This window comes from Macaca mulatta, chromosome 7 (genome assembly GCF_049350105.2).
Source record: "Macaca mulatta isolate MMU2019108-1 chromosome 7, T2T-MMU8v2.0, whole genome shotgun sequence".
Taxonomy (NCBI): Eukaryota; Metazoa; Chordata; class Mammalia; order Primates; family Cercopithecidae; genus Macaca; species Macaca mulatta.
The window spans coordinates 128,244,682-128,358,495 of NC_133412.1; the positions used below are offsets into that span (position 1 = coordinate 128,244,682).

The window sequence follows — 113,814 nt, forward strand, 5'->3', positions numbered from 1 at the left end:
ATTACAGGCATGAGCCACTGTGCCCAGTCCAATTTCGATTTCTTTATTTGTAAAGTTGTAATAATGACAGGACCAGCTCTTCGCCAGAAGCAGTGGCTCTTGCCTGTAATCCCAGCACTTTGGGAGGTTGAGGTAGATGGATCACTTGAGGCCAAGAGTTTGAGATCAGCCTCAGCAACATGGCGAGACCCCCTTTCTCTACAAAAAATATAAAAAATTATCCAGGTGTGGTGGCACACACCTGTGGTCCTAGCTACTTAGGAGGCTGATATGGGAAGATCGCCTGAGCCCAGGAATTCAAGGCTGCAGTGAGCTATGATCACGCCACTGCACTCCAGCCTGGGTGAAAGAGCAAAAAAAAAAAAAAAAGATAGGACCAACTATATGGTAGACACATGGGAGACACGCCTGACAGCAATAACCTAACCATTCCCTGAGAGTCAGCCTGTATGGCAGATGCACCTGAATGTGTGTTTTCAGTGCCAAACACGCCAACTCAGAGATTCATTCCTTATCTATAAGGAACATCTGAACTCTTGTCCTGCCCACGGAAGGCTGTAGAGGGAATCAAGGCCCTTTGTGTTGGTTTAAGTGAAGGTTGCCAGGTGGTGGTTGTTAGGGGGAGGGTGTTAAGTGAAAATGCTATAAACTGCATGCATTTTTACAAGCAGTGGCAATTCTCCTGTCCAGTTCACCTCCATCAGACCACTCTGTATGTAAGCGCAATAAACTTGTGCAGTGGCTCCTGCTTATAATCCCAGCATGCTGGGAGGCTGAGGCAGGAGGATCCCTTGAGCCCAGGAGATTGAAAGTAGCCTGGGCAATATAGCGAGGCCCATCTCTAGTGAAAAGTAAAAAGAAAAAGAACAACAACAAAAAAAACCTATGTCTCATTCTCTGGGTCTCTTCTTTGACCTCTCAGACATGGTACTACCCCTACCAGAAGTTTTTTTTTTTTTTTTAATTTTTAAAATATTTTAAATTTTTGTCTAGGCACAGTGGCTCATGCCTATAATCCCAGCACTTTGGGAGGCTGAGGCAGTTGGATCACTTGAGGTCGAGAGTTCAAGACCAGCCTGACCAACATAGAGAAACCCCGTCTCTACTAGAAATACAAAAAATTAGCCGGACGTGGTGGCGGGCGCCTGTAATCCCAGCTGCTCGGGAGGCTGAGGCAGAAGAATTGCGTGAACCCAGGAAGCGGAGGTTGTGGTGAGCCGAGATTGCCACTGCACTCCAGCCTGGGTGACAGAGCGAGACTCCGTCTCCAAAAAAAAAAAAAGGATTTTTAATTTTTAATTTTTTTCTAGTCCCAAAAGTAACATCCTGACCTACTGGAGTTAATGGGGTCCAGCATGATAGTTGGTGGACCCAGCAGGAGATGGGAGAAAAGCCCCAGATGAAGAGGTTAGGAAGGGCAGACCCGCGGGGAGAAGTCCCAGGTTGGCTGTCCGTGTCTATATGGGGCCCGAGAGCCGCTATGCTTGATGGATCGGGCCTGATGTGTGAGTACAGAGATGCCCTGAAAACGCTGAAAGGTCTGGAAGGGTAGTTGCAGGGGGTGGATCTGACTGAGCAAGGCTCAGATTCCTGAGCTGTGGCGGCTGTAGTTGGCTGGCCGCTTCTGACCATGCTCCAAGCAGCCCTAGAGGCTGAGCTCGCAGCACAAGCAAGGGTCCAACTAGGCACAGATGGTGGCTTCTCTTCAGGACAAGACGGATTGTTGAGCCTACAAAGAGCCGCCCCTCTCCTCCACCAGGGGCCTGCTGTGGCACATCCAAGATGAGCTCCCAAGAGCTTGGGAGAACCTTCTATCGTATTCGTTGCTCTTTTTGTTGCAGTGGTTTGTGTTGCTGCTGCGCTGGTGCCAGTGCTCCTCTGTATACCTGGCCCCAGGGAATGTGATGAGACTGAGAGCCATTCAAGGGCGTGCCGGGGTGGGGTGTATGGTAGACGCACCTGTGCGTGGCAGATGCACCTGACAGTAATATCTTAAGCCTACCCTGAGAATGACCCTGTATGGCAGATGCACCTGAATGTGTGTTCAGAGTTCCCAGTGCAGCCAGCCCAAAGATTCTTTGTATCTTCTTTTTTTTTTAACCAGAAACATGTGCACTTTATTGAATGCCATTGTAGAAAAGTGTGTGAGGATAAAGGGCTGATACAGGACTCCTCTCCGGGGGCAGGGTGAGGAATGGAAGGTGGAGCACGTGGGATACAGGTTATGGGCAGAGCTCCTGGCCTGCATGATGTCTCCTGATCTGTCAGTAGGCTTGGAAGATCAATACTGGGATGATGATGAGCAGAATGGTCATGAGGATGCCGAAAATCAGGGCCCAGATATTCAGGCACTTGACGGTGGAGGCGTAGGCCTGGGCCCCAGTCAGGTCACCAACCATCTTCCTGTCCCTAGACTTCACGGAGTAGGCAAACACTATGAAGCCCAGGCAGCAGGGGTTCATGAAGAGGGTGTTGAATAGGGACCAGACGACATGGTCGGGCACGGAGGTCTCGCTGCGGATGTGGATCACGGTGGATGTCGGGGGAGCAGGGTTGTGGGGCGCCCCCAGCACAGCCACCTCATGCTCCTCCTTGAGCATCTCATAGTTGGGGGGCTGGCCGCTATTGACAGGAGAGAAGAAGGTTTGGACCGTGTGGTTCATGGTGTCCTGCGAAGGCCAGCGGTGGTCGGGTTAGTGGGATGGTTCTCAGTGCGCCCTCCCTTTCCCCAGTAGTTTTGATTTCTCCAAGATTCATTTTATCTTTTTTTTTTTTTTGAGACAGAGTCTTACTCTGTCAGCCAGGCTGCAACTTCGGCCTCCTGGGTTCAAGCCATTCTCCTGCCTCAGCCTCCTCAGTAACTGGGGCTATAGGTGTGCACCACCACGTCTGGCTAATTTTTGTTTTTTTAGTAGAGACAGGGTTTTGCCATGTTGGCCAGGCTGGTCTCGAACTCCTGACCTCAAGTGATCTGCCTGCCTCGGCCTCCCAAAGTGCTGGGATTACAGGTGTGAACCACTGCGCCTGGCATCATTATATTTTATTTATGAGGAACATCTGAGAGCCTGTGCCATCCTGTGGAATGGGCTGTGCAGGGGATCAAGGCCCTTTGTTTTAGGTTAAATGAAGGTTGCCAGGTGGAGGTTGTTAGGGGAAGGGTACTAAATGAAAACACTATAGAAACTGCCTACTTTCTGTAGGTGCTGGTGCTTCTCTGGCCCAGCCTGCTGCCACCCGGCCATCCTGTATAAGTTCCTCTCAATAAACCCCATGTTTCATCTGTCGGCTTTGGGTCTCTTCTTCAGCCTCTTGAACCTGATGCCATCCCTACTGGAGTTAATAGGGGTCTGGCATGACACCAACTCTTTTTTTTTTTTTTTTTTTTTTTGAGATGGAATCTCACTGTGTCACCCAGGTTGGAGTGCAGTGGCACCATCTTGGCTCACTGCAACCTCTGCCTCCCAGACAAGCGATTCTCCTGCCTCAGCCTCCGGAGTACCTGGGACCACAGGCATGCACCACAGCACCTGGCTAACTTTTGTATTTTTGTAGAGACGGGGTTTCATCATGTTGGCCAGGCTGGTCTTGAACTCCTGACCTCAAGTGATCCACCTGCCTCGGCCTCCCAAAGTGCTGGGATTACAGGCATGAGCCACCACTCCCAGCCCAACACCAACTCTTGAGGTAAAAATGTTTAAATGAGAATGTGTATAAAGCCCTTGGCATGGGTAAGGGTGATGGTGAGGATAGAAATAATAGTAGCAAGAGAAACAGTGATGGTGACAAGCCAAATAGCAGTTGTGTACTGGTTTGGGGATGGGGGAGTGGACGGGAAGGGCTGTCCTGCAAGCTTGGGGCCCAAGGGAATCTGAGAGGAAGAGCTTCCTACTGTGGTTAACCTCTGAGGGCCTCATGATCCCAGGCTGGTTCCCTTCAACCTGCCTACAGCTCTGGAAATCCTCCCTTCACTCAGGACTCTTTTATTTTGTTTTGTTTTTTTAAAAATTTTTATTTATTTATTTATTTTTAGATGGAGTCTCGCTTTGTCGCCCAGGCTGGAGTGTAGTGGCGTGATCTCAGCTCACTGCAACCTCTGCCTCCCGGGTTCAAGTGATTCTTCTCCTGCCTCAGCCTCCCAAGTAGCTGGGATTACAGGCACCCACCACCACACCCGGCTAATTTTTGTATTTTTAGTAGAGGTGGGGTTTCACCATATTGGCCAGACTGGTCTCGAACTCCTGACCTCAGGTGATGTGCCCACCTCAGCGTCCCAAAGTGCTGGGATTACAGGTGTGAGCCACCGTGCCCCGCCCACTTGGGACTCTTCATTGAAGCCATCTGAGTGGATTCTGTTGGGACCTCAACTGATCCAATACTTGACGATTGCTGTGTGTCCTTCTGTCGGTCTTTTGAGATGGTCCTCAAATCAGCGCCTTCTCTGAACTTCCCTTGGCTTCTTCCCTTGGCTGTAGACACTAACATTTCCTCAAGCACCCAGGTGTGACTTTTAGTCATGCCTGATTGATGCTTCCCTCTCCCTGAGCCCCCACATCCTGACACTCTTACCCCCGCCAATCCCTCATGCCCACTCCTTCCTTTCCCTTCCCCTGGCTTCTCCTTCCCATTCAGACCTTACTTCCTCCCGCTTGGGCTGTGACAGGAGTCTCCTTCTATACCCTCATTCAGATGAATCTCTCTAAAGCTGGGGCTTTCTTGTTTCTTTCTTTTTCTTTTTTGAGACTTTTTTAGACAAGGTCTCACTCTGTCACCTGGGCTGGGGTGCAGTGGCACGGCTCACTGCAGCCTCGACCTCCCAGGCTCAAGCCATTCTCCAGACTCAGCCTCCCAAGTAGCTGGGACTACAGGCACATACCACCATGCCCGGCTAATTTTTTGTAGAGACAGGATTTCGCCATGTTGCTCAGGGTGGTCCGGAACTCCTGAGCTCAAGTGATCTGCCCACCTTGGCCTCCCAAAGTGCTGAGACTTATAGGCATGGACCACCATGCCTGGCTAAAACTGGAGCTGTCAAGCTTTTTTGACCATGACTCATAATAAGAAATATATACATATACTTGAGACAGGGTCTCGCTCTGTTGCCTCGGATGGAGTGCAGTGGCATGATCATGGCTCACAATCACAGCTCACTGCAGCCTTGACCTCCCAGGCTCAAGTGATCCCCCCAGTTGCTGTGTACCACCACACCTGGCTAATTTTTTACTTTTATTTTTAGTAGAGATGAGGTCTTGCTATGTTGCCCAGGCTGGTCTCAAACTCCTGAACTCAAGCGATCCTCCCAAAGTGCCGGATTACAGACATGAGCCACTGTTCCCAGCCAAGAAGTATGTTTTACCTTACAACCCAATACACACACACAAAACTCACAAAGCAATACTGCATTCTGTTTTATTCATGATCCACTAAATTGACTTTGTGGCTCAATAATGGGTCATATCCCACAGTCTGAAAACACTGCCCCAAAGCATAGCTCCGATTATGTCACTGCTCCAGGGAAAGCTTTCAATTATCTCTAGCACCCACTGAATTGAGTACAAGTTTAACCTGGCATTAAAGGTCTTGTATAGGATGACTCCAAGCTGTCTGTCTAAACATTTCTCTCCCTACCTCCAATTATGCCATTTAAACTGTCGGGGTCTTAGTGGTCTAATATATTGCATGGGAATAAAAATACTTCCCTAGGCTGGAAGCTAGGGGTAGACCAGATGGTCCGTTTACTTTCCTTTATCTATAAGAGCTATGACTCTGGGATTGTAAGGACCCAATATCAATGACCAAGCACATCTCCTCTCTGGTGTCTGTGCATTCTCATGTCTTTATCTGTGTTCATGTTGTTCCCTTTAGTCACTGTCCTCCATCTCCCTCTATCTTCCTGTGTTGAAATCCCAACAAAGTCCAACAAGAGCAAAGGACACAGGAAGGAAAGGTAGGAACTTACCTGAGGAATGAAATTAGCACTGAGGCTGGAGACACGAAGGCTGGCATGTTACCTGAGATGGGCTGGGCTACATCACACCAAACCAAGAGCCTCAGGCTGAGATTTTATCTTAAATTGAAGTCATAGGGAGTCAGGGCTAGCTTCTGGGCAGGTGTGACATGTTCAAAGGTGAGGTTGAGCCAGGGTCGGTGGCTCATGCCTGTAATCCCAGCACTTTGGGAGGCTGAGGAGGGTGAATCATTTGAAGTCAGGAGTTTGAGACCAGCCTGGCCAATGTGGTGAAACCCTGTCTCTACTAAAAATACAAAAATTAGCTGGGTGTGGCAGTGGGCGCCTGTAATCCCAGTTACTCGGGAGGCTGAGGCAGGAGAATTGCTTGAACCGGGGAGGCAGAGGTTGCCGTGAGCCAAGATCACGCCACTGCACTGCAGCCTGGGCGACAGAGTGAGACGCTGTCTCAAAACAAAAACAAAAACAAGAAAACATGGTGAGGTTGAAGGCTGATTTACGTGGAGCTGGGGACATAAGAGTTTACTTCAATAGTACAATGGACACAGCCGGGATATAATTAGTATCAGGCCAGACCACGGATGAATCCTAGAAATCTAGGCAAGCAGCATCTGGGAGCTTTGGCTACAGATGAGCGTGCTGGAAAGCAGGAGGGACACTGTGTCAAGGTAAAAGAGACAGGCCTGAGCAGTGAGTGCCTGGCTGGAACATAGTGCAGGGACACAGGCGGGGACTGGGACTTGGGAGCAGGAGGCCATCCCTGGGAGGGCTGATGAGAGCTGAGCTTCTGACAGCAAATAAAATGTGTTCCTGCTGTGACGGGATACCTAGAAAGCACTCTAAGGGGGGCGGGGGAGGGGGGAGGGATAGCATTAGGAGAAATACCTAATGCAAATGACGAATTAATGGGTGCAGCAAACCAACATGGCACATGTATAAATATGTAACAAACCTGGATGTTGTGCACAGGTACCCTAGAACTTAAAGTATAATAAATTAAAAAAAAAAAAAAGAAGAAGAAAGTACTCTAGGGAACCCATTGCTTGTCAACCATCTGGCACCAAAACCTAAGCTCTGAATGATGCCAAATTACCACCAAAGTCTCTAAGGGACAGATGCAAATTCTCTCTCCTGGGACCTAGCACAGTGCTTGCACAGAGCAGGTCCTGACAGGTTTTTGTTGAGTAGAATTGCAAAGGGATTATCATCGTTATCATCCCATGGATAACACTGTTTGCTTCTTTGCCTTCATGGGTTGACTTTTTTTGTGTCCTGGGCCTGAATTGTCTTCTAAATACTAGAGCTCTGTGGCCGATTATGTTAACATTCTGATTTCATTAACCTAAATGCATTTCTAGATGAAAGCTTTGATATGCAGCTTCAACAACTGGTGCCGGTGTGAACTGGCAAGGCCCCAGCGTTACTGTGCTGTCGTCGTCTTTCATCCCAAAGCCCTTGAGGAGCAGTGAGAACTCAGCGCTGTGGTGAAACATTTCCTATGAATAGTCATGAGACTTGCTTCCTTCTGGTGCAGAAGAAACTGTTACCAAGCAAGGGCTGGAGAAGCCAATACTATGGCAATGGCTTCTGAGATAAGAAAAAACCTTATCACCAGTTGACTGGCAAAGACACAGGAAGCAACATTCAACTCGATTGCCAGGATCTGGGTGGTTGGGTCAAATTTTTGTGGCATTTCTAACTAGGCCCAGTCCCCCATGGCAGCCAGTCTGCTATGCTGGCAGTGCTAACAATGAGGAGGTTAAACTCATCCTATGGCACGTACCAGGGCAATTTTGTCTGTGTGACATAGTCAAAGGTGAGGCTGAACACCCTAACAGCTGTTCAGCTGAGGCTGTAACAACTTAGGCAATGGTTAATTGGTTTGAGCCGGTCCCATGGTTACAAAACCAGCACTATTATTTTTCTTTTCATATACTCTCTTCCAGATATGCCATAAACATTCCGGTCCCTCTCACCAACGTGTCAAGGGACTCAGTTGCTGAGTGCGTCCACTCAAGGAGCAGTGTCAGGAGGAAGCTGAGTCCTGGGCTGGAGCTGCTGCATCTGTGTGGCTCCCACTGTCATTTCAGCAGCCCCGACACAGGTGGGGGAAGCTGGCTGGGGTCTGTTTGGAGCAGCATACTCTTGGGGTGAACAGGGAACATTTGACTGCCAGGAAAAGGGTGTAAAACACTTTCCCTTGGTAATTTCTCTATGAGCACGGGTTAGTCAGAATCCATGAGTCCTGCTTATTCATTCACACTCGCTAGAAGCTCCTTTGCTAACACAGAAGCAGAGGGAAGGCTGGCCCATTCCACTTTTGAGGCAAATAGTATACTAAAAAAAGAAAAAGTACAAATGGGCCAGGCACGGTAGCTCATGCCTGTACTGCCAGCACTTTGGGAGGCTGGGGCGGGTGGATCACTTGAAGTCAGGAGTTCAAGACCAGCCTGGTCAATGTGGTGAAATGCCATCTCTACTAAAAATAAAAATTAAAAAAAAATAGCCGGGCATGATGGCACATGCCTGCAATCCCCGCTACTCGGGAGGCTGAGGCAAGAGAATTGCTTGAACCTGGGAGGCGGAGGTTGCAGTGAGCCAAGATCACACCACTGTACTTCAGCCTGGGCCATCTCAAAAAAAATTTTTTTTAAAAGTACAAATGACGAAACAACCTTTTTAAATTGTGGTACATTTTAACGTTTATTTTTAAAATTAAAACTGTATAATGAATATTGCCTTTCCCTCCTATAGGTATACCTCTGTGTCTGAGTTCATAACCTCACTTGCAGATAGCTCAAAAGCCCGTATTAGAGGCCCTTTATGAATCTGGTGACTGGATCTATCCCCACCCATGGCTGGTCCCTTGTTCCCATCCCCATCATGTCCCTGCCATGTCATGATGGTCAGAGGGCTGAACTGTGGCTTATTACGTATGTCTTAGACTAATGCCAGACTATCCACTTCCTGCGCAACCACGGAGGAGACTCCCTTTGACTCCAAATTGAGCCTGGAGCTTTGATCTGCCCTGAGAGGCTCACACTCAGCTGCAGGACTCTGTTCTGGTCTGAAGCAACTCTTCCGGGTTGGGAAAGTCTTTCCTACCCAGCCGACAGTAAACCACGCTATTTGGCTTGAGTTATATCTATGGTTTCCCCACATGCACTAGGATTGTGGGGAACACCCTCTATGTATATGCTTGGACATGCTCATCTGCAGCAATAGGGAAAGAAGAGATTCCCCAGGGAGCCTCTTTGGCTTGGACACGTGATAAACTCCTCTAAAGCCACAGAGTCAGGAGTAGGAGGTGCCGTGATGTCCAAACACAGAAGCACATGATTTGATTTTCATTGTGATAATATGAGGAACTGCCAGCGCCCTTTTTTTAAAACAACAGAGACCACAATACGAATACATTTACCAGATTTTGGTTTTAGAGAACAATGGACCTGAGGGACTCATTTCTTTGGAATCTGCTTCTTCTACAGCTTGGAGTTTTGGGGGGACCCAAACTGGGGCCTCCCATAAGGCCAACCGATGTCTGAGGCAAAACCTTGCTGGATTTCCTTTCTAAGACCTTTTCTCTAAGAATTTCAAATTTGTTTTGAGAGAGTTAAGGAGTTAGCACTTCCCTGACAACACTGAAGAAAAAAAGGGCTTCCATTTCTTCTGGAAGTGGAAGATCTGAGCCCTGTGGCCTGTTCTGCATCCTTGGTGGTGGACTGATTCCTACCCCAGCGTTCACAGACAGCTGAAAATGTGAAGCGATGCTGAGGAACAGGGAGTGACGCAGTTAGAGCTCGCTAAAGAACTCGGTAACCCAGAAATTCTTCATGTGTAAAAATGCCTACCCGTTCAGAAACAGCAGATGAGAAGGAGCAGGCAAAATAACATAGAGTCTCTAATATTGCTAAAGGAATAAAAATACTTTTTTCACATCAATTTCATCTTAATTACAAAGATGCATGAATGTGATGATGTAGCTGTTGCTATTGTGTTTTCTGGCACTCAGCTATGTTATTTTGTTTCCTCATGGGCTTGTAGCAAAGGAAAAAAATTTTAAAAAAATTTTAAGTCTAAAGGGGAAAAAAGACACAAGTGGAAGGAACATTTTTTTCTTCAGACCAGATCACACTTGCATTTGAAAAAGTAGCACATCTCTTAACATATTTATCTTAGGAAGCTTCCACCCCCCAGGAGAAATGCTAGAAATTATGGCGAGTTACTTTGTATTTATCTTGGGTGTTAGCTATTGAAAGAAGAGAAAATTATAATGGAAGTACCTGTCTGTTATTAATTACTGAGCTTCAGAAATCCTGTCACATGGCTTCTAGTGTCTCCTTCTAAAGGAAATAATGACCATGGCCTCCCCTTCCTTACTTTGCCTTTAAGAATGAAAATTCTGGTATAGCTTTTATATTAATTCTGGGGAATTTGATCATGACTATAGCAGTTCCTTCACTGTTGTTCCCATCACCCTCTTTCTCACCAGCTAAGGTGATTTTCTCCATCTCCCACCATCAAGGACATTGGCAGACTGGGCAAAGTGGTGCACCCTGTAATCCCAGCACTTTGGGAGGCTGAGGCAGGAGGATCGCTTGAGCCCAGGAGTTTGAGGCTGCAGTGGGCTGTGATTGCACTCCAGCCTGGGCCACAGAGAAAGACCCTGTCTCTAAATAAATGGAACACTGGCCCTGGTGACTCCTTCATATCTAGGAAAAAGAGATGTTCTGGCATTTATTCACTTTATTTGGCATGTATAAATTCAGTGCCTGGTATTCTGCTAGGCACTGGGGATAAAAGAGTGACCAAAAAAGGACAGAGCCCTATTGTTAAGTGGTAAGAATCATACCAATAAATATGACATGAAACTCTGACAAATCCTATTCTTTCCAAGGAGAAATCCTCCTTATTCTTAACTCATCCCTTCCTAACCCCCTTGTCCCTCTGCAACTGCAGTCTTAACCTGTTCACCTTTTCCTTCCTCCCAGTCAGCAACATGCTCCAGTTTCCCCTTTTAACCCTGCGTCCGAATAGTCTTATCTTCCTCACCTTTTTAGCCAATAAACCGTTAAGTTGGTGCCCACTGACTTTCTCCAACCTACTGGAAATGGCCACAAAGGCCTCCGCGTTACTGAATCCTCACTGCAGCCTTCATTATTGCTCCCGATCTCTCTGCAGTGTCTGACGCCCTGACTACCTCCACCTGGAAACGTTCTTCCCCCACCACACAAGCCTCTCTTCTTTCTCCTTACACCACATGTGGATTGGTGTTCCCCCACGTTCTAGTCTTGACCCTCTTCTATCTTCTGTCCATTCTGGGAGATGGCACTGAGTTTCAAGCCTTCAATGACACTCTCTACTACACCTCCAATTTGAGTTTCTCCTGAACTCAGACCCATGTTTTCATGTCAGCCTTTACACTTGAATGCCCTGTTGGGCTTCAGACCTGAAGACGTGCAAAACAAGCCTCATGGTTTTCCCTCCCAACCCACTATTTCTCTGTTCTCCATCACCATCCACAGCATGGCTTTCCATTGAGGGACCCATGGCAGAAACCTCCAAGGTATCTGTGACTACATTTTTTTTCACCTTATTGGGACATTCTATCTGCCATCGTGTCCACCGAAAATGTCTGTCACAATGAGAGATGACAAATAGGTTTCATCTAATGTACCAGCTGTGACTGATTGGCAGTGGCTGCCCGGAGCACTGTGTTGAGAAAGATTCTGAGGCAGCATCCGACCTCAGCAAGAAAAAGTAGTGTGATTTGTTATCGACATCTGTCTTGGGTGGTAGAAGGCATGCCAGGTATTTGCCATCTGGCTGCGAACTTAACCAGTAAGCAAATAGAGATAGGCTTCTGTAGGTCCCATCTCCGCTGCCCTGGGTTCTCTCTTAGAGTGTTGCAATAACCTCTCTTGGTCTCCTCCTTTCTGTCTCTCTTCCCCTCCACCCATCCAGCCCTTGCATTATTCCTCTAGAGCAAATTTATCATACTAGGTTAAAGTACGTGGCATTAAAGGCCATTGTGAATCTGACTACAGCACCCCTCCCTTCCTCCATATGTCCCGTGTGCTCCCGGATCAGGTAGTAGAGCATCATGGTTCACATCATGGACTCGAGGCCTTCCTGCCTGGTTTCAAACCCCAAATCTTACACTTACCAGTTGTGTGACTCTGATTAAGTTATTTGACTCTGTGCTTCTGTTTTCTCAGCAGCAAAATGAAAATATCTACCTCATAGGGTTGTTGTGAGCATTAAATGAGTTAAAGTATAGACAATGCCCAGAATATCTGCGGGCATATGATAAACCCAGTGTCAATGTTCAGTCTTATTGCTACCACACCCGCACCCTAATCCTCATTGGCTTTGGTCAGGCTGTTTCCATGGGCCCTGCCCCACCTTTCCTCATGCCTAGGAAGAATGAAGTGTTCCTTGTGTTGTCCTTCTATAGCAGGGGTCATATTCCTCTACTCCAGCAGTTACTGCATTGCACTGGGGTTAGTTGTTCTTGTGTGTGTCTGATCCAACAGTTGGGGGATCCTCGAGGGCAGGGAACATGTCTTTCCTACTTTTGTGTCCTCTACTTCTTTTTTTTCCTTTTTTGAGACGGAGTCTCACTCTGTTGCCAGGCTAGAGTGCAGTGGCACAGTCTTGGCTCACTGCAAACTCTGCCTCCCAGGTTCAAGGGATTCTCCTGCCTCAGTCTCCCTAGTAGCTGGGACTACAGGCACTTGTCACCACACCTGGCTTTTTTTTTTTTTTTTTTTTTTTTTTGTATTTTTAGTAGAGACGGGGTTTCACTATGTTGGCCAGGCTGGTCTCGAACACCTGACCTCGTGATCCGCCCGCCTCAGCCTCCCAAAATGCTGGGATTATAGGCGTAAGCCACCGCGCCCAGCCTGTGTCCTCTACTTCTACCAGAGTAGAAGTCTGGAGGACAGTAGATATGACAATGTGTGAATGATGACATGATAAGTAACTGAATGAATGAATGAATGAATTGGCAGCAGAGGCAGAACGAGCACTGGGTGCTAATAATGGTTATAGTGGAAACTTGTTTATCTCTTAAGTGAGATAATAAACAAAAGTTTACTTCCTGGAATACTATCTCCATGGTAGATAAATTCTTTCTTGAATACCAGTACATCTCCAGTAATCAGTTACCCAGCTCTGACTTTTCCTTTGCCCCTAGAAAGGGCTTTCGTTAACTAAAATGTAATCGTGCTCATTCTCATCTCTATAAACATAAATTGTACTTTTTGTGGCCTAGTTCCTCCCCCACCTGTAATTCTATGCTAGGTATAGAACAAACAGGAACTTCTAACTTGATTGTAAGATCTCTGCCCTTTACTCTCAATGGCACCACGGGCCAGTAGTGCTGAGGATTTCATGATTGCTGCTAATGATAATGAGGCATTTGGAGAGCTCTGACTTGCAACCTGGATGAGAAAGAATTAGCTCTTTTCTGAAAACTACCTGCCACCGTTTGCTGCTCCATGCTCTTGATATGATTTAGATTGTGCATTTGTAGTCAATAGACTTCCACAGTTTATAGTAAACAGCCAGACTTAACTAAACGTCTAACTTATCTGTGAGGTTTGCAACCTTGGTTCTGCCCTTGGCAGAAGCACGTGGCACGCTCTTCAAAAGTGCAGAGAGGGGCAAATCCTCCTCCATGTTCCCTGATTTTCTGCACAAACCAGATCTCCCCAGCTCATTCCACAGAGATATTTATGGTTGCTGGCTAGCAGACATATTGAAAATATGCATGGCACGTTGCCAATGTGCAGATCTGGAAGAAACAGGAGCCTGTCAGTCCTGTTCCACCCCACCCTGCCACAGCCCTGGCAAGCCCCATGGGTCAGTTTGCGCTGTGAACCCTCCCACTCCATTGCAGGCGATGCTTATCAATAGCAACCGTGGCCTCCTCCCTCTGCTCTCTATAACATAACAGGCCGGCAGTGCCCAGAGGATTTTGACTATTCCAGTTTTAGTAAAAGTCTGGGGGAAACCCACGTAAGCAAGTCTATTGTTCTTGAGGAGAAAAAGAGTATGACTTTGGTGTAGAGAAAAGAGGAGGACAGAATCTGCAGAGGGGTAGGAGGCAGGACGACAGTCTTGGAGAATGGCACAGGTGGAGGCCAGAATATGGTGGATCCAGGCAAATCTGAACTGACAGTGGGCCAGGATGCGCTGCCTCGCAGGGAAGGTGCAGCCCAACCCCAGCTTCCCAGGAAAGACTTCCCCCTGAGTTGTAAGCCGGCAGTGTGGGATTCAGTGGGTGGACAGTGTGGGATTCAGTGGGGAAATACTACGACATGAGTCAAACAGCAGTAACCATGGTGACAACACTGAAAGCCAGCTCTCTCTGGCTCATGTCTCCACCAGCACACACACAGGACCCAGCCCTCCACATTTAGGTGGCCTGCAGTGAGGCCCCATTCGGGTCTATATTCTGTATGAGGGCTCCTTGGTGGCAAGTGACAGAGATCAGCGTCAGCAAGCCTGAGCAGAAAAAGGATGCGAAAAAGGGAGGTGGGCCAGGCGCGGTGGCTCACACCTGTAGTCCCAGCACTTTGGGAGCTGAGGTGGATGGATTGCTTGAGCCCAGGAGTTCAAGACCAGCCTGGATAACATGGTGAAACCTCATCTCTACAAAAAATACAAAAATTAACCTGGCAGGGTGGTACGCACCTGTAGTTCCAGCTACTTGGGAGGCAGAGATGGGAGATTCACTTGAGCCCAGGAGGTCAAGGCTGCAGTGAGCCATGATCGTGACACTGCACTCTAGCCTGGGCAGCAGAGTGAGACCCTGTCTCCAAAAAAAAAAAAAAAAAGTGTTGGGGGAAGTTGGGGTTGGATTCCTTGGATTTAGAATCTGAGGAAAAAAGAGGAAGGGTGGCCGGGCGCGGTGGCTCAAGCCTGTAATCCCAGCACTTTGGGAGGCCGAGTCGGGCGGATCACGAGGTCAGGAGATCGAGACCATCCTGGCTAACACGGTGAAACCCCGTCTGTACTAAAAATACAAAAAACTAGCCGGGCGAGGTGGCGGGCGCCTGTAGTCCCAGCTACTCGGGAGGCTGAGGCAGGAGAATGGCGTGAACCCGGGGGGCGGAGCTTGCAGTGAGCTGAGATCCGGCCACTGCACTCCAGCCTGGGCGACAGAGCGAGACTCCGTCTCAAAAAAAAAAAAAAAAAAAAGAGGAAGGGTGTGGGGGCAAGAGCAATACACAAAATCCAAATGCAGACGTGAGACCAGGCCTCAGGAATTTAAATACTACAGGACTCTCTTTGTCTTGTCCCTTCCGTCTGTACAGCTTCTCAACTTACCTCTGCAGACCGGCTTTCTCTACTCTTCCTTTCTCATGGCAGAATGTGCATGGCTCCCAGGCCGACACGCTGCAGATGCAGCCACACATACCAACTGACTCACAATCCATCAGGGGCCCAGACTCAAGCTTTCAGGCGAGAGAAACCAAATACTCAGCTGCGTTCGGAGTTCCTTTTTATTCTTGTTGCAGGTGAGCCGTGACTATCAGGGGCCAGTGGCGTGAGGGTAAAAGGAATTTATCAAGACAGTTGTAGGTAAAGAAAGGCAGATTTATTAGAGAAAGTATAAAAATATGTTGCAAGGAAGCAATGGGCAGGCTGGCAAAAGAGAAGCTGAATGAAAGGAGACAAAGGCTTGGTGGGGATTTTATAGGATAGAGCTCGTGCTGTGTGCTGAAGAGGGTTTTGTGCAGTACTGATGATGTCAAGGTTGCAGTGAGCTAACCTGCATTCTTTCTATCAGCCGAGGATCTGGAGATAGCTGGGAGCAGGAAGATTGTGTGTTATTTACGCAAGAGGGCTATGTGTCCTGGACCATGAAGAAAGGCAGACTTATAGCTTATCTGCTTTTTTTTTTTTTTTCTTTTAGACAGAGTCTCACTCTGTTGCCCAGGCTGCAGTGCAGAAGCACGATCTTGGCTCACTGAAGCCTCTGCCTCCCTGGCACAAACGATTCTCCTGCCTCAGCCTCCCGAGTAGCTGGGACTACAGGCACCTGCCACCATGCCTGGTTAATTTTTGTATTTTTAGTAGTGATGAGGTTTCACCTTGTCATCCAGGCTGTTCTCGAACTCCTGACCTCAAGTGATCCACCCATCTCCACCTCCCAAAGTGCCGGGATTACAGGTGTGAGCCACCGCGCCTTGTCTGCTTTCTCTTTTTGCTTTCCCTTGATCCCACCAACCCAATTCTCCACTTCCCTCAGCCCCCAGTTAGGACTCCACAATTCTCCCAACTCCATTTAAGGTGAGAGGTCATGAAGTACTAGCTTGGCTGCTGGGCCACTTTATGAGGATGGCAGGGAAGGGATTCTGAGGAGGTGCCCCATGGGTGTCTATGCTGGCACAGGTCCCTGTTGCCACTCACAGTGTTATTCTTGCCATTCCCACTTTCTCAGATCTCTACAAGCCTGCCTCTACTCCTTATTTAGGTCTCAGCTCAAATACCACCTCCTTGGAGAAATCTCTGCTGACCACACTTGCTGAACTGACAATCGGCTCCTCCCCTGCCCTTTTCTGATATGGAATGAATTGTGTCCCTCTCTCTTTGCAAAAAAATTCATATTGGTACCATCCTAGCCCCGGGCACCCAGAATGTGACTGTATTTGGAGATAGGGCCTTTAAGGGGGCAATTGACTTAAAATGAGGTCTTAATCCAATACGAATGTGTCCTTCTAAGAAGAGGAGATTAGGACACAGACAGGCATGTAAGAAAGACCATGTGAAGATATAGAGAGACGTACAAGCCAAGGAGAGAGGCCTCAGAAGAAACCCACCCTCCCAACATCTGATCTTGGACTTCTGGCCTGCAGAATTGGGAGAAAATAAATTTCTGTTATTTAAGTCACTCAGTTCCTGGTGCTTTGTTACAGCAGCCTTAGCAAGCTCGAACACTCTCTATCCCTTTCCCTGGTTTTATATTTCCTCAAGAGGCAGGTGTTTCAGATCAGGCAGCGTGGTTAAGATCATAGCCCTATAGCGTGGTTAAGAGCATAGCCCTGGGCGTGGCTGCAATAAGGGCAGTAGTAGTGGCAGCAGCCACTTCCTGTGTGTAGACAGGAGAAGTGACTGGTAGGAATGTGGGTGTGGTGGTGGCTAGTGCTGAAGACAGGCCTGGGTTAGGCTTGAGGGACAAACAAGGAAGGTTAGGCTGAGGTGGCCAGGGCTGAGCCTGGGCTGGAGAAGGGGCTTTGCACCTGCGGTGGCACCTGGGACACCTCTTCTCCCTGATGCTGTTGGCCTGCCCATCCAAGGCAGGAGGGGCTGACTCCCTTCTAAGCAGGTTCTGGCTCTCACTCTGTTCCCAAGGGGCTCTAGTTGCAACCTAGTTGGTAAGACCTCATAAACCATCATTGGGCACATTACTGCCACCAACCCTATTTCATTTGTTGACCAGGTTTTGGTGAGCCTGTTCATTCAGCGAGCTAGAAGGGGTGGATTTTGCAAAATAGTTGAGGCATATATTAGGCCCCCACTAAAGGCCTTGGATATGAGTAAGTACATGCAGATAACTGGGACTAGAAACAGCAGACAGCTACAGTCATTTCGTTCTAGAATTGGAAATTGCTTTGTCTTCAAGGCATAAATGGTTCCCCAGAACACTCAGCCTCTCTTTCAGTCCCTAAGTCTGCCAGCCACCCAGAATCCAGTTGTTGACACCAGAAAGACCAAATGCCCTGAGGCCTGACCCAACTCTTCACTTGTCACCCAGATGCATTAACACCATGTAGACACACAATTGCCAAACTTGCCTGGGCTCCCCGGGGTCCAAATGTGAAAACTGGAAAGCTGCTGCTTTGCTCTTTTCTGGCTCTTCCTGTATTCTGCTGTCTACAAGACTTAATACCAACATTTCTGTTTACATTTCATAATGTAAACATTCATAATGTCTACATTGTGAGACATTCTTTCCCTATTTGGCCCACTGTAGTGCTAATTTCTGGGAAATTTCTCTCCTCTTTTCTGGCTTGTTTCAGGTTCACTCACTTTTTATATTTTCATAGTTCTTCTATTCTCCTCTTTCTTTCCTTTCTCTCTGGTTCTATTTTCCTATTTAAAAGGTGACTTTAAAAAATTGGCTCTGCTGCCGGGCCTGGTGGCTCACGCCTGCAATCCCAGCACTTTGGGAGGCTGAGGTGGGTGGATCACCTGAGATCGGGAGTTGGAGACCAGCCTGACCAACATGGAGAAACCCCGTCTCTAATGAAAATACAAAATTGGCCGGGTGTGGTGGTGCATGCCTGTAATCCCAGCTACTCAGGAGGTTGAGGCAGGAGAATCGTTTGAACCCAGGAGGCGGAGGTAGAGGTGAGTTGAGATTGCGCCACTGCACTCCAGCCTGAGCAACAAGAGCGAAACTCCGTCTCAAAAAAAAAAAAAAAAAAAATATATATATATATATAAATATATATATATATATATATATATATATATATATATATATATATAGGCTCTGTTTTCTCCTCCAATTACTGTCTTTCTTTCTCTTTTCTGCTCATCCTTAAAGACTTTCGCTTTTTGTTCTCATCTTCATCTCCTACTCTTCTGGCTCTAACTGAAGTTCTTACCCAGTTTCCCTCCTGACCTTCTGGACCGCCACCTGCTTTCCCAAGGTTCCTCCTTTCCCTCCTGTGGAGATGCCTCTCTTAGAACCCTTGCTTTTATCAGGGGCCTACAATCTCTGCATCAGTAGAAACCAGCCAGCCTATTTGTTTGAGGGCTAACACTGCCTTGTGCCTTATTTCAAATAACACAGTGATCTGTACATAGAAGTTACTCAATGATATTTTAATTGATTTTATTAGGTTCCTTTTTACGCTTATCTTAGAAGAGGTATATGACTTTGGATTGGGTAATAAAGAGCTGTTTATTGCATGTGTACAAATTATAAATTCCCAGGCACACCCTGATCATATCAGGATCCTTTTGTTAGCTTTATGGGGCATGAAGTTGGCACCAAAGTATTCATGGGGATGCACAAGTAAGGAAGTGAAGCCAAAAGGATGTCTGATCATACAATCAGGTGTAAGCAAGCCCCCTAAGTAGCCAGGGCATGAACTTCGTCTATCTCCGAAATGACCAGAAGAAAAGGCAAGAGTGTGTTTCTTCCTTTGCCTCCACAGCAATTCATTTGGCTATCTACTTTTTTTTTTTTTATTACCAATGGCTAACCCTCTAAGGGTACCACGCCTGGCCATGAGGCCTCATGACTCAAAGTCTTAAGATTTATAGCATTTTCCTTGGACACCAAGGGCATTCCTGTGGGTGACACCTTTTTATTACCCAGAGGTTAGTCATTTACTATGGTGATCTATTCAAATAAATTGGTTGCCAGGCCACGTCTTCAGGTAAGAGTTCACATTTTCATTAAATAATCCCCAGCCACACTGTGACTTCTATGTGCAAGCCTAGAGGGGACAATGTTGCAGGAACAGTGCCAGCCACTAAGACACTTTCAAATTTATCCTAGAGAATGCCAAGACAGCTTCTCAATTCCATCAAGTGAGTCCCTTACAGGAACATATCCCTAAGCTGAAAAACTGCAGGAAATAATTTATCTTTATGTTATTAATTGGTTACTATAAGGGCTACAGGAATTATTTAGGAACCAGATGATAACTGGTTTTCTCCATAGGTTACATAAGCCGGTTCCTGCAAAGATTCTTCCCTTACCCCCCTTAATTTTTTTTTTTTCCTCAGAGATCCTTGTTTTGGCCTGCAAGGATTCTTTGACCTGGTGCTTTTCCAGATAAAGTTTAAGAGTCAGGATTTCTGGATTTTGTTCCTAGACATGAGTGAGCTTGGATAAGTAAATCATTTTCTCTTTTAGTCTGTTTGGGCTTCTGTAACAAAATATCATAAACTGGGTAGCTTATAGATAATATACATTTATTTCCCACAGTTCTGAAGGTCGGGAAATCCCCAGGCCAGCAGATTTGGTGTCTGGTGAGGGCCTGCTTTCTGGTTCACAGAGGGCGCCTTCCGGCTGTGTCTTCACATGGTGGAAGTGGCAAGGGGTCTCTCTCCGGCCTCTTTTATTAGGGCACCGATCTCATTCATAAGGACCCTGCCCGTATGACCCAATCACTTCGCAAGGCCTCCACCTCCTAACACATCACCATGAGGGTTAGGATTTCAACATATGAACTTTGGCGGGATATAAACATTCAGACTATAGCACCCTGAGAGTAAAAATGAGATAATAATACTTATCTCTTTCTTCCAACGAAAACATAAGGTGAAGTTAAAAGGAGGATATATATATAATGTGAATTTCCTGTGCAAAATGTGTTAAAGAGTTGTCTAATTGCTTCATAAGGGAATTGCTTTGAGACTAGGCCTATTGATCTAGAATAAGTAGTCAATTTGTAGTCAGTTCCCTAGGCAATAGACATTGAAAAGGTTTTTGGTTTTGTATTCTACAAATAAAGCAACCTATTAATTGAATTCCCCTCAGTGAATTCTTCACTCAGGTGATTCTGGAGAAGGCGGGGGAGAGACGCGGCCGCAGCCCAGGCCCCCGGAGCGCCACGGAACCGAACGGTGGTGGCGGAGGGCGCGCCCCTCAGCCCGCGCTCTGCCCGTCGGGAGCTTCCTGGTCGCCCCTGCGGCGGCGGCGCGGGGTGTCAGGCGGACGCGGGGCTCGCCCAGCATGGTCCGGGGAGAGGCTGGGCTGGGCAGGGGAGCCGCCCCGCCTCGGGAGAGGCGGGCCGGGCGGCGCTGGGAGTATTTGAGGCTCGGAGCCACCGCCCCGCCGGCGCCCGCACCTCCTCGTTAGCAGCCGTCCGGAACCAGCCAACGAGCGGTGAGCGGCGCGGGGCGCTGGGGACGCGGCTCCGGCCGGGCAGGGGTGAGGGCGCCCGGGCGCTGCTTGGGGCGCGGCTCGGAGGGGTTCGGCTCCCCGGGACCAGGCCGGGACGCGCGCGGAGAGCCCCACAGCCTGTGCTCTGCCCTCCGGGTGCGGGGCGGCGGGCCCGGGGCGGTCGCCTTTGATTCTTGAGGGCGCTGGCGCTCGGGAAATGTTGGCAGCGCCTTCCGAGACCCACACACGTCCCCGCGGCGGCACGGGCCACCTTCTGCGGAGCCTCGAGGGCTTCACCGCCGTCGCACCTCCGCCGGCTGCGCTCTGCGGCCCCGGAGTAAGCCCCATCCGGTGAAGAGCCGCGGTCTGGTCACCCCAGTCCTGCCAGGTCCCGCTGCGAGGGGAGGCGGAGGGACTCGCTCAGCAAACCAGACGGCCGCTCCAGTTTCTCTAACTGGGGTTGGGGCCGGGTAACCCTTCCCCAGAGCTCGGCCGCGGGGGAGCGAAGGGACTTCTGAGGACTGCATAGGGCGCCTCCCGGAACCCACAGCTTGGCTCGCCCGGCCCCTTTTGAGCATCAGCTGAGGCTGGACTCGGAGGAGATCTCTCTGTGGGGCGCGAATGAGTTCTTCCACGAGGACCAGCTGCGGCCGGGCTGCAGCCCCTCTCTGGTTGCTAATCCCACAGAAATGGTGCTTGCCCCATGGCCTGAGTGGGCATGACCCGGCTTAGCGAAGACTGCAAACTCTAAGCTTTTCCGAATCAAATGCTCCTCCCTGCCCAGACTGTCTGTGCCGAGGAAGTGTTGGGTGTGGCAGAATGTTGGTCCTAGTGTGCAGAGCCCTAGCGGGGGACTCCCAAAACATGTTTGAGAGTTTATTCTGAATTATTGGGTGCTCAAATAGAAACACTAAAACGATTGCCCTCTGAGAAGTAGGCGCTAAGGGCCAGGGAATCGGGGACGCATGGTGGAGGCTGGGACTTAGGCCTCAGTCTTACCCTTCAAGTTAGCCATGCCGATTCCAGAGACTGCGGAATGTTTGTAAAGTGACTCTGGGAGTTGGGTTGCTGCACAATGAGGACACCTGGACCTCAGTGACCCAGGCTGTTTCTAGGATTGTGGGAAAGGAATGGGAGAAGGCTCAGTTAATTCTGAAGAAAATGAGGCTGATACAATGAACCACTTGGGCACAGAGCTTGAGAAGAAAAAGCTGTCGTCAGCTTCCAAAGTTCTGATTTGTTTACTTCAAGGTTTTTGTTTTTTGTGTTTTTTGTTTGTTTTTTTGAGACGCAGTTTCACTCTTGTTGCCCAGGCAATGGCACGATCTCGGCTCATTGCAACCTCCGCCTACTGGATTCAAGCAATTCTCCTGCCTCAGCCTCCCGAGTAGCTGGGATTACAGGCATGCGCCACCATGCCCGGCTAATTTTGTATTTTTAGTGATGGTGGTGGTGGTGATGGGGGTGTCTCTCCATGTTGATCAGGCTGGTCTCGAACTCCTGACCTCAGGTGACCCACCCGCCTCGGCCTCCTAAAGTGCTGGGATTACAGGCCTGAGCCACTGCGCCTGGCCTACCTCAAGTTTATAAACATTTCATGCTAGGAAATTGTGTGTTTCCACGAAAGGTAAAGTTGAATAATGATCATTTACTTTTCTCCAACAATGGTCTCCCTTTTAGACATTGACTCTAAATCCTTAGGGTAGGGTCTCTCATTCTAGGGATGATCATACCCCATCCTTGATCTTTGGGGGATTTAAGCAGCTTCCTAAATTCATATTTAGAGGTGACATTTAAAATCAGCACTTAGTCCAGATTCTGGGGAGAAGTTTGATGATGGTCCTTGAATATTTAGCACTTAGAAGTGCTAGGAGGATGCCTCAAAAGTTACGTAAGAAGCACAAGAGGACAAGTACCGCCTGATGGATTGACCCTGAAAACTAGTTGTGTCCAAGTAGAATAGGTGTCTTGCTCTGTTAAGAGGTCTTTAATCTATGATAGTTCGCTGTGCTACAAATATGCATAGGTGCTTTATAAAGACTTTTCACTTAGTGAGGTCAAGAGGCTAATGCTGGTCTCATGTATAATTTAGGTACCTTTTTACATAGAACTTTCATTAGCCAGACTATAAACCTTAACTGCAGCCGAGACCTATGTTCATGTAGTATGCCTTCAGAATCTCGTGTTGACCTTAAATGCCAAGTGACTTGTAAACTTACGTACTTGATACTTGCGGTAACTGATCTCAAACATAGCTCTTCTTTCCTGTCGTTTGGGACACAGGCTCCCACTCAAGGGTAGCTCCTTGTGTCTGGTGCCTGAACTGATCTTCTCATTAAATTCTGAGTGGGTAACTTGAGAGCCAGGCTAGGCAGTGCTTGCTGTATACTTCCAGTTCGCTATTGACTAAGTGTCATGTGTTCTCTTTTGACCCCTGTTCAGCTTTTCCATAGCGGGAAAAAATCAGTCACTGAGAAGCAGAAAGTAACTCTACCTTCCTTGATGCCAGGGAGCTATGATGAGAAAGAAATCCTAGGAAAGGACCAGTTCTCTTTATTCCAACTTAGCATCACTGAATTTGTCTTTGGAAAATGGGCTTTCCTCAAGTCCTGCTCTGTGTTTCAGCAAGGACAGAAAGTAGACTGCCTCTTGTGCTACTTGAGGAGCAGTGTGGGGCAGTGCCTAGGGGCTCAGGAAACAGTCTTCTTCCGTTACAGCTTGCGTACAGGTCAGGGACCTTTATGAGCAGAAATTTCAGAAGTGTTCCTGGGAACCCAGACAACCAGACTGATTGCTGGGTGGGCCTAGAATAGCATAGCGCAGCTACGCTTTGTTAAAGGGAAAAGCTACCAGTTAACTGATTAAAATGGTCTGTAGTCTAACTCATGTTTAAATTCCTTATTCCAAAGCTACACTGAACTGCTTACTGTAGGTGTTTACAAATGTGGAGACCCAGCTAGTATTTCTCTACTTTTAGTTTATTTTTTGAAGTGTTTTTTTTTTTTTTTTTTTCCCTCTGACTCTTCAAAATTATCTGATCCTGGAAACACCAGGATGGGGTTCACATATCTATAGTGTCTGTAGAGTGGGAGGATTTCTGACATTTGATTGTATGTCTCTCTCTGTAAACTACTCATCTGAAAAGAAAAACGAAAAAAATTTTCAGGCAAGTAAGGATGATATTTATCTGAATAGATGTCTTTTTTGTTTTCCTGGAAGTTTTGAGGTTAATAATCTTGATTTCAAAAGAGAATCAGTTATAATGCTTTTTTTTTTTTCCTCTTTTTCTTGAGATGGAGCCTTGCACTGTCTTCCAGGCTGGAGTGCAGTGGTGCCATCTTGGCTCACTGCAACCTCTGCCTCCCGGGTTCAAGCAATTCTCCTGCCTCAGCCTCCCTAGTAGCTGGGATTACAGGTGCCTGCCACCACAGCTGGCTAATTCTTTGTATTTTTAGTAGAGATGGGGTTTCACTATGTTGGCTAGGCTGGTCTCGAACTCCTGACCTCATGATCCTCCCGCCTTGGCCTCCCAAAGTGCTGGGATTACAGGTGTGAGCCACTGCGTCCGGCCTATAATGCTTTTCAAAAAAGAAATCTCATGGTTGGAAGTTGACATAATCAAAACCGTACATACCCAATTTTTGGAAAGTACACTTTATTGGTTAAAATATGGTTATAATTAGCAAAGTGACTACACAAAATGGCATTCTTGTATTAAATATTCAATATTATTTTGTGCTTGAATGAATCACCCAGTTAGTTTTCTGACCAAAACACAATCCTTTTTAAATTTTGTTTACAATTTCAGTGTGTTATGTAGTTACAGATGAGTTAGTCAGAGAATTAATTTCCCAGTGAAGTAATTAACACTTTCAAAGGACTGTACTTTAAAATTTCAAAGTGTGATATTTTCTATTGGTGTAGAATGAGCCTAAATAAGGAGTAAAAAGACACGAGCCCTACTCCTTGATCTGCCAATGACAGATGACTTTGGGCCACCATGTTATCTCTCTGAGCCTCAGTTTCCTTATGGTGAGAACACAGGAGTCTCCCCCTTATTTTCAGGGGATGCATTCCAAGACCCCCTGTGGATGCCTCAAACCATGGATAGTACCAAACCCTATATATACTGTTTTTTTGATCTGATAACCAAGCCTGCTACTAAGTAACTTGTGGGTGGGTAGCATCTGCAGTGTGGATAGGCTGGACAAAGGGATGATTCATGTCCCAGGCTGGACAGCGAGATGGCAGGACAGTACAAGATTTCACCACAAAGATTGTCATTATAACTAAAATAGATAAGGTATGTGAACATGCTTTATAAGCTGAAAAGCACCACACAAATGCCAGGTTCTAGTGGCCTTGTCTAATATGTCGAGACAGAATCTATACTGCTCTCCAAGGTGGTGTTGAAACAGTGGAAATGCAGTGAGAGCTGCTTTGTTTCCCAAACTGGATTTGGTTAGATTGGAAAATAAACTAAACATGCTTGAGCGGAGGCTTTGAAAAGAATAAATATTAAATTATGGAAATGCCTTCTTTATTTGACTTTCTGGTTGGAATCAGCCTTTAAACACATCTTAATTTGAATAGAGTGATGTTAGGACCCTTTATAAAGCAAATTCAGGCTAGTTTGAACAATTGAAACTACCTTTTTGGTTTTGTGGAACCACGTGTGTACATTCATGTAGGGATACACTGCTAACTAGCTAGATTGGCGGTCCTCAACTAGCCATGATTTTGCTCCCAGGGGATATTGGCAATGTCTGAAGACATCTTTTTTTCCTTTTTTTGGTAGAGACTGGGGTTTCGCTATATTGCCCAGGCTGGTCTTGAACTCCTGGGCTCAAGCAGTATTCCCGCCTCAGCCTCCCAAATGACTGGGATTACAGGTGTGAGCCACCACACCCGGCCTGAAGACACTTGGTTGTCACAAGTTGGAGTGTGGTGTGCTGGAGTTCTGGCAGCATATGTAATGAAGCCAGCAATGCTGCTGAACATCCTACAGCGCACAGGACAGTGCCCCACAGCAAAGCATCTGACCTGAAGTGTCAGTGGTCCTGAGGTTTACAATAAGCTCCTGTGCAATGAGGACATTTAAAAGAAATCAAAATGTTGATAACATTATTGCTGGGTCTTTGATATGTTGCCTTAGGCTGGAAGAAGTATGTGTAATTAAAGGAACTAAGCTTTCTGCCCACCTTGAAGTTCAAGATTGTTTCCTACTGGCATCCAAAATGAGGGAGACTTTCTTTTCCTGAATTAAAAATTTTCATTTATTTTCCTTTTCTGTAACAACTCTTCTCTCAAGTTCCCCCTCCTCTAGCAACACAGTTTCTTATACAATAGTGTGGCAGCCTTTTGGGGAAGGAGGCACATGCAGAGGAGCTCACAACTTTTGCTTTAAAAAGCCAAGCACTACAGGATGTAAAAAGTAAATGAAAGATGCAGTAACCGCTGGAGTCACCGTGACTTCCCTGTCAAGCTGCCAGCAGTTCCCTAGGTTGGAAAATGGGCATGGTCATAACCTAACCACTTCTGAATAGGTTTCAGAATGACCATGTTCAAAAAGAGATGTGTGGCTGGATGTGGTGGCTCATGCCTGTAATCCCAGCACGGTGGGAGGCTGAGGTGGGAAGATCACTTGAACCCAGGAGTTTGAGACCAGCCTGGGCAACATAGTGAGACCTGGTGTCTACGAAAAAAATAACTCAGCTGGGTGTGGTGTTGTGTGCCTGTAGTCCCAGTTACTTGGGAGGCTGAGGTGGGAGGATCACATGAGCTTGGGAGGTGGAGGCTGCAGTGAGCCCTGAAATCATGTCACTGCACTCCAGCCTGTGCAACAGAACAAGACCCTGTCTCAAAAAAAAAAAAAAAAAAAAAAAGGTGCAAAAATATTTTAGTCAAAGGTAATGTCTGACTATAATATAAATAATAGCAGTATAGTACAGGATGAGCATCCCCAGAGCAGAAATCTGAAATGCTCCAAAATCCCAAACTTTTTGCATGTCTGCATGATGCTCAGAGGTAATGCTCTAAAGAAATGCTCACTGGAGGTCTTGGATTTTGGCTCTTCAGATTAGGGATGCCTAACTGGGTATATGGACATATTCCAAAATCTAAAAAAAAAAAAAAAGGAAATCAGAAACACTTCTGGTCCTATTTCAAATAAGGGATACTCAACCTGTATAAAATATCCAGTGTGTATAAATGAAGCATGTTAAGCTCTAGGAGGAGCTCTGCCTGTTTGAGTTTTACCACAAAAATGTAATATTTTGTGCTTTTCTTTCTTTCTTTTTTTGAGACGGGGTCTCGCTTTGTCACCCAGGCTGGAGTGCAGTGGTGCAATCACAGCTCAGTGCAGCCTTGACCTCCTAGGCTGAAATGATCTTCTCACCTCAGCCCCTCAAGTAGCTGGGACCACAGGCTGCACCACCACACCTGGCTAATTTTTGTATTTTTCATAGAGACAGGGTTTTGCCATATTGTCCAGGCTAGTCTTGAACTCTTGGGCTCAAGCAATCCGCCCACCTTAGCCTCCCAACGTGCTGGGGATTACAGGCATGAGCCACGCCCAGCCAATATCTTGCATTTGAATCAAGTAGTGGACATTTATTGAATCCCTTGGGGCGATGTCATTTCTAAAAGTGATTGAGTAAATATCACAGGTAGGCAATCAAGGATATTCTGGTTGTTTCAAGGTCTACGTAATTCAGGCCATGGCACAGGTGATCCTGAGCTTAGGAAGAACTCACCCATGCCTCAGGGGCCCAACTGCCCTCCTCCCCTCACAGCTGGAGCACCTGCAACAGCTGTGAAGCATCTTGTGCTTTAGGAGCCTTGACATGGGAAGGAACAGGAGAAAGCAGGATTGATGTCTCCAGACCACCCCTTGTGGCAGCTTTGGGCAAGGCAAACCCTCTTTGGTAGCATCTTACACCCAAATATTTTTTTCTTTCACGTTGCCTGAATTTTTTCACCTTAGTTTGTTGTACTGCCAAAGATTTTATTTGGAATAACAAGTACCTTTAAAAAAAGAAAGCACATACAAACTTCAGCTGCCCTTTGAGGCTTAGCTCCAACAGCACTTTTCCTTTCCTTCTTAGAAGTAAGCTTTCTGCGTTTGAATTCCTACAGCACACATTCTAACTCATAGCATTCGTGACTTGTTATTTCACATTTCCATGGATGCATCTCATCTGCCTTGCTGGACTGTGGGCCCTTTGGCTTTTTTTAAAATTCTTAATCTTTATGGGTACATAGCAGGTATATATATTTATGGGCTACATAAAGATGTTTTGACACAGGTATGTAGTGCATGATAATCACATCATGGAAAATGGGGCATTCATATTCTCATTTATTTGTGTTACAAACAATCCAAGTATACTTTTAGTTATGTTCAAATGTACAATGAAATTATTGACTATAGTCACCCTGTTGTGCTGTCAAATATCAGGCCTTATTCATTCATTATAACTATTTTTGTCACCCATTAACTATCCTCACCGCCCTCCCACTCACCCACCCCCACTACCTTTCCCAGCCTCTGGTAACCATCCTTCTACTCTATACCTCTGTGGGCTCAATCGTTTTGAGTTTTAGATCCCATGGCCCCTTTGACCATGCAGATCATGGCCTATTCATCTTCGCACCTAGACAAGAGCCTGCGCAGTGCCTGACCAAGAGCAGGCATAAGTGTGTGCAAATAGAGGAATAAATAACAGGGCAGCAACTATGTCTGGAGGTCATTGTCTTTCCTGTCTCAGTAGGAATCAATCACTGCTGATCTTCAAAAACCCAGAGGAGGGGATGGGGCAGTTAGTGGGGACAGAGGGCAGATGGGCAAGATGAACACACCAAACCCTTTATAAGGAGTAAGGAAGGAAGGTGAAGAAGAACCAAAGAGAAACCATGACTGTTTACATTTTTCACCTGGAAAAGGGACAGGACCTTTTCTTCCTCCCTGCCTCCTCCTCCCTCATGCATTGTATGGCCTCTTGGTCTCAGGATTCAGAGCACAGGCTAGTGTGATGGAAGTTTAAACTTGTGAGTTATATTTAACTCACAATCTAGCTGGAAAGCATCCCTGCCCCTTGAGGAGATGTTGTGTGGTCCCACACTACTGACTTAGGCATAATGCCTAGAGATTGACTAGAACTGCACAATGAACTAGTGGTGAGGTTCAATTTAATGGAAATCGGTGAAAGCTTTCAGGATCAAATGATAACCTTTGTCTCTTTCTTTCTCTCAGGAAAATGGCAGACAATTTTTCGGTAAGTGTTTTATGCCTGTTTCTTACCCTCGATCAACTCCACATGGTTGAGGGTTGGGGGTTTTGTTTTTACCATGACTTTCCCTTTTCACTCTCCCACCGTGTGGCTTCCCCTAGACTCATTTGTCCAACGAGGGCTTGTGAGCTGGAGCCTTGTTTTTCCAGCAGCAGATTTGGGAAGAAAGCCAGGCAGAGCAAGGCCTGGGACTCACTTACAGTAACCCTTTCACCAAAAGGCCCAGGGCGGAAGGGAGTGGACTCTGCTGGCAGGAGCTGAGAAATCCTCTGAGTAGCGGGAAGCGCGGTACAGTCTGGGCATTCTGATGTTTGTGATTGTTTTTCTCACAGTGATTAAAAAATATGTGCTGTAAATAGAGGAGCGCTAGCTCCTGACTTGGGCTAATTATGAAAATGCAGCCCTCCCTGATTTGAGACCTTGGGAGGCAAGAACAAAGTGAAAAAGCATATGTAACCCCAACGTCTAATTTTAGTCTTAGACACTCAAAACTATTAACAAGTGGAAAAAGTATAATGATATGCATGTAATGCCTTTGCTATATTCCTCTCCTTCTTAGATCACATATTCCTATTTCCCTGAAAATTCTGCTTTTGAGAATGCTTTCTGTCCTGTAATTGTTTATGTCTTTCTTTACAGCTCCATGATGCCTTATCTGGGTCTGGAAACCCAAACCCTCAAGGATGGCCTGGCCCATGGGGGAACCAGCCTGCTGGGGCAGGGGGCTACCCAGGGGCCTCCTATCCTGGGGCCTACCCCGGGCAGGCACCCCCAGGGGTTTATCCTGGACAGGCACCTCCAGGCGCCTACCCTGGAGCACCTGGAGCTTATTCCGGAGCATCTGGAGTCTACCCAGGGCCACCCAGTGGCGCTGGAGCCTACCCATCTCCTGGACAGCCAAGTGCTCCTGGAGCCTACCCTGCCACTGGCCCCTATGGCGCCCCTGCTGGGCCACTGGTGAGATAGCATTCCTCCTTTCATGTACTTGGCATGCAGAGGGCTTCAGGGAGACCCTGAGCTTTAAACCTGCTGTGACAGCCACTTCTCAAGGGCCAGCCATGGGCATATGTTGGTAGAATCGAAAAATTAAGTGTTCATGTTGAGCTTATTGTGTGTGGTTAGTATAAACAGAAGGTAATGAATATTTTGAAGGCACTGATAAAGCTGCTTATTAATATAAACCAAAATTGTAGTAATGGAGAACATTTTGGTTATTATTAACACTTACTGAGTACATGTCAATAATATGCATCTACCTGGATGATCTAATTTAACCCCATTACCACCCTATACGATACTGTTAATAACCCCATTTCACATGTGGGGAAATGGGGCAATACAGAAGTGATATAATTTGTCCAGGGTCATTGAGCAAACAGGTAGAGGAACCAGGGTAATCTGGTTTTGAGAAACCTTCTAAAGATAATTTTGTGATCTAAGGGTTGAATTTTCATGCAAATTAAAATATGTCTTAGCAAGTGAATTCTAAATGTAAAACATAACTCCGTGGGGGATCCAGATACATCTCAGCCACAGGATCCTTCCTTTCCAGATTTATAGTCTAGTTAGATGATAAAACATATAATAAATATGAGGAAAGAGCTAAGTACCAGTGTGGGATTAGACCATTTCAGAACTATGCAGAAGATGGCACAAGATAGCATTGTCTCCTTTTAGGTCGGTTCAGAGTAGAAAGACTTGGGGGAGTGGGTGGCATTGAGATGGGCCTATACCAGAGATGGTTAGTCAGTTGCAGAGAGAGGGGGACATGAAGGCTGTGGAAAGGAACAGGCAGATGTAAGAGAGATGACAGAGGAAGAACCCCCAGAACCTACTGATTATGTCTTAGAAGACATAGAAGACTGACTTTTCAAGGCTGAGCAATTAGAGCCATCAGCAAAGCTTTAGCCCAAACTGGGAACTCATGAAGGGGAACTGATGGGGGAGGGGGAGGGAAGACCATTCTAGTTCACACTTGTTGAATTTGAGGCACTAGCAGCAAATCCAGGTGGGAAGAAGTACAGGACTAATACACATCAGGACTAGAAAGAAAAGATTTGGATAGGCTGGCTGTGGTGGCTCATGCCTATAATCCCACCACTGTGGGAGGCTGAGGCAGGAGGATCACTTGAGTCCAAGAGGTCGGGGCTGCAGTGAGCTATGATCACACCACTGCACTCCATCCTCAACAACAGAGACCTGGATTTTTGAAACCTTGTCTCAAAAAATGAAAAGGCTGGGGTGATAGTTAAACCCAGAGGGAAGCCTTAAAAAGGGAAAGAAAAGAGGCCATAAATAAATAGAGCTTTGGGGATATTCACAGTACCTTGAATGTAGATGGTCAATAAACATTTGTGGAATGAACCTCAGTTTTAACAGTGTTCATTCTATAAATATTGAGTATCTGCCACGTGCAAAGCACTCTGCTGGAGCCATGTGAGTACAGACCATATGAGAACCCACAAGCCCAGTATGTGATATGCTGCTTGCCCCCAGGAAGCAGAATAACCACAGTGAAGCAAGTGACATGACAGGGCCTTAAGAGTGATACAAAAATGTTAATGTTGATCACAAGATCTAGCTTAAGCCTTTCCAAAAAATAGCCAACATGAATGAGTAGATTGGGATGGCCATAGTAATGAGACTTACTGATGGCTTTCTTTTCAATTATTTGTACATGTAAGGAGCCTTATCTCTTTGGCCCCTGGGCAAAGTGGCCTGAGAGTCTGGACAGATGGCATATACTAGAGTTATGTGTTTTTCACACATATTAATAGTAATGGAACTTCAGCAACATCGTTTTCTTTCCCTAAAGAAACATGACTCCCATATGTACTTGTTCATTCCCAGTCTGTGCCTTATAACCTGCCTTTGCCTGGAGGAGTGGTGCCTCGCATGCTGATAACAATTCTGGGCACGGTGAAGCCTAATGCAAACAGGTAAGGAGAGCAAAATTAACAAGCCTACCCTATTTGTAGATTGGTTTTTGAATAAAGAATGGCCTATTTTGATTTTTTTTTTCTTGCCCTGTCTTACGGTGCTATTTTGAATTTTAATAAAATTTTTAAAAACTACATATTTAGAATCTTGGCTATACCATCATATAGGATTATCCCATAAATCCGTACATATTCCCATATAATTTTGCTAAGCATCGGGGCACTCATAGTAAATGGTAACACACCTTATTCTATACTTTGATATGTATTATGTCAGCTAATCTCCATGGTTGAAGGCAGGATAAGGAATATTGCTTTCCCCTTTTTATAGACAAAACTGAGGCTCAGGTTCTACAGATGATCAGTGGTAGGCCTGGGAACCCGTCTTTTGAGTAGATACTATTTGCTTATGGGTTTGAAGAGATTCTTCAAGTTAAAAACTTCATCATAATAAATCAACCTTTGCTATTGGAAGTGGTTTGATTGATGAGGTGGGCTAGGATGGGGTGAGGCTTTATTTAGGAAAATACATGCTAATTATGGCTGTCCTGGGCCACTTGGCCCTGGTTGTCACCACTGGTTATGTAGTATTTACATATTATACAAAGAAGCTGGCCATGTCCTGAAACCATCCGGGATGCTTGCGCCTGAGGTTAGTGGAAGAATCTCTAGGTCTTATGAACAGTACCTAAATGGTACAGATTCAAGCCATGTACACAGGTTTATGCAAGAATCCATAAACAGTCTCAGTGTCTGTCACCTTGCTCCACATCCTGCCATCAAGAGATGGACTTCACTTCTGATCTGATAATTTCACATTGAAATGCTCATTCGCTCCACCTCAGCCAGCCTCCCCTGTTTCTGCAATGGTAGTCACTATCCTAAGCCAACCCATCTTTCCACACAGCCTAGACAATTTCTGTAAGCACAGAACTTCCCCATACAATAATGCCCGTCTCATAGCAAATTACAAAATATATATATCCTCTATGTCCTTATCCGTATTTCCTCCCAACATCACATAGAACCCAGCACACCTTATCCTGTGCACACAGCACTCATGATTAAATATCTGCTCTCCTCCTCCCACAACCCCTAATGCACACTGAATACCCAGTGTGGTATCCTTGTCTTGTTAGAGTCATTTCACTGGAAAGTTTAGCTCTAATGCTAGAGATGTAGATTGAGACTGGCAGATCAAAACTAATTCTGGTTGAAATGGTTAATGGTAGTAAACTAAAAAAACTGTTGCTTAGTCCTACAAATTCTATATGACGAACTGCATAGAAAAAAAAAGTACTTAAGGTGACAGAGATGACAACATTGTATATTTAGTCAAATACAAATTCTATTGCTGTTTTTTCCTTACAAGTTTAATCACTGGAAGATCATTTGTGGTTGAATGTGACTTTTACTGGGTGAATCAAAATACAGAGAATCTTTGTTAGTTGGTCTCGAGTGCAGACCTGGCTTTAAAATAAGAATACCTACTGATGATTCTGGTGTTACTGCTCTATAGAGCACACTTTGAGAAACTCAGGGATGGGGTTAGTCAAAGAGGACTTGTGTTTGCATTAACATCCAGGGAGAAGGAACAGGGTCAAAAAGCTAAACTAGCAATTTCATTGGTTCCAGCTCACATCATAGAATGTTTACCACATTTACTATCATGACTTTACAACTTAGCAACAAGATACTGAATATTAACTACCTTATCTCATCCTTGCTGTTTTAGAGGAACTAGGGCTTCTGGTTAATTACGAGGAAGCCAGGCATTTGATGGCTGTTAACTATATAGCTGGCTTGCCTTTACCAGGTATTGAAAGCAAACTGGAAGAGCAGGAAACATTATCTATAGTAAGGGATAAAGTATCCTCAGAGTGGCTCTAAACCTCTGTAAGAAAACCTCGAAGGGTTTTCATGAGTCTGTAAAGGAGGCATTACAGATGAATGGAAATATGATCGAAGACAATGAGGCAAAAAAAATTCAACATATATTGTCTTGCTTACCTTTAGATTTTATGATAGTACATAGAATATCAGGTGTAGGATACTTTCCAGTTTGAACCCATTCTGATTTGCTTTCTGTTCAGAAAAATTTCCTAGGTACTGTATTATGAAATTATTTGCTTTTTAGAAAATTATATTCTTTACTTCGTGTAGATATACAGTTTTAATCATTTTAATAACTGGTCTTTGGTTTAAAACAGAATTGCTTTAGATTTCAAGAGAAGGAATGATGTTGCCTTCCACTTTAACCCACGCTTCAATGAGAACAACAGGAGAGTCATTGTTTGCAATACAAAGCTGGATAATAACTGGGGAAGGGAAGAAAGACAGTCAGTTTTCCCATTTGAAAGTGGGAAACCATTCAAAGTAAGTTATTGCTACTATTATATATTGATAATGTGCATTTCTCATGAGGAATCACTCTAAAACCACAAAGCACTTGAAATGAGTTTTTATCACCTGTCCTAAGGTGCCTAACCAGTGTATCTTCTCCCTGCCCAGGGGACCAGGCTCAGCAGGCTGAGAACATGGCCAGGAGTGGCACACTCCACACTTCTTTCAGGCACCTCACCAGCATCACTGCTGCCACCCTTCTGAGTTTAAGCCTTTCTAGAGATGAAAATAATATAATCTTTAACAAAAAAGGCAAAAGTCTTTATGGTACAGTTGTACTGCAACTTTGTTGCTTAAAACAACACAGTTGGGCTGGGCGCTGTGGCTCACGCCTATAATCCCAGCACTTTGGGAGGCTGAGGTGGGCGGATCACAAGGTCAGGAGATCGAGACCATCCTGGCTAACACGGTGACATCCCGTCTCTACTGAAAATACAAAAAATTAGCCGGGCGTGGTGGCGGGCACCTGTGGTCCCAGCTACTCGGGAGGCTGAGTCAGGAGAATGGTGCAAACCCAGGAGGCGGAGCTTACAGTGAGCCGAGATCAGATTGTGCCACTGCACTCCAGCCTGGGTGACAGAGCGAAAAAAAAAAAAAAAAAAAAAGTTGGCATAGAGATCAAAACTACATGTTTTTTATTCTAAAATTAAAGTTTTATGAAAAGTTTATAAATTTTAAAATTAACAAGGTTTCCTTTCCTTTACTCCTTCCCCCATCCTCACAAAAGATTGCAATTTGATGAGTATCTTCCTAGTGTTTTCTGACATACAGCACGCTTTTTATTTGTAAGCACTGCTTCAACAAATATTAGGTCCACAGCATTGAGTTAGGGTTGACTATAGAGTGGTAAATAAAACAGCTGGACTGTAAACTCTTCAACAACAGGGACAAATAAGGACCATAGTCTACATTTGGTGGACATCTTTTCATATCAGAATATTGTTACTTAATAGCATTTTTTTTTTTTTTTGAGATGGAGTCTCGCTGTCGCCAGGCTAGAGTACAGTGGCATGATCTTAGCTCACTGCAACCTCTGCCTCTCGGGTTCAAGTGATTCTCCTGACTCAGCCTCCCGAGTAGTTGGGATTATAGTTGTGTGCTACCATGCCCAGCTAACTTTTGTATTTTTAGTAGCGATGGAGTTTCACCGTGTTGGCCAGGATGGTCTTGACCTCTTGACCTCGTGATCCACCCACCTCGGCTTCCCAAAGTGCTGGAATTACGGGCATGAGCCACCACGCCCGGCCAATAGTATTTCATTTTTAGATGTGATAATTTAACTAGTACCCTACTGATATAAATTTACAGAATAGAAACACTCCAACCTGGAAATGTTTTACTAAAATACTGTAATAACTATCCTTACAAATATTTTCTTCCTAGAAGCAAATCTTCTAGAAATCTTTGCTTTAAAATATGTATGTTTACAATTTAGATATTATCAAATTGCTGCTTCCAAAAAGATGTAGGAATGAACATCCACTATTGGAAGAGTAGATTTCTCCTACCCTTGCCAAAACTGATTATCACCAATCTTTACAACATTTGCCAAAAGAATCCTACTTTTGTGTTTTTCTTTCAGGTGTTTTAGGCCATACCAGAACTTTTGGTTGTTTTGAGACAGAGTCTCACACTGCCACTCAGTCTGGAGTACAGTGGAAAGATCACAGCTCACTGCAGCCTGTCAACCTCCCAGGCTCAAACGATACTCCCACTTGAGCCTCCTTAGTAGCCGAGACCACAGATGTATGCCACCCACGCCTGGCTAATTTTTTTATTTTTATTTTTGTAGAGATGGGATTTCACCATGTTGCCTGGGCTGTTCTCAAACTCCTGGGCTCAAGAGATCTGCCTGTGCCTTTGCCTCCCAAAGTGTTGGGATTACAGGCGTGAGCCGCCACACCCAGGCTCTTTTAAGTTTTTATGCAGGCAAATCCTTAGCCTTCACCTTTATGGCTTCACTTATATATCCTTGTAATAAATTTGTGGCTTTTAAAAAAAATCTGAATAACTTGGAATTTTTGCTGTAAAGTTACTTTCCCTGGATCTTAACTGGTCCCACGAATGATAAGGATGAAATGTTGGACATCCTGAGTTCAGGCCAGACTGGTTTGAAATTAATGGACTTTTTTTTCCTTTCAGTTGACAAAAAATTGTTTCTATCATGTACATGAAACATGTATATATTGTGGAATGGCTAAATCCAGCTGACATATGCATTACCTCATGTAATAGTTTATGTATATGCCATTTCAGATACAAGTACTGGTTGAATCTGACCACTTCAAGGTTGCGGTGAATGATGCTCACTTGTTGCAGTACAATCATCGGGTTAAACAGCTCAATGAAATCAGCCAACTGGGAATTTCTGGTGACATAGACCTCACCAACGCTTCATACACCATGATATAATCTGAAAGGGGCAGACTAAAAAAAAAGTCTAAACCTTACATGTGTAAAGGCTTTATGTTCACTGTGAGTGAAAATTTTTACATTCATCAATATCCTTCTTGTAAGTCTTAATAAATATTATAGTGAATTACCTGTCTCAATATGTCACTTAATTGGAGTGGTTTATTCTCGATAATGTGCAATGGAAAAAATATGCAGCAATATTAATACTGCATTGGGGCCTCAAGGTTTCCTATACTTGTTAAAATCTTTTTCTTAAGGAAAGAAAGTAAATACTACCTCAAGATTCTCTCTTCCAGAATTTCATTAAAATCAGGAGATGTTCCAAGGAAATTATTCTGTCATTTTCTTAAGGAAATATGTTCAGGAAATGAGAATAGCATTAAGAAAAAGTTTACCTATAGATGACCTATAGACAATTATTGTTAGGATTCTGGTGTATTTCTTGACTGCTTTTTAATCTCATTTCTCCTTCTAAACTATAGTTTGCTGCTTTCAGATCAGTAATTTGATATCAATAAAGGAACATCTCCCTGGTTTTTATGAAATCTCTTACAGAGAAAAAAGGTATCTTATATAGTCAGCTTTCAAAATTTAATTGTTCCCATCGTCAACATTCTTACCCATGCCTTTCTACCCTTATTAGCAGCAAGCCCAAAGATTAATAAAATTCCAAAACTAGGATGTGGCAAAACCACTTCATCTTATAGAAGACCAAATTTTTTTTTTTTTTTTTTTTTTTTGAGATTGAGTCTCGCTGTCACCCAGGCTGTAGTGGCGTGATCTCAGCTCACTGCAACTTCCGCCTCCTGAGTTCAAGCAATTCTCTGCCTCAGCCTCCTGAGTAGCTGGGATTACAGGTGCCCGCCACCATGCCCCGCTAAGTTTTGTATTTTTAGTAGAGACGGGGTTTCACCATTTTGGCCAGGCTGATCTTGAACTCCTGACATCATGATCCACCTGCCTTGGCCTCCCAAAGTGCTGGGATTACAGGCGTGAGCCACCACACCAGGCCCAAAATATTTTATACAATACTACCTTTTCACATCTGTTAAATTAGTAATTGTCACAGGTTGGGTTTCCCAGGAAGCAGAGAGATTAGATCTCAAGAGGCTTGTGAGGGAGTGTACTTGCAATCAGTACATGTGGGGATGGGAAAGACATGATTGGGTTGAGGGAGAAGTTGAGCAATAACTTAGCCTACCCTATGGGAGTTCTGAAGCTGGGATTCTTCAGAGCTGCAAGGGGGCCAGGCCTTTTTATACCCCCACTTTAATCAGTCACTGACTATAGGACAGCTGGGAAAGAATGTGACCTGAGATAACATGGCTTTCTTCAGCTGACACAGCACAGTCCTCACAAGGGATGTTAGCTGAGGGCTGCTGCCAGCAGCACTTCCTGCACCTCAAGGAGTAAGTCCTCTATTGCTAAAGAGGGATGTGGGCAGCATATCATAGCATATTCCAAAAAATTCCTTACCCCAACATTTGGGTCTTGACTTCTACTCTTATTAAATAAATGGAAGAACATAGCTTTGGAGAAAAGAGAGAACTTGGTTTACACAAAATTATTTAAATCCTCTGAGCCTTGGTTCCTTTGTCTATCAAATGCACAGGTCTTATAGAGTTACTGTAACATTAAGTAAAATATTGTTTGCAAAGGGACTGTCAAATAGTAGGTCCTCAATAAATAGCAATTCCCATTCTATTTTGGTAGAAAAGAACTTTTTTTTTCCTCTGACAATACACTGCATTAAGAACTCTTGCTCTGTCCAAAACAGTTTTCTTTCATTTTGTCTCTAAAAATTTTCCTAATACCTCATAATTCTAGACTCCAATAGCCAAGCACGTTATCTAGTAGGGGACACTGATGGTTGCCTACCCAATATCTATTCCTTGTTTCCTAAGAGCCAAGGTTTTATTCAGGTGTGATCCCAGATTCAACAGGGAATTCTGATTCATTTAAGTCAATCCCCTGCTGGCTTACTGATCTGCAGATGGGGATGTGGCATTAGTTGGTCTAATCAGGCCAAAGGGAAGAACATAACTCTAACTGCCAATAGCAGCCATCTTATGACCCCAAAAAGACCCAGCCGTAGAGGAGAAGCCGACATCAAGGATAACAGAATGAACTAGGAACAGAAAGTTGGACCTTGATGTGATCACTGAGCTATTGATTATAAAGTACCTGGAATCACTTTGATAACTTGTGAAATAATAAATTTCCTTACTGTTAAGCCAGTTCGAGTCCATTCCTTGTTTGAGTAATTCAAACAAGCCATGTAGGAAAAAGAAATATACATAAACTAGGGTTTTCTAATGGCCCAGGGCCATGAACAGCTGAAAGCTTTCTAAACAACTCAGTGATACATCTTATTAAAGATCACATTTACTGACATTGTCTTATTCTGATCTGCTTTATTTTTGAGAGCAAAATATTGTTGTGTCGCATATTGCTTTGTATTAACTGTAAATCTTGGGTTTCTTTGTACCAGTTTTTTAAATGTTCATGTGACTGATATGTTATATGATTGACACGATTTTTTTCAAAAGTAAAAAGCATCTCCTCAATGTCTCTTGGGCATGCCAATGGGAAAATGAAAACAAAAAGGCAAGGACTTAATGGGTACCTCTAATGATTGAACTGTTTGAAACCGCAGCATGTCAAACTGACTTCGGAATCCAGAAAGCTCATGTAAAGAAACTCAGAATACTATGGAAAAATGTAATACCCAAAGCTGTTCAATGTCAACAAATTTAGGATTTCAAACTAAGAATAAAGTGTAAAAAGATGCAAATACTTCTGTCACAGGTTAATATTTCAATTAAACTAAAGAATGTTTATAAGCGCTAAGTATACTTAGCCTTAAGCTTATTCCTTTCAAACAAGAGAGGCAAGGCACAGTATATTTTTTATTCTGTGTTGAAAATGTACAAAATATCCCCACTTCCCTTGAGAAAGAGTATATCTAAAATACACTTTGATAAACAGAGTATTAAAACATTATATGATACTATAGAAGTGAACACAAATACATTTTCTCCAAAATTTCAATAGTCTAAAGAATATATAAGCATTGATAATGTGAAGGAAAATGGATTTATTTTTAAATTCAAAATTCTCCTTGTAGAGGTGAAAAAGTAATCAAGTTACCACCAAAAGAAATGTGTCTGGCATGCTCTTGATGTCTCCTCTCCAGCTGAGTAAATGGATTACTGCACTGTAGACCTGGCTGGAGAACAAATCCAGAGAAGTCAGTAAAGTATCCATCACGAGTTTCACCAAGTAATTCTTCAACATTGCTATAGTAAATTAATAAATAACATAAATAAACCGGGTGCGGTGGTGCACACCTGTAGTCCCAGCTACTCGGGAGGCTGAGGTGGTAGGATCACTTGAACCCAGGACTTCAAGACCAGCCCGAGCAACATAGCAAGATCCCATCTCAAAAACAAACAAAAAGAAACATGTAAATATTTTCCCTATATAACAATAAAATTATAAACAACAATGATTATGCTACTTTCCAGCAGATCTTATTTCAAATGTATATTAGTTATTTTTAAATTGGAAAGGTATATTCAGAATATATGTATAAAAATGTGAATAATATGTAAATGGACTCAACCAGTGTATGCAGAATGAATAAAACTGAGGCCATATCTTAAGCCACTTACACAGATTCCATAAATCCTAAACCATATAATAGCACTTAATAGCCCTTTTACTACTGTGTGATCCTGCTGAGATCTTTTTACTCCCTCAAGCCCTGCTTCAAGTTCAAATTATGCTACTGGGGCAAGCAATAATTTGGGTCTAAAATAGACATCTAAATATTAATATTTACAGAAGTGAAAAAAATCAGACTAAATGATAAGGTACTAAGATCTATCAATGAGAAAACATAATTGTGATGTACTTTTAATCACATTACTAATATATTAAAATATTATGATTTGGTAATCTCTGGATTTACTTATAACAACATATATTCTCAGAATCAATCATTCAGAGTTTGATCTGGGAACAGGGTTAAATCAGGTTTACATAAGTTGGCCTTATTCTAAAAGCCCTGATCCTCTAGGTCTCAGTGTATGATTAAAGAAGGCTAAAACCAAGAAAGAATGGTATGCGGGTCACAGTAACACATTTTATTCTGCTCCTGAGACACAGGACAGCCCAGGGCCTGACCACAAAAAAGGCAGCTTTGAAAAACAATGAAAGCCAAGATACACAAGGGTCTTTAAGGAATTCATGGCTTATGGAAGCTAAGTATTTGCCAGGTTTCATGAAGTTAACAAAAACTGTGGTTGTTTGATCCTATATTTGCTTTATGAATGAATTTCTTACATTCTGAGATTAAAGAAGAATAAAACCAAGGCCATTTTCTGATCTACTGTAGTAGTTAGTCCTGGAAAATTCCAAGGTAAGGCTGTAAACCAGAGGTGTAAACCATAAGAATCACTGATGAAGAAAAAAATGACAAATCCCTACTCCAGATCTTTGAAATAAAAATATCGGCCAGGCACGGTGGCTCACCTGAGGTCAGGAGTTTAAGACAAGCCTGGCCAACATGGTGAAACCCCGCATCTCTACTAAAAAATACAAAAATTAGCCAGGCACGGTAGCAGGCACCTGTAATCCCAGCTACTCGGGAGGCTGAGGCAGGAGAACTGCTTGAACCCGGGAGGCAGAGGTTGCAGTGAGCCAAGATCACACCATTGCACTCCAGCCTGGGTGCAAGAGTGAAACTGTCTGCAAACAACAAAACAAAAAAATGTCTGGGATGGGGCTGAAACCAATGCTATATATAAACAGCAGGAAAGAGAGCACTTTTAATTCGTGCCATATCAAAGGTATGAATCGGACAGCTCTACTTAATGTGGAATTTACAGTTAATAAGGAATTAGATTCCTGAAGTTATATTTTTGGAATGCATTCATATTATACCCTGAATAAGAGATGAAATGTAAACACTGTATGCCTATGTGCATCTGTAGCTATATATAAATTAACATGGGAGAGATAAGAGCTTTTACAGAATGCTTCACAAAAGGGCTGTCTGAACTAGATTTAGAGGCAAGAGGTCACCAGAAGTAAAAGCAGGGAAGTAGTCACTTAAAATATCAGGACATAAATAACCAATGACGACTGAAGGTGGGATAGACATGATTTCCCCAGAAGGGCAGAAACTGCCTTATATTTTTCTTGAATCACCTAGAAATATATTCAGACATTTAAGTATCCAGTTTATCAGAGCAAATTTGATAGAAAAACCACATAGAGAAACATATCTTCAGGGTTTAATATTAAAACATATTATATTTTAAAGTATATAAACACCAAATTTTTTCTTCATTCTGTGAAAAATAGTGAGTGAGCAAAACAATGACAAGATATACATTTTAAGCCTTGTACACAAATAGAAAAGCAATATTCATTTTATAAAACAAATCTAGAGTATAAAGGGACTTGTCAAATTAAGTTGGAAAACTTACCGAATCAAGAAGGTGGCATTCAGTAGTGAGACTTTTATCAAATAGTACTGAAAAACAACAAAAAAAATTAACTTTTTAAAGAATATTCTCACGTTCGAGGGTCTTAGAAATGGACAAAACCTTGAAAAATATGAAAAGTTCCACATATCAAATGCTAAGACAAAAATATAGACCATCTTATGCTATACTTTTTGAAAGTAGTTAAATTTCTTGGTTAAATTCTTATCCTTAACTTTGGTATAAAAGGAGTCTTCTGTAAACAAATCTCATACTTGTAATATTAAAAGTACCCAGAAGATGCTGATGAAGAACAGCTGGAAGACATTAAATGTCTGGCCAAGGTTATAACCTCTTGTTTTACCATAGGCCCCAGTTAGATCAGCTACAGAGTAACTGATGAAGATAGCAGGTGGAACTGGCACACATTATAACAAAAATACAGGAGCCATTTCCTATTGCAGAACCATCACAACAATATAGGTAGAACTAGGCAGTAGGGAAGAAAAATAGGATATTTTGAAGAAAGACTTGGGGATATGTGTTGAAAAGAAGGAGAACTGAAAAAAAGCCCAGCCTGACCAATGTGGTGAAACTCTGTTTCTACTAAAAATACAAAAATTAGCCAGGTGCAGTGGCACGTGGGGAGGCTGAGGCAGGAGAATCGCTTCAACCTAGGAGGCGGAGGTTACAGTGAGCTGAGATCACGCGACTGCACTCCAGGTCTGGGCGACAAAGTGAGATTTTGTCTCAAAAAAAAAAAGCTTAAGGGAATTTTTCTAATTCATGGTCTTCACTAACAGTGAAGGTTCCTAAATAGTTAGCTCTAATGTAAAATGGACCTTATAGGATAATTTATACCTTAATCCAAGTTCATTTCTTTAATAAAGGCTCATTTAAATATATTTTAAATATCTCACCTGACTGAGAAATTTTAGTTTCCCCTTCTTCTAAGATGCTATTTTGTGAAGCTGTATTTTTTTCAGGGCTACTCATCAAAACATCCTGTGATGTAATCGAAGAATTCAGTTCCATGCCTTCCACAACATCTGAAATTCCTTCTTTTTTGTTAGTATTAATATCATCTGCTACTCCACCAGCAAGAGGCAAACTCATTCCCTCACTGGGTAAACAATCCACCTTCAAGTTTGTCTTATTTACATCCTAGAAGTAAAAATGGCATTAAATTTAATTATCAATTACTTGGAACAAATTTTAAAAGTCTTGTTGCTATTAAATGTAAGAAAAACAGAAGGATGATATCCTGGACACAGGCTTAAGAACATTATAAATCCTACTATCCTGCTTCTTCAACAATTAGTTCAGATAAAATAGAAATAGTATGATTGAAGGCAAGTTTCTCAGCAAGTACCTATACTCTAGCTCAGGGACTGGCAAACATTTTCTGTAAAGGACCAAATAGTAAATATTTTAGGTTTGTGAGCCACAGGGTCTCTGTGATAAGTACTCAACTCTACCACTGTATTGCAAAAGCAGCCAGATAGAATACATAAACAAATATGTGGCTACGGCAATAAATATGATTTGTAAAAATAGGGGCCAAAGTTTGCTGATTTCTGCTCCAGTTCACTGGTTCCATATTCATCCTGATATGAGTTGAAGAATACAAAATGACACTATGGTTTTAAACGACCCAAATGTCATTGAAACAAGAACCACCATTCTATATGACTGATCTAGATTTCCAATGGAAATTTTGGGGATGGTTTATGAAGTTACATTCTATAATGATATAAACATATGACATACTGGGGGCTATCTAACCACACTGGAATTGTACTTACATGGTTTTCTTCAATTAAATCTGGTAATCCAGGACACCGAGCATCTTCCACTATGCTGTTCCTAAAGAAGAAAAAAAAAACAGCATTACACTCATAATTAAACATATTGTTATTGTTTCACTTGTGTTTTGAGTCCATCCTTTATAATGGCAATTAATTTAGGGAATGGATCAAACATGGAGCCTGGCGCAAGATCAGGCCTGATCCAGATAGATTAGTTTTGGACTACAGCTACTGTGGGATGGCCTTATAAACTAAATGCATTCTTCTGCAGAAAGCTCACAAGTCTGTTACCATGGTGGTCAGTCAGGCTCAGGTGGCTCTATCAGCAATACTCTGAATCTCAGCCAAATCCAGAGCTATATACTAAAGAAAAGTCAAAAGGAAGGTGACTTCTGGAGACAGAAGCAACAACTCAATTATTGTCTAGCTGGAGTTAGCTACATTTACTTGTTACTTGTTAATCCATGAGCTGGAGTAAAGGTACCTGCTAAGAAACTTGCCTTCAATCATACTATTTCTATAATTTTATCTGAACTAATTGTTCAAAAAGCAGAACAGGAGTTACAATGTTCTTAAGTCTGTTGCTTGTTAACAAGTAAATGTAGCTAACTCCAGCTAGGCAATAATTGAGTTAGAATACAAGGTATTCTAATCCTGAAGTTACTAGCTTGTATCTTATTAGAAAGACCTGTCTTGGCCAGGCGCCTTGGCTCATGCCTGTAATCCCAGCACTTTGGGAGGCCGCGGCAGGTGGATCATGAGGTCAGGAGTTTGAGACCATCCTGGCTAACATGGTGAAACCCCGTCTCTACTAAAACTACAAAAAATTAGCTGAGCATGGTGACACGTGCATGTAGTCCTAGCTACTTGGGAGGCTGAGGCAGGAGAATCACGTGAACCTGGGAGGTGGAGGTTGCAGCGAGCCGAGATCATGCCACTGCACTCCAGCCTCGGCAACAGAGTGACACTCTGTCTGCAAAAAAAAAAAAAAAAAAAAAATCTATCTCCGTTTCTTCCAAGTTACTTTTTAAAAAAGATATTCTCCATTTTTCTAGTGTCCAGCTTTACTTTGCCTTTATTGCACAAAGTTGCTTATTTGTATGATGCCCTTTGAGGGCGTTTTGGGGAATCCAAAACATTTTTAAAGAGTACTTATGGCCGGACACAGTGGCTCAAGCCTGTAATCCTAGCACTTTGGGAGGCCGAGACGGGCGGATCATGAGGTCAGGAGATCAAGACCATCCTGGCTAACATGGTGAAACCCCCGTCTCTACTAAAAAAAAAAAATACAAAAAACTAGCCGGGCGAGGTGGTGGGCGCCTGTAGTCCCAGCTACTCTGGAGGCTGAGGCAGGAGAATGGCGTAAACCCGGGAGGCGGAGCTTGCAGTGAGCTGAGATCTGGCCACTGCACTCCAGCCTGGGCGACAGAGCGAGACTCCGTCTCAAAAAAAAAAAAAAAAAAAAAAAAAAAAAAAAAGGGGGTACTTATAATATGACTCAAATGCAATTATGAAGCTTATTAGCAAACAATAGTAAACTACAAGATATACAAAGTAGGCCGGGCGCGGTGGCTCATGCCTGTAATTCCAGCACTTTGGGAGGCCAAGGCTGGCGGATCATGAGGTCAAGAGATCGACACCATCCTGGCTAACATGGTGAAACCCCGTCTCTACTAAAAATAGAAAAATTAGCTGGGCATGGTGGCACGTGCCTGTAGTCCTAGCTACTTGGGAGGCTGAGGCAGAAGAATCGCTTGAACCTGGGAGGCAGAGGTTGCAGTGAGCCGAGATCGTACCACTGCACTCCAGCCTAGGTAACAGAGTGACACGCAGCCTCCAAAAAACAAACAAAACCTAGAATCATATCTAGCCAATAATAATCGTTCAGTACACATTAACTCCCCTTTCAACATGCTCTGCCATCTGTCAAGACAACAATCTCAAGGTACTTTCTACAAAGGCAGGTAAAAAGTGCCTATCTCTCAACCACCTTGGGGAGGCATTAGCATTGCTGCTTTGTAGATGATTAAAGTAAAGCTGCAGAGAATTAATTATTCGCCCCAAAGTTGCATAGCTAGTAAGTCACAGAGCTCTTCTCAGCTCAGAACTGTTGAGCAGTACGTTTAGCACCAAAGGATACCATATTGTTTCTTTTCTTCTTAGTGCCACAGAATTTATCGATCTAAATGTAACCATTTAGTATCCTGAAATCTTAAGCTTTAGTTTTCTCATTTATAAAAAGGGAGTACTGCCTATATGTTGCAGAGTCATTATGAAACTTATTAACAATATATGTCTGGCACCTTTTACCATCTTAACAATCTGAAATGGCATTTAATATCAGCAACTGTTAAACTCTTATTAACATGTTAAAGAAATACCTGCTTTCAGGAATATTCAAAAACAAAGTCTTCTTCACATGTTCACTTTTAGTATTCTGAGGACCGGCACTTTCTGGTGACGTAGTTTGTTGTGGAAGGCCCATCTCATTTCTACTCTGAGATACAGCTTTGCTGACAGACTTAGGTGTTCTAAGTCTTTGAGAAGGGCCTTCAGAAGAGACAGAAATTCCTAGAAGATGAGAGAAATCGCCTCAATACCAAATAGTTCTTTTACTTTTCATAACTAGGAATACACTGAAAATCCTATCAGCCTCTTTCTCCTGTCAAATAATGTCTGTTGAAGACAAATGCCTGGGACTTTCTGTTTAAGACAGTATTGAAATGCATATCAGATGCTGCTTCCATTTGACATCCCACTACTTTTACATGAACAGAGATAATTTTTTTGTTGTTGTTGTTGAGACAGAGTCTTACTCTGTTACCCCGGCTGGACAGGCTAGAGTGTAGTGGTGTGATCTCTCGGCTCACTGCAACCTCTGCCTCTCAGCTTCAAGTGATTCTCCTGTCTCAGTCTCCCCAGTAGCTGGGACTACAGATGCATGCCAATATGACTGGCTAATTTTTGTATTTTTAGTAGAGATGAGGTTTCGCCATGTTGGCCAGGCTGATCTTGAACTCCTGACCTCAGGTGATCCACCTGCCTCGGACTCCCAAAGTGCTGGGATTATAGGTGTGACCCACTGCGCCGGGCCTGAACAGAGATAATTTTTTTTTTTTTTTGGAGATAGAGTTTCATTCTTGTCGCCCAGGCTGGAGTGCAATGGCACGATCTTGGCTCACTGCAACCTCCGCCTCCTGGGTTCAAGCAATTCTCCTGTCTCAGCCTCCCGAGTAGCTGGGATTACAGGCACCTGCCACCATGCCTGGCTAATTTTTTGTATTTTTAGTAGAGATGAGGTTTCATTCACCATGTTGGTCAGGCTCGTCTCGAACTCCTGACCTCAGGTGATCCATCTACCTCAGTCTCCCAAAGTACTGGGATTACAGGCGTGAGCCACCGTGCCTGGCCAGAGATAACCTTAAAAAGCAGAACTCTACAAGGACAAAGGAAACTAAAGAAGAGACAGCAACAATAACAACATTTTGGAAGCTATAATGTAGATTGTTGAGTGGGACTTAGACTCAAGAAAACAAATTCTAAGCCACCAATCAAGAAAAAAGAGAATCAATCCAATTTCTAGCACATAACCCCTCAAAATAACTGGTGGCTCTAAGTACCTTTGCAAGTGGAGATGAAAATGGAGCTAAACACAGAAGGAATGGCTCAAAGTCAGTTTAAACAAGGAGAGCTCAGATTCCTTTCCTCATTCTGTACAGCAAAGCAACTGTCATTACCCACCCCCATCACCAAAAACAGAAGGGTCTCTAGTTTAGAGGATACCAGATACAGTTGAGAGACAGGGTACTGCATGGAAAATAAGGGAAATAAGTGAATATTTACACATAAAATGTTGAGACACTTAGCTTTCTTCCCCCACATGGCTCCTGAAAGACTGGCAGCCAGAATGATACCTTCCAGGAAGCAGATGGAAAGCATCTTCTCTGGGGAATCTGAGTAGACTATGAGAAAAGTCTTAAATGCAGTGACGTGTAGGTTCCCAGCATAATGGCCCCGCTAACAGTAGGGCCCCCACAGTAAAGGTCCTACCCATGTGCAGAGTTTCCAGTCAGCTTTTTAGTGCCCTATTCTTAACCATGTGCAGGCAGTGAGAGATCACCAGATTCCTGAGGAAAGCCTCTAATACAAGAGACAGAAACCAAAAACAACTAGATGAAAGTACCCTGAAATAAACACTGTCTATAGTGGATGAAGAAAACATAAAAGCTATCATTAATATCCTTGGAAAGATAAAACAATGCACTTATGAAACAAGTGCAGAATGCTATAAAATGAACATTTGGAGAGTAAGAAAGGGCTCTTGGGAATTAAAAACATGATAGCCAGCATGAAAATTGAGGAAATCTCCAGGAAATAGAAGAAAACAGTAAGTACATGAAAGAAAGATTAAAAAGTCTACCAGAAGAAAAATGTGTTTTCAAAAAAGATCAAACCTTGTCAAGAGAGATGGTGGTAAACAACAAAAGACTCCAGTAAGAATTGAAAGTAGTTGCTTCCAGGGGCTGGCAAATGGAATGAAAAGGGCTTCCTCAGGGACTACTGTTTTGTAATTAGCCTCATATAAACTATGTGTTCTGTAACAATTTTAAAAGACCAATTTTTGCCATAAACCTTAATCTCCCTATCTATAAGGACTGAGTTGAGTATGCGAAAGAACAGAATGATGAGCTCATGGCTGTAAAAACCACGAAGATCCTTGACAGGTAGTAGAATGGGGCCACGTTATTAGCAGCAGTGAGAGATTCCTGGGTATCCAGGGAGTATAGCTGCTTAAGGAAACAAACAAAAGTGCAACAGATTTGATACCTAAACCAACAAGAAAGTTATAATATACTTGAGGATCACTGTAAATATCAGATAGCAGGTATTAGAGAACAATTTAGGTTTATTTTGAAAAAACTTCCTGGTGGACATCTATGGCTTATAAATAATTTCAATTGAGATAAATTCAATTCAAGAAAAATAGTCTGTGAAAAAAAGCTATTGACAAATACAATTAGAAAGTCATAAAAAAATGATTTCCTGAAGTATTAAAAACTGCTTTTACTGGAATATTTTTAAATTAGAAAATTAGTACATTTATTGCCTCTCAAAAAGATTTGAGCAAAAGTTTTAATACAAATGCAAACAAAACCAAACCCACTTTGCATAAACTTCCTTCTGTTTTTAGAGATAGACTCTTGCTCTGTCACTGAGGCTAGAGTGCAGGGGCACAATCATAACTCGCTGTAACCTTGAACTCCTGGGCTCAAGTGATCCTCCTGCCCCCGCCTCCCGAGTATGTGGGACTACCGGCATGTACCGCCAGGCTCGGTTAATTTTTTATTTTTCTGTAGAGAGGGGCTCTCACTAAATTGCCCAGGCTGGTCTCAAACTCTTAGCTTCAAATGATCCTCCTGCCTTGGTCTCTCAAAGTACTGGGATTATAGGCATGAACCAACACACACAGCACATAAGCTTCATTTTAAAGCACAGCTAGAGAATTGTGATAGCTGGATGCTCAAGTTTCCTTTGCAGTTTAAACTCTAACCAAACTTCTAACTGACCTGAAGAAAATCACTTTACTTCTTCATGCTTCTGTCACTTCTCTTACCTCTTGGGATCCTGTGACCTTTCTCATAGACTGTAGGGTTACATGGTAATTACATTACAGATGTGAAATTACTTAGAAAGTAGAAAAGCAATCTTAGAAGACATATCGCACTTAAACTAATCTGATCATATCCATCAAAATGTGATTTACATGTGTTTGTGAGTGAGCGTAGTCTATTTTCTAAAAATCACAGAAAAACTTACGTCTCTTAATGTAAAAACTATTTTTCACCTTACACAAGCCCCCATCTATCCCAAATATTTCTCTTAAGTAGTCTCAGGAAAAAACAACAACAACAACAAAAACCAAAAACAACAACTAACCTGAGAATGATTTAATAGGACTTTCAACTCTGAAAAATCCAGCATCAAATACTATTTTATCAACTTCCTTTGGTATCACAGAGGCTGCTGTTTCAGCATGTTCTTCCTGCTTAATTCTCTCTCTCATTGCATTTTTTATGGCAGCTAGGCGATTTCTCGCTGCAATTCTTCCAGCATCATCCTGTTTTGGTTTACTCGCTATACCTGAGACAACTTTTTTCTGCAAAGAGAAACTGACATATAGTAAAGCTGCCCATTACCATCTTATAAGAAAAACACACAACAAAAACAAATTATCACTTAAAAATTTAATTTTTAAAAATAAAGTATACATAAAATATTTCACATTCATCATGTATTTATCAAGTTCCTAGTATGTGCTAAAAGGGTGAAAAGGTAAAGGACACAGTGGCTGCCCTCAAGGAGTTTGCAGCTTAGTGGAAGATCTGGGAAGTAAAGTAAGAAGGATAAATGTCCTGTTAGAAATAAATGTAGGGGCATCCTTCAGATTATAACCATGACACCCCCCTCCAAAAAAAAAAAAAGAAAAAACAAAAAAAAAAGTAAAGAAAGAAAAATGTAAAACATTAAAAGAAAATAAATAAGGATGACATCTAAACCAATCTTCAGACATCAGGAAAGGTTATAGGAAGTAGCACCTATGCTGAAACCACATTTCATCAAACTAAAAGATGGGGTGAGGCAAGGGCTAGAGAGATGTTTCCAAAGCCAGAAATGAAAGAAAGCAAAGTGGAGTTAAACAATAGCTAGATTATAAAATCACCTGCATGTAAGTTTTAAGAAAATCACATTTACACAAAGGACAAAGGAATAGAGAGTTATTAGTGATTTTTAAGCAGAAGATTAACATTATCAAGCTGGTGTTTTAGAAAGATCACTCAGACTAAGGAGTAAGAGATGAAAAAAGTGGATAGATTCAACAGATATTTGAAAGGTAGAATTGAGAGGACTTACTCATCTATTGGATGTCTGTGGGGTGGAGATGGTGAAATAAAGAAAGCAAAGGACCAAAAGAGATACTGAGACTTCTATCTTGAACACCTGGTGGGATGGCAACAGCATTATGAGACAGGGCAACATTGGTGTGTGTGGAGATGCTGTCAGTTTGGGATATATTGATTTTTAAGGTATATTGAGTCATGATATATAGAATTAGAGCTTAGTAAGTATGGTCTGCAATACAGACTTGGGAATCATCACAGGTTGGGTAAGATTGCACAGAAAAATTATGGAAGGAAAGAAGAGAGTAGAGGTAGGAATTCTAAGTATCAAAAACATTTAAGGGATAAATGGAAAACGAATATGCAAACATGACTGAAGAATAGACAAAGAAGTAGAAAGGAAATATAATTTCAAAAACAAGGAAGTAGGTCAGGTGTGGTGACTCACGCCTGTAATCCCAGCACTTTGGGAGGCTGAGGCGGGTGGATCACTTGAGGACAGGAGTTCCAGACCAGCCTGGCCAACATAGAGAAACACCAGCTCCACTAAAAATACAAAAAATTAGCTGGGCATGGTGGCACATGCCTGTAGTCCCAGCTACTGAGGAGGCTGAGATGGGAGCTCGCTTGAACCTGGGAGGCAGAGGTTGCAGTGAGTCGAGATGGCGCTACTGTACTCCAGCCTGGGCAACACAGCAAGACTATCTCAAAAAAGTAGACCATATTTAATACTGCAGAAAGGTTAGATTTATTTATTTATTTACTTATTTATTTATTTTATTTTTGAGACAGAGTCTTGATCTGTCGCCCAGGCTGAAGTGCAGGGGCATGATCTCGGTTCACCATAACCTCTGCCTCCTGGGTTCAAGTGATTCTCCTACCTCAAACTCCTGAGTAGCTGGGATTATTGGCGCCCGCCACCATGCCTGGTTAATTTTTTATTTTTAGTAGAGATAGGGTTTCACCATGTTGGCCAGGCTAATCTCGAACTGACCTCAGGTGATCTGCCTCCCTCAGCCTCCCAAAGTGCTGCGATTACAGCCTTGAGCCACCACGCCTGGCCTAGAAAGGTTAGATTTTAAAATTAAGTACCTAATAACTTAAGCAACTAGTGGATTAATAATTTAGATAACTATTCTAAAGTTATAGAGGGGGTAAAACTGAATTGCAATGAGTTGGAGAAATAAAGGAACAAAAATAATTGAGTATAGACAACAGTCAGCTTGTCAGTGACTGGGAAGAAAGAAAAATGGGGGTATACAAGCAATTAAAGGGAGAAGCAGACACCACAGGTTTCTTTGTTTTAATGTAAACAATGATAAGACACTTAAACATGTTTAAAAACTGATGGAAAAAAGGGGGAAGGGAAAACAAGACTAACTGATGGAATTGATGGAATGAGGGATTAATAAATAAGAGGTAGTAGGGAGTGGTATCCAAGTATAGTATAAAAGATTAGCTTTACTTTGTTTGATTATCTTAACAGTAGCCTATAAAATAAAGTAGGAGAGAGACACCTGGTGATAACATGCAGAATTACAAATCTCTCTAGGACACAGCCATGATCTGCATCACTGATGATATTAATATTTCCAGGACTAAATCCTTAATAAGAAATGCCCACAGTAGCTTTAATAATGAAGTAGCATCCTTCACTATTTATAGTTTTGAAATCCATTCAATCAATTTAGTTACTGTCCTCAGGGTCCTTGTCGTGAGACTTTATTAGTAAAAAAAAATTTTTTGAGACGGAGTTTTGCTCGTTGCCCAGGCTGGAGTGCAACGGTGTGATCTCAGCTCACCACAACCTCCGCCTCCCAGGGTCAAGCGATTCTCCTGCCTCAGCCTCCCGAGTTGCTGGGATTATAGGCATGAGCCACCATGCCCAGCTAATTTTTGTATTTTTGGTAGAGACAGGGTTTCTCTGTGATGGTCAAGCTGGTCTTGAACTCCAAACCTCAGGTGATCTGCCCACCTCAGCTGCCCAAAGTGCTGGGATTACAGATGTGAGCCACTGCGCCTGGCCTAGTAAAATATTTTTTAAGGCCGAGCACAGTGGCTTATGCCTGTAATCCCAGCACTTTGGAGGCTGAGGCAGGAGAATCACTTGAACTCAGAAGGTGGAGGTTGTGGTGAACCAAGGTCATGCCACTGCACTACAGCCTGTGCAACAAGAGCGAAACTGTCTCAAAAAAAAAAAAAAAAAAAAGGTTAAACATAAGGTTTAAAAAAAAAAACACTTTAACAAGTTAAACTCCTAAGATAGGATTCAAGAGAGTTTTTATTTGGATTACATAGTATAATAAAATACCAATCTAGACAAGCTGAATTTATAACTACAAGCATTTTTCTCATATCACACACAAAAAACTGAATGCTTAGTTTGAAAAGTGTCCACCCAAACCAAAAACTTTGAATTCAAAAACATTACTAGAAAGATAATTACTAGAAACAAATAAGAACAAAATCTATCATGTTAACAAAGCAACAAGGATAACAGCTTCCATTTCATATAACTGTTGTAAGGATTAAGTTAATATATATAAAGTACTTGGAATATTTGGCACATACTAAGCATTATATAAATTACCTACTACTACTATAACAAAATGTGTAAGTACAGTTTAAAGAATAAAACCAACACTCATATATCACCATGTGGTAACTTAGAAGCCCTCTGGGTACCCCAATTCAATCACAGCCCCTCCTTCTCTCTAGACATAACTATCCTAAATTTTATGTTGATCGATTTGCTTGCTCTTTCTTCAAAGGCAATCAATACACTGTAAGCAATATACAGACTTAACTTTGTAAAATGATGAGAAATCTGAAGTTAAATGTTTTTAAAACTTAAAAACAACAAATAGAAGAATCTATATTAGAAATCTGGATGTATGTAGAACAGTTCCTTAACTAGAAAAAAAAAAATTTGGATATAAAACCCACAAACTTACCCTAAAGACATTTTTGTTCATATTATTATTCATATTATTATTAACTTGCCACCCAGATTCCTCAAGTTTGATCAGATTGTTGAATTTGTGGATTACATCTTCTATCTGTTAATAAATAAAGCACAAATTTAACAGATTAATGATAGCCATATTAAAGTTATAAACTAATGAGTTGAAGACTAAAAAATAAAAATGGCGATTCAGAAATCGCCAGTTATTAAGTCCAGTTATTAAAACTGGACTGAGTCATTCTCAATTTAGTGTTCAAATCAAGAATTTTTATGGTAAAGTTTTTCATTATCTTTCGTCTTACAAACCTCCAAAATCTACATAAAGAATATCATATATGAATAACTCTCCTAGATTATTTTTTACTAAAATGCTAAAATGGTAGAAAATACATCCTAAATGTTTTTGTTTCTTAATTACACAATGTGAACACAATCCAATTTCTTTTTATTTATCCATTCCTCCACTGAAGGACATCTTGGTTGCTTCCATGTTTTGGCAATTATGAATAAAGCTGCTATACTGCTAAAAACATCCGTGTGCAGGTTTTTATATGGACATAAGTTTTCAACTCATTTGGAGCGCAATTGCTGGATCGTATGGTAGGAGTATGTTTAGTTTTGCAAGTGACTGCCAAACTGTCTTCTAAAGTGGATATAACATTTTGCATTCCCATAGGCAATGAATGGAAAGTTCGTATTGCTCCATACCCTCCCCAGCATTTGCTGTTGGCAGTGTTTTAAATTTTCACTGTTCCCTAGTAGGTATGTGGTAGTATCTGTTGTTTTGATTTGTAGTTCCCTAATGATATATGATGTTGAGCATCTTTTCATATGCGTATTTGCCATCTGTATATCTTCTATGGTGAGTTAACAGTTCAGGTCTTTTGCCCATTTTTAATTGAGTTGTTCATTTCCTTATTCCTGGGTTTTAAGAGCTCTTTGTATCTTTTGAATAATAGTCTTATCAGATACATCTTTTGCAAATATTTTCTCCCAATCTGTGCCATTTCCCATTTTCTTGACATAATCTCATTTTAAAAGATACAAGTATATTTAATAGGATGGAAATATAATCTCCATCTTTCTGATACTTCCAGTCTCCTACAAAGAGTTAGTTACTGTCAACAGTTTGGTAACCATGCTTTGAGTTTCCACGTTATGCACTTATACACACACATCCTCTCAGCTTTGCTCTCCCTTAAAAATATGTAAATGTCTGTAGGAACTGTGGCACATGCCTATAATCCAAGCTACTTGGGAGGGTGAGGCAGGGGGATTGCTTGAACCCAGAAGGTCAAGACTAGCCTGGGCAACAAGTGAGACCCCATCTCAAAGGGAAAAAAAAAAAAAAAGTAAATGTCAAAATGACTCAGATTTACACTCATGACCAACTGATTTTCAACAAAGATGCCAATACAATTCAATGGGGAAAAGACAGTCTTTTCAACCAGCAGTGCTTGGAAAATTGGTTATCCACAAGCAAAAAGACGAATTTAGACTCACAATCTCGTACCATATACAAAAACTAACCAAATGGATCATAGACTGAACTGTAAGTACTAAAATCATAAGACTGTTAGAAAAAAACACAGGAGAAAATCTTTATGACTTGTGGTTAGGTAAGAGTTCTTAGACATGGTGTCAAAATCACAACATAAAAGAAAAAAAAAAATTTGGCCGGATGCAGGGGCGCACCCCTGTAATCCCAGCACTTTGGGAGGCCAAGGCAGGTGGATCAGTTGAGGTCAAGGGTTCAAGACCAGCTCGGCCAACATGGTGAAATCCCATCTCTACTAAAAATATAAAAATTAGCTGGGCATGGTGGCATATGCCTGTAATCCCAGCTACCTGGGAGGCTGAGGCATGAGAATTGCTTGAACCTGGAAGGCAGAGGCTGCAGTGAGCCGAGATCACACCACTGCACTCCAGCCTGGGTGACAGAGTAAGACTCCATCTCAAAAAAAAAAAAAAAAGAAAAAAAAAGAAAAAAAAAGAAAAAATTTGAAAAATTTAACTTTAACCAAAAAAAAAATGGCACTTCAAAAGATACCATTAAGAGGATTAAAAGTCGAGCTATAAACTCAAAGAATATTTGCAAATAATATTTCTCATAAGGGACTTGTATCCAGAATATATAAAGAATACTTAAAACTCAATAATAAAGACAATCAAATTTAAAAATGGGTGCAAAAGATTTACACAGACATTTCAGTAGAAGATACATGAATGGTGAATAAGCTCACAAAAAGATACTTAATATCATTACTCATTAGAGAAATTCAAATCAAAACTACAATGAGGTCAGGCATGGTGACACCTGTAATCCGAGCACTTTGGGAGGCAGAGGAGGGTGGATTGCTTGAGCTCAGGAGTAAGACCTGGGCACCTGGGTAACATGGTGAGACCCTACCTCTACAAAAAAATATGCACTCCTGCCTAGGTGACAGAGTGAGACCGACTCAAAAAACAAACAAAAAACAAAAAACCCTACAATGAGATACCTCATACCCACTAGGATGGCTATGCAACAGTTCCCCCTTATCTTCAAGTAATCTGTTCCGAGGGGATGCCTGAAATGCAGATAGTACTGAACCCTATATATACTATGTTTTTTTCTATACATACATACCTATGATAAAGTTTCATTTCTAAATTAGGCATAGAGATTAGCAATGATAATCAACAATAAAATAGAACAATTATAACAATATTCTGTAATAAGTTATGTGAATGTGGTCTCTCCTCCCTGCCAAATATCTTATTGTACTATACCTCAGGTAACTAAAACCACAGAAAGCAAGACTGCTGATAAGAGGGGACTACTATAATAAAAAAGACTGACAATAACAAGTATTAATGAGGATATAGAAAAACAGAACACTCATACATTGTTGGTGGGACTGAAAATGGTATAATCACTTTGGAAAATAGTTTGGGCAGTTTCTTAAAAAGTTAAACATAAATTTACAATATGACCTAGCAATATCTAGGTATCTGCCCAAGAGAAATTTAAAAAGATATGTCTACACTAAGATTTGTGTGGAAATATTCACAGATTCTTAATAATCACCAAAAAGTGGAAGCAATCTAAATGTCCATCAACTGGTAAATAGTGATATATCCATACAATGGAATACTACTCAGCAATAAAAAGGCATGAAGAACACAGGGCAAGCTACAATATGGATAAAACTCAAAAACATGGTAAGTGAAAGAAGCCAGATGCAAAAGACCACATAATGTATGATTCTATTTATATGAAATATCCCAAAAAAGGCAAATCTACAGAGACAGTAAATAGATTAGTGGTTGCCTGGGTCTAGGAATAGAAATGGGGATTGACTGCAAACAGGCAGGAGGGATCTTTTTATACTGATGAAAATGTTCTGACTGGGTGTGGTGGCTCACATCTGTAATCCCAGCACTTTGAGAGGCCAAGGCAGGTGGATCACTTGAGGTCAGGAGTTCAAGACCAGCCTGACCAACATGGTGAAACCCCGTCTCTACTAAAAATACAAAATTAGCCAGGCGCAGTGGCACATTACTGTAATCCCAACTACTTGGGAGACTGAGGCAGGAGAATCGCTTGAACCTGGGAGGTGGAGGTTGCAGTAAACTGAGATCGCGCCATTGTGCTCCAGTCTGGGCAACAAGAGTGAAGCTCCATCTCAGAAAAAAAAAAAAGTTCTACATTTGGATTGTGGTGATGGTTGCACAACTCTGTAAATTTACTAAAAATGATTGAACTGTACATTTCAAATGAATAAATTTTATATGTAAATTATACCTTAATATAGTTCCTTTGTGTTTAAAAAAAAAAAAAAAAAAAGTGCCCCAACTTGAAGTGGCTCCCACTAAGCCAAAGCTGGGAAATGAGCATCGATCAAGATAATGACTATAGGCTGGTGTGGTGGCTCACACCTGTAATCCCAGCACTTTGGAGGCCGAGGCAGGCAGATCACTTGAGGTCAGGAGTTTGAGACAAGCCTGACCAACATGGTGAACCCCATCTCTACTAAAAATACAAAAATTAGCCCAGCGTGGTGGTGGGCACCTGTAATCCCAGTTACTCGGGAGGCTGAGGCAGGAGAACTGCTTGAATCTGGGAGGCAGAGGTTACAGTGAGCCAAGATCACGCCACCGCTCTCCAGCCCGGGTGACAAAGTGAGACTCTATCTCAAAAAAAAAAAGACTATAAACAATGAAAACACATCATACTTTTAAATCCACAACTAATAATGATACAAAAATCGCCACAGAATCATATAATCAGAATTGAAGGGTGCTAGTGAACCAACTATTATGAAAACTGGTGAATATATAAAAACTGATCATAAAGTAATGCTTAATTATAACTACATAAACACTATTCATGTCTGAGCCATACAGTTGCTGAGATTCCATTTCTTTCCTCACAATGTTTTCTTTAGACTTAATAAATGTTTTGCCTTTTGTTTGCTCAGGGTTTTCATTTGGTTTTTTTGAGACAGGGTCTTGCCTCTTTCTAGGAATGGAGCCCACTCCTCTTTTCTTGGGTAACTCCCTCATCTTTGTGAGGGACATTCTCAGTTTCCTGAGAAAGGGTACATGGAAGGAGGTGAACTTTGAGATCTTGCGTGTCTGAAAAGTGCCCTTCCACCCTCATACTTGATTGGTTCAAATAGAACACCAGGCTAGAAGTTAATTTCCCTCAGAATTTTCAGAGTATTGTTCTAGCTCATAATATTGCTGTTGAGAGATCAATGCTACTCTAACCCTTGATGCTTTGTATAAAATTTGTTTTCTTTCCCTGGATGCTTTAGCCTACCCTCTTTATCCCAAGAATTATATCACGGTATTTAATGATGTAAGTTGCTGTGGGTCTACTCTGATTCTCAGTGCTAAACACTCAACGGGCTCCTTCATTGTTCACTTCCTCCCCAGTTTTTTTTTTTTTCTGTTCTCTTTTTCTGGACTTTCTATAATTTGGCTATATTTCCTGGACTGGTCCCTGTAATTTTCTTATCTAAGCTCTTCTGTCTTACAGCTTGTACTACAGGCATGTGCAACCATACCTGGCTAAATTTATTTTCTGTAGAGACGGGCTCTCACTATGTTGCGCAGGTTGGTCGTGAACTCCTGGGCTCAAGTGATCCTCCCACCTCAGCCTCCCAAAGTACTAGGATTACAGGCTTGAGCCACTGTGCCTGGCTGAGATTTCCTTAACTTCATATTCTACCTATTGTATCTTACATTTCTGTTCTCATATTGCTTAACTTCAAAAAGCTATTTATTCTCTGAATGTTCTTCAACAGGTATTTTTACTTGACAGATGAAATGTCTGGTCTCTTTGGGAATATGAATACTTGCATTTAAAAGTCCATCCAAATAGCTTTCTTCCTAGATGTTTGCTTTGGCCTTTTTCTTTTAGCTTTGAAGCTTGGTTCGATGTCTACTGTTGACTGTTGGTTCTTGAAATGCTATTTTATATGCTTATTTCTAAAATAAGTTCAAAAAGCTAGAGTCATCTTCCCCCATACCTTTAAGGATCTTCCTAGTAATTTCTTTTATCACAGCAACTTTCTACATTAGAATTATATTTTGTATCTCAGTCACTAATCAAATTACAAACTCCTCTGGGATAGGGAATGAACTCTTTTATCAACTCCTAATACAATACTCCTAATACAATAACAGATTAATACAATATGGGCACACAACAGGAACTCAGTAACTGCTAGCTGAACTCAACTACCAAGGGCCAGTTGACTCATTTCTCACGGGTGGAATCATTACAGACTATTCAAGAATTGAAAATAACTTCAGTTTTCAACCTATATAGAAATTATCCTGAGAATATATGGGAGAAGAGTACATCAGTCATAAAATTTAGATGTTTTACAGTTTATAAAGGTGCTTTATAACATCTCATTTCATATTACAGGTACCTAAGCAGCGACTATTACCCCATTTCACTCCTGCTACTTAAAAAAAAAAAAAAAGTCCAAAGTTAATATATTTAAAATATTGAACCACATACCTGAAAACTAATCATATCCCAAAATCCATCCAGATCTGTACAGGTAGTTTCCTTTACACCTCGTTTATATTCACAATCACCAACCAGTCCTTCAAACTGTTTGAACCTTTCCTTCATAAGGAGTCTTGTTTGACCAACTGCTGTGCGAATAAGATCTTTAGCTGAAGGAAATAAGAGGTTTTTCAAAATTAAAAGACAAAACAGAACATTCATTGCAAGTCAGCCCAGTGATAAGACTTCACTCCAAACATCCTAAGGCTTACAGGTTGTTAAAGCAAAACAAAAAATATCTACCACAAACCTTTGTCATACAAATAACTGAGTATTAACTATTTGCTTCAATTCCCGCTCAAAATTAACAATATATTCTCATACCTATTGCTATATACTAAATAGCATTCTACTTTTTCTTGTACTTTATAAGAAGTCAATGTCAGCCGGGCACGATGGCTCACACCTGTGGGCACGGTGGCTCATGCCTATAATCCCAGCACTTTGGGAGGCCGAGGTGGGTGGCTCACCTGAGGTCAGGAGTTCGAGACCAGCCTGGCCAATGTGGTGAAACCCCATTCCTACTAAAAATACAAAAATTTGCTGGACGTGGTGGCAGGCACCTATAATCCCAGCCAACTGGGAGGCTGAGGCAGGAGAATCACTTGAATCCAGGAGGCAGAGGTTGCAGGGAACCGAAATGGTGCCACTACACTCCAGCCTGGGCAACAAGAGCAACGCTCATTTTAAATTAATTAATTTAAAAAAAAAAAAAAAAGGTCAAACAACTCACTGCAAATAATTATCTAAGAAGGACTTCATACTGAGAGCACATAATTTTTTCTAAACAGCTTCCCCAAATAAATCAGATTAAGGAACTCTTCAGAAAATCTTTCCCATATTGATTTAGGTAATTTTCATTCGGAATATATTTTTGTGTAAACAGTATCAGATATTGATATCACCCATAAAGTCTTATTAAAAAAGCTAATAATATTCAGTGTTACTTGCTTGGTTAGAAAAATGTCTAAGTCAAAGGAATGATAGTCAATATTCTAATTTCTTAAATCTTTTAAGTTATATACCATTTCAGCACGGATGTTAGGGAACATATGTTGAGATATGAAAAACACTTGCTACTTTATTGTAGACATCAGGTTAAAGAAGAAAAATTCTTGCTACTTTGAATAATAATGAAACTATAAAGTTAGGCAATGCTATATTTTTATGCTTCAGATAAACGTAACCATAGTAAAAGAAAGCAAACACAAAAAATATAAATGTTGCCTCACCATCATCTGGAATGTCCAATTCAAGCTTCCTGTCCCACTCGAGGCAATGTGAAGTTAATTTCTCAGTTTCTGATTGGAGGATATTTCTAAAATGATGACATACATTTCAGTTCTACAAGTAGTTTTTACACTACTGTCTAAGTATTAGCATAACATCATGATACATCATATTAGGAAGTTATAAAAGGGAGCCATGATATTTTCCCATAGTTGATACTGAATATTTATAAACTGTGATATATTAAAATCCATAAATACAAGTTGATACCCTGTGTATGTACATCCTTTTACACCTAAAACTTATGTGGATGGATAATACCAAGAACCTACTTTTTAAGCTAACATTTCTAGTTTGTTCTGTTCTTTTTCAGAGGCTGATCAAAGTCAGACATTTCTAAATGTGCATCAGATTATCTGCATTGTCTATGAAACTAAAGCCAACTCAACTGTCAAGAGTAAATTAAAGCTAAAACTGTTAATTCCAGGATTACAGTGATACGGCCTCACAGATCCTAATTATTAGGCTTTGCTTGTTTAAAGGCAGTGGTTCTCAACTGGGTCAATTTTGCCCCACTCTAGGGAACATTTGGTGATGTTTGGAAATATTTTTGATTGTCATGACTGGAGGAGTGCTACTGGCCAGGGATGCTACAAAACAGCCTATGATGTATAGGATATATACCCACAACAAGTATACAATCTAAAATGTCAATAGGGCCAAGGTTGAGAAACCCAGGCCTAAAAGAAGTTTAATTTGTGTCTACATAAAAAGTATCCAAGTATGTAGAGGGAAACTGGAACCCTTGTAAGCTGTTGGTGGGAATGTAAAATGGCAAAGCCACTATAGAAAACAGTATGGCAGCTCCTCAAAAAATTAAAAATAGACTTACCATATGACCCAGCAATTCTGCTTCTGGATATACTCCCAAAAGAATTTAGAGCAGGGTCTCAAAGGGATATTTGTACACCCATGTTCATAGCTGTTCACAACAGTTAAAATATGGAAGCAACCCAAGTGTCCATTGACAGACAAATGGATAAGCAAAATGTGTTATATACATACAATGAAATATTATTCGGCCTTAAAAAGGAAAGTCTGACACATGCTACAATGAATGAACCTCAAGGATATTATGCTAAATGAAGTAAGCCAGTAACAAAAAGACAAATACTACATAATTCTACTCAAATAAGATACTTAGCTGAGTCAAGATCATAGAAACAGAAAGTAGAATGGTATTTACCAGGGGCTGGGAGGGAATGGCTGAAGAATGGGGAGTTACTTTTAGTAGGTACAGAGTTTCAGGCACCTACCACCACTCCCAGCTAATTTTTGTATTTTTGGTAGAGATGGGGTTTCACCATGTTGGCCAAGCTGGTCTTGAACTCCTGACCTCAGGTGATCTGCCTGCCTCAGCCTCCCAAAGTGCTGAGTTATAGGCGGCAGCCACCGCACCTGGCAGGTTTTGTTTCTTTTTTTTTTTTTTTTTGAGACGGAGTCTCGCTCTGCCGCCCAGGCTGGAGTGCAGTGGCCGGATCTCAGCTCACTGCAAGCTCCGCCTCCCGGGTTCACGCCATTCTCCTGCCTCAGCCTCCCGAGTAGTTGGGACTACAGGCGCCTGCCACTGCGCCCGGCTAGTTTTTTGTATTTTTTAGTAGAGACGGGGTTTCACCGTGTTAGCCAGGATGGTCTCGATCTCCTGGCCTCGTGATCCGCCCGTCTCGGCCTCCCAAAGTGCTGGGATTACAGGCTTGAGCCACCACGCCCGGCCTGGGTTTTGTTTCTTTTAAAAAAAAAAAAAAAAAAAAAAAATTAGGGCCAGGCTCAGTGGCTCATGCCTGTAATTCCAGCCAGCACTTTGTGAGGCAGAGGCAGAGGCAGAGGCAGGCAGATCACTTGAGCCTAAGAGTTCCAGATCAGCCTGGGAAACATGGTGAAAACCAATCTCTACTTTAAAAAATTTAGCCAGGCATGGTGGTACTCTCCTGTTATTAAAAAAAAAAAAAAATTTAAATTTAAAAGATAAATGAAAATCACCTAACATCAGTTTCCCTCCACTATATTAAGGTTATAAATATTTTAGTTTGGGTTTTAAATGTCTAGATATTAATACAAAATTCTTACGCTAGAAACAGACATAGTCCCAGCTCCTCAGGAGGCTGAGGTGGGAGGTCGGGAGGTCAAGGTTGCAGTGAGCTAAGATCGAGACACTGCACTCCAGATTGGGTGACAGAGTGAGACCCTGTCTCAAAAAAACCAAACCCAAAAAATTTGAGTTGTTTATATTCAATGACACACATGATGATTAATGAGGAAGCAGAGGGTCGGGCATGGTGGCTCTTGCCTGTAATCCCAGCACTTTGGGAGACTGAGGCAGGTGGATCACGAGGTCAGGAATTCGAGACCAGCCTGACCAACATGGTGAAATCTTGTCTCTACTAAAAATACAAACATCAGCCAGGTGTGGTGACACGCGCCTGTAATCCCAGCTACTCAGGAGGCTGAGGCAGGAGAACTGCTTGAACCCGGGAGGCAGAGGTTGCACACAGCCAAGATCAAGCCATTGCACTCCAGCCTGGGTGACAGAGCGAGACTCCGTCTCAGAAAACAAAAATCAAACAAAAAAAGAGATAGCAAAAATGATTTAGCCCTCACATTGTGTAGTTAGGTGGACTGCTTAATATTTCAATAACTCAGTGGAACGACAATGGATTAGCTACATCTAAAATCCCTTATAATTCTAAAACCCAGTGCTCTGAAAAAGAAATCAAGCCAGACATAGTGGCTCATGCCTGTAATCCTAACAGTATGGGAGGCCGAGGCAAAAGGATCGCTTGAGCTTGCGAGTTCGAGACCAGCTTGGGCAGTATCGTAAGACCCTGTCCTACAAAAAAACAAAAAACAAAAAACCACCAAAATTAGCCACCCACTGGTAGGAGGATGGCTTGAGCTCAGGACAGAGAGGCTGCAATGAGCTGAGATCACGTCACTGTACTCCAGCCTGGGCAACAGAGTGCGACCATTTCAAAACAAAAAAAGAAATGAAGTCACTCAAAAAAAATATTCATAATAGAACAAATGAATAGTAAAACTATAGTGAGATACTTATCTATTTTGATTTGCAAACAGAATAGTGTATATTGTATGATATTGTCTAGATATATATATATTTTCTTTTTTTTGAGATGGAGTCTCACTCTGTTGCCAGGCTGGAGTGCAGTGTGCTATCTCGGCTCACTGCAACCCCCACCTCCCGGGTTCACGCCATTCTCCTGCCTCAGCCTCCCCAGTAGCTGCGACTACAGGCGTGTGCCATTATATTTTTAGTAGAGATGGGGTTTCACCACGTTGGCCAGGATGGTCTCAATATCTTGACCTTGTGATCCTCCCACCTCGGCCTCTCAAAGTGCTGGGATTACAGGTGTGAGCCACCGTGCCCAGCCTATTGTATTTTTTAAAAAAGAAAAAAATGTGTATGCCTATATTTGTCTACATAAGCATTAACTATCCATGGAAGTATTCACAAGAAATGAGTAACACTTGCCTTCATGAAACGTTCAGACTATGCGGTTGGGTCACAGTGCTGAGAAGACTTCTCACTTGTACCTTTTCCTACCCTTTGAATTAGGAACCACATGAATGTACAAAAGAAACTAAAATTTAAACATGAAAATCACCTAATATCAGTTTCCCCCCACTATATTAAGGTTAAAACTTTTTAGTTTGGGTTTTAAATGTCTAGATATTAATACAACATTCTTACACTAGAAACACACAGACATACCTGAAATATGGCACATCATGGTGGGGCTGAGTTATTTGACCTTCATTTCTTTCAAGTGGTGGGACTTCTTTTATTGGAAGGCCATTTGAATTTTTAGTAGTAGCTTCGTTTTTATTTAAAACATGTTCTATAAATTAAAGAAAATCTTACATGTAAATTTCAAAGCGACAATTCCTAAAATGAAAGCCCCTAAAAAGACATTTTAAATATCCTTCAATTCTTTCCAATGTTTAAAATTTTATTTCTGCCTCAATCACTTAACTCACATTTCCTCTAAAGTAGCTCTCAATATTTTTTTTTATTTAAATTTACATTTATTTCCCCTCTCCTGTCTGTATTCTTCATTCCAATGATCTCTTCAGGTATCTTTACCCATGCTTTCCTGTCTTTTCTGACCCTGAGTTCATATCCCCAAATGATATGGTGAAAAAGAGCTCCAAACAAATCTGACAAGTAATAATCCAGAAAAGTAAAAATTTAATTACTATACCTGAAAGCAAAATATTTTTTGTATTATTGATAAACATTATTCTAAAAAATGATTAATTAAATACTATACCTTCATGCCAAACTGTTAGAGGACCCAAAGGACATTGCAATTTATTTGAATCTTGCTGTATTGTCTTGGTAGAGTAAGTTTTACATTTTTGTGCCAATATTTCTTTTGTTGCTTCTTGAGACTCATCACTAAAAACAATAGCAAAAATATACTTCATGAAACATGAACTCCATATATCTAATATAAAGGGTTTCAAAATTGTGTCACTTTTTATAGATCTGGGCTAAAATAGAAATGTTTCTATTTTTAAAAAATGTGTATTCTGGAGGGGAGAAAATGTAAACACCTATGGTGTGAATGTCCATCTTTAGTAATTAATTGTAATGAGATTCAAAGATTTTGAAGATTTCTTAACAGAACATAAACACTTAATAGTCTTAGATGATGCTGAGTAGTTTTTAGTATATTTGCTGCCAGCCAGTCTTTGCAAAATGATCTTGCCTTTTCTTTTAAAGGTTCCAACTGATTTTTCCATTGTTTTGCAAATTAATCATGTTTGTCTTCAGAGGCAGTTTCTCTAAATACTAAGCCAGAAGAAAATAAGGAAAAAGTCGTATCTGAGTTAAATTAGTATAGCAATTTTCTTCTTTTGACAAATGTATTTGTGTTATAATTAAGTCACTTATTAAAAACAAAAAAACCCAAATTGTATAGTGAAAATAACAATGCATAAGAAATATAAAAACTGTCAATTACATTACTGTACCTTCTGAAGAATTTTTTTTAAAGAAAAAATTTCATGATTCCTAATTAACATAGTTCACTAATAACTTTTTAAGAGCATAGACCAAATATAAGAAAGGCATTTATGGCCAGGCACGGTGGCTCATGCCTGTAATCCCAGCACTTTGGGAGGCCAAGGTGGGCGGATCACGAGATCCGGTGATCGAGATCATCCTGGCTAACATGGTGAAACCCCGTCTCTACTGAAAATACAAAAAATTAGCCAGGCGTGGTGGCAGACGCCTGTAGTCCCAGCTACTCGGGAGGCTGAGGCAGGAGAACGGCATAAACCCGGGAGGTGGAGCTTGCAGTGAGCAGAGATCTCGCCACTGCACTCCAGCCTGGGCGACAGAGCAAGATTCCGTCTCAAAAAGAAAAAAACAGAAAGGCATTTATTACCCATTTTACCAAGGGACTTATCATTAAGATCATATTCTTACACTTCTGTTTTTAAAGGAGTCCAGGTGTAACTGGGTGTCAAAAAAGCATTAGCACTTCCGGGAGTCATAGGTGTTACTTGATAGGTCTTCAGACCATCCAGTGGCTGAAACATAAAATCTTTAGGTGCGAAGGAATTCTTCCCTTTTATTTTTGCAGTATTCATCTCAGGTAAGTTTTCCATTTTTGATAAGACTCCATCTGGATCCATTCCACTTGTTGCACTAGTTTGTGAATTCAAAGTATTTTCTTCACTATCGGCTTTACAAGAAATACCCTAGGATGTGAGTTAACAAAGTAGAGTAAGATTTCTCTCTTGTGAGGATATATTCAACCAATTTTTATAGGTCTGAAAATATGACAACAGAAATATATGTCCTATGTACATAATTTGAGAGATAAAAACAGATACAATTAAGTGTATACATGGAATCAGAAGACCAGTTATGCTAAACCCATTGCTATTCCCCGGGAATATAATCAATTATTTATTTACTTATTTTTTTTTTTGAGAGGGAGTCTCCCCTCTGTCGCCCAGGCTAGAGTGCAGTGGCGCCATCTCGGCTCACTGCAAGCTCTGCCTCCTGGGTTCACACCATTCTCCTGCCTCAGCCTCCCAGAGTGGGTGGGACTACAGGTGCCTGCCACCATGCCCAGCTAAGTTTTTGTATTTTTAGTAGAGACACGGTTTCACTGTGTTATCCAGGATGGTCTTGATCTCCTGACCTCATGATCCGCCCGCCTCAGCCTCCCAAAGTGCTGGGATTACAGGCGTGAGTCACTGCGCCCAGCCCAAATCAATTCTTATTAAAAGACTAACTAATACCTTTCAGGTATTACAAGAAATTAAAAGATAATGGAAAATTAATATGGAAAAACTTATTCAACAAATATGTATCTTTTTACTTAAATTGATAATCATGGCCGGCACAGAGGCTCACGCCTGTAATCCCAGCACTGAGAGGCCAAGGCGGGTGGATCACGAGGTTAGGAGATCGAGACCATCCTGGCTAATACAGTGAAACCCCATCTCTACTAAAAATACAAAAAATTAGTGGCAGGAGCCTATAGTCCCAGCTACTTGGGAGGCTGAGGAAGGAGAATGGTGTGAACCCAGGAGGTGGAGCTTGCAGTGAGCCAAGATCGTGCTACTGCACTCCAGCCTGGGTGACAGAGCAAGACTCTGTCTCAAAAAAAAAAAAAAAAATTATGTTGATATTTACAATGGTTTAAAATCAGAAATCTAACATTATGGAATGACTATTAAGGACCAAATCCTTAAATAACCTTAGATTATAAATAGTCTTATCACAACAGCAATACTTTCAATGTGACACAGAAGATTAACCATATAAAATACAAAGCATATTTACTATTTCAAGTCAATGTGTTACTTGGTATTTAAATAATTTCTAGAGATTTCTAGGTTTCTGATTTTTAGTAAGATATGAACTCAAACTCAGGTATTTCAACCTGGACAAGAGTTTAAGTGGTAACACTGTTGAAGCCAGCATGGTAGTCAAAGCAAAAACTAGTGATAATCCTTAAGGGTTCATCTTAAGGGAGGACCTATAAGGTCCAGATGCTTTATCTGTGAAGATTCACTGTATATTTCCTTTCTCAATCTGTGTTTGATTTTTTACTAAGAATCTAGCCAGGTTACTTAATCTTTGATACTTTTTTTAAATTAAGAAATTATTCTGGCCAGGTGCAGTGGCTGCTCACGCCTGTAATCCCAGCACTTTGGGAGGCCGAGGCAGGTGGATCACCTGAGGTCAGGAGTTCAAGACCAGCCTGGCCAACATGGTGAAACCTCATCTCTACTAAAAGTACAAAAATCAGATGGGTGTGGTGGCGTGTGCCTATAATCCCAACTACTCAAGAGGCTGAGGCAGGAGAATCACTTGAACCTGGGAAGTGGAAGGTGCAGTGAGCCAAGATTGCGCCATTGCACTTGAGCCTGGGCGACAGAGTAAGACTGTCTCAAAAAAAAAAAAAAAAAAAAAAACCAGAAATAAATTATACCATAGATTATAAGCCAAGGGGTTGGGTCCTCAAATGGGGCATCTTTTTTGAAGACCTTATTAGAAACCATGCTAGACGCAGGCAGAAATTTTAGTTTATTTAATTCTTACAACTACTCTATGTAGGTATTCCATGTTAGGAATAAGAAAACAACCTCATAAATTACATAACTTGCCCAGGGTTATGCAGCTAATTGGAAGCAGAGAGAGTATTCAAACCCAGGCCTAAATGAATCCAAAGTCAATGCATTTCACCCCACTTCACCCTATGTCTTGGCTAATTCCCACATACAGGTTTCTCTCAGCTGTGTTTTTATTATTTTTCTCCATCTTCTAACCAAATTATGCTCTCTCTACCTATAAAGCTCTGAAAATAAGATACCTGAAAAACAACAAGAGTAAATCCTCTTGATGCTTTCTTATGGTTCAGGAAGTTTTAACACACATGTAGGTTAACCTCTTGAAGCAGTTTTTTATGTTTAATTTCAACTTTATGAAAGCAGCAATGAGATTTTCAAAGCATCTAGAAGTAAAAAGATTTTATTCTCTACCTTGTCAGGTTTTGTTCCTACATTTTTGGCAGGTCTTCCTTTATTACTTGGCACCTTTCTTTCTGGTTCATTTTCTAAAACAATAAAATATTTATTTTACTAGATAGAAATGCTATATTAAAATACTAGGTAACTTGGGAAAGGAAAAGAAGCAACAGTGGGAATATATGTCTTGAAGGATTTTTATGATTAAAAGCCATATTATAAAAGGGGTTATGGAATTTCCTGCCAAATACAAACCATCTGTTTTCAAAACCAGAGTGTTTTATCTTTTTCCTCTGAATACCAAATACAGATTGAGTATCCCTTATCCAAAATGCTTGAGACCAGAGATATTTTAGATTCCAGATTTTGGAATATTTACATTATACTTACAGGTTCAGCATACCTGATACAAAAATCTGAAATGCTCCAGTGAGCATTTCCTTTCAGCATATGACCTTTGAATGTCATGTCATGTTGGTGCTCAGGATTTTGGATGTTTTGATTAGGGTTGCTCAGCCTGTACATATTTATTACAGACAATTAGAAAAATACAGAAAACTATAAACAACAACAATGACAAATCACCCAGGATTCCATTACTCAGTTGTCACTTCGGGGTATGGTTTTCCAGTCCTATGTCCACATATTCACAAACTGCTTTTTAGAATTGCGATCCTACTGTTCAGAGTTTGACATGCTCTTCTTTGCCCACATAATATATCATGAACCACATCACTGAGTGTTCTTTAATAATACTGTTCTTAATGGCTACATTATATTGCACCAAATAAATGAACTGTGATTTATTCGGAGCATTAATTTTTCACTTTGAAACACTGCTTATACTAATTAAGTTCTTCAATGTTTGGGCACCCATTGTGTGCCAACCAGAAGTCAGGGCACAGAATCTATTTTCAGGTATTAGAATTTCCCGTTTCCTTCTCTCCTACTCAAAGAAGTACTTGTTGATTTTTAAAATGGAACACAAAAACCTCAAGGACCAAACATTCTAGTTCAGTCACTGATCAAGGAATAGTTTTTACCATTAGCAGCTCTTGTGACTGGCTTTCTTGCTGTGGTAGATGAGACCATTCTGGGAACCTGCTTTGCCGCTTGAGTAGCTGATCGAGTCATTCTCAACGACATGGGCATTACAGGCTGCACGACTGTGGGGAAAAAAAAAATAACCAAATTGAATGTCCCTTGTAGTTATTAAATTACGGCTGTGAAGCCAGGCACGGTAGTGCATGCCTGTAGTCCCAGCTACTTGGGAGGCAGGAGGATCACTTCAGCCCAGCAGTTCGAAACCAGCCTGGGTAACATAGTGAAACCCCGTCTCTACAAAAAATATAAAAATCAGCTGGGCATGGTGGCAAACCTGTAGTTTCAGCTACTCAGGAAGCTGAGGTGGGAGGATCACTTGAGCCCATGAGGTGGAGGCTCCAGTGAGCTATGATTGCACCACTGCACTCCAACCTCGGCGACAAAGCAAGACTGTCGCAAACAAATAAATTCCAGTTGACCTTCTGGACACTTAAAAAAAATTATGGCCATGGTAGCCTCAGAGGATTTATAGTAATTGCTAATATTCCTACCTTTTTTCTCTTTGTTTGACACTTTCTTTTCAGAAGTTTGTCTTTGACCAGGTTGGATTGCTCGAACATCACTCTCATTATCGATCTATTTAAGAGATTAGGTGCTACATGATTTAATTGCATAATGAATCAAACCATCATATTTTTAATCTGTAAATTGATTCCTCATCTGAAATCTGATCACTGTAAATAACCCAACAACAAAAAACTACCCCAAATAAAATGAGAAAGAAAAGCTTAGGCCGGGCGCGGTGGCTCAAGCCTGTAATCCCAGCACTTTGGGAGGCCGAGACGGGCGGATCACGAGTTTAGGAGATCGAGACCATCCTGGCTAACACGGTGAAACCCCGTCTCTACTAAAATACAAAACAAATTAGCCGGGCGAGGTGGTGGGCGCTTGTACTCCCAGCTACTCGGGAGGCTGAGGCAGGAGAATGGCGTGAACCCGGGAGGCGGGGCTTGCAGTGAGCTGAGATCCGGCCACTGCACTCCAGCCTGGGCAACAGAGCCAGACTCCGTCTCAAAAAAAAAAAAAAAAAAAAGAAAAGCTTTCCGTTAAGCTTCCAAAAAAGGTTACATCCTTTTTCAGAATCACAGAACTAAGAAAATGCGAATAACCCAAGCTTTTAAAAACAGCTAACTACAACTTGCCTCCTGAAGGTCCTTAAACACTCCTAGACATGTTTTCACTTCAAGACCTTCTAATTTTGCCTAGGAAATGCTTCTCCTGGATAAAAAGCTCTTTCCCATGATCTCTCCTCCACTTCCATAATGACTTCACTCAAAAGGCTTTCATCTCAGGGAGGCCTTCCTTAACTGCCCAATCAAAATTCTAGCCCACACCTACTTCTAGTACACCCCATCTCCCCATCTCTTCCATAATACTTATCATCTTCTGACATATTATGTATTTATTTTTTCTTAAAGCCTTATATGTAAGTTCCACAAAGGGAATTTAGTTTATTATATCCAAAAGCCTACAACACCAGGAACATCATAGCAATGCAAAATATATATGCATATATGGAACTTAGCTTCCTCACCTGATAAAGACGTATACTATTTCCCTTCTTGCCCACTTCACTTTGTTTTAGTAACCCTCCTAATATCTCTATTACAGTATTTTGAAGACCCATAAGTTTATAACACCTACCCTGTGTGCTTTCCTCCCCATCTGCATTTCATGCAGGTAACTTGGAATGCATAATAGGAGCCCAGTAAACAAGAGTGTGACACAAAGACAGTTTGCCATGGATCTCATAAGGAATGTTGGAGCAAATATTTTAAGTGAAATTGCTCTACGTCACCATACCAAGAACAGTGACTTTGGTACCTGTTAACTAGTAAATTAATCATTATGTTTGAATCTGATACTAGATTGAAAATGAATTTACTTACTAAAAAAGTACACTTTATCATTTTAGTAACAATTATCTGCTATCAACTATACCTTAGTCTGCTCCATTTGGTCTTTGGCCTTTGACCTTGTAATCCGTACAGAAGATGGAATAGCCTTAGAATAGTCAAAAGAAGATAAACTTAAAAAAAAAAATGAACTGGTAAAGGTTTACTTGCATAACTTATTACAAAATAAAGTTCCCATTTTAAAGTTAAATTTTATCCTTAATCTCTTATAGCAAAAAGATACTTAAATTCCTTTTTCTGGTTCTAGCTTGATTTAAATTAAGTTAGTAACTTCAAAAATTACTCATATTTCTCAGTGAGAAAGAAATTTCAAACCACATTTTCCAGGTATTGGAATCATCATTAATATGAGCTTCTATCCTCTCTTTTAGTTCTCCTGCCTCTCTGACCAGTCCTCAGCCTGGTACTGGACTTCTGCCTACCTAAAGGTGCTCCCTAGAGCCCACTTTTTCATAATTTTATATATCCTTATTGGAATGGTCTCATTTAGTCCTACAGCTTAAACACCCATCCATACTCCCAATATTATATCCTAAATCAACATCTTAGCACCGATTTCCATTCTGCTTTCCAAATGTTTGCTAATATCTAGGTGGCCCACACAAGTTTAAGATTTTTTAAAAGGTTATTAACATGCACCCACTTAAGCCTGTTCCTTTTCTTGTCTTATCTCTTATCTCTGCTTTTTCAATTTCCTTTACCCCTCACCATCTACTTGGCCACCAGTCCTGTCAAATGCCTTTATTTAGATGTCTTACACCTATTTTTTCCTTTTAAAACCCACTGCCCCTTTCCATCTATTCTATTACAATAGTCTCACAATTGGTCTCCCTATCTATAAATGTTTCCCTTTCCAGACCAAAATCTTTAGGGCTACGGTATTTTCCTGAATTATTAATTTGACAATGGCACTACCCTCATTTATAAACTTCTCTTGATTCTGCATAACCTACAGGATAAACACCAAATCCTTTGCATAACATTGTTTTAGCCTGGTTCTACCCATTTTCCTAGTTTTATCCTATCTCAGCTTACCTACAGCTATCTTAAGGGACCTGATTTTCATTCTTGTGAGCTACTATTATGTCATTCCCACCTTCTACCAACCAGTTAATAAAGAGACTAAGGGAAAGGGGTTATTTTAGTCACTTAATGTCTTGAAGAAAATTCCAAATAAAAAACTATTCCTTTATATTAAGACACTAAATTTACCTTTTTTGGCTCAGCTTTCACAGCATTCTGGTTTGATAAAAGAAAACAAGGCATATCAGGTCTATAACGACCCACTTTAAATATTCCTCGTTTAGCTTTCTCTCTCTGCTCTTTCAATTTTTGAAGCTGCTTTTCTTCTTTGTATTTTTGGAGCATCTGTTTTCGTTGATCACCTAGAATAGTTTTCATTGCCCCTAGGCAGAAAAAAACCAAAACCACACAGTATATAACACATTTCAGATGAAAAGTTATGCAAACGTATAAACAATTATTTTTGTGTCATTTCAACTGCTGCTAAAAAATGCTTTCAGGCCGGGCGCAGTGGCTCACGCCTGTAATCCCGGCACTTTGGGAGGCCAAGGAGGGCGGATCACCTGAGGTCAGGAGATCGAGACCAGCCTGGTCAACGTGGTGAAGCCCCATCTCTACTAAAAATGCAAAAATTAGCTGGGCGTGGTGGCAGGCACCTGGAATCCCAGCTACTTGGGAGGTTGAGGTAGAGAATTGCTTGAACCCAGGAGATGGAGGTTGCAGTGAGCCAAGATCGCGCCTTTGCACTCTAACCTCGGCGACAGAGCAAGACTCCGTCTCAAAAAAAAAAAAAAAATGTTTTCAATAAGCCAGGCACAGTGACACATCTGTAGTCCCATCTACTGGGGAGGCTGAGGCGGAAGGATCATTTGAGCCCAGGAGTTCAAGTTCAACTTCAGTAACACAGCAAGACCTCTCCGCACAAAGGAAATGATTTTAATATTTCTTGTTAATTCTTTAGCACTCTAACCACAAGTTTTTTCAACCCCTAGTCTTTTAAAATTTGTATTCATTTTGCCTTCATGTGTTCAAATATTAACTGCTTGCTATGCTTCACTTTTAAATTAACTAACTTGTATGATAGCCAGCAACCAAGCTGCCCTCTACTGATCCTCACTTCCTGGTAGTCTTGCCCTGTGTCATCCCCTCTCACACTGAATAGGGCTGACTTGTGTGACCAAGACAGTATCACAGGAATAATGGAATATGACTTCTAAAACCAGGTAGTGTTTGCCTTGCTCTCTCTTGAAGAGTCGCTTGCTCTGGGAGAAGCCAGGTGCCATGTGGGGCCTTAAGAAGACTCAAGTAGTCCTATGGAGGTGTCCACATGACAAAGAACTACGGCCTCCTGCCAAAAGCCAGCATCAACTTACTGTTCATGTGAGTCAGTCATCTTGGAGGCACATCCTCCAGTCTCAGTTAAGGCTTCAGATATATCTCTGGATGACATCTTGGCTGTTACCTTCAGAATCACCCAGCTCAGCCATACCCAAGTTCCTGACCCACAAAAATTGTATGAAATAATCAATGTTTATTGTTTTAAGCTGCTAAGTTTTGGGATAACTAATACAATTATAGGTGCTATTTATTATAATAGATGTACTCCCTTCCTTCTCACCTATTCAAGGACATTCTTCCAGCAACTTATCCTCTCACTCATCTATTTTTTCCTCTACTGAATTGTTGCCATTATGAAGTTACAAACATGCAATAATTTCTCCCAACCTACATCCTCATCTAGCACTTATTTCTCTAGTCCCATTTAAGGCAAAATTCTTCAAGAGAGTTACCTGTATCTCTACTATCAACACTTTTATTTATTTATTTGAGACAGAGTCTCGCACTGTTGCCTGGGCTGGAATGCAGCGGCATGATCTCAGCTCACTGCATCCTCGGCCTCCCAGGTTCAAGTGATTCTCCTGCCTCAGCCTCCCGAGTAGCTGGGATTACAGGCACCCACCACCATGCCCAGCTAATTTTTTGTATTTTGGGTAGAGACGGGGTTTCACCATTTTGGCCAGGCTGGTCTCGAACTCCTGACCTCGTGATTCACCCGCCTCAGCCTCCCAAAGTGCTGGGATTACAGGCATGAGCCACTGCGCCTGGCCTGTTTTGAGACAGAGTCTCACTCTGTTGTCCAGGCTGGAGTGCAGTGGTGCAATCTTGGCTCACTGCAACCTCCACCTCCTGGGTTCAAGCAATTCTCCTGCCTCAGCCTCCCTAGTAGCTAGGATTACAGGCATGCGCCACTGCGTCTGGCTAATTTTTGTATTTTGAGTAGAGATGGGGTTTCATCATGTTGGCCAGGCTGGTCTTGAACTCCTGACCTCAGGTGATTCACCTACCTTGGCCTCCCAAAGTGCTGGAATTACAGGTGTGAGCCACCACGCCCAGCCTATTTCCAACACTCTTTATATTCCCTCTCTTAATTTTTCAAAATTATGAAAAACCTCTAATATACACACAAACAGAATTCTGATAAACCCCATATACCTATTACCCAGATTCAATATTTATGAACATTTTGCTGCAGTTGTTTAAAACAAATTATGCTTAGAAGATTTCATCTCTAAATACTTTAGTATATACTTCTAAAAAATAAAGACATTTCCGGCTAGGCGTGGTAGCTCACGCCTGTAATCCTGGCACTTTGGGAGACCGAGGTGGGTGGATCACCTGAGGTCGGGAGTTCAACACCAGCCTGACCAACATGGAGTAACCCTGTCTCTACTAAAACTACAAAATTAGCCAAGCGTGATGGTGCATGCCTGTAATCCCAGCTACTCGGGAAGGCTGAGGCAGGAGAATCACTTGAAACCGGGAGGCAGAGGTTGCGGTGAGCTGAGATCACACCACTGCACTCCAGCCTGAGCAAGAAGAGCAAAACTCCGTCTCAAAAAATAAAACAAATAAAAAAATAAAATGAAGACATTTCCTTTCATAGCCACAATATCATCATCACACTTAACAAAATCAGCAGTAATTCCTTGTTATCTATTACAGGATCCAGATTTAAACTTCTCTGTTTGTTTCAAAGAGGTCTTTTAAACCATCTATTTATTTAAATCAAGAACCAAGATCAACGCATTTTATTTGGATGTCTTTTTAAATCTCTTCATCTAAAACAGATCTGTCTGACAAAACAGATTTTGTCTTACTGACAAAAGGTAGTCAGCTTTCCTACTGAATGTCCTTGCAAGCTATATTTATTTACTCATTCCTCTAGGCCCCATGTTTTCTATAGACTATAAATTATATCTAAAGGTTTGATTATACTCACCCATTCCAATCTGACTTTCACTCCCTGAATCTCACTCCACCAAAACTATTCAAGATCACCAGTGACCTCCACAGTGGTGAAGTCCAAATTCTCACCTCTATTATACTTGATCTAACAAGCAGTACTGACTAACATAGTTAATTGGTCTCTCCTTGATATGCACTTTTCTATTCGGTTTCTAGGATAGCATGTTCTTCTGGTTATCCTCTTACATTACTTTGCACTGTTCCTTGGTTCTTTACTAGTTTTCCCTTTTTCTTCTTTTTCGAGACAGAGTCTTGCTCCGTCACCAAGCTGGAGTGCAGTGGCATGATCTCGGCTCACTGCAACCTCCACCTCCTGGGTTCAGGTGATTCTCCTACCTTAGCCTCCCAAGTAGCTGAGACTACAGGTGCATACCACCATGCCCAGCTGATTTTTGTATTTTTAGTAGAGATGAGGTTTCACCAGGTTGGCTAGGATGGTGTTGATATCTTGACCTCATGATCCACGGGCCTCAGCCTCCCAAAGAACTGGGATTACAGGTATGAGCCACCACGACCAGCCCCTTGTCTTTTAATACTTAATATCAACTAAATTATTGCAATAGTCTACTTACTGCTCTCCCTGATGTCATACATACTACCCTACAATCTATTCTCAACACAGCAGCCAAAGTGATCCTTTTTTTTTTGAGATGGAGTCTCACTCTGTCACCCAGGCTGGAGTACAATAGTGTGATCTCAGTTCACTGCAACCTCCACCTCCCGGGTTCAAGCGATTCTCCTGCCTCAGCCTCCTGAGTAGCTAGGATTACAGGTGCATGTCACCACACCCAGCTAATTTTTGTATTTTTAGTAGAGACAGGGTTTCACCATGTTGGTCAGGCTGGTCTTGAACTCCTGACCTCATGATCCACCCGCCTCGGCCTCCCAAAGTGCTGGGATTACAGGCATGAGCCACCGCGCCCGATCTGATCCTTTTTTTTCTTATTTTTATTTTTTTAGGGGACAGGATCTCCATGTGTTGCCCAGGCCAGAGTGCAGTGGCCTTTCACAGGCACCATCGTAGCACACTAAGCTTCAAACTCCTGAGCTCCAGATTTCCTGCCTCAGCCTCTGGAGTAGCTAGGGCTACAGGCCTGACTCCAAAGTGATCCTTTTTTTTTTTTTTTTTTTTTTTTTTTTGAGACAGAGTCTTGCTCTGTTGCCCAGGCTGGGGTGCAGTGGCCGGATCTCAGCTCACTGCAAGCTCCGCCTCCCGGGTTTAGACCATTCTCCTGCCTCAGCCTCCCGAGTAGCTGGGACTACAGGCGCCCGCCACCTCGCCCGGCTAGTTTTTTGTATTTTTTAGTAGAGACGGGGTTTCACCGTGTTAGCCAGGATGGTCTCGATCTCCTGACCTCGTGATCCACCCGTCTCAGCCTCCCAAAGTGCTGGGATTACAGGCTTGAGCCACCGCGCCCGGCCCAAAGTGATCCTTTTAAAATATAAATCAGATTACATAAACACTCATTAATGGCTTCTCATTTCAGAGTAAAAGTCAATGTCCTTATAATGATGGTCCTTAGGATTCTATGCAATCTATCACCCTTGCTCATTCTTTTATACCCAGTTACCTACTTGCATTCACTAAAACATATCAGGCACACTCCTATCTCTAAGCCTTTGCAAATGGGAAATAAAGGATATTTTAATAGCATACTGACATAGTTCATAGCATACTGACAGTAGTCGTACTGACAAAAGTCATACTGACTGACTTTTATTTGAAATATTTTTGGTTAAGAAATGGAGCATTTGAGAGGACAAGAGTAAAGGCAAGAAGATGACTTAGGAGGTAACACTACCACCCTTTCTCAAATAAAAAATGTTTGGTTCTTTCTGCCATTCCCCATTTATCCTAGCGTTATTCAATGCCATCTAGCTCCTAATGCCTGCTATATGAACACAACAAATAGGAGTAGGGTGACTCCTGACTAAACACAAGTCATTTCTCAGTTCCCTTTCTCTTCTCTGTAGCATCCTTTGCCTTCTAAGATGCTCTATTTTCATCTTTTTCTGAGATTATTCCTTTCTTCTTTAGTTGGTTCCCTCCATCCTAATGGTCCCAATCCTTCTGGGCAAGCTGCAAGGATGGATTCTTTGCTCTTCTTAGTAATGTTTCCATTGACAAAGTACTCTCATTTCATGGATACTTTAATTATTCTATATTTACATTGCTTATCAGTTTATCTTATTAACACTTACCCTACCCAAGCTCCATAAGAACTTTAGGATTTCTATGAGGCAATATAGATAAAGTGTTATAATACTCCATAGGTAAATGGCTTTGCCTTAAAGACAGTAGTTAGTTGTAGAAAACAGGTTAAGGGGCCAGGCGTGGTGGTTCATGCCTGTAATCCCTACGCTTTGGGAGGCTAAGGCAAGAGAATTCCTTGAGCCCAGGAATTTGAGGTTACAGTGAGTACACCACTGCATTCCTGCCCAGGTGACAGTGAGACCCTGTCTCTTGTAATTAAAAAAAAAAGAAAGAAAGAAAGAAAGAAAGAAAAAAAGATAAAAGACCAAAAAAGAAAAGTTATTTATAGAATGATATTTCAAAATTCTTCTGGCCAGGGTTTTTTACTCACACAGGCATTAAACCAACTATTATTCACTCTTCAAAGTACTTAAAATTACAACAGACCTTTACTTACTTGGCTTAACGATGGCCTTTTCTGGAATAAGCTCTTGAGAAGTCTCATCTAATTCAACAAGAATTCTACCTTCCAAGGTTGGAATGTTTACATCTTTCAAACCAAAGTGTCTATTTCGTTCGTATTCCTTATGCCTGTTTTCTTTCTGAGACAGTGATTTCCTATGAGCAATTTTAGTTCTAATCATTTCAGTACTTAAATCCTTCCTGTGTCGACTGGCAAAATGTGATGAAGACATCCTGTCAAGGAAAAGGACAAAACCCAACTTACATGAATTTTCATTATTTAAAAAATTAAGATTATAGTTCATCTCCTGTCCCACTTCAGGGCCTTCTGAAATAAAAATATAAAATGTGCAATGAAAGAAATATGTAACACTGAAAAGTGGGAAGATGATTATCAGAGCATAAGAAGCTACCTATTTGGGGGGTTTTAAATAGGAACTTGCTTGACCGATGAAGAGAAAGCCAGGAAGCTATAGTCCAGAATAAAAGAGGCTCTGGGCTTAGAGAACACTGCAAAAAGAAAAGCGTGAACTAAAGGTGAAAATAGGTTAAGTGAAGGACCATGTACAGAATGGTTTCCTTACCCATGACGACGAATGCAGGTAGTCTAACATTTCCTCTAAAGCCAAAAAAAAAGCAAAAAAAACCAAACAAAAACCCCACACCAGGTACCTATTAGTCATGTAGAGATAATCAATAGGCAGCCAGATACAGATAGAGTTGGATAGAGAGGCACAGGGCAAAGTATGTGGAAAGGAACAAGGAGCTTCCATGCTCTCTCAGGTAGCACCACCGTTTAGGAACCTTCATGTGTTCACCTAAGAAGCTCTCCAAACACAGGTGTTTTTTTTTTTTTTTTTTGTGGTTTCTATGGCAGCTTCATTACATAAGCATGAGTGATTAAATCATTGGCCACTGGTGATCAAGTCAACCTTCAGCTCCTCTCCCCTCCCCAGAGGTTGTGAGGTGGGGCTGAAAATCCCAACTCTGTAATCCTGCCTTGGTCTGTCTAGTGACCAGCCTCAATCCAGAAGCTACTGAGAGGCATCCAGCTATCAGTCAATCATTAGCATACAAAAAGATACCACTTAGAAGACTCCAAGGATTTTAGTAGTAGTTTACCAGAAAACAGAACAAGACCAAATACATAGTTCACAATAACCCTATCAGTTTGCTCCATTATTTTCATCCATACAAGAAATCATACAGTTTAGGCTGGCAGGGTGGCTTAGGCCTATAATCCTACCACTTTGGGAGGCCAAGGTAGGAGGATTGCTTGAGCCCAGGAGTTTGAGACCAGCCTGGGCAACATAACACGACTCCATCTCTATAAATTTTAAGAAAGAAAAGCCATACACACATACACACACACACACACGCACGAAATCATATAGTTTACTTGGCACATGCCTTTTTCTTGGAAAGATCTTTGAGAATGTATTCAAGCAAAACAAAAGAGGACAATAAAGACGATGCCAGTGGGTCCAACTGGGAACAAAGAAAACTGGAAAGTTTGAGGGGGTCACCTGGGTAGCTGGTATAGAGAACTACCAAGCCAAACTGGAGAAAGGATACTGATTCTCAGAAGTCTTGGCAGTTAAAAAACAAAAAACAAAAAAAAGGTAAGGGGGGAGGCTCTGTGATAGGCACACTATGGTATACTCTTTAACAAGAATTAACTAAATCCACTAGAAAACTCCAGACAATAGGAAAATTGGCACAAGTAATGCAATAAATTGTTACATGATTCTTAGCAATCGACAAAATATAAAAAATGAGAATCTGACCTGCACGCTAATAACATTCTCCTCTAAGACCCAAGGAAAGTGACAATGGACTGTGCTTTTCATAAAGAACTCTTTTCCACTATTTATCTCCTGCAGCATTAATTCGCTGAAGATTGAAGAAAAATTAACACTTATGTATTAAATACAGGCCAGCACTATCCACAGCAAGAGAAAGAGCGAGCGAGGACAACATTAAAGGTATAATTATCAGAATAACCCTGAAAGATAGTTACTATTATCGCTCTCATACAGATGAGGTCAATTAACAGCTCACATCAGCATATCTAAAAGGTGGTGAAGCCGGGATCCCAAGCCAGGCACCCTGACTCTTCACACACACCTAAATTTTGTTTGGCTGAGTGGCGTTTCCTCCAGCTTGAAAGTCTAGAATGCGTTAATCTTGCTTGACTAGAGGTTCTCAACCGGGCGTTTTTAGTTGCCATGGGACCTGGGAAGAGCTACGGAAATTTAATGTCGGAGCTAGTGAAGAACAGTTTCACCCCAAAGGCCAATTACGCCCCGGTGGTGAAACACTGACTTCTACAGAGGTCACGACAAACATACGGACTCTTCTAAAGGTTCGCGTTATCAGCTTCAGGAAGAGCAGGTAACACCCTCCTAAAGGAGCCTGCCTCTGACTGGCTCCGACGCTCGCAGTCCCCGGTCCTCAGACCCTTCTAGACCTTCAACGGAAGCGGGCCAGCGTTCTCCGTCCAGCTCTTCAGCACCCACCTACCTGAGGCACCTTCTAGCGTGAAACCTCAACCAAACAAAAAGTAAAAAACACTCGTTCTGGACGACCACCGCCGACTCCGAAGCAGGAACCCTCACAACCCGAGCCTCCACGAAATTCAAACTTTCCGCACGGAGCCGCTGATTGGAGGGGTTTTAACCAACACTTCCGTGGAAGATCCCGCCCCTTCCACTCAACTAGGCTTGCGATTGGTTTGCTCCTTGCGATATTTGAATTGATTGAAAGGTGAAGGGACGGTTCAAAAGATGGGTGTGAGAGGGAAAATAGGCGGGACGGCGACGCGGGATGAGAAGGGGTGGAGCGGTGAGGGCGCTCACCTCAGGTGAAGGGCAGGAGTGGGCGGCGGAGCCCAGGGGGTGATGCTGGGCCCCTGGCGAAACTGGGCTGCGGGAAATCTCCCCCAGAACTCCTGCGGCTTTTTTTGGTTTTGTTTTTGTTTTTTGAGACAAGGTATCAGTCTCGCTCAGGCTGGAGTGCAGTGGGCACCGACCACTGCTCACTGCTCACTGCTGCCTCGACCTACTGGGTTCAAACCATCCTCCCACCTCAGCCTCCCGAGTAGCTGGGACTATAGGCGCGCACCACCACGCCTGGCTAACTTTAAAAAAATTCTGTAGAGACAGGGCTTCACTACGTTGCCCAAACTGGATTCAGGGCTTTTTAATATCTTTGTTTAGTCACGGAACCCAGCAGACCTTCTTGAAATGTTTTCTTTACTATACGTTTTTTAAAAAAGGCTTACCCCAATTATTAAAAACTTACATCGTTTAGTGTTACTTTTCAACGTCGCTAGCCCCTCCCCCCCTTTTTTTCTTTTCTAGTTTGTTTTTTGTTGAGGTGAAGTTTTCGTACAGTGAAAATAATAGTTTTTTGCCGGGCGCAGTGGCTCACGCCTGCAATCCCAGCACTTTGAGAGGCCGAGGCTGGCAGATCACAAGGTCAGGAGATCGAGACCATCCTGGCTAACACGGTGAAACCCCGTCTCTGCTAAAAATACAAAAAATTAGCCGAGCGTGGTGGTGGGCGCCTGTAGTCCCTGCTACTCGGGAGGCTGAGGCAGGAGAATGGCGTGACCCTGGGAGACAGAGCTTGCAGTGAGCGGAGATCGCACCATGGCACTCCAGCCTGGGCGACAGAGTGAGACTCTGTCTCAAAAAAAATAAATAAATAAATAAAAAATAATAGTTTTTTTCCCCCCAGTGGACAATTTGATGAGTTTTGGTAAATGTACACAGCTGTGTAACTACCACCCAATCAGGACGTAGAGCATTTCCATCACTCAGAAGAGTGGCCTGTTTCTTTCCAGTCCATCTCCCACCGCATCAGCAACCACTCCTCTTATTTCTGACACTATAAAAATGAAGGTGATAGGTACTCTGTTGGGTCTGCGTGAACCAGAAGTTAGTAGTGTTTGTTATTGAGAGGCATTCCATTGAATACTTTATGCATTCGCCAGTTGATTGATATGTATTGCTTTCAATTTTTGGCTATTATGAGCAAAGTTGCTATAACCATTCTTGAACAAGTCCTTGTGGGCATGTTTTATTTTCCTTGAGGAAATACAGGAGTGGAATTTCTGGGTCGTTCTGGGTATGTTTAACTTAATTTTTTTTTTTTTTTTTTTAGAAGCAAGGTCTCTCTGTCCCCCAGGCTATACAGTGGCACAATCATAACTCACTGCAGCCTTGGCCTCTTGAATAGCTGGGACTATAAGCGGGTGCTGTCACCCTTGGCTATGGGTATGTCTAACTTTATAAGGAATTGCCAAGCAGTTTTCCAAAGTGGTTGTACCATTTTACAATTCCCACCAGTCACGTATAAGAGTTCCACTTGTTTCACATGCTTTCCAGCATGTGGGGTTGTCAGTCTTTAATGTTCACCCTTCTAGTCAGGCACTGTGGCTCACGCTTGTAATCCCAGCACTTTGGGAGGTTGAGGCGGGTGGATCACAAGGTCAAGAGATCAAGACCAGCCTGGCCACTATGGTGAAACCCCGTCTCTGCTAAAAATACAAAAATTAGCCGGGCGTGGTGGCACACACCTGTAGTCCCAGCTACTCAGGAGGCTGAGGCAGGAGAATCAGTTGAATCCAGGAGGTGGAGGTTGCAGTGAGCTGAGATCGCACCATTCCACTCTGGCCTGGCCTGGGTGACAGAGCAAGACTCAGTCTCAAAAAAAAAAAAAAAAAAAAAAGAGGCTGAGAATGGTGGCTCATAATTTCAGCACTTTGGGAGACCAAGATGGGAGGAGAATCACTTGAGTCTAGGAGTTCAAGTCCAGCACTGGCAACATAGCAAGACCCTATCTCTACCAAATAATAATAAAATATTAGCTGAGCATGGTGGCACACATCTCTAGTCTCACTACTTGGGAGGCTGAAGTGGGAACATCACTGGAGCCTAGGAGTTTGAGGTTATCGTGAGCTATGATGGCACCACTGTACCCTAGCCTGGACAAAAAAGTGGGACCCTGTCTCAAACAACAACAACAACAACAAAACAGAAACAAAACTATTCTGCCATTAAGAAACTTGGATGCATTCTTCAGCATGTCAGTTATATATATATATATATATATTTTTTTTTGAGACGGGGTCTGGCTCTGTCGCCCAGGCTGGAGTGTAGTGGCGCGATCTCAGCTCACTGCAAGCTCCGCCTCCCGGGTTCACGCCATTCTCCTGCCTCAGCCTCCCGAGTAGCTGGGACTACAGGCGCCCACAACTGCGCCCGGCTAATTTTTTTGTATTTTTAGTAGAGACGGGGTTTCACCGTGGTCTCGATCTCCTGACCTTGTGATCCGCCCGCCTCGGCCTCCCAAAGTGCTGGGATTACAGGCGTGAGCCACCGCGCCCGGCCTTCAGTTATATTTTTTGACCCTAGAATTTCTGCTGCTTTTAAATTATTTCAGCTTCTTTGTTAAATTTATCTGATAGAATTCTGAATTCCTTTTCTATGTTATATTGAATTTCTTTGAGTTTCCTCAAAACAGCTGCTTTGAATTCTCTGCCTGAAAGTTCATATATCTATGAACTTTCATAGATATACGAAATAGGATAGAAAGTTCATATATCTATGTTTCTCCAGGGTTGGTCCCTGGTTCCTTATTTAGTTCATTTCGTGAGATCATGTTTCCTGGATGGTGTTAATGCTTGTAGATGTTCATTGGTAAAGCTTGTAGATGTTCATTGGTGTCTGAGCATTGAAAAATTAAGTATTTATTATAGTCTTCACAATCTGGGCTTTCCAATCTCTTACTTCCTTTCCCCTCATTACTTATTTATTTAATCATTTGCCTATATCACGATGGAGTCTTAGAATATTTATTTTATACTTTGGGTTATACTCCCATACTACTTTATTTTATTGCTCAAATTGTTCCAGCTACAGCCATTGGCAGCTCTTTCCGTTTGTTCCTCTATCACTTTGACATATTCCCATCATTGTACAGGTTTTTTTGTCTCTGTTTATTTGATTTAGCACTTCCTTACTCTTTGATACCACAAGAGGCTCATAACTCATCTTTTATATGTTTTCCTGCCACAGTGCTAAAATCAGCATTTTTCCAAGTAGCATTAATTTGTATTTTATTTACTTGTATTTTTAAAATTAGAGAACCTGTGAAACTTAGATAAGTGGTTAAATCATTTAAATCATTCTATAGAGCTTAATTCAACATGCATTGAGCCCTACTACGTACCAAATGCTGTATTTAAGCACAATTGAAGAAGATACAGTTCCTGCCCTCACACAGTTCTAATGGTGAAGTTGTAAGCAATTTTTTTGTTTCAAGTCCACAGGAGCCATGATAACGCCATTCACTGTTAATCAACTCTGTTACCTGAGCAGTCGCATGATCAGCCAACTAGCAATTGCTTATTGAATGCCTAATATTAATGACAAACATAAAATTAGTGACATTTTAACGAACACTGATAATCTCTGAACAATGTACAATTTTAAATCTTTCAAATCTTAGCAGTCTTTTATACTGTATACTAAACATTTTAAAAATGAGTACAGTTTCATTAGGATGCCAGTGAATTGTATGCTCCATAAAAATCCCCAAATAATTATTCCCAGAAGAGGATTCTGCTGCTGTCTGGAATGGTGGCAGTATTCACAAGTCACTTATTTATTTATTTATATTTTTTAATTTATTGTTTGAGACAGAGTCTTGCTCTGTCACCCAGGCTGCAGTGTAATGGCATGATCTCGGCTCACTGCAACCTCCCCCTCCTGGGTTCAAGTGATTCTCCTGCCTCGGCCTCCAGAGTAGCTGGGACTACAGGTGCACACCACCAAGCCTGGCAAGAAACTTGCCTTAAAGTAACCTACTCAAGATCACACAAGGAAAGTAGACAAATAAAAAATATTGGATTAATTCTTAGATCCAGAGAGTATAATTTTATCATTTATATTTTCCTCTTCTTATGATTACATATTTTCCTAGTTTTTCGATATGCACCTAATATATTTTGTAGTTATAGCATTGTTTAACAACGCAACATCCAAGTTTTATGATCAGTAATATTGCTCAATAAAATAGGAGTAAATGGAGTGCTGTGTGCCAGCATATTTCAATACAAGCATACAGTTCTTTACTGTTGAGCATGCAAAGAGCATTTGTATTGACTATTTGATGACATTTTCTTGCAGCTTTGAATAGGGAAATGAAATGACTTAGGAGGCGCATTGGTAAAGTTAGAATGCTCCTTTTTGAGTGTGAAAATCCTTGGGCTTGCGTTTTTTTTCTCCCCGTGGGAATACATGCTATATAAAAAAAAGTAACTTTACACAAAAGTTCTACAGAATGAATCTAATATATACATATTAATCCAATCATAATCTAATGAAACAGGGCATTGCAGAGTCAGCAGTGCTGCTATAGTAACTGGTTTTTAACTGCAGCTCCCGCTTTAAACAGTGGTTCTTGCTCGTTACTATTGCTTCTTCAGGCCAAGTACAGTGGCTCATACTTGTAATCACAGAACCTTGGGAGGCTGAGGCAGGAGGATCACTTGAGCCCAGGAGTTCAAGACCAGCCTGGGCAATGTTGTGAGACCCCCATCTCTATGAAAATTAAAATTTAGCCAGGTGTGGTGGTGGGAGAATCACTTGAGCCCAGGAGATGGAGGCTGCAGTGATCCAGCACGAATGACAGAGTGAGACCTGTCTCAAAAAAAAAAAAAAAAAAAAAAAGAAGTGACATAACAATATATATATTGCTTTGTCACTAGTTATTTTTTGTTACTGTTTCCTTCTAGTTATTTTGCAAGTGTTTCTTCTTGGGTAAATTACTTGTTCATCTGTATAAAGCTAAGGATTTGTTTAAAATGCGAACATTTTAGCAGATGCTTATAATATGGAAAGGAATTTAATAACAAATTTTAAAATTGTAAAATTAAGACAAGTCAGACCCTTAAAGAGTTAAAGTCAGTTTTATTCAGAAGTCTTACTGAGGATTACAACCCGGGAGAGTTTCCTAGAGAATGTCTGTCATACTACTCCAATACAGCATTTCAGTTCAGTTTTTATACAAGCAGTGAAGATACAGTGTAAAAAAAAATTGCAGTAAAGCTTGAGTGCAAGAGTACCTTTGGTTCCAGTTTGCAGGCGCATAATCTTGCAACCTTGGCAGGCTTTGTCTTATGTGTCAGAAAAGGCAAGGACCAAGGTCATTTATCTTTGAAGGAGTGTAGTATCTCAGGCGAGAGACTGGGGAGCTATGTGCTCTATCCTGTTTATCATCTTTAAGGCATTCTTTGGAGAGCTGCAAAATTATGCTGGCAAGCAAACATGGCTTCTTATGTTTGCTACTCTGTTTCACAAAAGCCAAGATCTAGTGCCCACGGGCATATTTTAACATGAAATCTTTATTAACTATATCTTATAAATATTTATGAGGTAGTGTGTTGGAAAGGAGGTAGTGTTGTTTATTTTTAATTAAACTAATTTTTGTTAGAAAAGGATTATATTTGCATAATATAAAGATAAGGATAAAAAACTCAAAGTGAAAAATAAAATCTTCCTTCTCTGCTCAACCATGTCCTCCCCAATCCTGAATTCACTTCCCAGAAATCACCCCTGTTAAGTTTCTGCTTTTAGTTTAACCATACTTATCTACTTCAAGTTTTATCAAGTTTACACAAAATCTATTGATTTTCTACTATGAAAGATTAAGAATTTATCATGACCTACCTACCCCTCCACCTCTGGACTTATTTATAGTTTATATTTTTCTTCTTCTTCTTCTTTTTTTTTTTTTTCAGAGACAGGTCTAGCTTTGTCACCCAGGCTGAAGTACAGTGGCACAGTCATGGCTCACTGCAGCCTCAAACTCCTGGGCTCAAGTGATCCTTCCAACTCAGCCTCCTAAGTAGCTGGGACTACAGGTACGTACCACCACACCCAGCTAATTTGTAATTTTTTTGTTAAGACAGAGTCTTACTATGTTGCCTGGGCTGGTCTCGAACTCCTGGCCCCAGCAATCCTGCCTCAGCCTCCCGAAGCACTGAGATTACAGGTGTGAGCCACTGTGTGTGGCTTTATTCACTTTAAACAATGTGTTTAAATGTTGCTTTATTCACTTTAAACAATGTATTTAAATGTTTAATTCTTCATTTATCAAATTTAACATGGATTGAATAACCACAATGAAAGATAAGAATACTATCCTTTCTACTTCTCTTCTATCTGCTTCTCAATTTTTCTTAGTTATATTAATATGTGTCTGAATAATATTTATGATATTTGTATTTCTCCCTTTCCATTTCTCCACTGAAGCAAGTAACAGCCTCTGAATTTTATCATATCAGGGAGGTATGGGACACGGAGGAAAGCAGAATTAGTCTGTACAATTTTTCCTGGATTTTGTTTTCTGTAAAACTAAATTCACTGAGGAGTGCAGGATTGAAGGGAGGCAGTGTGGTGACTGGGAGATACAGGAGGTGGGAAGAAGCTTCTCCCCTAGAGATTCCATGAGGGTGGGTGGTGGTGAAAAGGTATGCAGGATTCAAACATTGCTCCATGGTGGAGCTCCAAGGAGGAGGCTCAGAAGGGTTAGATGTGTCAGATATCTGGGGAAGGAAGGACCCTAGCACAGGGTTCCCCAGCTTAGCTAAAACTCTCATGCCTCACATAGGGCCCCAAAAGTCCCAAAAGAGCAGAGACTTGCAGCATGGGAAACAATCATTCATCAAGGCTCTGTTACCTGGGTATAGAGATCACTCATGATGGGAGGGTCTCCCTTTTCTCTGATGCTTTTGTAACTGTGTGCCATTGACCAGACCAAGGGAGGGCAGAGTAACCCCAGAAATGTCTGTGATTACATTTCCCATCAAGCCGGACCTATGAGGGAGGTATGGGGAGAAAGAGGATATTTCCTAGATACAGAAATTAAGTTGAAGTGTAAAAAATAAGGTGATATTTCTTGCATACTTGAATTCGTTGAGATTTTTCATGTGATTCTTTAATATAATTATTAAATATACTGTGATTTGGGTATTGTTATACCTGAAATTGAAAAATCAATAGCTAGCACTTATGATAATATGATTGCATAAGTATTATTCACTATAAACAAATATTGTGATTGGACTAAGCTAGAAGGAAACTTAATCTTACGACATTAAAACTTTGCTGCTGAAATCTTTCCTTCATTTGTTTCTGGTTCTACTTAGCTGCCACCATAATCGCATAACCCGATACCTTAGATTCCTTCTTTTGTGCTGAAGAACTTCCTCAAGTCATGCTTTTTCATATAGGGAGCTTGAATGGTAATTTTTTTTACTTCCCAAATGTCTTTGTTTTGTCCTCATGCTTAGTTAATAATAATGCTGACTTCCAAAAATTTTTTCCTTAGACCTTTGAAGATATTACTCTTTTTTTTTTTTCCTGTATTCTCACTTACTTTTTGTCCACTGCTGTAACATTGATTAAGGGGGGTTAATTGAAGTCTACCTCTAGAGTATTTCTAGTTCTCCTTGTAACTCCTACAGTTTTTGCTTTGAGTGTTGATGCTATGTTATTTGGTGTATAGATGCTACAACTTCATTATGACTATCTAGTTTAATGCTTTTTTCTTTTCTTTTCTTTCTTTCTTTTCTTTTCTTTTTTTTTTTTTTTTTTTCTGAGATAGAGTCTCCTTCTGTTGCCCAGGCTGGAGTGCAGTGGCGCAATCTCAGCTCACTGCAACCTCCGCCTCGCGGATTCAAGCGATTCTCGTGCCTCAGCCTCCTGAGTAGCTGGGACTACAGGTCCACACCACCACACCTGGCTAATTTCTTGTATTTTTAGTAGAGACAGGGTTTCACCATGTTGGCCGAGCTGGTCTTGAATTCCTGACCTCAAATGATCTGCCTGCCTTGGCCTCCCAAAGTGCTGGGATTACAGGTGTGAGCCACTGTGCCTGGCCTCTAGTTTAATTAGTTTAATTCTTTTTTTTTTTGGCCCAGATTCTGTGATTATTCCAAGTCTGGCTTTCATTTTTCTCTCAGGCCCCAGTTCTCTCACCAGGAAGCATCTTTAGTGAACTACTCTGATGGTTGCTCCACAGCCCATTCCTCTCTTTGAATTTGCTAATGCTGAACCTGGAGCTTATCTGAGGCTTTCTTGGAAAGAACCTGGCTTGTCTTTGGTGTTCTGAGATGCAATTTTCTCTCTGTTGATTTTTCTGGAAATTCAAACCTATCTGTGTTTTACTTTCCACATAGTTATCAACATTTCTGATATATTGATGATACTCTAATTGTTTTCCACTGTTATGTGTCTGTGCTTTAAAAAAAAAAAAACCTGTCTTGGTTACTTAATGTGATTTTTAACCCTTAAAAAAGTGGAGATGTATACATTCGTTAAAAATACCTTGAAAGCATTTTCTTTCTCCTGAGGAAAAGTGAATTTCTTGTCAGAATATCTGACTGATCCTGTAATTTAAATTAAAAGAAAATTTTGGAGAAACAGCAAAACAAACAAACAAACAAAAACTGTCTTGAAGTTGCTGTGGGAGGTATAGAATTAATCGTGTGCATATAGTCTATTGCAGCTTGACCTAGAACCTTTCCTATGAGAGATTCTTAATAATAAGCTCTGCATCCATAAGAATAAAACTTCATTTAGTGGCCCATCCATTTATTTCTTCCCTCTCTGGGTCTTCAACATGCATCATATGTGCACACTAAATCATTTAATCATTTTTACACTTTTCCTTAATATTCATTAAGCTGGCTGGGCGTAGTGGTGGGCGCCTGTAGTCCCAGCTACTCGGAGGCTGAGGCAGGAGAATCTCTTGAACTGGGGAGGCAGACGTTGCAGTGAGCCAAGATCTTGCAGTGAGCCAAGATCGCGCCATTGCACTCCAGCCTATGTAAAATAGTGAGACTCCATCTCAAAAAAAAAAAAAAAAAAAAAAAAATATATATATATATATATATATATATATATATATATTCATTAAGCTATCAATGCTTGGGTTCTCTTTTTTCCCTATCCTGAAAATGTAAAATACTGGAAAGACCTATTTGAATAATGTGTCCCTAATAAGCATTAAAAAATTTCAGTGTACAATTTAAGATATACTGTTATTGTTATGTAGCTGTTATAGGTCGCCATAATTCTAAAGGGAATTATAGTAATTTACGGTCGGGATACAGTTTAAAATAAAAATATATCAATAAGTGCGAAGATTTGAATAAACTAGTTGCATGTAATTTTCTTCCGCTCCCTCCCTCCCTCCCTCCCTCCCTCCCTTCCTCCCTCCCTCCCTTCCTTCCTTCCTTCCTTCCTTCCTTCCTTCCTTTTTTTGAGTTGGGGTTTCACCATGTTGTCCAGGCTGATCTTGAACTCCTGAGCTCAGGCAATCCACTCACCTTGGCCTCCCAAAGTGATGGGGCTACAGGCGTGAGCCAGCCCATCCGGCCTATTCTCATACTTTCTATACATTACCAGCCTCAAGACATTTTACAGCTAGTGGCTGATAATACTTGAAATATCTGCCAACCTAAAATGCAAGGAAAATTAACATAGGCTGTTGTATAGTAGACCATGATATATAAAGGGAGACGCAAACCCAGTGCTGAAGCTGTGTCTAAAACAGAATAATAAGATACTCGTGGATTTCTGAAGCTATTTAACTATCCCATTCTCTTCACAGAGCAAAAAGGAAAATAATACTGACAGATGGTAGCCAGTGCTACAAAAGACAACAATACTGTCTATTCTAAACACATAAAAAGTAGTGATTTTGCATTTTTAAAACACCAAGAACAGTTTTCTCCATTGCTTTTGACCAACTCCTTCTTAAGTCAAAGGATCCCCCTTGTCTGCTCTTCAGGATGATACCCAAATTCCAGCTCATGGAAGGGCGGTAGTAATCTGGACTCCATCTTCCTCTTAAGCTTTATTTCCTAGTAGTTACTCTCCTGTTGGCCACATTCTAACCACATTGAGCTGCTTTCTCTCTGCTTATGGACAAGTCAAGTTTCCATTCCCCATACCTTTGTCATTATGTTCCTTCTGCTTGAAGAGTCATTCCTCGCTCTTACTGCCTTATACGCACTTATTCTTTTTTCAAGACTGAATCCAAATAATATCTTTTTGGGGAAAGTCTTACACAAAGAATCAACATTGACCTTTCTAGTGTTTATGAAGTATGTTGTGCTTTTATTACCATTGGATTGTACCATATTTCAGAGATTAAAGTTGGCCTGCTGGGCTTGAACACCATGACTTTTACAAAAATCCAGTGTTTAAATAAAATTCATATTGATACAGGATTTTTTACTCCTTAGCTCAGCTAGATCCAAGTTATTGTCTCATGACCAGGAAAAATTAGGCATGGGAACATCAAAGAGTGAGTGGAATAGAATTTATTAAGCAAAAAGGAGAGCTCTCAGCAAAAAGAGGGGTCTTGAAAGCAGGTTGCTGGTTGTCTTCCTTCACAGTTGAGTATAGTTGCTTCTACATCCGCTGATGGGGCTGGGTTCCCTATTTGCATAGGGCACCAATTCCTGGTGGCTCCACCCCATCCTTCCAGTGCGCATGCTGGTCCTTAGTCTGAGCTGCTCCACATTGATTTATTTCCTTTCTACGGGTGTGTTAACGGATGGAATTTTTCATCGCGGGCTGTGGGGAAAAGAAAGATCAGACTGTTACTGTGTCTATATAGAAAGAAGTAGACATGAGAGACTCCATTTTGTTCTGTATTTGAGATGCTGTTAATCTGTGACCCTACCCCCAACCTTGTCCTTGCAAGAGACATGTGCTGTGGTGACTCAAGATTTGAAGGATTTTGGGCTGTGCAGGGTGTGCTTTGTTAAAGAAGTTCCTGAAGGCAGCTTGCTGGTTAAAAGTCGTCACCATTCTCTTAATCTCAAGTACCCAGGGATGAGTACACTGCCAAAGGTTGCAGGGACCTCTGCCTAGGAAAGCTAGGTATTGTCCAAGGTTTCTCCCCATGTGATAGTCTGAAATATGGCCTCGTGGGAAGGGAAAGACCTAACCGTCCCCCAGCCTGACACCCGTGAAGGGTCTATGCTGAGGAGGACTAGTATTAGAGAAAAGAAGGCCTCTTGGCAGTTGAGATAGAGAAAAGCATCTGTCTCCTGCCCGTCCCTGGGCAATGGAACATCTCGGTGTAAAACCCGATTGTATGTTCTGTTTACTGAGAAAGGAGAAAACTGCCATAGGGTGAAAGGTGGGACTTGCTAGCGCAGTGCTGCTCTTCATGCACTAAAAAGGTTTATGGAGATGTTTACATATGCATATCAAGGCACAGCACTTTTCCTTAAACTTATGTCACAGAGATCTTTATTCACATGTCTTACTGCTGACCTTCTCCCTATGATGATCCTATTATCCTGCCCCTTCCCTTTTTCTAAGATGGCAAAGATAATGATCAATAAATACTGAGGGAACTCAGAGACAGGTGCCGGCGTGGGTCCTCTGTATGCTAAGCACCAGTCCCCTGGGCCCACTTTTTTTCTCTATACTTTGTCTCTGTGTCTCATTTCTTTTCTCAAGTCTCTCATTCCACCTAACGAGAAACGCCCACAGGTGTGGAGGGGCAGGCCACCCCTTCAGCGGGCATGTTTAAGCAGGCCCCCTGTGCACAATGACCTTGGCAGGTCGGGGGTTCTCCAGGGACCCTCCCCTATCTGCCTAGGAGAGTTCTCTGCCTCCTGCCTCTATCAGTATTCTCTTGTCAATGCCAGGCTGCAATCTTTTTTTCTTTATACGCTAAATATACAAGTAGAAAGTTATATGATCAATTTAACTGTGAACATGTAATGTCATTATGTACATGATCTTAAATTATCCTTTTGGAAGATAAGTCTTTTTCTTTTTTAGTGGAAATATTAGGTCCTTTGTTTTCATTGTTAACCACATCAGAATCTGTATTATTACTTTTTAGTTTGGAAATCTGTTGCAGTACAGCAGGCTTACCATATGGTGGCACCCAAAAGCCCAGAAACCAACATCCTGCGGCCCAGTATTAGACATGTGTTCAAAAATGGGGGCAGTCAGCTTTCTAGCAGGTAGCAACAGGAAATAAAGAGTCGTAAGACAGTCATCTTAAAAGGGTGCTGGAAATATTCTACATTGCACAGGTGTATATGTAAAAATTCATAAAGCTATATTCTTAAGATTTGTTCATTTTATTCTTTGTATGTTGCACAACAATAAAAAATTTAGGCCAGGCACAGTGGTTCACACCTGCAATCCCAGCACTTTGGGAGGCCAAGGTGGGCGGATCACTTGAGTCAGGAGTTTGAGACCAGCCTGGCCAACATGGTGAAACCCCGTCTCCAGTAAAAATACAAAAATTAGCCAGGCGTGGTGGCGCCTGCCTGTAATCCCAGCTAGTCGGTAGGCTGAGGCACTAGAATCGCTTCAACCCAGGAGGCGGAGGTTGCAGTGAGCCGAGATCCTGCCACTGCAGTCCAGCCTGGGCGACAGAGCAAGACTCTGTCTCAAAAAAAAAAAAAAAATTAAATGACTATAAATGAGAACCATTTTATATAAGCCATCTTAAATATTTCCCTATTATTGAAAACAACAACAAATTTTAGAGAGTACTAAATATTAGCAATTTTCCTGCATAGGTATGAAACTATTATAGTTATTTTATTTTATTTTTTCTTTTATTATTCCCATTTTACACATGATCTAGTTATTTGGGCTTATTTCTATACATTTAAAACATTAAAAAAATTGTCAGTTTAAGTTAAAATTGTACCATCAGCAGCACAACAGTACAATGAATGAATAAATTATGGGCACAATCACATATTGGAACAATATACAAAAGAAGAATTAAAGAACCACAACTGCATGCATTGACATGGATAAACTCCCAGGCACGGTGGCCCATGCATGTAATCCCAACACTTTGGGTGGCTGAGATGGGAGGATTGCTTGAACCTGGGGGTTCAAGACCACCCTGGGCAACCTAGTGAAACCCTGTCTCTAAAAGAAAAAAAATTAGCCAGATGTGGTGGCATGTGCCTGTGGTTCCAGCTACTCTGTAGGCTGAGATGGTAGGATCACTTGAGCCTGGGAGGTTGAGGCTGCAGTAAATGGTAATCATACCACAGTACTCCAGCCTGGGCGACAGAGTGAAACCACATCTCAAAAAAAAAAAAAAAAAAAAAAAGGATACATTTTATAAACACAGTGAAAGAAACAAGTCATAAAGATCACTTACATAGAAACTTTTGTATAAAGTTCAAAAACAGTCAAAATAAACTATATTGTTTATGGATACCTAAACCTAAGAAACACCAGACAGAATGATTATCATAAAAGTCAGGATAGTGGTTACCCATTGAGGGAAAGGAGAAGGATGCCACCCGAGGAGAGGAACACAGATAGCTTCTAAGGTACTGGCATAGTCCTACTATTACTATATTTCTGACTGGGTGCAGTGGCTTATGCCTGTAATCCCAGCACTTTGGGAGGCCAAGGCAGGTAGATCACGAGGTCAGGAGTTTGAGAACAGCCTGCCCAATATGGTGAAACCCCGTCTCTACTAAAAATACAAAAATTAGCTGGGCATGGCAGTGTGTGCCTGTACTCCCAACTACTCGGGAGGCAGAAGCAGAAGACTCACTTGAATCCAGGAGGTGGAGGTTGCAGTGAGCCGAGATCATGCCACTGCACTCCAGCCTGGGTGACAGAGCGAGACCCTGTCTCAAAAAAATAAATAAAAATAAAATAAAAGTATATATATATTTCTTAACCTGAGTGGTGGTTACACAGGGTCTTACTTTATAAAAGAGGCAGATCTAAAAGTAAAATTCCAGCAATCAGGTTATTTTGTAGTCCAGAAAGTCCATGGTTTTACCCTTTAGTAAACTAAAAATTGTCACTGTGAGAGGTAAAGCCAGCTGGGCTTCTGGGTTGGGTGGGGACTTGGAGAACTTTTCTGTCTAGCTAAAGGATTGTAAATGCACCAATCAGCACTCTGTAAAAACGCACCAATCAGCACTCTGTGTCTAGCTAAAGAGTTGTAAACGCACCAATCAGCACTCTGTAAAAACGGACAAATCAGAACTCTGTAAAATGGACCAATCAGCAGGATGTGGGTGGGGCCAAATAAGGGAATAAAAGCTGGCCACCTGAGCCAGCAGCCGCAACCCGCTGGAGTGCACTTCTATACCGTGGAAGGTCTGTTCTTTTGCTGTCATAATAAATCTTGCTGCTGCTCACTTTTTGGGTCTGCGCTACCTTTATGAGCCATAACACTCACTGCAAAGGTCTGCGGCTTCACTCCTGGAATCAGCAGGACCACGAACCTACCAGAAGGAAGAAACTCCAGACGCATCTGAACATCTGAAGGAACAAACTCCGGACACACCATATTTAAGAACTGTAATACTCACTGCGAGGGTCTGTGGCTTCATTCTTGAAGTCGGTGAGACTAAGAACCCACCGGAAGGAACCAATTCCGGACACAACAGGCCCTTAGAATTACGTGTACGGTTGCCAGATTTAGCAAATAAAAATACAGAACTACAGCTAATAAATATTCAGGGCTGTGAGTTGAATGTTAACTTCAGATAAATAACAAGTTTCTAGTATAAGCATATCCCCATGCGATATCTGAGACATACTTATGATAAAAAGCAAATCATTGTTTATCTGAAATTCACATGTAACTGGGTATTCTGTATTTTATCTGGCGACACTATTTGTATGGCCAGTTGCACAAGCAGAAGCAGTTCACAGTGGCCCAGGGTAAGGAGTACCCAGAGGAGGCTGAAGGAAAGGGAAGAGGAGGAAGAAGAAAAATCTTAAAGTTAGCCTGACCCTAAGTTCCTATTTGAATAATGGTGTAAATGAATTTGCTGACCAGACGTGGCGGCTCACGCCTGTAATCCCAGCACTTTGGGAGGCCCAGGCAGGTAGATCACCTGAGGTCGGGAGTTCGAGACCAGCCTGACCAACATGGAGAAACCCTGTCTCTACTAAAAATACAAAATTAGCGGGGTGTAATGGCGCATGCCTGTAATCCCAGCTACTTGGGAGGCTGAGGCAGGAGAATTGCTTGAACTCGGGGGGTGGAGGTTGCGGTAAGCTGAGATTGTGCCATTGCACTCCAGCCTGGGCAAAAGAGTGAAACTCTGTCTCAAAAAAAAAAAAAAAAAAAAAATTTACTGAGTTCAACCATTATTGCAATAGTTTATGGGAATGAATCTCCATAATGCATTGAATAATTTCTATCAACAAAAAGCAAATGTTTAAAAGAGCCATCATTGTTTCTCCTTAAAAAAATCTCTCTCTCTCTCACTGCATCAGCCTTTCTTCTATTTACTTTGGATGAAGATAGTATAGATGATAGTCTTGACGATACTCTTCTATAACTAATTTTTTTTCTAATTTGTAGCCAATGCTTAGAAGTGAAGTTTCAAGGTAGGTTGTTTTGTTTTTTTTCTACTAATACATGTATTCTCCTGACCATGTACCAGGATCTGACTTAGGCCCAAAGGACAGGACAATGTATGATACCGACACAGTCCCTTCCTATGGAGCTCAGATTCTAGGCCCTAGAAGACTGTAACGTGTGTGTGTGTGTATGTGTGGGTGTGGGTGTGATGCACTTGGTAAAGCATTATCTAGCAACAGTGAATATCTGTTGTTCGTTGCATAGCATCCCACCTTCTTTTGGGAAACCATCCAGACCCCATTCTGTTACTTGCTTTGGGTGAAATTGACCCCAAATCAGTCACTACCTTTGATGATAATTGATTCAAGAATGGTCATATAATCCAGTAAGAACTGATGAACACCTGGGAGCCAATAAATAGAGACTTCTGGAAAAGAGAGGCTTTCTTTCTTTTTTTTTTTTTTTTTTTTTGAGACGGAGTCTCGCTCTGTCACCCAGGCTGGAGTGCAGTGGCCGGATCTCAGCTCACTGCAAGCTCCGCCTCCCGGGTTCACGCCATTCTCCTGCCTCAGCCTCCCGAGTAGCCGGGACTACAGGCGCCCGCCACCTCGCCCGGCTAGTTTTTTGTATTTTTTAGTAGAGACGGAGTTTCACCGTGTTAACCAGGATGGTCTCGATCTCCTAAACTCGTGATCCGCCCGTCTCGGCCTCCCAAAGTGCTGGGATTACAGGCTTGAGCCACCGCGCCCGGCAAGAGAGGCTTTCATTCTTGCCTTTCAGCTTTTCAAGGTGGTAAAGGTTGGTAACAGTCACCATATAGCTAACTTGAGTGGAGTCATCCAGATAACCAGGGCTGTCAGATACCCCCAGAGAGAACCATTCATATGTGCAAAGGACGAACTCAACACCCAGAAGAAGCATCCTAGTGACACACTGGGCAGCCCTGATTCAAGAGGAACCTGAAAGTACTCACAGATTTCATTTAAACTGAGCCAATAAATTAATTCATTTCTTAGGGCAGTTTCAGTTTTCTGTCATTTGAAGCCTAAAGATCTGGTGTAATAAAAGTCTAGGAGGAAATAAAAGATTTCTTTCCTATTCTCAACCTCCAGTATCATCTCCTAGAGATGATCACTGTTTCTTACAGACATACGTTTGCAAACATGTATCTAATGTATGTCTTTTAATGCAAATAGGATTGTATTAAATATATAGTTCCACCAGTTGCGTTTTTAAAACTTACGTTGTATTATCGGCATCTTCCTTTGTCAACATATAGATCTACCACTTTTTCTTTATAGTTGCATAAAATTCTATAAATTAGATGTATCATCAATTTAATCTCTTCCATTGATAGAAATTTAGTTTTTCCTCAATTTTTTACTTTGACAAACATTACCTTTGTACATATATCTTTGTGCATTTGTGTAGCTATAAAAGGAAGAAAAATCCTAAAAGTGAAAGTGCTCAAAGAGAATGTGCACTTAAAATTTTTGGCCTCCAGAATTATTACAGCAATTTACACTCTTTTCAGAAACATGAAGCTATGTTTCCTCAGCACTGATAAAACTGATAAACTTTAGAAAAGTTTGCCAGTGCGATAATGAAAAGCAATATTGTTTTCTTGATTTGCATTTGTTTAGTGAGTGCATGTATATATATATATATATATACACACACACATACACATGCAGACATACATGGAGAGACACATGCATATTTAGGCTATTTTATAACTTCATTAACTATTTTAATGTAAATTTTTTATTCATATCCTTAGCTGATTTTTCTATTGGGTCATTTATCTTTTCCTTATTGATTTGTCTTTACATATTAAGAAAATCGATTCTTTTCTCCTACATGTTTTGAATACTCTTCAGTTTTGTTGTTTGTCCTTTTGGTAATTTATTTCTGAATTTCTTTTTCTATTAAATGTTCTAAGTAGAGAGAAAACAGGAGAGGATTATATAATGAGCACTCATACAGCTACTACCTAGTTTTAACATGTTGTCATTTTGTAATATTTGCTTCAGCCTTCTTTTTTTAAAGGAAAAAATGTTACAGATACAACTGAAGTTCTTTCATACCCTCTCCAATTCCATTCCTTTCCACCCCTCACCAGAATAACTAGCATCCTGAAGGAAATGTGCCTGTGTTTTTGGAGACCCTTTATACCTCTCAAACCCCCATCACATGAAACAAATATTTAAATATTTTCCTTTGTCTTTCAGGAAAAAAAAAAAGAAAATGTTAAAAAGACAGAAATAACAATTGGGGCCAGGCGCAGTGGCTTACACCTGTAATCCCAGCACTTTGGGGGGCCAAGGTGGGAGGATCACCTAAGGTCAGGAGTTCAAGACCAGCCTGACCAACATGGCGAAACCCTATCTTTATTAAAAAATACAAAAATTAGCCAGGCGTGGTGGCGGGTACCTGTAATCCTAGCTACTCGGGAGACTAAGACAGAGAGAATGGCTTGAACCTAGGAGGTGGAGGTTGCAGTGAGCCAAGATTGTGCCACTGCACTCCAGTCTGGGTGACAGCGTGAGACTCCATTGCAAGAAAAAAAAAAAAAGAAAAAGAAAGAAAGAACAAATGGATTGTTAACAGTTGTTCTTCAGTAAGTTACAACAGGATCTTCAAGCATCTTTCTAAGAGAGATTAATTTCACAGTATTGCAATAGTAACACTTGCATAGTTCCCATGAGAAGCTATTCTCAAACTGTGCTAGCCTCTTGACAGATGTTGCTAATAAAGAACAGAGAAGGATCTGCCCATGAAACTTGGCTCAAATGAGGTCACTGAGTTATGATCAGATGGCATCATTATAATTTATTTCAACCTCAGGAGAGATTATTTTTTTAAGGTCATAAGACCTGTTTCTGTCCACTTTGAAGCACATATTAGTTGGCATCAAAGCCCTCCATGTCTGCTTCTGCAAAAGGTCATGGTTGAGAGAGTTGGGGGTGTTCAGGCTTGCTTGGACATATGAAAAATGAAGAAACTTCATAAGCACTGTAGTGCTTATGAAACCAATGTGGTCATGTCTGAACATTTTTGAAGAATGAATTTTAAAACAGCTTTAAAAAACCCACAAACCTTTTGAATGGTCTCCAGTTATTTGGTATACTGAAACTTCTACCTCATTGCTTTATTTTTCTATTAAAGTTTTGTTTGTTTGTTTATTTTTAGAACTAGGGTCTCACCCTGATGCCCAGGCTGATCTCAAACTCCTGGGCTCAAGCAATCCTCCTCCCAAAGTACTTGGATTACAGGCATGAGCCACCATGCCCGGCTGCTTTTTTTTTTTTTTTTTAAGGACCCAAATTAGGCCTAGCCTAAACAAGTGAGTCACCTCCAATTTTGACAAGTACCTTAAGCATTATAGCAAGGGCCTTCAAAAAGATTTTGGAAAGTGCCTTTTATGAAAAAAACTAAGAATGGATTTCAAAATTTTTTGGCACCAAAGGAAACTCGCATTATCTTGTCATAACATGTCTGAACAGAATCTAGTTTGAGACACTAAGAAGAATAAGACATCAGTTTGAAAAGAGCCCCTCTTGGAGCAACATAAATTCTGCTAAAATTGAAGCAAAAGCCAACATCATATTTATGGTGCAGCTTGAGTGGAAGAATGATTAAATCACTGATGCTTTATGAAAAGTTTATGGGGACAATGTGCCAAAGAAATCAGCAGTTTACAAATGGATAGTTCATTTTAAGAAAGGACAAGATGGTGTTGAATATGAAGCTTGCAGTGGCAGACCATCCACATCAATTTGCAAGGAAAACATTATACTTTAAGAGCACCAGTGATGAACAACAGAAACAAAAACCAACACCACAGACGTCTCAATTGGTTCAGTATACACAATGCTGACTGAAAAATTAAAGTTGAGCAGTCTTTCCACTTGATGGGTGCTCATACAATTGCTCCCGGATCAGCTGCAGACAAGAACAGAGCTTTCAGTGGAGATTTTAAGTAAATGGGATCAAGATCCTGATGCCTTTCTTTGAAGAATTGTAACGGGAGATGAAACATGGCTTTAGCAGTATGATCCTGAAAACAAAGCACAATCAAAACAATGGATACCAAGAGGTGGAAGTAGGCCAGTCAAAGCAAAAGTGAACTGGTCAAAAGCAAAGGTCACAGTAACAGTTTGGGGGAATACTTAAAGGCATTTTGCTGGTTGAGTTTCTGCTGACCGTGAGAGTATTTTGAGAAAGTTAGCAATGCTTTAGCAGAAAAATGGCTGGGAAAGCTTCACCAGAGAGTCTTTCTCCGCCATGACAATGCTCCTGCTCATTCCTCTTTCAGACAAGGCAATCTTGTCACTGTTTCCATGGGAAACCATTAGACATCCACTTCACAGTCCTCACTTGGCTCTTTCTGACTTTTTTGTTTCCTAATCTTAAAAAATATCTTTAATGGGCCGCCATTTTTCTTCAGTTAATAATGTAAAAAAGACTGCACACATTTCCAGAATGCTCAGTTCTTTAGGGATGGACTAAATGACTAGTATTATCTCTTACAGAAGTGTTTTGAACTTGATGGAACTTATGTTGAAAAATAAGCTTTATATTTTTTATTTTTATGTTTTAATTCCATTGTTTTCATGAGCTATTTGAAATCCTCCAATACTTCTGTGGTTTTATGCTTCTTCCACAGAGCCATGTTTTTTAAATTTTGAATTATTTATTACTTGAGACAAGGTCTTGCTCTGTCCACCCAAGCTGGAGTGCAGTGGCACCATCATGACTCACTGCAGCCTCGACCTCCCAGGCTCAAGGGATCCTCCCACCTCAGCCTCCCAAGTAGCTGGGATGACAGATGCACACCACCACACCCAGCTAATTATTTTTATTTTTGTAGATATGGAGTCTCACCATGTTGCCCAGGCTGGTCTCAAATGTCTAGGCTCAAGTGATCCTCCTGCTTCGACTTCCCAAAGTGCTGGGGTTCCAGGTGTGAGTCATGATGGCTGACCCTAACATTTTTAAATAATATATTTTTGTAAAATGTTAACATTTATATAAATTGCATCTACTTTGCCTATCATTCTGGAATTCACCATTGTTATTCAACATGACCTCAAAACTTATTTATGATGAAACATGTAGATGGAGTTTATTTATTTTAAATAATGAATAGTATTACATTTTATGAATTTGTCTTTCTATTCTAAAATTAATAAACATTTAGATTATTTCTCCTTTTTTTCACTAGTAAAAACAATGCTGCTTTGAACATACCTCCTTATGCAAATGTCTGATTTCTCTAGGTTATCTATTTACAAATGAAACTGATGGGTTATAAGGTTTGCACACCTCTTTACTGGATATTGCCAAATCACTCTTCAAAACAGTTACATCAGGCCTGGCACGGTGGCTCATGCCTGTAATCCCAGGACTTTGAAAGGTCAGGGTGGGCAGATCACTTGAGGTCAGGAGTTGGAGACCAGCCTGGCCAACGTGGTGAAAACCTGTCTCTACTAAAAATAAAAAAATTAGCCGGGCATGATGTTGTGCGCCTGTGATCCCAGCTCCTCAGGAGGCTGAGGCACGAGAGTTGCTTGAACCCGGGAGACAGAGGTTGCAGATCACAATAGCCTGGCTGACAGAAGGAAACTCAGTTTCAAAAAAAAAAAAGGCTACATCATATAATTCTTGCTCAGTCAGCAGTGAAGATCACTGTTTACTCACATCCTTTCTGCCTCTGGTATTTTTGTTTTGAGGTTGTGTTTTTGATAGTAGTTTAATTTATCAAACTTTGCTTTATGACTCCTAGCCTGTGTGTGTTGTAGTGGGGAGGTGTGTGTGTGTGTGCGTGTGTGTGTGTGTGTGTGGTCATATTTAGAGATTATTTTTGTCTTGTTTAGTTTTGGTAGCATATTTACTAATGGCATTTGGTAGCCAGCTACTAATGGCTATTCCAGTTTAAGTTGCAAGTACAGTTTGTTTCACAATGATGAAATAAAAAGAGAATAGCGCTAATAGTCCAGAAATCTGGTAATCCTACAACAGGATTTTATTTATATTGTACTTTGCCTGCCAAGTATTAAGAGGGGCCAAAAGCTAAATCAAATTCAGAAAACTGTGTTTGGGAAACTGCACTAAATACTGTATGTAATAGCCAGACATTTTTCATTGACAGTTTTTGCTCATTGCACAGAACTGGGTTATCTAATGCAGCATTAATGATTGTATCAGGTCCAGGGTACACAGATAATCTGGTAGGTCCAAAACTGTTGTTTCTTTCCCCCATCTTCCTCCTCCTCCTTTTGAAATAGTATTGACTTTTTCTTCCTTATCAGGTCAGTCTTAAAGTCTCAGGAAAATCTTAGATGTAACATAGTTCAGGCTAAAAATGTTTGCAGTGTAAGCTTATCCAAGGCATTAAACTCTGTCATGCCATCCAGCTAAAAACAAACTAAAACTCCAATCTGTAGGATTCCCAGATGTGACGTCTGCTGAACCATCCTGTATTTAAAAAAAACAATAAATTACAGAGTGAGGAAGGAATGTAGCAGGTGTGGTAAATCAGGAATGGCTTCTTGACATAAACTGATGATGTGCTTACTTCTGAAACAAAGAGGTGTTTTATCTTACACATTCAACCCTTTTTGTAAAAGATATTTCATAACAGTATAAGATCTAACAGTAGTTTTCTATACTATTCCTGACTATGAGGGTAAGGATTACTTTACTTCATCATGTATATGTACCTAAATGGAGAATTTTTGCCTTGAGTATTTCCCCAATTTATGTGTGAATTTTTTTCTCACAATTTTTAGAAGATAGGAAAATCTTTAAACCCTTTTCACCAGACCTCAGTTTTTAAATAAAATGCATTTAAAGAAAACACATAAGTCTTCATTCAAGACACATGGAAAGACATTCCTAGTTGATGAAGCCTTCTCAGACCCTTATGATAAAGTATTCATATCCTATTCTTTCCAAGGAAACTCCAGGGCACTCTTGGTTGCAACTTGTGCTGCAACATCTCTCATTTGTGTTTTGTTCTTTAATTATTGGCACTCAGTGTTCCAGAAATCGGTGTGTGCCATTTAGCCTCTACCTGACTCCCTGATCCCTGATTCCTGCCTTCCGCCAGCTTCAGCTCTCAGGCGAAATGGGTAAACTCAGGTGTGAAGCAGGAAATGACCACTGATCTTGATGATGGAGATGTTGGATTTAAAGCAGCTGCTTGGGAAGCAGACATTTGTGCTAGACAAGAAGGCTAAGGTTCTTCAAGGTCGTTACTATCTTGGCCTAGAAATAACATTCTGCAGGACATTTGGTTTGTTTCAGGATTGACTTCACAAGCTTTTTTTCTTACTATTTATGTCTCGTCATTAATGGTCCATTGTTTTTTGTCTCTTTTATTATATTCTGACATAGAACTGGTTAAAGCTTTGCAAATCTTTTCAGAGGATATGAAGCTACATGTAATTTTTCATTCAATTGCTGAGTTTGACTATTATAATAGGATATCACCTGTAAGTAGTGAGACCTAAGACCAAAGATCTAGATACAAAGAGTAATACTTAGTATTACTATTAATATACCTTGTTTGTATTTCCTACAAGATATTTAGTGGTAAATTTATTCGCTTAAGAAAAATACTTCATTGTATTATAATTGTCAAGGAGTGAAAATCTTTGCTAAAAGCATTGGCAAAGTTATACTTTGCAAAATCTTTTATGTATGAAATGTAAACATACATCATATCCCAATAGGCATAGGCCTTTTAGGAAATCATAAGTGATCTAAGGACAAAAAAATTTAATTAATTAATTAATTAATGTATTTATTTATTTAGAGATGGGGTCTTGCTCTGTTGCCCAGGCTGGAGTGCAGTGGTACAATCACAGCTCACTGCAGCCTTGACCTCTCAGGTTCAAGCAATCCTCCCACCTCAGTATCCTAAGTAGCTGGGACTACAGGCACACACCAGCGCACCTGGCTAATTAAAAAAAAAAAAAAAGAATTGTAGATATAAGGTCTCACTATGTTGCCTAGGCTGGTCTCAAATTCCTGGGCTCAAGTAATTCTTCTGCCTTGGCCTTTTAAAGTGCTGGGATTCCAGGTGTGAGCCACTGCATCTGGCCAAAAGTCATTTAATTTTACAATAGATGTATTAACAAGATTCAAGTATTAGTTAATTATTCATCCCTGTTTCAGATGTTATCCTGGTAAAAAAAATTTTCTCAGCACCTATTGACTATATTTGGAAGGAAAAGGAAGATAATAAAAGCTTTTAGTCCTGCAAAGAGCAATTTCAGTCAATGAATTTAATAGCATAAATTATTTTTACTATCGTCTTTGATGGTATATGGAAAAAACTTAATAGATCCTCTCTTTTCACATCTGGAACTTATAAATCAATCTCGTTAGTAGCATGCTTTCTCCATGCTTGATGATAACTCATAGCAGCTGGGGGTTGGTATTAATCTCTTCCTTATTAGAGAAGCACATGCCACAAATTCATCATTCTGCATGAGAGCAAAGGTGTTAAATCCATTCCTCTGATTTTTCTCACCTTATTCTCCATGAAGCAATCCATAATGACTCTAGTGTTCATCATACAAAGTACGGGTTGATAGAAGAATGAAAGTTTGAGGTGGAGAGCCTGGATTTGAATCCAGCCTCTAACTAGCTGTGTGATCCTAGCCATGTAACTTAATCTCTCTGAGCCTTAGATTATTAGTCTGCACATAGTCATTCTAGTTACCTCACAAGACAGTGGTGATGATTAAATGATGTAATGCATGGGAAAAGCATCACTCAAATGCCTTTTGAAAAAAACTTTTAATTATTGAAAATTTTAATTCTTAGGTCAAGAGAAAATTATTTTGTACCATCATGTGCCCATCACCCAGCCTCAACAATCATCCATTCATGGCCAATCCTGTTACATCTATACTCCACCCAGTTTCCCTTCCTTCCTCAAAAGGAATATAAAACAAATTCCAGACATCATGTCATTTCCCTGCTTAAATATTTTAGTATGTGTTTCTAAAAGGTAAAGTCTTTTTTTAGGCATAACTATGAAACCATTATCACACTTTAAAAAGTCAACAAATATCCACTAAGTATCTATTTCCCTAATTGTGTCATAAAAAAAGTTTTAATAATTATTTTACTTCCAGCCTGGGCAACATATGAGACCCAGTCTCCACAGATTTTTTTTTTTTTTTTTTTTTTAATTCGCCACAGGTGAGGCACTGTGGCTCATGCCTGTAGTCCCAGCAACTTGGGAGGCCAAGGCAGAAAGATCGCTTGAGCTCAGGAGTTTGAAACCAGCCTGGGTAATACAGCGAGACCTCATCTCTACTAATAAACAATTTTAAAAAATTAGCCAAGGGTGGTGGCATGCACCTGTAGTCCCAGCTACTCAGGCGACTGAGGTGGGAGAATTGCTTGAGCCCAGGAGGTTGAGGCTGCAGTGAGCTGTGATCACGCCACTGCACTGCAGCCTGGGTGAGACAGCAAGATCCTGTCTCAAAAAATAAATAAATAAATAAAAATTATCTGGGCATGGTGGTGTGTTCCTGTAGTCCCAGCTACTCTGGAGGCTGAGGCAGGAGGATCACTTGAGCCTAGGAGCTGAGGCTGCAGCAAGCTGTGATTATGCTTCCAGCCTGGGCAAAAGAGCCAGACCCTGCCTCAAAAAAAAAAAAAAAGAAAAAAAAAAGAAAAGAAAAACATTATTTTGTGTGACTCAGGATTTAAATAAGGTCTACATGGAGCTTTTGGCTGATCTGTCTTTTTAGTTTAATCTGTAACTGCACTGTCCAACATTGTAGCCACTAGCCACCTATAACTATTTAAATTCAAACATTAATTAAAATTAAATCAAATTAAATATTCCATTTCTGCAGTAGCCATGTTTCCAGTGCCAAATAGCCACATGGATAGTACAGATACAGAACATCTCTATCATTGTAGAAAGCACTGTAGGACAGTGCTAATCTACAAGTCTCTCCCTTCTTCTATTTTATTCCTTTCAATTCAATTGTTGAAAAAAACCAAGTCATTTGTCTTATAGAATTTCCAACATTCTGGATTTTACTGATTGATTCCTGTGGTGTCATTAAACATGTTCTTCTGCCCCATGCATTTTCTATAAACTGGTGGTTAGAGTTAGAGACTAAAAAGCTTTACCCTTTTTGTGATCTCAAGTTCAACCATGTGATCTTGAGCGTGTAACTTGGATTATCAGTTCTCTCATATGTAAAATGGGAATAATAGTGTACCTATTTGTTGTAAAAACCAAATTATATAATTGATACAAGTGGTTAGCTTTGCACATAGATTCAGTATATATTAGTTATCATTTGCATCATTATAATTGTTATTAGGCAGTGATTCTTAAATCCCAGTTCAATTATATTTTCTGGATACATAAAAAAATTAAGTTTTCTGGAGACTCTAATTCAGTAGGTTTGTGGCCCCCCCAAAATCTACCTACCAGGTGAGGTAGCATGAGTTGTAGCTACTCAGGAGCCTGAGGTAGGAGGATGGCTTGAACCTAGGAGTTGAAAGCCAGCTTGGGTAACGCAGAGAGAATCTCTTAAAAAAAATAATTCTCAGATGATTCTAATGCATTTGTGGGTTTGGAAATTGATGGCTTTGTGATGTATAAACTTGACTAGGCTGAACTACAGTCCCCAGAAGTCCCTTTCTAGTATATTTCCCATTTGAGTGAATGGCAACAGATCTCTTGCAAAAGTTGGGAGATGAAAGGGAGGCAGCAGATGTTTTGTCCTATTATAGTATACACATACTTTCCTTCAGTTATTCAATCAAACATAATCTGAGTGCTATCATGAAGGGATTTTGCAGTTGTAGTTAAAGTCCCTAATTAGTTGACTTTAAGTTGATAAAAGGGAGATTATCCAGGGTGGTTAATTCAATCAGTTAGAAGGCCTTTAAAATAGGGCTCTTCCCAGGCCAGGGCTTGCTAGTGAATTCTGTCAAATACTTAAAGAAGAACCAATTCTTCACAAATTCTTCCAAAATGTAAAAGAGGAGAAAACACTTCCCAAATTATTCTATAAGGCCCGATGCCAAAATGAAAGACAGCACAAGAAAAAAAACTAAACACTAATATCTGTTTTGAATATAGATGCAACAATTCTCAATAAAATATTAGCAAACTGGATCTAGCAGCATATAAAAAAGGATTATACACCATGACTAACTAAAATTTATCCCAGGAATGCAAGGCTGGTTTAACACCTGAAATCAATTAATGTAATAAACTATATAGTAGAATAAGGGACAAAAACCACATGATCATTTCAATAGGTGAAGAAAAAGTATTTGACAAAATTCAGCAACTCTTCATAATAAAATAAATCAACAAATAAGGAATAGAAGGAAACTTCCTCAACCTAATAAAAGGCATTTATGAAAAACCATGTTGGGTGCAGTGGCTCATGCCTATAATCCCAGCACTTTGGGAGGCTGAGGCGGGCAGATCACGAGGTCAAGAGATCGAGACCATCCTGGCCAACATGGTGAAACCCTGTCTCTACTAAAAAAAAATACAAAAATTAGCTGGATGTGGTGGTGCACACTTGAAGTCCCAGCTACTTGGGGGTCTGAGGCAGGAGAATTGCTTGAATCTGGGATGCGGAGGTTGCAAGTGAGCCAAGATCGTGCCACTGAACTCTAGCCTGGTGACAGAGTGAGACTCAGTCTAAAAAAAAAAAAAAAAAAAGAAAGAAAGGAAAGAAAAACCAACAGCTAACATCATACTTAGTGGTCAAAGGTTGAATGTTTTCTTCCTAAGATTAGGAACAAGACAAAAATGTCTTGTCTCACCACTTCTAATCAACATTTTACTGGAGGTTATATCCAGGGCAACTGGACAAGAACATTAAATAAAAGACATCCAGATTGAGTAGAAACAAGTAAAAATTGGCCAGGCGTGGTGGCTCATGCCTGTAATCCCAGCACTTTGGGAGATTCAGGCAGGCAGATCACCTGAGGTCAGGAGTTCAAGACCAGCCTGGCCAACATGGTGAAACCCTATCTCTACTAAAACTACAAAAATTAGCTGGGCATGGTGGTGTGCACCTGTAACCCCAGCTACTTGGGAGGCTGAGGCAGGAGAATTGCTTGAGCCTGGGAGGCAGAGGTTGCAGTGAGCTGAGATCATGCTATTGCACTCCAGCCTGGGCGACAAGAGCGAGACTCTGTCTAAAAAAAAAAAAAAAAAAAAAAAAAATTATAGCTGCCTTTGTTACAGAAATTAACAAGCTAGTCCTAAAACTTACATGAAAATGCAAGGGACCCAGAACAATCAAAACAATTTTTTTTTTTTTTTTTTTTTTAACCAGTCATCTTTTATTTGGAGGTTAATTCCCATTAGGACATGAAAGGATTCAGCAACGATCGAGATTGTGTTCCTCACGGAGGGGCTCAGGCCAAGGTCGTGGGGTCAGGGGGTGGTGCATAGTGTGTCCTCTTCAGTGGTATTTGCGGAGCCGCTCGTGCTTGAGATGCTTGTAGGAAATGCTGTAGTTGAAGACCACGTAGCATGTCAGCACCATGGTAATCCCTGAGATTCTCCCCTTCTTCACGTTAATGTACTTGTTGTAGTACCGGTAGTAACCTCTTCGAAATGCTCCGAGAATGCCACTAGGGCTGAAGTCCCGCATCAAGATCCATTTTGGCAGCTCCCCCAGTTTGACCTCCAGAAGTTTCTTGTCCTTCACTGGTACGACTGACGCCATCTTGGAGTCCTGGTGTCCGCTGTGCCTCCAAAACAATCTTTAAAATGAACAAAGTTGGAGAACTTACACTTCCTGATTGCAATACTTACTACAAAGCTATAGTAATAAAGATATTGTGGTGCTGACAGAAGACAGAAATATATATCAATGGAACAGAATTGAGAGTCCAGAAATAAACCCTCTTACATTTATGGTCAACTGATTTTCAATAAGGGTGCCGAGATAATTAACGAGGGACAGAATACTCTTTCCAACACATGTGATTGAGACAACTGGATATTCACATATACAAGAATGAAGTTAAACCTTCAATCTCACATTGTACACAAAAATTATTTCTAAGGGGATTATGGATCTAAATATAAAAGCTAAACCTATAAAACACGTAGAAGAAAACATAGGAGTAAATCTTCTTGATCTAGGATTAGGGAATGATTTGTTAAATATGACACTAGCAACCAAAGTGACAAAAGAAAAATATATCTATATAAATTGGACTTCACCAAAATTTAAAATGTTTGTGCTTCAAAGAATATCATCCAGACAGTGAAAAGACAGCTTACTAAATGGGAGAAAATATTTGCAAATTATGTAGTTGATAAGGGACTTGTATTTAAAATATATAAATAACTCTTACAATTCAACAATAAAAAGACAACCCCATTTGCAAAATGAACACAGGATTTGAATAGACGTTTTCCAAAAAAGATATATGAATGGGCAGTTAGCACATGAAAAGGTGTTCAACATCATTAGTCATTAGGGAAATGCATGTTAAAACCACAACGAAATACTGTTTCACATCCATTAGAATGGCTAAAAAAAGTTTCTAAAATATACAATAACAAGCCAGGCATGGTGGCTTATACCTGTAATCCTGGCACTTTGGGAGGCTGAGGCATGTGGATCACTTGAGGTCAAGAGTACGAGACCAACGTCGCCAACATGGTGAAACCCCATCTCTACTAAAAATATTTGAAAAATTAGCCAGGTGTGGTGGCAAGCACCTGTAATCTCAGTTACTCGAGAGGCTGAGGCAGGAGAATTGCTTGAACCCAAGAGGCGGAGGTTGCAGTGAGCCAAGATTGACAGCCACTACACTCCCGCCTGGGCGACAGGGGGAGACTCTGTCTCAAAAATAAAATAAAAATAAAATAAACAGTAACAAGTGTTGATGAAGATGTGAAGAAATTGGAATCCTTATTAGTTGCTGGTGGGAATGTAAAATAGTGTTGCTATTTTGGAAAACACGTTGGCACTTCCTCAAAAATTAAACATAGAGTTACCATATGACCCAGCAATTCCACTCCTAGGTATACACCCAAGAGACATGAAAATATAAGTCCACACAAAAACCTTTACACAAAAGTTCAGAGCAGCATTATTTATAATAGTCCAGGAGTGAAAACAACTCAAATGATGAATAAATACTATTTTTTTTTTTTTTTTTGAGACGGAGTCTTGCTCTGTCACCCAGGCTGGAGTGCAGTGGCCGGATCTCAGCTCACTGCAAGCTCCTCCTCTCGGGTTCACGCCATTCTTCTGCCTCAGCCTCCCGAGTAGCTGGGACTACAGGCACTCGCCACTTCGCCCAGCTAGTTTTTTGTATTTTTTAGTAGAGACGGGGTTTCACCGTATTAGCCAGGATGGTCTCGATCTCCTGACCTCATGATCCGCCCGTCTCGGCCTCCCAAAGTGCTGGGATTACAGGCTTGAGCCACGGCGCCCGGCCTAAATACTATTTTAAATGTGATGTATTTACACAATAGAATATTCAACAATGAAAAAGAATGAAGCACTGATACATGCTACATCATAGATGAACTTTGAAAACATTTTGCTAAGTAAAAGAAGTCAGATGCAAACATATTCTATGAGTTCATTTATATGAGTTGTCCAGAACAGGCAAATCTACAGAGACAGAAAGTAGTTGTCTATGGCTGGTGGTGTGGGGGTTGGATGGATACAGGACTTTTTCCTGGGGTGATGAAAATGTTCTAAAATTGATTGTTATGATGGTTGCACAACTTTTGTAATATACTGTCATCAACTGAATACTTTAAATAGGTGCATTATATGGTATGTGAATTTTATTCCAATAAAGCCGTTATTTAAAAAGCAGGGAGGGAAGGGTTACATCTCCCCTGAACTCAGAGACTCCAAACAGCAGCTGGACTTGCAATTGCACTCCCTTCCTCCTGGATCTTCCTTCCTGACTGCCTGTGGACAACAGACTTTAGCCTGTTCCCATAGGGTTCCAGCCTGCTCATGATCTTCCCTTCCTGACTGCCCACTCTGTGGATTTCAGGCTTGCTTAGCCAGCCCCACAACTGTGTAAGCCAATTCCTTGTAACAAACTTGTTCTGCCTACTGGTTGAAACCTGTTATGGAAACCAGTGGTCAAGAGTTTCTCTAAATATGTATCTCAAGAACCTGGGGTAGTTATCTGGTTGAGGATTTAGGGGTCATGGATTCTGCCAAATATCAAATCACCATTCACTTTTAGAATGATTGTTGACAAGGCTTTGGTCAGAGGGAATAGCAGTAGTTGGGACTGGAAAAGCAGCCTCCAGTGAAATCATAGTGATTCTTTCTTTGTCCAAGGCGAAGAGCTCTCTCTTCTTGACCATGAGCTTAATTTTTAAGCTCAATGGGTAAAGCGAACAAAAAGCTGAGTATTTTGGGAGGCCAGAGAACATTTATTGCTTAACTTGATGTTTCCCCTGCTGTGGAGAATCACGCATTTTTTTAACACCCTTGGTTCTATGCATGCTCTCACTCCTCTCACACACTGTAATTGATTAATGAGTTTGCAGAAGATAGTGGGCAGGCACAGCCTAGCTACATCCTCTTTCTTTCTCTGGGAACTGAGCTTTCTGCAGGGAGCCCACACTTCCCTTTGCTCTTCCATTCTATAAATTGTACTTATATAGTAAGTCCTCACATAACATTGTTGATAAGTTCTTGGAAACTGACTTTAAGCGAAATGATACATAATGAAACCAATTTTACCATGGGCTAATTGATATAACAAGAGTTAAGTTTCTATGGCATATTGCTGTCACAAAACATCACCAAACTTCTAAATAAAGACCCAAAATACTACTAACATTAAACATTAAAATAAATGTGAAGTTACCATATATTAAAGAAAGATTAACAAAGATAAACAAGGTAATTATTTACCCAATTTTTGATGAATCAGTGAGCAATGGCAGTCATTGTGGTGGAGGTGAAATCTA

General features: G+C 41.3%; 3 protein-coding genes, 1 long non-coding RNA gene and 1 pseudogene across 7 annotated transcripts in view; 2 read left to right on the forward strand and 3 right to left on the reverse strand.

The window, feature by feature from the left end:
- Window positions 1-10,678, forward strand: part of LOC106999439 (uncharacterized) — a 12,308-nt gene extending 1,630 nt beyond the window's left edge. The window contains exons 2-3 of the long non-coding RNA XR_001446262.3: window positions 7,912-8,069; window positions 8,720-10,678. This is a non-coding gene — a long non-coding RNA (uncharacterized LOC106999439). The remainder of the gene's footprint in view (window positions 1-7,911; window positions 8,070-8,719) is intronic.
- On the reverse strand, window positions 2,127-2,669 carry LOC696527 (interferon-induced transmembrane protein 3). The gene has a single exon (XM_001088204.5). The coding sequence runs from the start codon at window positions 2,661-2,663 to the stop codon at window positions 2,265-2,267; it is 399 nt and encodes a 132-aa protein (XP_001088204.3). The 5' UTR covers window positions 2,664-2,669; the 3' UTR covers window positions 2,127-2,264.
- A 10,101-nt stretch (window positions 10,679-20,779) lies between the features above and the next one.
- LGALS3 (galectin 3) lies at window positions 20,780-36,994 on the forward strand. 2 transcript variants are annotated; one of them, XM_015143706.3, is made up of 6 exons: window positions 20,780-20,870; window positions 29,077-29,098; window positions 29,753-30,070; window positions 31,964-32,052; window positions 34,263-34,428; window positions 36,712-36,994. In XM_015143706.3, exons 2-6 carry the CDS (start codon window positions 29,081-29,083, stop codon window positions 36,865-36,867), a joined length of 747 nt encoding a protein of 248 aa, XP_014999192.1. In that variant the 5' UTR covers window positions 20,780-20,870; window positions 29,077-29,080; the 3' UTR covers window positions 36,868-36,994.
- A 2,772-nt stretch (window positions 36,995-39,766) lies between these two features.
- On the reverse strand, window positions 39,767-82,125 carry DLGAP5 (DLG associated protein 5). 2 transcript variants are annotated; one of them, XM_015143736.3, is made up of 20 exons: window positions 81,930-82,125; window positions 79,402-79,640; window positions 73,634-73,827; window positions 72,447-72,509; window positions 70,997-71,081; window positions 70,445-70,567; window positions 69,417-69,490; window positions 66,844-67,118; window positions 65,681-65,808; window positions 65,122-65,248; window positions 61,337-61,422; window positions 60,054-60,214; window positions 54,024-54,128; window positions 50,108-50,327; window positions 46,552-46,741; window positions 44,168-44,228; window positions 43,283-43,526; window positions 42,366-42,412; window positions 40,221-40,311; window positions 39,767-40,099 (listed from the first exon to the last, which is right to left on the reverse strand). In XM_015143736.3, exons 2-20 carry the CDS (start codon window positions 79,637-79,639, stop codon window positions 40,080-40,082), a joined length of 2,532 nt encoding a protein of 843 aa, XP_014999222.1. In that variant the 5' UTR covers window position 79,640; window positions 81,930-82,125; the 3' UTR covers window positions 39,767-40,079. The 2 variants fall into 2 exon arrangements, with proteins under 2 accessions (XP_014999222.1, XP_014999219.1); XM_015143733.3 differs by lacking the exon at window positions 40,221-40,311.
- Window positions 82,126-110,154: 28,029 nt separating this feature from the next.
- Window positions 110,155-110,599, reverse strand: LOC696890 (ATP synthase F(0) complex subunit f, mitochondrial pseudogene; annotated as a pseudogene). The gene has a single exon (XR_013395282.1). The product of XR_013395282.1 is annotated as an ATP synthase F(0) complex subunit f, mitochondrial pseudogene (transcript).
- Between the last annotated feature and the right edge of the window lie 3,215 nt (window positions 110,600-113,814).

Bases quoted from the DNA above. Each gene is read 5' to 3' on its own strand.
- DLGAP5 (XM_015143733.3), bottom strand. From the start codon at position 79,639: ATGTCTTCATCACATTTTGCCAGTCGACACAGGAAGGATTTAAGTACT. The intron at 73,828-79,401 runs GTAAGTAAAGGT...TTTTCTGCCTAG, and splicing joins AAAGGCCATCGTTAAGCCAA to GGGCAATGAAAACTATTCTA. The intron at 70,568-70,996 runs GTAGGAATATTA...TTTTCCCCACAG, and splicing joins GTCAAACAAAGAGAAAAAAG to TCGTGCAGCCTGTAATGCCC.
- LGALS3 (XM_015143706.3), top strand. The intron at 32,053-34,262 runs GTAAGGAGAGCA...GGTTTAAAACAG, and splicing joins GTGAAGCCTAATGCAAACAG to AATTGCTTTAGATTTCAAGA. The intron at 34,429-36,711 runs GTAAGTTATTGC...ATGCCATTTCAG, and splicing joins AAAGTGGGAAACCATTCAAA to ATACAAGTACTGGTTGAATC.
- LOC696527 (XM_001088204.5), bottom strand. From the start codon at position 2,663: ATGAACCACACGGTCCAAACCTTCTTCTCTCCTGTCAATAGCGGCCAG.